This window comes from Vitis vinifera, chromosome 15, assembly GCF_030704535.1.
Source record: "Vitis vinifera cultivar Pinot Noir 40024 chromosome 15, ASM3070453v1".
NCBI classification, from domain to species: domain Eukaryota; kingdom Viridiplantae; phylum Streptophyta; class Magnoliopsida; order Vitales; family Vitaceae; genus Vitis; species Vitis vinifera.
Genome location: NC_081819.1, coordinates 22,992,442 through 23,136,620, shown reverse-complemented (window position 1 = coordinate 23,136,620; position 144,179 = coordinate 22,992,442). Strand labels below are relative to the sequence as shown.

General features: G+C 33.3%; 9 protein-coding genes across 19 annotated transcripts; 6 read left to right on the top strand and 3 right to left on the bottom strand.

Annotated features, from left to right (window-relative positions):
* Positions 1-8,094: 8,094 nt before the first annotated feature.
* On the bottom strand, positions 8,095-9,690 carry LOC104881911 (UPF0481 protein At3g47200). Its single transcript, XM_059743063.1, has one exon. The coding sequence runs from the start codon at positions 9,688-9,690 to the stop codon at positions 8,095-8,097; it is 1,596 nt and encodes a 531-aa protein (XP_059599046.1).
* An 11,412-nt stretch (positions 9,691-21,102) lies between these two features.
* On the top strand, positions 21,103-21,924 carry LOC104881946 (uncharacterized). Its single transcript, XM_010663687.1, has one exon. The coding sequence runs from the start codon at positions 21,103-21,105 to the stop codon at positions 21,922-21,924; it is 822 nt and encodes a 273-aa protein (XP_010661989.1).
* Positions 21,925-43,503: 21,579 nt separating this feature from the next.
* On the bottom strand, positions 43,504-45,138 carry LOC104881912 (UPF0481 protein At3g47200-like). Its single transcript, XM_010663443.2, has one exon. It carries the CDS (start codon positions 45,136-45,138, stop codon positions 43,504-43,506), a length of 1,635 nt encoding a protein of 544 aa, XP_010661745.1.
* Positions 45,139-66,840: 21,702 nt separating this feature from the next.
* On the top strand, positions 66,841-69,378 carry LOC100263608 (putative disease resistance protein At1g50180). Its single transcript, XM_019225575.1, has 2 exons — positions 66,841-68,373; positions 69,277-69,378. The coding sequence occupies exons 1-2, from the start codon at positions 66,841-66,843 to the stop codon at positions 69,376-69,378; spliced, it is 1,635 nt and encodes a 544-aa protein (XP_019081120.1).
* Positions 69,379-78,828: 9,450 nt separating this feature from the next.
* On the top strand, positions 78,829-80,813 carry LOC100258465 (putative disease resistance protein At1g50180). Its single transcript, XM_019225574.1, has 2 exons — positions 78,829-80,373; positions 80,709-80,813. Exons 1-2 carry the CDS (start codon positions 78,829-78,831, stop codon positions 80,811-80,813), a joined length of 1,650 nt encoding a protein of 549 aa, XP_019081119.1.
* An 8,553-nt stretch (positions 80,814-89,366) lies between these two features.
* On the top strand, positions 89,367-106,811 carry LOC100251721 (DEAD-box ATP-dependent RNA helicase 8-like). Of its 2 annotated transcripts, XM_002270343.5 has the most exons (10): positions 89,394-89,847; positions 101,561-101,621; positions 102,134-102,368; positions 103,045-103,283; positions 104,348-104,599; positions 104,712-104,892; positions 105,041-105,129; positions 105,207-105,280; positions 105,363-105,474; positions 106,364-106,811. In XM_002270343.5, the coding sequence occupies exons 1-9, from the start codon at positions 89,582-89,584 to the stop codon at positions 105,439-105,441; spliced, it is 1,476 nt and encodes a 491-aa protein (XP_002270379.1). In that variant the 5' UTR covers positions 89,394-89,581; the 3' UTR covers positions 105,442-105,474; positions 106,364-106,811. The 2 variants fall into 2 exon arrangements, with proteins under 2 accessions (XP_059598929.1, XP_002270379.1); XM_059742946.1 differs by having other exon boundaries at positions 89,367-89,847; positions 105,363-106,811.
* Positions 106,812-109,381: 2,570 nt separating this feature from the next.
* LOC100246583 (transcription factor MYB17) lies at positions 109,382-113,038 on the top strand. 3 transcript variants are annotated; one of them, XM_010663449.3, is made up of 4 exons: positions 109,382-109,783; positions 109,876-110,157; positions 110,965-111,094; positions 112,093-113,038. In XM_010663449.3, the coding sequence occupies exons 2-4, from the start codon at positions 110,025-110,027 to the stop codon at positions 112,736-112,738; spliced, it is 909 nt and encodes a 302-aa protein (XP_010661751.1). In that variant the 5' UTR covers positions 109,382-109,783; positions 109,876-110,024; the 3' UTR covers positions 112,739-113,038. The 3 variants fall into 3 exon arrangements, with proteins under 3 accessions (XP_010661751.1, XP_010661750.1, XP_059599210.1); XM_010663448.3 differs by having other exon boundaries at positions 109,393-109,783; positions 109,988-110,157; XM_059743227.1 differs by having other exon boundaries at positions 109,393-110,157.
* A 3,397-nt stretch (positions 113,039-116,435) lies between these two features.
* On the bottom strand, positions 116,436-120,925 carry LOC100241460 (uncharacterized protein At3g61260). The gene is made up of 5 exons (XM_002270878.5): positions 120,596-120,925; positions 118,465-118,515; positions 118,172-118,259; positions 117,690-117,771; positions 116,436-116,811 (listed from the first exon to the last, which is right to left on the bottom strand). Exons 1-5 carry the CDS (start codon positions 120,762-120,764, stop codon positions 116,611-116,613), a joined length of 591 nt encoding a protein of 196 aa, XP_002270914.1. The 5' UTR covers positions 120,765-120,925; the 3' UTR covers positions 116,436-116,610.
* Positions 120,926-125,610: 4,685 nt separating this feature from the next.
* LOC100253329 (tRNA-specific adenosine deaminase TAD1) lies at positions 125,611-143,882 on the top strand. Of its 8 annotated transcripts, none has more exons than XR_009467764.1 (12): positions 125,629-125,902; positions 126,436-126,556; positions 133,841-134,031; positions 134,179-134,352; positions 135,121-135,249; positions 135,454-135,623; positions 135,722-135,798; positions 135,889-136,008; positions 136,112-136,199; positions 137,747-137,861; positions 138,458-138,529; positions 140,152-140,678. XR_009467764.1 is itself a non-coding variant. In XM_010663452.3 (11 exons), the coding sequence occupies exons 1-10, from the start codon at positions 125,722-125,724 to the stop codon at positions 137,855-137,857; spliced, it is 1,380 nt and encodes a 459-aa protein (XP_010661754.1). In that variant the 5' UTR covers positions 125,611-125,721; the 3' UTR covers positions 137,858-137,861; positions 140,152-140,678. The 8 variants fall into 8 exon arrangements, 4 of the variants coding, with proteins under 4 accessions (XP_010661754.1, XP_002273023.1, XP_019081182.1 ...); XR_002031963.2 differs by having other exon boundaries at positions 135,454-135,641; XR_002031962.2 differs by having other exon boundaries at positions 135,454-135,641; positions 138,455-138,529; positions 140,152-140,251.
* The last annotated feature ends 297 nt before the right edge of the window (positions 143,883-144,179 follow it).

Genomic DNA, 144,179 nt, shown 5'->3' with positions numbered 1-144,179 from the left:
CACCGGAATGACCTGCCCACTTTGCGTCATGAGTTTTCTGCAATAATTCATTTCTCAGGCCGCCTGCAGGAACATACCATCTTCCTCTTTTTGCCACAAGGAGGTCTCCCTCTAGCCAATACCTCCTTATCACACCCTCCTTAACTTGCCGCTTCAACCTGCCATATGCAGCATCCTACTCTGCAACTTGCTTGATTTTCTTATTGAAGTCAAAGATGACTTCTGAGAGGGCCATGATGTAGGCAATCACCTCTTTCCTACTGAAGCCATCAGCCACAGTGTTATGTCTTCCTGGTCGATGCAGCCATTCAAATTTGAAGTTGGCCAGGAACTCCTACCATCGTGTTTGTCTGGGACTCAGCTTCTTTTGAGTTTTGAAGAAGGTGTTGGCCACATTATCAGTGACCACTGTAAAAATGCTTCCCAATAAGTAGTGTCTCCACTGCTGCAGGCAGTGAACCACAATTATCATCCCCTTCTCATGAGTGGAGTACCTCTGCTCAACATTATTCAACTTCCTACTTTCAAATGCCATAGGGTGCCCTTCTTGCACCAAGACTCCACCCAAAGCTCTATTTGAGGCATTTGTCTGGACTTCAAAGGGTAAGTCTAAGTCTGGCAAACGTAGCACAAGCTCAGTGGAGATGGCTTCCTTCAAGCCTTCAAAGGCCATCTGACACTACATGCTCCACTCCACTGGTTGTCCTTCTTCAATAGGTCAGTAAGGGGAGACACCCTCTTTGAATGCCCCTTAATGAACCTTCTGTAGTAATTGGCCAAGCCAAGGAAGGACCGCAACTCAGTCACTTTGCTAAGGACTGGCCACTCCATAATAGCCTGCACCTTGCCTTTATCCATCTTGATCAGACCTGCACTGATCTTGTGTCCTAGAAATGTGATATCCTCCTGAGCAAACTCACATTTCTTTGGCTTTACATAAAGCATGTTCTCCCTCAATCTCTGAAACACCAATCTCAAGTGTTTCTCATGTTCTGTTAGAGTCTTACTGTAAACCACAATATCATCTAGATACACTACCACAAATGCATCTAAGTAATCAAACAGAACATCATTCATCAAATTGCAGAATGTAGCAGGGGCATTAGTCAGTCCAAATGGCATTACCAGAAACTCGTATGATCCATACCGAGTTACACAGGTGGTATTCTTCTCATCTCTTACTGCAATTCGCACTTGCCAGTAGTCGATCTTAGGTCCAACTTGGTGAAGTAAGAGGCTTTTGACAATCTGTCAAACAGCTCGGCAGCCAAGGGGATCGGGTACTTGTTCTTGATGGTCACCTTGTTGAGAGCTCTATAATCTACACACATGCGGAGAGAGCCATCATGCTTCTTTTGGAACATCATTGGTGCACCATATGGGGCCCTTGAGGGCTGGATCAGGCCTGCATCCAACAGTTCCTTCAATTACTTACGTAACACCAACAACTCCGCAGGAGGCATCCTGTAAGGAGCTTAAGCCGGGGCCTTTGTTCCAGGTAGCAATTCAATCTTGTGGTCAATAGGCCGCCTAGGTGGCATTTCTTTGGGGAGTTCTGCAGACATCACATCTCTGAACTCCTTAAGGATTTTGACCACTGAATCAGGGACTTCCACAGACTATCTCTCCTTGATCTCGATCAAGGTTGTAACATAAGTCTCCTGACCCCTCTTCAATCCCTTCTTCAAATGGATAGTAGACAGCATCTCATGTTAACCCTTGCCACCATCCTTCACCCTCAAGGCCTTCATGAAATAAGACTGCTTTTCTTCTAACACCACCAGCCCACCAAGATGTGGGATCAAGGCCACCTTAGCCCTCAAGAGGAAATCTACACCGATGATCAAGTTGAAGTCGTCCAAGGGTACACAAAGTAGGTTGCATGTGCCCTTCCGGTCACTAATTTGCATGGGGACATTCTTTGCTACCCCTTGGATTTTCTGGGCTTTGCTATTGACTGCCTTGATCTAATTAGTATCCTCTTCCAACTTCAATCCCAACCTGGTTGCTTCTCTGGTGGCCACGAAGTTGTGCGTGGCACTACTGTCCACCAAGGCCTTCACCTGCACACCATTTACAACTGCATGGACATGCATTAGGGACTTATGGACTGGAGTCTCACCATTAATCACGTTCAGGAGTTGCAGTGGGTTGACTCTAAGAGGAGTCTCTAAGTCAGACTCTCCCTTGTCGTCTACAGTCACAAGGGCTGAGAGTTTCTTTCTTTTGGGGCAGTCTCTGGCTCGATGAGGGCCATTGCAGATGAAACATCCTACCATCCGGGTGGTCTGCTGCACAAACTTTATGGTCTTTTCCACTGGTTTTCCCTCTACAACAGGCTTCTTGTTCTGTTTCTTCCACCCAGATTTCTTAGAAGTCTTGCCCTCAACCTTAGCCTTCTTACCTCCTTCTGACTTAGGTCTCTACATGGTGGAGATGGCGCCACCCATCTTGTAGTCCACCAGGCAATCTGCTGCAACCATGGCAACAGGGAGATCACGAATCTCTTGCCTCCTAAGTTCCGTTTGAGCCCACCCTTGCAATCTAGACATGAAATTGAAGAGCTTGTCCTCATCTGACATGTTCTTTATGTCCAGCATCAAGGAACTGAATTCCTTGACGTAGTCCCTTACAGATCCGGTGTGTTTGACCCTTTTCAACGCTTCTTTGGCCACCCAAGCAATGTTGGTGGGAAGGAACTGATCCTTCAATTCCTTCTTCAAAGTCTCCCAAGTGGTGATTTGGGGCCTTCCAAACTCTACATCGTCTTCTATCCTTGTTCGCCACCACAGTTTGTCATCACTAGTCAGATACATACTGGTGTTTTTTTTTTTTTCGTGGAGAAGTGGGGCTTCATTACTCCACTTCTTGGTGGTTCATTGACAGTAGGAAATTGTTTAAACAATTGGTGAATGAAAAGTCAAAGGCATGAGTTTTTTTTTTATTAGTGGCATGGGTCCAGTGGCCTCATGGTGAATTATTATTAGTTTTTTATCTTTTCTTTCACGTGCCATCTTCGTAATTCCACTTTTCATGTTAAAAATTTCATTTTTTTTTTAAATTCTGTTATCAAATAATTCTTCTAAAATCCCAAAGTTTCAAATTTATTCATTTATTCATTCATTTTATTTGCTTTATTTATTTATTTTTATTTATCTATTTATTTATTATTTTATTAATATATATATATATATATATATATAAGTACCCTTTTCGAAATAATCTTGTAAAATTTGATTTTTAAATTTAGTTTACGAAATTTCAGATCTTAAGTTCAATTTTCCAAAACTTCAATATTTTAAATTTAATTCTTCAAAATTCAATTCTTGAAATAATTTTCTAAAACTCTAACTTTAAATTTAATTTTCCCAAATTCAAAATTTTAATTTTAATCTTCCAAAAATTCCACAATTCTAAATTTAATTTTTAAAATGACACCTTCAAATAAATTTTTGAAACTCCATCTCCTTTTAAATCAAGTTTTCAAAAATTTCATCTTTAAATAATTCTTCAAAATTCCGATTTCCAAATTCAATTCCCAATTTCCAAAATTCCAATTTTTCAATTTCCGAATTTAATTTCCAATTTCCAAAATTCTAATTTTCAAATTTATTTATTTAATCATTGCTATCTTCGTTATTATCATTATTTAATTAATTAATTTATTTATTTTTAAAATTTCATCTTTAAATAATTCTTCAAAATTCCGATTCCCAAATTCAATTCCCAATTTCCTAAATTCCAATTTTCCAATTTCCGAATTTAATTTCCAATTTGCAAAATTCCAATTTTCACATTTATTTATTTAATCATTATTATCTTCGTTATTAACATTATTTAATTAATTAATTTATTTTTAAAATTCCATCTTTAAATAATTCTTCAAAATTTCGATTTCCAAATTCAATTTCCAATTTCCTAAATTACAATTTTCGAATTTAATTTCCAATTTCTAAAATTCTAATTTTCATATTTATTTATTTAATCATTATCATATTCGTTATTATCATTATTTAATTTATTTTTAAAATTCTATTTTTAAATAATTCTTCAAAATTCCGATTTCCAAATTCAATTCCGAATTTCCTAAATTCCAATTTTCTAATTTTCGAATTTAATTTCCAATTTCCAAAATTCTAATTTTCAAATTTATTTATTTAATCATTGTTATCTTCGTTATTATCATTATTTAATTAATTAATTTATTTTTAAAATTCCATTTGTAAATAATTCTTCAAAATTCTGATTTTCAATTTTAATTCTCAATTTTTGAAATTCCAATTTTTCAATTTCCGAATTTAATTTCCAATTTCCGAAATTCCAATTTTCACATTTATTTATTTATTTATTTATTATTACTATTATTATTTTGTTTATTTTTTCCATCTTCAAATAATTTCCAAGATTCCAATTTTCATAATTTAATTTTCATAACTCTAATTCTCAAATAATTTGCTAATTTCTTTCAAATTTAATTTCTAAAGTTCCAATTCCTTAATATAATTTTAAAAACTCTAATTCTTAAATAATTTTAAAAAATTCCAATTTCTTTCAAATTTAATTTCCAAAATTCCAATTCTTAAATTTAATTCCCAAGACTCCAATTTTCAAATAATTTTCGAGACTCCAATTTTCAAACAAATTTTGAACAGTTTTAATTCCACTCCGGTTTTCAAATAATCTTCTGTTTCTTTTGATTTTTCATAAGTAAGAATGAATTTTTCATAATTTCGAAATAATAAAATTTGTGAGACCAATGCATGCAAGATAAATTGGGCTTTGGTGGGGGACCCTACATATGAGATTTCTCTTCTGATTGTTAATTGCTATGCCTAATGAATATTTTTTTTTTTTTTGTTCTAATATTTGACATGCATGTGATATATTTTGTATTTGTTATTGTGCACTAACTTTGTTTCATAATAACGCTTTATTACCTGCTGCCAAGGTACACTCTCGCTCTCACTTCGTTCATTTATTCATTATCATGATTACTTTTAATTTGTGATCACTTTTGTATCCATTGATTTCCTTACCAATTGTCATGTTTGCTTCATTTTATTAGTAGAGACCCGTTTTTATGGACTTAGAGGGGTGTTATGGCTCACCACCGTACTTTTCCAATAAGTAACCTGACCCTCGGACCCGACGTGATTTTTCACAGACCTATTTTTTCCAAATAAGGAATCACATTTAGGGTTTTTCTTTCTTATTTTGTTTTTCCTTTAAAAATAAAACAAAAATAAGTGGCGACTCTAAGTCTTTTGAAAAAAATCATATTTTTCACAAAATAAATAGAAAGCGAGTTTTGTCATCGAGTGGGAACGCATTGGGCAAAATGCGGGGTCCACAATATGTTACAATAATGCTTTTATATTGAAGAGAAGGGATGTTTTAATACCTTTTTTAAATATTGATTTTTGAAAATTGTAGATTGAAAATATTATAAAATAAGTAAATACTCCTTTATAGTTCTATTTTATAATATTTTTAACATATTACATGTTGAAATTAAAATTGAATTAACCCTCATGTAAAAAAATAACATTAAAATATAATTGAGGAGCATTAAAATATTTACTATCTTTCATCACTTTCATTCGAATATTAATAATCTCTTATTGAGATAGATACTTACAATTTAACAAAATAGAAATTCCTAATAATAAAAAATATAAATTTTTTTTTTCTATTAATAAAATATAAAAACTTTCCAAAACTCAACTACTTAAATATAAAAAGAAATCAAATAAAATATCTAGCTAATTGGATTTTAGAAACTAAATAAACTGTAATTTTCAGAAACTTCGTAAATCTTAAGCTTAACTTTCCAAAGTGCAACTGGGTCGTGGAAGAAGCTTCCGTATTTAGACAACTGGAGTGCAATGGACTGAATTAGAAACTTCTAATATTTAGGTTAATGAAAGGTCGGAAGCAGAAGAGTTGCAACAAAAGCAGAGGATAAAAAAAAAACATGAAACTATTGCCTTATTGGGAGGCCTTTTATTAAGAAAATAAATTCATCACCTACCATTATAGTAAAACAAATTATTCTTAAAAAAATAAAAAAATTGTTAAAGAATATAAATTAAACAATAAAGTCATAATTGATAATTATAGTCTTGGTCTATTATTTTCTTAAAAAAAGTGGGTTAGAAAGACACAAAGACACAGAGAGAACATGACTATGGTTATGATTTCCATCTTAGCATCTCTCGTCAATACCACACATGCCCATTTTAAGGTTGGACACTAATTTTGTTGCTGGACTCGGAAAGGGAGATCAGTTTTTCAATTTTCTTCCACTGTTCCTAGTTTCTGTTTGTGTCATAATTTGTGAGTGGCTTTTTTCCTCTCAAGGTTCTACAGTTCCATAGGTTATGAAGGATTAACATTGGATCGTATGATATGAAAATATTTACTTCATAAAGGATTCTATTGGGTGAGTTTTTACATATCATTCATGCCCACACTCCTTTTTATTCTACTGCACCTTCAATATTGTATTTCTTTTTTCCTTAATTCTGAATTATATTTATAGTTTTTCTATTAATTTGTTGGTTTTCTTTGCCATCACCCCACAAGAAACATAACTCAAAGCGAAATCTTTTAAGCAATTACAACATATTGAAGGCTTCCAATTCTTGACATGAAGATCAATTTTAGCCACATCTTATCATATGGTATGGAAGCAATATACAAGCACTGAAGTATGTAACAAGTTGAAAAGGAGAAAAATACTTTTAATTTTACATATAGTTAATAAGTTGAAATTAAGGTATCCTTTAGGTACATTTTTTGTTTTTTATTTTGTAAAATTAAAAATAATAGTAACTCTATATATATATATATATATTTATAGTAATTTTTTTTTAAATTATTACATCAAATTTTGAAAATAATCTTTAAGAACTTTAATCCAGAAGCTATGCAAGTGTTTTAAAAAAAGAACAAAAAAAAAATGAAAAATAGGTGTGAACTTCTTCCATTATAGATGGTGGCACATGCCTTTGCGAAGGACTAGGCTTCTTAAATGGAATTTTATTCCTAAAAACAAATAAAACATATTTTTAAAAATATTCTTAACAAGTTTTAACAACATTCTCTCTTTTTTTTTTTCTTTTTTTTTTAAGAATATTCTCAAAATAAGTTAGAATTTTATTCCTAAAAACAGGTAAAACATATTTTCAGAACTATTCTTAAATATTTTTAGCAACATTATTTTAGAATGTTGTCAAATAAGTCTTACATGACATGAATTTGTCCATCGGTTGTCAAAAGAAACTCACCCACAAATATTTACAAATCCGATCTTACAAGCATTAGTCAAATTTCCATACCATTCATGTTGATGGGTAAATTTCTATCCATTCATATTGATGGGTAAATTTCTATCGGACAAAATGTTGTTTTGTTCATATTCCTAAATATAACATTTTGTCCATATTCCTAAATATAATAAGAGATCAACTAAAATAAACCACTTCTCAACAAATTTCTTTTTCTTTTGCAGAATTTTTTTTGGAATATTATGTGCCTTAAATAATATATTGTTAGAGATATCGAGCTTATTCTGAGATTAGTTTAGAAAAATTCGACAATGAGATTGATTATATTTCTAGAGCATTATAATTTTTGGCTTAGTAACTATAGTTTAAAAATGATTTAATTAAAAATGGTATGAGATAAAAAATTGCCAGACCTAACATATATATAATACATTAACAGGAATATAAACATAGAAAAAAAAATATTCCACCTATATCTATCTTTATTTACGTACTTAAATCAAACATAATATTGCTGATGATGCATATATATAAGCATAGCACATGCTTGCGAAAGCACAAAATCACCAAACTAAGGTCACACTACATATTCATTCGTTACTTAATTTAAGCACGGAAAGCAATGTAGAAAATAGGCTGAAACCAAAAACACAAAATAGGTAAGGTCAAAAGCGCATGAAGCCAATGAGTCTTTGCTTAATTTACATGGACTAGGTAAAATGCAGATAGCAAGAAGAACAAGGAAATTTGGAGTGGATATTACCTTAATTGAGACGGTGATAGTTGAAAAGAGGGCAGGCATGCATCAATGAGGGAAGACTGAGAAGTAAGTCTGGACGAAAGTAAGGAATAGGGCCAAAGCTGCACCAACCCAAGCTATGATAGTCCAGGGGCTACCGAAATAGGTGTCCAGGCATTGTGTCATCCACATTGTCAGTTTGCTGTTATAGTGACTCTGAAGGTGCTTCCGAATTTTCACTCTCACGTCTTTGTAAGCATGAAAGTTGGATTCCAAGTTGGCGGACACGGTGTTGAAGAATTGAGCTACTTCGTCGTGGGTTCCTAGATTGTTTTGGAGTATCCCGATGGACTGCAGCTCCTTAACGTCATCAGCATGATCAATGAGGGAATCAAGGAAGCGAAGGTAAGAGATGAAGTCATGGTCGACGTCTGAGCTCATTTCATAGGCTATCAAGTTCAAGAACATAGCCTTGGTTGAGTTATCAATGGTGATGGGAGGAATTCTCAGGCATGCGGTGATCCCATTTGAACGGAAAGAAATGTCCCTCAAGTGACGTGTAGGACTGCGCTTGATGCGGATTCCAGCGTCCATCAGCTCCTTCACATTTCTAAATGATGCCATAACCTCCTTCACATCTCTAACTGATGCTCTACCCAGCCTCCGGCCAATTTCAGTTTCCGATGACGAAGGACCTTCCAAATTTTCATTTTCTGGGTGCGTTGGGCTGCCGGAACGTTCATCGCCTAGGAAATTTCTTCGGAAGAGATCGAGGAGATGATGACAAGGCTTTGACTCGTTATTAGGACTTTGCGGCTTCGATTTGGGGTCAATAATTTGGTTGATTGGGAGGAATAGGCGGGGGCAATAATTCTTCATTTTTTGCAGGAATGACTCCTTCTTCTTCATACCGATAAATTCCTGAAATATTGACTCGTCGCTGATGCCGAAGAATTCCTGGAACATGGCCGTCCAAAAATCATTGGCTGATCCTGGGTCCACCATCTTCATCAGCTCAAGGAGTAATTGATAGGGAAGTTGGTTTTCCAGCAGCAACGCATCCTGGTGCAGAAGGCTTATATCCTGATATCTGATATTGAAATCTTCATGGCCATAACCTAAGCAAACGCATAAAATGTAACAGAGTAGAGCACACCCGTCCACCAGCATCATGATGGTTAATTCGTCATCCTTATATTTCTTTGTCGACTCCGCATCATAACAGCCCCTCAGCTCACTAATGCTATCGCTAATTGTGTTGTAAATTTCATCCACTGTTGGCTCACATTCTTGGATGTAGGCTTCTGCCAATTTAAGCTTGAGCGTTTCTCCATCCTTGAGGTGGGGCTTGCCATGGTGGTAAGGACCCAAAGAAATGAGTTTTGGCGCATAGTAGTAGTCTTCAGCACCCTTGACATCTGGTCGCAACCTCTTTGGAACCATGGGACATTGTGGCTTTACACTTGATGATAAGGGACGTTGTGGCTTTACACTTGATGATAATGGAGATTCAGATTCCTCTTCATTTTCTAGTCGACGAAATTTGGATTTTAAGTCAGCCAAGGCTTTCATATGATCACTGCCATCCGCAGGTTTTCCAAACTGATCAGCGACTACTTTCCGGTGCTCCTCCATTTGAAGGACCACCTCGTTCCCGGCCATTGTTATTTGTTAGGACTTAGGAGGAGAATGAGATAGGCAGAGGGAGTACTACTAGATATCTCTCTACTCTATACACCCCTAGCCTAAACTGGTATATATAGGACATAATTTGGATATTATTTTTTGCTCAATTTGTTTGTTAAGAGCTAATTAGTTCTACGTCACACCACACCACATCTTCCTAGAAATAATAATGGGAGATGATGAAACAAATTTGATTTTTTTTTGTCAAATTAATTAACTTTAACTTGTATGATCCTTTTCTTTTCCCCTTGGTGTAACGCTTTGGGTGTCCAGAAAATAGTTAATTGAATTTTTTATCGAGAATTTTTTTTTTCTTTTAATAAAAAATAATAGTAATGAGACTATTCTTTTTATGGATTTATTTGATGAAAAAAAATCACATACGTTGTTGCGAGTATTTGAAAGTTTGATTTTGTTTTCAATTTATTATTAATAAATGGAATTGAAAACTTGTGGCTACCAATTAGAAAGTGGTAGAGACATGTTGAACATGATGACGTAGGATTTAATTTAAGTATTCCGTCAGGATAAGTGGTGGAATAGTATATGGACAGCTTGTAACAATTAATGACTAAGTGGTTTTTTTTTTTTTTTTTAAACATGCAAAGAGATACACGTTTGATTGAAATTGACCCTGATTTCCCGCCACTCCACAGCCTCCAGCATTGCTAGGGATTCCCAAGAAAGATTCAATCTAGTTCCATGCTTTTATTTTAAAAATAAATTAAAACTAAAAAATTATGCTAATTATTATAAAAATTTTGTGGGATTGAACTGGTTCAGAATACTTGTAACTAGGGAATAAACATGTGTACGTGATCAAAACTTGATTAATTTATTGCTTATTTTGAAAAATAAATTATACTTATTTTCATAATTCAGTTTAAATAAGATATTATTAACTATTATCATTTTCTAAAAAAAATATTTATTTTTAATAAAAAAAATATAATTTATAACTTTACTAAAATATTAATATTCATATTTTATATTTTTTATTAAAATTTTACCTTATCCTCCTTAAAAGCATAAGGTTTGTTAATTAGAGAATATTTTTCAAAATAGTTATAAAAAGATGGTTTTTGAGATTAATTATCAAAAATAATTTTACGATGGTATAATAAAAGCTTCTTTGGTAATTTTAAATATTGTCAATTTATTTTCTATGTTTTCAAAATATTCTTTTATGTACCCTTTTATATATTTTAATCATTTTTCATATTTCTAAAATTACATTTAAAAATAGCTCTAAATAAAAAATAAAATTAACCAAAAATAATTAAAAGATATCATCAGTAACCTATTTTAGAAATAATTACAGGCAAATGTGTTTTCATATTTTTTTTTTTATGTTTAAAAAACAAAAAATTATTGTTGAGAATAGTTTCCACGCATAGTCTAATTTTCTCTTTTTGTTTTATAAGTGAGATATTCTTATCATTTATTAAAAGAAAAGAAAGAAAAAAGTTCATCCACATCAGACCTGTGAAATATGAATCACCAGCTCATTGCATGCAAGCTCCATAATTCCAATCGAGTAAGCAACAGGCTGCTGTCAGCTAGTCCTTGTTGATATAACGATATCCAAAGGGAAAGTCATTTAAAAAGGAGCACTCAAGTCTTCTTCTCTTTCTTTTTTTTTTTTCTTCAGAAAGATTAATCTATTCATACACCTACTAATATACAGCAAGTGAAGCACATAAAATAGGCTAATGCGTGTCTCCTTGGTTTTGGGAAGGGTTCATGCCTAACACGAGCTTATTTATTTACTTAAATACATCTTTCATTATACATATCATAGATTTGATGCTTTTTTTCTTGGATTATTTGATCACCAATTCATTTCTGGGACATCTTCATTTGCCTCTTCTCCCTGAACCATCCATAAAAGATTCCTCCTCACATATTTTTTATATTAATTTTCCCAAAATTCTACCACAAATAAACTATATTGTAATCAATGAATCAAGATCATATCATGATTAAATTAATACCGGACTTATGATTGGCACCAAGGTTGAAAAAAATGACAACAAAGAGGCTCAGTGCTGTCTGATTTGGATTTATTTAATTATAATCTCAGTTTTTGTTGGTGCAATATCCAAGATTAATAATAATAGAGAATTAATGCAATTTTATATTTGTAATGAGAATTTGACTTACACTATTTATTGTTTCATGTGAACAACGAGACAATACATATAAGTTGTAGGTAAAAGATGCTCCAGTTGTTCACATGGAGGAGATGTTCACACTTCACTTAACAATTAACATTATTAAAGTCTTATTTACCCTTTAAAAAAAGACTTAATGTTTATTATAAAGGAAAAGTCAAACTTGTTCTTCAAAAAAAATAAATACAAGTATAAAAGGATGAAATTTTATTCCATCACAAGGGTTTCCAACAAACACATAATTTAAGTTCACACCTAAGCTGGATCATTAATTAGAAATCCCATCTAAATAATCTCATTCGTATATGTAATTTGTATTATTTAATCTAATGAAGAAAATAATTATTATGCATTGTATGATCAATTACTCCGCCTTAACATCGTAGGGGTAAGTAAAAATTTTAATTTTGGAATAGCTATGTGGGTAACATTAAATTAAACCATACATGTAGGAGTCGATATCACGTATATGTTAAAATGACATTAATCATTTTATTTGAAAATTAAATTGATTATTTAATTTAAACTATCCTTTTTATATATAATTTGATATTATATTTATTTATACTCATCTTAAAGATATGTCGTATTCATCTTAATATTTAATCATACGAGAATTTACAATGGGATTGAGTTAATTTCATTTTCTTGAGGTTTTGACTAGTTTTATCTGGTATTTATAAGTTTGAAATTTTATCAAATACTTTATTTATTTTAAATGAGAAAGAAGGTGAGTGAAAATAAAAAATAAAAAGAAATAAAATATATATTTGATGAAATTTTAATTTATAAGAATAAAATGTATTAACAAAAATCTAAGGGAAGGTGAATGAAATTAAGTCTAATGGATATTAAATGTTGAACAATATTTTTGTTTAAGACAATTTCCCATAACATTACGTGATACATGATAAGAAAAAACTAGATTATCCTTAGCCGAGATACAAGGCAAAGAAACGTCCAAACCTGTGAAGGCAATTCGGATATTATTGAAATGTCTCATCAATAAACAAAATTGAAACATGTGGTTACAAATTAACTAGAAGTGGGAGGGCAATGCTCAAGAGCCAAGATGGGGATTTTGAGGGGAAAAAAAAAACCATTTTTTAATATTTATTAAAATATGGTGCTTCAAAAATATTTCCAATTGGATTTTTGCTTTGCTATTATAAATTTTAAAATATTTTTAAAACTATCATATTTTAATAAATGTTTTTTAAAATTATCGATTTTTTTTTCTCAAATCCCAAAGAGAGAGGAAACATAAGATTTAATTTAACTACTCAAACATGACGAGTTTGCTAAAGAGATTAAATAGAAAACATAAATGGATGGATTTCTAATAATTTTAATTGGATAAGAGAAATGATAAAAGAAATATGAATTCAATAATTAAAAAGATGTTGGGTAAAACTTATTACTATTACTTAACAATTTAAGTTAATATTGACTTAAAACTTATTTTTAAATTTAAATATTAAGATTATTGAATAAAATTAACTTAAAATTTATTTTAAATAATTAAATTAATCGTATTTATTCTCATTAATTTTAAATAATATTTGTTCATTAATTTAAACTTATATTTACTTTTATTCATCTTAAGTTATAAATGTATTTGTTAAATATCTATGTTTAAAGTATTTTAAATGTATAACATAATTATATAATATGTTGTATAAAAAAATAATTTATGGATGTAAAGTCATAGTTATAAAATATGTTTTTATTAAATATGGACAAATGAAAGAAAATATGTTTAAGATTAAGAATAAGTTATCTATTTAACTTTATATTTAAAAATTATTTTTTGAAGCTGATGAAGAAGGTGAGTTCAGGAGCGGTGGGTTTTTTTTGGATGCCAGTGTTCCAGGAATTCTTCGGCATTAACGACGAGTCAATATTACAGGAATTTATAGGTACGAGGGAGTCCTTGCTGCAAAAAATGAAGAATTATTACCCCAGCCTGTTCTTCCCATACAACAAAATTATTGGCCCCAAATTGAAGTCGCAAAGTCCTAAGAACGAGTCAAAGCCTTGTCATCGTCTACTCGATCTCTTCCGAAGAATTATCCTAGGTGATGAACATTCTAGCAGCCCAACGCATCGTTAAAATGAAAAATTTGGAAGGTCCTTCGTTATTGGATAGTTGGATTGGTTGTATGCTAGATATGCATCAATTAGAGATGTCAGAGAGGTTATGACATCATTTAGAAATGAGAAGGAATTGATGGACGTTGGAATCCGCATCAAGCGCAGTCTTACATGTCACATGAGGGACATTTCTTTAAGTTTAAATGAGACCACCGCATGCCTGAGAATTCCTCCCATCACCATTGATAACTCAACCAAATCTATGTTCCAATTTAGGACATTGCAGCTTTACACTTGATGATAACGAAGATTCAGATTCCACTTCAAGTTCTAGTCGATGAAATCTGGATTTTAAATCAATCAAGGCTCTCATATGATCACTACCAACCGGGAATGATTCCCACTGCTCCTCCATTTGAAGGATGACCATGTTCCCTGCCATTGTTATTTGTTACGAGGAGAATGAGATAGTCAGAAAGAATACCGCTAGATATCTCTACACTGTTTCAAGGGAGTTTTTAGTCAAAATAAGCCATGTATAAAAAATATATTAGATGTAACAAATGAAACTTGTGTTAATAATAAAACTTTTCCCATTTCTCTTTCTGTAACTGAATAATGTTTTGTAAAATCAAGATACAAAATATAATAACACGTATATTGAAGACAAGAATGAGAAAATTAAATTTAATATTTGAAAAGTGAACTCACCTCCCTCATTTCTACTCCGTCTGATACAAAATCTCTGTGCTGTCACTGCACGCTTCTTCTCTCTCTCTCCCCCCTCCTCTCCCCTCTCTATAAACTCTCCTTTTAAGAATTCCTTCTCTCCTAGAGGATGGGGTTTCCAGGGTGAAGATGGCAACGGCTTTACAGGGTGGTGGGGGTTCTGTTGGCGAGGAACAATAAGATGAGGCGTGGGGTGCGAGGTCTCAACAACGTCACGAGGGTGGTGACTTTGCAACACAAAGTGCTTTTCTAGCAACGGGGACGGCAAGAGGGGGCTTTTCCAGCGCAAGGTGGGGGTCCAACTGACGAGAGACGACAACAATGGAAAAAAAACAAAAAAATATTCACTCGTACGATTCGAAGGGAACCCTTTGATTTATTCGATGATCCAACCACCAATTTAACTAGCCTAATTCTGCTTCAAACACTTTCCTTCTTAAATGACCGAACTAGACAAAATGGCGACCGAAGGACGTTTGAACCAAACAAAACGGCGACCGAAGGACGTTTGAACCATTCAAATTGACCGACATTCCAACCAACCAATCCAATTCAATTTTTAAAACCGTACTGACAACGAGTCTTCATTTTTTAATTGAAACCACAATTGTTAATAGAGACTCCATTTTTTTAACTAAACCCTCACTTCACAATTGTGACTACATTTTTTTTAAGCTAAAAAATCTAATATTATTTCAACAAATATAAATTGATATACAGAAAATATTATAAATAAATATTTTATTCATTAATAACTTAATAATGTTAAAATAATAACTTGTAGGACTATGCTTCATGTAGATTCCAACGACCACAACTGGTCGTTTTCATCTTCAAATGATAAGACCATAAACTCTAGGACCAAATCTCCGAATGATCCTATACCATCAATTTTATACTTTGGTATAGATCAAGCAGATGCTTATACCTATACACATCACAATCATTTGGTCCCTACTATCCACCATTGGTTGGCATCCACCTTCCATCAAGCTTTCGATTATGTTTCCCATTAATAATTTGCATGATCACGACAAACCAAAAATTCTTCAATTTTTGCAAGAATGAAAACACCACTATCACTCTATCGCTAACTTCAAAGGAAATTTGGTTCTCCAGCAGCATTGCCTTCCCATGCAAAAGGCTCATTTCTTACTATCTGATTCCCCAAAATTCACTCCAATTACGACAATTAAAGCAAACATTGACAATGCACAACATTCAAGCACACCAATCCACTAGAAACATCATATTGAATTCTTAAACAAAATATTTCTCCACCAGCGTAATATCATAAAAAGCCATAAGATTATTAGCTTAAAGAGATTCAGGTTGTACGATAGATTGACTATCAACACTCGTGATTCTACAAGCTAGTTCACTGGCAGATCAACCAGCAACACTATGCGCTATTCCACCCATAAGAGTACGATCTCATCTGCAAGTTGCGCATACACCTCTACAAACCGTGCTACCAATTGAAGCTTGATCCTTTCTCCATGCACAAGACTGGGATTGTCACATAGTAAGGACTAAAAGACATCAATTTTAGTTTATAGGGAAGACACAAGGCTTAGAACCATTGGCATCCGAAACCAATAATGACTTTATAATCTTGGGACATGTTAGCTTTTCATTTGCGGATGGAGTGTTCAAATTTTGATTGGAATGTGACAGTGCTTTTTCTATTAGAATTGTCTTTGGTTTTACATTATAGTCCGTCCAAGAGACTAATTCCATATCTTGATTACCGTTTCAATATAGCTAACATAAAAACACATTTACTTATTTATTTTTATAAATTAAACAAGGCATGATATAATTTTGAACATTTTTTGTTTGAGACATCATTATTTGGTTGCCTTCCTAACCTTACTATCATAGAACCAACATATCCAAAATGGCAACCGTGAGCCCCATTATATTCACATTAAGTAAAATAAATCAGTTACTTACAGTTATAGTAAAATAAATTGTGCAACACTAACATTTTTTACAGCATTTACTTCCCTTTAGCCCAAAATATTTATGATAATAAAGTTTATGAGAATATTAATTTAAAGTTGTCCAAAAGATTATGCCAATGTAAAAACTACCAGACATCACAAAACTTAAGTCCACTATAAAACCATTAGTGTACAAATTCTCATGATAGCTCTTATCCCTAAATCTTACTTGAGAGTTACAAATCTCTCTCACACACCTAGGAATGAAATAGAAAACTTCTAAAAGTTTGGGCAAAACCTTTTTTTTTTTGTCAAAGTTTGCAGTAAAGAGAATGGGAGAAGAACTTATGGTATTCAAAATAAAACATTGCTAAAAAGTTTACCAAGGGTATGAAAACAAAGGACTTACGTAAAAAACACAAAAAGAATAAAACGAATAACAAGAAAACTTATTGGTTATGAGCTAAGGCATGACAAGCTCTATCCTTGAAAAAAATCCAACCATCTCAAAGACAAACCCAATGTATTAAGGTATTAATATTATACCTCCAAGATTTAATGCTAGTGAATCTCACTGGGCGTGCACTTTTTAGAAAGGTCATGGATAGCTTAAGCTTTGAAAATTTCCTCTACATAGATGTATGAAAAGTGCTATGAAAAACTCTTCAAAAAATTGGTGTTTGGAAAGTGAGGAGTGTCTTAGTTTTATATGTCACTAACATAGAACAAGACTTTACTTGTAAGTGAAATAAAAACAATAGCTAGAAATCTTATTAATGACAGACTAATGAGCAACAAGCATTGCCAATCTCATGTTTTATGGCTAAGGGAATAAACATTCTTTGGTTGGTGCATCACCTAGGACCCCTAGAATTAGTATGCAAGATTAGCTTACAAGAATGCCAATCAACCAAGAATAAGGTGGAATCTCGAGATCTAGTGATCAAGGAATCACTCATCAAACAACGAGCCACCACCAAGTTTAATTATTACGTAGGATCTATAGATGTAGAGGCTAGCGAACCGCTTCGTCTTCCACAATGATTAAGAAAAAACCGAGCTTGGAATCCAAAAGAAAAAGGATATGAAATTTTATCAATTCATGATTGAGACCATTAACCCAAAAAGAACAACTATTATAGTGTTCTAACAAGGGCACATCAAACAAGAACTTAATGAGCAAAATTTATTAGCGACAAAAACAAAAAAAAAAAAAAACAACAAAACTATTTTTCATAGCGAATAAAAATGTCACCTTAATCCATTCTTTTGTTGAGGGTCTTGAAATCATTCCAACCTTTTATTTACATAGAGAAGAAAGGCAAATGCTCTTACTCGAATGCATGACATTCCGAATAAGACTCTACTTGTAAATAGAACAAGAGTCTAGTTGTAAATGTTACAAGACATCTACTAGTACAATCTCATTGGAACTCTAGGGTTCTTCCCAAAGAGTTGACAAAAAGTAAAAGAGTAACAAATAAAAATTAGCGAATAACGCACCCGTACACAGGAAGGAAGGAGGAGAGAAAGTGAACATTAAAAACCCACTCAAATGGGATTCGACCCCATGAGCATGCGAGCTTTTCCCACTCAAAGGCCCATTAGGCTAAGGCGAGTGGGCATAAACCCACTAAAAGTGTTCCACTTTTTCCTATGTGGGACAAGCAAAAAACGCTTTCCACATTTATACTCTTCCCAGACAATATACAATGAGAGACGAGAAATGGTAGGTGTTGTTTTGCAATAGGATCAAAGTCATTTGATATCTTAATAGAGACGTTTGGAGGGAAACTAAAAGAGAATTTTGGAGAGATGCAGAGGTGTGTCCAGGTGGATCAGGTGTGGGAAAAGGAACTTGTGTTGTTTGTTGGAAGATGTGGAAGCTTGTTATAGGTCTGAGGATGAAAATTTGTGCAACAAAACATGGGTGGAAGACGAGACAGAGTTTACACTGGAACTAAGCTCTTATGAGGCAGATGGGTTCATTATTTGCTTGATTTGTTGTGTGGAGACTAAAAGGTTCACCTTGAGCTTCCCTCAAGGAAGAAGTATTGTAATGACTGGGTATTTTATGCCACGTTAGCATTTTTAGTTTGAAAAGTCTTATTTTGAATGATGGTTGAAAAGTCAAAAAGAAAAGTGCCTGAAGAACACGTGTTAGTTTTGGATTGGTGAAATTCGGTTTATTGTGTTGGTCAATTAGGTGAGTTGAAAATTTTATGTCATGTCAGCCTTAGGGTGGAAATTTCTTAGGATTTTAGTAATTGGGAATTTTCGGAAAAGAAAAAAAAAACGAAAACAAAAATGAAAAGTTAATTAATTAAAATTAATTAGAAAAAAAAAAGTTAATTAAATTAAATTCCTTATTAATAAAAAATTGAGAAAAATATTAAATTGTGTGTTTTATAAAAATAAAGAGAAAATAAAAAAAAAATGAAAAGGGAGTAATTTGGGTTTGGATGAAATAGGGTTTTAAAAGAAAAATGGGAGTTAGTTATTGGGCTTATTTTGAACTTGGGTTGGGCTTGAGTGGGCTGTTTAAGAGGAAACGAAATGGGCTTGAGTGGGCTGTTTGGTAAGTGGATTAAAATGAAAAGAAATGGGCTTAAGTGGAAAAGAAGGGAACAGTAGCAGATCTGGGAGAAAAGGGGCGGCGGCACTATAGAAAATCTCACCTCGCCGGAGCTTTGACGGGTCGTTTGGGTGGTCAAACGACCTCCGTTTCAACTCAGATTTGGAGGGGGTGTTCTACTCGACGAGAGGAACAATCCTACGATGGCCAATCATATTTTTAGCGGCTGAATTCTTAGATCTATGGTAGGGGACCCTAACCCTAAAACTTAAATTTTTATGTTTTTCCCTTGAAAAAAAATTGTAAATATTGTCATTATGAGTTAATTAGGAATTATGGGGATTGTATGAATTTTTCTAGAATATTTGGAATTTGTTTGGAATTTTTGTAATTGCGGGAAATTGATTTTGATTGATAATTAATTGTTTTGAATTGTAAAAAAATTATTGGAAGGGTTGAAAAATTCCAAAATTAGGGCTAAATTTCAAAAATAGTGATTGGTGAATTTTTAGGCATTAGTTAGAAAATTTTTGGAATTTTTATGATAGAAAGTTAGTTAATTTCAAATATTAGAAATTATTATAATGGTTAAAAAATTCCGTAAGTATGGTAAAATTTCAAGATTTTTGATATGCAAATTTTTGAATATTTATTTGGGATATTATCAGAAATTTTAATGTGTGAAATTATTTTATTGGATTATTGGGGAATGTTGAAATTGTTGAATTATTGAGGAACCTTGGAATTGTGGCATTCATTTGCATCATGGTTATGTGGAAAATAAATAAAATTATGAAGATTGTGAAAAGTGTATGAAATGGAAAAAAAAAAAATAGTGATGAGAAGTGAAAGTCGTGTGGGGCGAATTAAGAAGGGAGAGAGATCCCTAGGGTGAAAGACCCAAAAGTTACCCCGGGAAGACTCCGAATGGGGAGTGTATTTGGGTGCGGACGCGTATCCTTCGGTGAAAGCCTGAGAACAATAGTGCATTGTATGACTGTGTGTCACACGTTCATGTGCATTCCTGTAATTGTTGAATATTGTGAAATTGTATATAAAATTATATATTAAACTATGTGGTTTGATTGATATTTTTGAATTGTTCCTGTGGTGTTGAAGTGTTCTTTTCGTATTCTTTGAAACTTAGTAATCCCCTTAACCCCTTGGGTGTTAGGCACCCTATTGAGCAATGTGAAAATGCTCACCCCTTCCTTGTTACACATTTTTAGATGCAGATATCTCTCTTGAGGATCCACAGGTGGGGCAGGGAGGACTTCAGGATGCTCCTAGAGCGGCCTAGTGGAGCGTGACATTTTCTGTTATTGTGTTTTTTGTTTGGATTTTGGGATTTGTTTTAGTAATTATGACTCATGGATTTGTTATGAAGCTTTATTTTGATTAAGTGTTAATTGTGAAATTTTATTTTGGACTATAATGAATATTTATTTAATTTTGTTGTTTTGAGTAGTTTTGGGATATTGTGGTTTATGAGAATTCTAGTGGGATGTATATATAAAAAAAAAAAAAATCCAAAGTGTTTTGGTTGACTGCCAACATGGAATAGGAGGAACCCTTAGTGTCAAACCTTTGACCTGGGGTCACGGGTCAAATTTTGGGTAGCCCGGAATTAGGGTCGTGACAGCGTGGTATCAGAGCCAAGGTTGCAATAATACCTTGGGTGTTTATGTGTGTTGTAATGTTATGATTTTTGTATGTGTTAATTAACTAGTTGATGATTAATTGAATTATGTATTATGAGTGTATGAAAGTGAAAGTTTTGATAATTGTTGAAGTTGCTAAGTGTGTATATGTGAAATTTATTTTTGCTCACCTTAGTAATGTGATTGAATTAGGGTTTGTTAAACTTGAAATGGCGGGAAGGACCAGAGGAGGAAGATCAGAGAGGAATGAGGAGTTGGAGACGGTAAGAGAAGAACTCCGAGAAGTAAGAAGAGAGTTGAGAGAAACTGTTGAATTGATGAGAGGCCAGGGTTCCAGGAGATCAGGAGGTACCCAGGGCCATGAGGATTCAGGCCACTCACATAGGAGGAACCGCACTGAGAGGCCAGTAATGAGCCAAATGGAAGCAATAAAGAGGTTCATGGTGATGCAACCTCCATCTTTTAATGGAGAGCCCAATGCTGAAGCAACTGAGCATTGGTTGAGGAGGATGAGAAGAATTCTGGTGGGACTGGACATACCTGAGGAAAGAAGGGTAGGTCTAGCAACATATATGCTTGTTGATAAAGCTGATTTCTGGTGGGAATCAATGAAAAGGGTGTATGACACTGAGGTTATGACCTGGGAGGAATTTGAGAGAATCTTCCTAGGCAAGTATTTTGGGGAGGTGGCTAAGCATGCCAAGAGGATGGAGTTTGAGCACCTCATCCAGGGAACCATGTCGGTGCTGGAGTACGAGTCACGCTTTTCGGAGTTGTCTAGATTTGCTTTGGGGATGATCGGGGAGGAAGGAGAAAAGGCTAGAAGGTTCCAGCAGGGGTTGAGGCCTGCTATTAGGAATAGATTAGTCCCATTGGCAATAAGGGACTATTCTGAGTTGGTTAAGAGGGCTTTGTTGGTGGAGCAGGACATTGACGAAACTAACCAAATTCGAGAGCAAAAGGGGGACAGAAAAGGGAAACAAAGAATGAGGGAAAGTTCCCAAGGGCCACAGCAGAGGCAGAGGACTTAGCAGTTTGAGAGGCGTCCCTCGTTCTATGCAGGAGGGGGGCAGATTGCTCAGAGGGCAGCTGCTAATAGAGTATGTTATGGTTGTGGAGCAGGAGACCATTTATGGAGGGCTTGCCCAGTGCAAGGTGCACAGCAGGCTCGACCTCAGTCTCAGGGAAGTTCTCAATAACAGTCAGTAGTGCCTTTCCAGCCCCCTCAGTTTCAGTTGCCTTACTATCAGATGCCACAATTACCCCCAGCAGCACAGGGAACTAGGACAGCTACCACGAGTCAGACCCGCTCTTCTCAGGGGTCGAATGCTAGAGGTAGGGGAAGGCAGACAGCTGGGAGAGTTTTTGCCTTGACCCCAACAGAGTCAGAGGAGGACGCTCTCTTGGTGGAAGGTATGATTTTGGTATATAGTACTTGGGTGCATGTTTTGTTTGATACTGGTGCAACTCATTCTTTCATTTCTATATCTTGTGCTAATGCATCAGGGTTGAAATCAGAAAGGGTAGAGAATTTGTTACTTATTGAATCCCCTATGGGTACGAACTCTAAAGTTGATAGAATATGCAAGGGGTGCGTTATTACCTTGGTGGATATAGCACTTAATGTGGATTTGAGGATTTTAGATATGACTGGGTATGATGTTATCTTGGGAATGGATTGGTTGGCAGTGTATAGAGCAATTATTGATTGTCATCGCCGCAGGATAATATTTTGTCTGCCAGAGGGATTTGAGGTTTGCTTTGTTGGAGGAAAGTGTGTTAGTTTGCTTTTTTCGCAATCCAATCCGTGCTATCAGTATGTGTTGAGGAAGGGATCAATAAATTTCCTAGCTTACCTTCGTGGTAAGGAGAAAGCCTAGAAGGACATTGCAGAAATTCCAGTGGTGAGAAAGTTTCAAGATGTATTCCCAGATGAGTTTCCAGGTTTACCACCTCATAGAGAATTTGATTTCTTTATTGAAGTATTCCCAGGAACTGATCCTATTTCAGTATCCCCTTATAGGATGGCCCCTCTTGAGTTGAAGGAATTGAAAACTCAGTTGGATGAATTGTTGGGTAAAGGTTTTATTCGTCCGAGTACGTCGCCATGGGGAGCCCCAGTGTTGTTTGTGAAGAAGAAGGATGGCACACTAAGGTTATGTATTGACTATAGGAAGTTGAATAGAGTTACTGTGAAGAACAAGTATCCTCTTCCAAGGATAGATGACTTGTTTGATCAGTTGAAGGGTGCAAAGTATTTTAGTAAGATTGACTTGAGAACTGGGTATCATCAATTGAGGGTTAGGGAAGAAGATGTTTCTAAAACCGCTTTTAGAACGAGATATGGGCATTATGAGTTCTTAGTCATGCCTTTTGGGTTAACTAATGCCCCCGCTGCTTTCATGGATTTAATGAACAGAGTATTTCATGCTTACTTAGATCAGTTTGTGATTGTGTTTGTGGATGACATTTTGATTTACTCTAGGAGTTTGGAGGAGCATAAACAGCATTTGGTGACCACTCTTAAAACTTTAAGAAGACATCAGTTGTATGGGAAGTTGGAAAAAAGTGAGTTTTGGCTTACTGAAGTGAATTTCTTAGGCCATGTGGTTTCTGAGGCAGGAATAGCAGTAGACCATTCCAAGGTGGAAGCTGTTTAGGAGTGGCAAAGGCCTACCAATGTATTTGAGGTTAGAAGTTTCTTGGGGTTGGCTGGATATTATAGGAGGTTTGTGGAAGACTTCTCTAGAATTGCAGTACCAATGACTCGGTTGACTAGAAATGGGGTGAAGTTTGATTGGAATGAGGAGTATGAGAATGCTTTCCAGGAGTTGAAGCGGAAATTGACCACTGCTCTAGTGTTAACTGCTCCTATTAGTGGAGAGTTGTTTACAATTTATTGTGATGCTTCCACAGTGGGGCTAGGGTGTGTGCTAATGCAGCAAGGCAAGGTGGTAGCTTATGCCTCAAGACAGTTAAAGCAGCATGAGCGGAATTATCCAACACATGATTTGGAGCTTGCAGTAGTGGTGTTTGCCCTTAAGACTTGGAGACACTATTTGTATGGAGAGAAGTTTGAGGTGTACTCTGATCACAAGAGTTTGAAATATATTTTCACTCAAAAGGATCTGAACTCTAGGCAAAGGAGATGGATGGAGACATTGGAAGATTATGATTTTGCTCTTCATTATCATCCAAGAAAGGTGAATGTTGTAGCAGATGCCTTGAGTAGGAAGAGTGTTGGCCAGTTGTCTAGCTTGGAGTTGAGAGAGTTTGAGATGCATGCAGTTATTGAGGATTTTGAATTATGTCTTGGTTTGGAAGGGCATGGTCCATGCTTGTACAGTATATCAGCTAGACCAATGGTTATCCAGAGAATAGTGGAGGCCCAAGTTCATGATGAGTTTTTAGAAAAGGTTAAAGCCCAGTTGGTAGCAGGTGAAATAGATGAAAATTGGTCTATGTATGAAGATGGGAGTGTGAGGTTCAAAGGGAGATTGTGTGTGCCAAAAGATGTGGAGTTGAGAAATGAACTTCTAGCAAATGCTCATAGGGCGAAGTATACCATCCATCCTGGGAATACCAAGATGTATCAAGACTTAAAGAGACAGTTTTGGTGGAGTGGGATGAAGAGAGATATTGCTCAGGTTGTAGCTAATTGTCAGATTTGTCAGCAAGTGAAGGCTGAACACCAGAGGCCTGCAGGATTGTTGCAACCTTTACCTATACCTGAGTGGAAGTGGGATAATATCACTATGGACTTTGTGATAGGGTTGCCAAGAACTAAAAGCAAGAAAAATGGAGTTTGGGTGATTGTGGACCGTCTTACTAAGTCAGCTCATTTTCTAGCCATGAAAACTACTGATTCCATGAACTCTTTGGCTAAGTTGTATATACAGGAGATTGTGAGATTGCATGGGATACCTGTATCTATAGTGTCTGACAGGGACCCTAAGTTTACTTCTCAATTTTGGCAGAGTTTACAAAGGGCTTTGGGCACTCAACTGAATTTTAGCACCGCTTTTCACCCTCAGACAGATGGTCAATCAGAAATAGTGATCCAGATCTTAGAAAACATGTTAAGGGCTTGTGTTTTGGATTTTGGAGGAAATTAGGCAGATTACTTACCTTTAGTAGAGTTTGCTTATAACAACAGTTACCAATCTAGTATTGGCATGGCACCTTATGAAGCACTTTATGGGAGACCTTGTAGGTCGCCCTTGTGTTGGATAGAGATGGGTGAAAGTCGTTTGTTGGGACCTGAGATTGTCTAAGAGACTACAGAGAAGATACAACTCATCAAGGAAAAACTTAAGACTGCCCAAGATAGACAGAAAAGTTATGCAGACAAAAGGAGAAGACCCTTGGAGTTTGAGGAAGGGGATTGGGTGTTTGTAAAAGTGTCCCCTCGAAGAGGCATATTTCGATTTGGGAAGAAGGGGAAGTTAGCCCCTAGGTTTGTGGGACCATTTCAGATTGATAAGAGAGTTGGCACAGTGGCATACAAGTTAATTTTGCCTCAACAGTTGTCCCTTGTGCATGATGTTTTCCATGTGTCAATGCTAAGGAAGTGTACTCCAGATCCAACTTGGGTAGTGGATTTGCAAGATGTTCAGATTAGTGAAAATACTTCTTATGTGGAGGAACCTTTACGAATTCTGGAAGTTGGAGAGCATAGGTTTAGGAACAAGGTGATTCCTGCAGTCAAAGTGTGGTGGCAACACCATGGGATAGAAGAAGCCACTTGGGAACCTGAGGAAGAAATGAGACGACACTATTCGCAACTCTTCTATGAATTTTAAGGTAAGCTAGTTTAAATTTCGGGACGAAATTTCTTTTAGGGGGGTAGGATGTAATGACCGGGTATTTTATGTCACGTTAGCATTTTTAGTTTGAAAAGTCTTATTTTAAATGATGGTTGAAAAGTCAAAAAGAAAAGTGCCTGAAGAACAGGTGTTAGTTTTGGATTGGTGAAATTCAGTTTATTGTGTTGGTCAATTAGGTGAGTTGAAAATTTTATGCCATGTCAGCCTTAGGGTGGAAATTTCTTAGGATTTTAGTAATTGGGAATTTCCGGAAAAGAAAAAAAAACGAAAACAAAAATGAAAAGTTAATTAATTAAAATTAATTAGAAAAAAAATAATAGTTAATTAAATTAAATTCCTTATTAATAAAAAATTGAGAAAAATATTAAATTGTGTGTTTTATAAAAATAAAGAGAAAAGAAAAAAAAAAATGAAAATGGAGTAATTTGGGCTTGGATGAAATAGGGTTTTAAAAGAAAAATGGGAGTTAGTTATTGGGTTTATTTTGAACTTGGGTTGGGCTTGAGTGGGCTGTTTGGTAAGTGGATTAAAATGAAAAGAAATGGGCTTAAGTGGAAAAGAAGGGAACAGTAGCAGATCTGGGAGAAAAGGGGCAGCGGCACTATAGAAAATCTCACCTCGCCGGAGCTTTGACCGGTCGTTTGGGTGGTCAAACGACCTCCGTTTCAACTCAGATTTGGAGGGTGTGTTCTACTCGACGAGGGGAACAATCATACAGTGGCCAATTGTATTTTTAGCAGCTGAATTCTTAGATCTTTGGTAGGGGACCCTAACCTTAAAACTTAAATTTTTATGTTTTTCCCTTGAAAAAAATTGTAAATATTGTCATTATGAGTTAATTAGGAATTATGGGGATTGTATGAATTTTTCTAGAATATTTGGAATTTGTTTGGAATTTTTGTAATTGCGGGAAATTGATTTTGATTGATAATTAATTGTTTTGAATTGTAAAAAAATTATTTGAAGGGTTGAAAAATTCCAAAATTAGGGCTAAATTTCAAAAATAGTAATTGGTGAATTTTTAGGCATTAGTTAGAAAATTTTTGGAATTTTTATGATAGAAAGTTAGTTAATTTCGAATATTAGAAATTATTATAATGGTTGAAAAATTCCGTAAGTATGGTAAAATTTCAAGATTTTTGATATGCAAATTTTTGAATATTTATTTGGGATATTATCAGAAATTTTAATGTGTGAAATTATTTTATTGGATTATTGGGGAATGTTGAAATTGTTGAATTATTGAGGAACCTTGGAATTGTGGCATTCATTTGCATCATGGTTATGTGGAAAATAAATAAAATTATGAAGATTGTGAAAAGTGTATGAAATGGAAAAAAAAAAAAAAAAGAAATAGTGATGAGAAGTGAAAGTCGTGTGGGACGAATTAAGAAGGGAGAGAGATCCCTAGGGTGAAAGACCCAAAAGTTACCCCAGGAAGACTGATTACTACTCAAAAAGTGCTATTTGATAGCTTGTAATTAACTCTTTTAAACACTTTTGAGTAGTAGTTATTGCCTTTTAACCCAATTAACATGTTAAGGACCCTTGCAATCATTTCTAATCAAATTGTGTAAGTTTTGGTGTTTTTGTTAGTAATTTGATCACCAAAACAATCCAGGATTGAGGAGAGTTATTTGGAATCCATGGCAAAGCAATGAAGAGCTCAAATTAATGAAGAACCAAGCTTTGGAGCTCCATAGCCCTTTGCCAAAGTCGTTCAAAGTATGCAAGGAGAGAAGCAAGGAGAGAGGAAAAACAGAGTGAAGAAAACATAGGACAACAGCTGCAGTTTTCTTGTGCACTTTTGGAGCACTTCCCGAAGTCAATTTTGTACATTCTATATACCATTTCAAAGCTCAGGAAGTCAAGAATCCAATGCTTCAAACGGTGTGCAATTTGGAGTTGAAACGAAGAAGTTACAGCCACTGCAAGTCAATCACTCCAAGCTGAAGGAAGAAATTTGCAAAGTGTTGCGAAATCACCCTTTTGTTGCGAGATGATTTCGCAGCCTTTTTGTACAGTGTTTTGAAATTCCTCTTGAAGTTTCACGTCGCGATGGAAGCCAAACACCACAAGATGAAATCCAACTTCGCAGCGGTGCGAGTTCAGCTTGTTGATGCGAAGTAATTTCGCAACCCTTCTTGAGTGCCTGCGAAATCTCGCAGACACCATTTTCTCTTGCGAAATGGTTCCTGAAGCACCCCGATATTTGTGACCGACACTTTGGGATATTTTTCTTCAGATATTTTTGTATGAATTTCCATTCTTCTCCTTGTAATCCACCAACCATAAGATTTCTTAGTTGGGAAGGTTGGAAAAATGTCTCTATATATATTCCCTTGCATCCACTGTAAGAGTATCATGTAATCCATATCGATAAATATATAGAATATACAGAGCCTTGCTCTGTTTTTCCTTCTCTTTGATTTTTCATTTCTTTTTATTTCTAGCTAACCAAACTCTGAGGATTTTTCCTAAGAGGATGAGAGGCTAAGCTTTTTGTCTCTTGGAGTAAGGAAAGCCGGGTAAGTTTCCACATGCATAATTTGGAAGTTTTGTTGTTTTAGTTTTTAATGAAGAGAAAGTGTAACCCGTTAATGGTTTTTATCTTTTTAGTTAACTTAAAACGCCTTTAAATCACCTGGGCCAACACTTGGTAAGGCAAGTGATCTCCGTCCATGGAGATGCACTAGTTTACCCATTGCGAGCCTTTGGGAGGTGACTTGAAGGTAGGATTTTCTAGAATAGCCAACACTTGGTAAGCTTTTGGACTCCAAGGAGACATCCATTAGTTATCTCTTGCGAGCTTTTGACGGGTAATCCAAGGTTAAAGATCACCTTGAATGGCAAGTGCTAGGTGAGAGGTATGAGTCATTGCAAGGTGCATCAGTGAGAGGGATTTAGTGTTTGAACCCATTAATGGGAAGCATCTGTACAACACCGGTTGGAGAAGGAACTATATGTTAATTCTCTAATGCGAGGAAAAGAAACAAGTGACCGGAACTCTCTTTTTTGTATGAGGAACCTGAGCCTAGTGATCTGAACTCCAAGAAACACTTTTCTTTGTAAGTAAAATCAGTTACTATTTTTGGTTAGTGTAAAACCAAACCTTTTTCATTCAAACATTTTTATGTTTTCTTTTAAAGCTAACCTTGAAATGAAAAGGCACCAATTCAACTTTGAATTAATATCATTTGTGAAGTGAAAACCCATCCCAGTGAACGATCCTAGAGCCACTATGCTATAGTAGCTTTGTCTTTGCTACCCTAGTATATGGTGTAATAGGTTATAAATTTTGTTGATTAATCCCTCAATCAAGGAGCACCAGCTAGACACGAATCAGCTGAGACATCAATTGGGCACGAATCAAATGGCGCCGTTGCCGGGGATCGAACCCCGAATCAGATGGTGCCATTGCCACTGCCGCTGCTAGGGACGAATCAACTCCGAATGGGGAGTGTATTTGGGTGCGGACGCGTATCATTCGGTGAAAGCCTGAGAACAATAGTGCATTGTATGACTGTGTGTCACACGTTCATGTGCATTCCTGTAATTGTTGAATATTGTGAAATTGTGTATAGAATTATATATTAAACTATGTGGTTTGATTGATATTGTTGAATTGTTCCTATGGTGTTGAAGTGTTCTTTTCGTATTCTTTGAAACTTAGTAATCCCCTTAACCCCTTGGGTGTTAGGCACCCTACTGAGCAATGTGGAAATGCTCACCCCTTCCTTGTTACACATTTTTAGATGCAGATATCTCTCTTGAGGATCCACAGGTGGGGCAGGGAGGACTTCAGGATGCTCCTGGAGCGGCCTAGTGGAACGTGACATTTTCTGTTATTGTGTTTTAGTAATTATGACTCATGGATTTGTTTTAGTAATTATGACTCATGGATTTGTTATGAAGCTTTATTTTGATTAAGTGTTAATTGTGAAATTTTATTTTGGACTCTAATGAATATTTATTTAATCTTGTTGTTTTGAGTAGTTTTGGGATATTGTGGTTTATGAGAATTCTAGTGAGATGTATATAAAAAAAAAATCCAGAGTGTTTTGGTTGACTGCCAACGTGGAATAGGAGGAACTCTTAGGGTCAAACCTTTGACCTGGGGTCATGGGTCAAATTTTGGGTCGCCCGGAATTTGGGTCGTGACAAGTATCCTAGGGGATAGGGTCTATCCCGGCCGACAAACTTCACTTTCTCTGAGTAGTTTCGTCAAAGGAAATGAGGCTTCCATACCCAACTACCTCAAGGTCTTTGAACATGGATAGTTCAGTGTATCCATTGAAGGGGTTTATTGTAGACTTGGTTATAAAGAGCACGATTTGGTGAATGAAACAATTTGGATTCAGTTTGATGAGGAGGTTCAACCCGGATAGAGAAATTGAGTAGTTGTCTAGTAGGGAGATGGGTAGATTTTCTATACCTAACCCCAGATTTTCTTGGGTTCAGGAGTTGTGTAGGTCATGATTGGTCTCTAAGGGGTGATAAGGATTATCTTGCTAAGGGGTGTTGTTCTATAGTTCGAGTATGATCATGGCTGTGATAAAGAGATTGTTTTGCCAAGTGGTGTAAAAAGGTTTAAGGAAATGGTTTTGCGCTTGGATAGGTCGTCCCTCGAGGTAGACTGTTGTCGAAAAGGTGCGCATGCCAAGGAAGTGTGGGTTAGCGTGGTAAGGCTTCCTTTGCACTTGTGGAGTCCGAAGACGTTAAAAAAGATTAGGGATACTTGCGTGGCTTTAGCAAGATTAGATGAGAGAAGGATGCTTGGGATATTGACGGCGGTGGATGACTTCTCTTGCTTCTCCATCAATTGTGGTGGGAAGTACAACCATTTATTTCTACTGACGTTTCGAGTTATGCGTTTTCTGGTCTAGAGGATAGCGGTGAAGCCACGGGAGAGATGCGCTGTTGAGAACGTGAGAGTGCTACTTCACTTGCTGCAGTTGGAGAAATTGCCCTTATGGAAGTAGCGGTAGGACATTCTGGTACTTTTTCTTTCTCTCTTTCTCCCTTGGAGACATGAGCAACTTTTGCATTTTATGGGGTTGGTCTTGATTCGAAGGGATGTGAGGTGGTTTTTTCTGTTAATTCTCTAGGAAATGATTACGGTCCCCTAAAATGGATTTTTCGGTTTCTCAGAACAAGTGAATGCAAATGGGTCATGTCCAGGCTGGGTTTCTAGAGCATGGGTGTCTATGGCGAATCCGTCCTCAAGCAACCCGAAAACTTTCACCGACTCGTTGGGCTTGCCGACAGTGGGCTTCAGTGCAAGGATCTTGGCGCAACTCAAAAAACTGTGGCCTCAGAAAGAGTCAAGGGTAGAAGATGCATTTTTTTTGTTTCATCTTTTTGTCATGGTTGGGTCACAGCAACCAGTTTGGTCGACAAGCATACAAGAAGGTCATCTCGAGGTTTTTGTTTTCTCTTGGTCTTTTATGCTTTAGGCTTAGGCCGAGGGCAAATTGTATTTGTTGTTTCCCCTTGACTTAACCGAAAAATGTTTTTTATATGCTTCGTGTGCATTCTGATGACCCTCTAAATTTTAGATTTTCTTTTTACCTATAAAAAGAAAATCTAAGATTTTCCAGAAAGAAAAAACTCTTAAAAAAGAAACATTTTAGAATTCCATAGAATTCTACTTTGAGCATGGGGTAATGCTAAAACGTCGACTCACTCACGAGTACTTTAAAATCAATACTAACACCCCTCTTGCTTAAAGCCTAACATCCATTTAACGATAAGATAGATCCTAATTAATTCTTCTTGGACAGAGTAAGACTTGTCTCTCTCATCTTGATTAATTATGCAACACCTTTAAATATTAAATAAAGAGTAAGACATAATAATCTAAAAATGTCCTAAACCTACAAGACCATGAGAAAATAATCAGTTTAAATTAGATAACCTAATGCAATAATTAATAATATCCCTCATTTGGTAGTTTAGTTAACAAATATGTTACATAAACCTCTAATACTATCAAATAGAGCTTACAAATATCTTAAATTATATTGCATTTGGCAGTTTAATTTAATTCAAATTAACAATAAATAAATAAATAAATAAAATAAAAACCCTAATAAGCTACATGGTGAGTAACTGGGTTGATCTATATTATACAAAGCTATAATATATTTAATCATAATGTTTAATAGATTCCAAACAATTTTATTTGATTTTCATAAATATAGGTTACATGGTTAAGTGTATCAAAGAAAAACCTCAAAATTACGAATTTTTATTCATTTTGCCATTTAATAACTCATAATCATATCTTGGTAACTAAATATTTCCAACTTGACAATTTTAAACAGACTTTTCAAACACTTTTCATACCTCGTCTACTGCTTGGGCCAGCAATTTGATCCATGTCCAGCCTTTGATTCTATCAATTGCAACGCCTTATATGAGAGTTGGGTGTGTTGATACTAAAATACGAAAAACAAAACATTATAAACAGTTTCAAACTTATTAGGTCCCCTGGAAAATAGAACGTGAAACAAACCATCCGCTGAATCAAATAGGGGTAAAAAGGGGAATAATTATTTTTCATTTATCATAGAAAAGGCACAAAAATCATTTTAATCTTCTGATATGAAGAAAGTAAAACACAAAAGTGGTACAGACAAACAGTTAGAGGAAGCCACATTTCATTGTGTTATCCAAGTGCTTGAACGTAAGTGGGACAAGCAGAGAGCAGTGGCATGATTAGCAAGTATCCAACCAAGAACAGTCCATACGTTAGGTATTTAGAGGAAAATAAAAGGTATTAGTAGAAAACCAAAACAGAGTTAAGTATGAAAACAAATTCAGATTCAGTAAAAACAACCATTTAAAACTTAATTTCCACATCAGTCATCAATTAAATACCCAGAAAATCGGCATAAAATGGAGCAAATTCATAAAAAATAAAAAGAAGCGTACAGCCGCCATACCTGGAAAGGTTCCCCCAAGTAGTACTGCTTGAAGCGGCTTCGAGCAAGCTATCCTTCACCAAAAACTAGCAAGACCTAACAAATTGAAACTATACAAACCTAATAAAAATATATATAAAAAAAATATGTTTATAGAAATCAATAAGAATTAGATGAGATAGATGAGAGAAATAAAATGTGCACTGAACCTACTCTATTGCTTTCTTTCTCCGATTTCCTGTTTCTATCTCTTACTGTGTAAATCTTTCTCCGTTCCTGGTCCGCCCCGGTCTCCCAAAAAAACACCAACCAAAGGACGTCCAGGACGCGGATAATTGTTAACGGAACCCTCATATGAAGGGCAGGCAACCTCAACAAAATATACAATATATATATATATATATATATATATATTTACATGAACCAATAAAAATGAAACTGTATAGACCTAAAATATATATTTATAGAAATCAATAAGAATTAAATTAAATTGAGGTAAGAATTATATTAAACAGAGGGAGAGAACAAAAGAACCAGAGGAAATGTATACCGAATAAGCTAGCCTTCTGCTTCCTTCCTCTGGTTCCTTGTTTCTCCCCCTTACTGTAACGACCCGCACCCAACCATGTAGATATTGTCCGCTTTGGGCCCAAGGGGGCCCTCACGGCTTTAAAACGCGTCTACTTGGTTAAGAGGAGTCTCTACATATATAGCGCCAGGAACTTGCTCCCCTATCCGATGTGGGATATCACAAACACCCCCCCCCCCCCCCCCCCCCCCCGCCCCGCCCCATGGAGACACAACGTCCTCGTTATGTCCCATGGGATTGCGGGGCCAAACAGACAAAGCCAAACAAACCCCCACACCGGGGTTGGGGATCAGCTCTGATACCATTTGTAACGACCCGTACCCAACCATGTAGATATTGTCCGCTTTGGGCCTAAGGGGGCCCTCACGGCTTTAAAACGCGTCTACTTGGTTAAGAAGAGTCTCTACATATATAGCGTCAGGAACTTCCTCCCCTATCCGATGTGGGACATCACAAATACCCCCCATGCAGACACAACGTCCTCGTTGTGTCCCATGAGATTGCGGGGTCAAACAGACAAACACTCCTTACGATTAATACCCTAGGTATAAATAGAAAATTCTCTTCTTCCTGTTCTTTTTTGAATTGTATTCCTGTTCGCAGAGAGTTTCCAGAGAACGTGAAGTTGAGGTCAGATTTTAAGGTTTGAAGAACAAACCTCTATAGGTAAGTTTCTAACCCCTAGATTATTATTTTAGAGTCATTAGTTAATTTCAAGCATATTAGATATTTTTTTTTTGGAAAACCCCAAATTTAGATTAGGGTTAGATTATTTTTTTTTAATTCGTTTTAATATCAAATAGTGAAAATTTAATATTTTGATTTTAGTATTTGAATTTGGGAGATCTTAAGTTTTATTAGATGAAAAAAAAAATTTTCTTGGAAGGTTTCGATTTTAGGTTAGGGTTAATTTTATTAAAAAAAAAAAAAAAACAAAAAAGGGCATACGTGTACTGTGTTATTGGAAGCATGGAACAAAAAAAAAAAGGCGTGCGCCAGGAAGCCCTTTTATATATATATATATATAATGGATCATGATGGCAATGAAAAAAAAAAAAAAACTTGCTTTTTGGTTTGGTGTACCCGAGATAGGTTGAGTGGCTTTGGAATTGGTTAATTAAAATAATAATATTTAGTTTTAGATTTATAATTAAGATAATAGTAATAATAGATTTAGCAAAATATATATATATATATATATATATATATATAGAATTTTATAATGAAATAAAATTATAATTTAATTAAATTAGTAATGTGTTATTAGAAATAAATTGGGAATTTATTAGTTTATTTAAATAAGGAATAGATTAGTTAAATTATAAATAAATAGTAATAATTGTTTCTCTTATGTTTTGTTAGGTGAAGAGTAGATTTTCAGGATTATTTTTCTCCAAAGTTTTTGGAGGATTTCTTTTAAGGTAAAGGAAGTTAATGTAATATTTATAAAATTAAATTATTTTATACGTTATTTTGAATTGTGGAAAAGAAAATGATATTTTGTTATCATGCATGGATCAAATTGTTTTGCACTAAATGTTATGTTGGAATATTTTGTTTCATTTATGACACAAAATATGGAGATATTATGTTGTGTAAATTTGAATACTTGAACAAAACCATCACTCTGGTTTATTTGGCCCTTGTCAACGGGATATAATAGTTGACTATTCGGCCCTGTCAACGGGATATAATAGTTGACCTTTACATTTCATGGTGGGAATGTAATTGATTTGGACCCCAGCCTCTAGGGGTTTGGTTAGAGGTTACTAGTACTAGTAGTGTTTAGTTCCGTCCACCAGGAACAATTTGAAGCTAGCCACCCATTTGAAAAGTCCCACCTAATTGGGCATTTGATATTTGATAACCAGAGTAATGAAAATTGAATGGATTTGATTGAATCTTATGTGAAAGTGTTTGAATTTGATATGAAAATGGTTGGTTGAATTTTGAATATATTGGTATTTTTGAAACTCTAATATTTGATGAAAAAAAAAAAATGATATCTCCTATTTAAAATGAAAATATTTGATTCATGAACTGCATTAATATTCCTTATTAGGCTGTGAGCTCATTCCCAATTGTTGAAAATTCTTCAGGTACTCTTAGTTCGGGTGAGGAGTGATGGCTAGGCTGAGGAATGGTCATCATTAGGATTTGACTTAAGATTTTATGTTGGATTTTGTTTAACTGTTAGTTATGTTCATTTGGATCATTTGATATTTGGAAGTTATTTGGAAATTGAATTTTGAGGATTTTAGATTTTGTTCTGCTACTCTGAACAGGTATTTGGTAATTGGTAACATCCAGTTACAATATGATTGTTTGGGTCAGATTATACTTTAAGCCTTCGGGTTTGAGGTGTGAAATGACCGTCATGCCCTTGGAGTGGGTCTTGGGCGTGACAGAGTGGTATCAGAGCCGATCCCTGACCCCGGTGTGGGAGTTTGTTTGGCTTTGTCTGTTTGGCCCCACAATCCCATGGGACACAACGAGGACGTTGTGTCTGCATGGGGGGGGGGGGGGGGGGGGTATTTGTGATGTCCCACATCGGATAGGGGAGGAAGTTCCTGACGCTATATATGTAGAGACTCTTCTTAAACAAGTAGACGCGTTTTAAAGCCGTGAGGGCCCCCTTGGGCCCAAAGCGGACAATATCTACATGGTTGGGTGCGGGTCGTTACACTTACTCTGTCAACCTTTGTCTCTACCTTCTCCCCCGTGTCTTCCAAAAAAAACCAACGAAAGGACAGCCAAGATGAGGACAATTGTTTATGGAATTATGAAATGAAGGGCAAGCAGGCGGGCACCCCTAAGTTGAAATTTGATGGGCGAGAAATTTTGAAAGCTGAAAGGCGGGCAAACGTTCAAATTTGAAATTTGAAGGGACGAGCACCCAAGCAAAGTAAACAATTTCAAATTTTTGAAATTGCAAGTTGCGGACAGCGGCGTAAATCATTTCAAATTTTGAAATCTAAAAGGGCGGTTCAAAATTTTGAAATTTGTAATTTACAAAAATTACTTTTAATCCTATTATAAGTAAGGAAATAGAATTTATTTGTAAAAAAAAAAAAAAATTGTACGATTTTTTATGAAATATAATCTTTTGGAAAATCTTATTTAAAAACTAATTTTTTTGAACAATTTTTATTAAATAAATAATTTTTTTGATAATTATTATTAAAAATAATTTTTCAAATTTCATTACAAACAATTTTTTTTTTTGGATTTTCTTAAAAGCGTTTTTTTTTATTTTTATTAATAAAAAACTTTCTTTTATTAAGAAAAATGTTTTAGAAATATTATTTTATTAAAACATGTTTATTTAACGATTTCTTTTATTAAAACAAAAATTTTAAACTATCAAATGTTCAATTCTATATATACCCAACAAAAAAAAAATATATAAAATATATACAACATATAAAATAAACTCTCCAAAACCAAAACAGTATAAAATCTTTATTTTAAAATATTTAGAATTAGTGTGATGAACAGTTAGATAATTTTGGAATAGAGAAATTTTGAATATCTTAAAGTGCATGTGATTGTTTACATTATTTTCAAAATAATATGACAAATAATAAACACTATGAGTCTAATTTGTAAGTTAAAATAATAATAATAATAATAATATTTTATGAGGTATTTAAAAATTATTTAATATATAGGACAAATAATGTACGGCATATTTATTATTTTGTAAGTAAAAAACAAAAAAAATATTTGTTAAGCTATTTAAAAAATATTTATTATATATTTTATAAGTCTGAAAAAAAAAATTGATGATGTCCAAAAATTTTTCAACTATCAAAAGAAAACCCTAACCCTTATAAACACCTCATCACTCAAAATTTATTCTCTTCTTGAAATTTTCTTAGCTATCAAAGACAAAATTGAAGCAAAACAGTGTAGGGGTTTATAAAAAAAAAAACTATCATTGAAATCCATATTTTAAATCAAACTCTCAACCCTTTGATGATTGAATTTTAGGGCTTTGGAGAAAGAAAATCGAAGATTGAAGAGTTTGGAGGAAGGAAAAACAAAGATTGACGAGATTTTAAGGCTTTGAGTATTTCAAATGACAATTTTACCTCTACTTATTAGGTCACATGCAAGGCACTTACATTTTTCGTTTTATTAATGTAACATCATTCAACAAAAAAGGTGTAATGTTGGTTTTTAAGAAGTTTGGAAGACAAATTGTTGAATTTTAAACGAGGGAACAAAATGTAAAGCACATGATTACTTAAGAAGGTAAAGTATATTTGACCCAATATACTCTTAAACATGGTGAAGACATCATTTTTTATGGAGATTTGATCAAAACATGAAAGAATTTTTTTTGTGAGAAATATAACACACAAAAAGTGTGAAGCCTCTTTCCTAACATTGAAAATTTTGTCTTCTCAACCATTTTAATTATGACTATATCGTTCAAATAAAAATGTGTGCATGCTCTAAGAATGTTTTCTCCCTCCCTTTTGGTAGTGAATGATTGCATGTATTCTTAAAAAGCTACCATGAATAGGCTAGAAAAGCATAGTAGGTGAAAAATATTTCAGACCTTTATCCTAAACCATGAACAGATTCACAAACTTTGTCTTGATTTGAAATTGGCTTTTGATTATGACGTGATTGTCAATTATAATAAGAAGCAATTTCTCTTTAAAAGTTCATATCTCATACACCATGTTAACACCAAAGATTATACTTAAAATATGCTCTTTTATGATTCAAATTCATGAAGTGATGAATTTATCATTGATCAATAACTAGTATTGTAAGATAGAACATTGCTTTCCTTATAATATTTAATTTTTTCAAGAGGTAAGAAATGTTGGAGAACACTTACACCACAAATTAAGAAGATGACAAAAATTGAAAATTTGTGGTGTTTAACTTGATTGAAATCAAGCCAGAAATAACTCTAATGAAAGCGTAGAACATACATGAAAGGCTAAAACATTGAAGTCATGAAAGAGGATGATTTGATTTCACCATGGTAGAAAATTTGTGTTGTTTAGCTTGATTGAAATCAAACTAGAAAGAATATTAATGGAAGATGGGAACATTAAGGCTTTTTTTTTTTTTTTTTTTTAAAGAGGAAGATATGATTTACGAGGATACATCAAGCCTTTTATGACATTCTTTCTAGAACATTCAACCACTCTTGGAGAAGACTCAAGTTTGAGCTTCTTCATAATGAAAACAATTGTTTTATTGTTTTTTTCAGAAATTTATACAAAGATGCATTGTGTATCATAGAAAGAAATAAATATCTTAACATTAAGGAAATAAATATTATTTCCTAAATTAAGAAGATAAAATATTCTTAGCTGCTCTTGATTTATCTAAAATAAATATTATTTTCTAAATTAGGAGAATCAAATAAAATTAATATTTGATTATTTTTTATTTATATAAATATTAATGAAAGTGGATTCTTATCATTATGTGTCCTATCATTGTACATCTTGTGTCATGTTTTATTATTTTGCTTAATAGAAACTATTAGTATTTTGGTCCTAAGAAAAGGTTGGAAATAGAAGAGTTGCAACAAAAGCAAAGAAAAGCAAAGAAAAAAAAAATCATGCTAGATAACACAATCTTTTTTACGGAGATTTTTCCACTTTTTAAAACACTTTTCACTTCTAAATTCATCTTAAAAGTTTCATAATTACTGTTGTGACAAATATTTGCCAAAAATTATATAAGTTGTAAACCCTGCACATATTCTGAACACATATAAACCTAATATTACTGAGTCAAACCTTCCAATATCATCTTAAAAACTGGAAAGAAAAAGAAAATATTTTAAAAACAATTCAACAAATTACTGAACTCTTCATTACCGAAAATTACTACACCCTTATTCAAGAAATTCTCTGACGCATTCATCTGATTTACACAATCTACCAAGAGGATTAAAATCATATCAATACATCCATACCATTCTCCATTCTTCTATTCCACACCTTCCACCTTGTTCCACCCATTTTTCCTGAGAAAAAAAATCCTGTCCTCAGAAGCTTCTGTCACAAAAAAATGGGATTTGAGATAAGTTCATGGAAGCTAATGTCAATTTATTTATTATATTTTCTGTGAAATCCAAGAAAATTTTTTAATAGAAAATTGATAAATAATTTTCTAATAATAATAATAATAATATTCTATTTTTCTCAATTAAAAATGAATAAATAACTTTCATCTATTAAATTTCCTGCATTCCTGTCAGGTTTTTCTCCATTTTTCACATTGTTCTGTTTCTCTTTTTTTTTTTTGGAAGTTTTCATACTTTATCTTGCTCCTTCAAACCCTTACCTCATAGTAATTTTAATTCAATCACAACCATTAAGATCCGAGGAAATAAGTTGCATGGAGTAAAACATCAATAAAAAAAAATTGCCAACCTAATACAATACATTCATAGGGATCCAAACATAGAAAACATAGTCCACCCATGCCTATTTTTAGTTACTTAAATCAAACATAATACTACCTATGCGTACATAACCACAAAATACACCAAAATAAGATCACAGCACCCATTCATTCTGCTGAGATGGAAAAGAAACGGAACGAATGACTCTTTGCCTAATTTACTATGCACATCAAAGGGTCATGTGGAGTCCATGAATTTAGGCTAGGTAAAATGCAGAAGCACTCGATAGATAGCAAGAAAGCAGGGAATGCATGCATCAATGAGAGAAGGCTGAGAAGTAAGTCTAGACGGCAGTAAAGTAATAAAGCTTCAATATCACTTCCTAACCAAGCAAGTGAGCTTCTAAGCATTGTATAGCTTCATTTGAAAGCAATAAAGCTTTCATTCTATAAGAGTTGCCTACTATACCTTCTAAAACTTCCGAGTAGTGAGCGTCTTAGCCTAGCAAGCTAAGCATTGAGAGTAAGACTGACTTAGCAAGATCAAGGGTCTTAGTTTGTCTAAGTGCCGCACAAGCTTAATTAGGAAAAGACTAAGTCCGTGACATAAGGCTATTTTAAATAATTTTTAAAGGTAATATAAAATGGTTGAGGATCAATTGGGGAAAGAGGTTAATGGTTACCTCAAAGATAAAAGGTATTTGATAGTGTTGGATGATGTATAGAGCATCCAAGTTTAGCATAAGTCAAACAAGAGCAGAGTGCTCATCACCACACATAACCAACAAATTGCTTCGGATGCCCATGCACAGCTCTATGAACTCCGTCCTTTATGTCCAGAAGAGAGTTGGATGCCCTTTCTCAAGAAAACTTTTCCAACTGCAAGTACATCACCAGTTGTTTGTCTTGTAGAGTTTGAAGGTATGGGAAATGAGATTATAAAGAAATGCAAAGGCTTACCTCTAGCCATTGTGGTATCAGGAGGGCTTCTATCAAGAAAAGAGAAGTCTAAATCTTCGTGGGAGAAAATACTAAAAAGCATGGAGTGGAAATCTAAGTCAAGGCCCCAACTCATGCTTGGGAATTGTTGCTTTGAGCTATAGTGACTTGCCTTATTTCTTGAGGTCTTGTTTTCTCTATTGTGGTATTTTTCCGGAAGATTGTGAAATTAAGGCAAACAAATTGCTCCAAATGTGGATTACGGAGGGATTTGTACAAAGGGGTGAAGAAATGGTGGAAGACGTTGCTGAGGATTATTTAGAAGAGTTGATTCATAGAAGCATGATTCAGGTGGCCAGAAGAAAATGGGATGGAAGAGTAAAGTCTTGTCGTATCCATGATCTCCTTCGCGACCTTGCTATTTCAAAAGCCAAAGATTCAAAAAAATTTGAGGTACACCGAAACATCATCCTTGCATGCCCTTTTAACCCTCGTCGACTTATTGCTCATGACTTAAAAAATATTTCTCAAACATTTGCATACCTGCCGCCTCCTCCGATCTTTGATTTGTTCTATTGATCTTTCTCAAGTAAATTTGATACCTTGCTTAAGAACAAAATTGCTAACAGTGTTAGACCTAACACTACTTGAAGTCAGAAAAGATCTACAAATATTTTTCTGTCGAGAGTGCACGTTCTACTAAAAGTTTTTCATGGTCTATAGGCAAACTCTTTAACCTATAGATTCTAGAGGTACGCCATAGTTCTTCCGTGATTCCATGTTCAATTTGGAAGTTGTACCAATTGAAACATCTATACATTCCTGACAGTAAGATCTTAAGCCAACCGAAAATGGAGAGTTGCTTTGGTGGTGATTTGGGTCTTCATAAGATGACCAACCTCCAAACATTATATTTAACGCCATTTACTGGGTTGAAGAGTTGTGGTTTACAAAAATCAACCCAACTTAGAAAACTATACTTGTATGGGACAAGTATCAAGAATTCTTGGTTATTTGGCCAATGCCAATAACTGTCTATAGTCCCAACTTGTCTTAAAACATGATAAAGACATCCTTTGACAAGGACTTCATAAAAACACGAAAGTATTTTTTATTTTTTATTTTTTAAGAATTGTAACACATAAAAAGGATGAAACCCCTTCCCATCAAATTGAAAATTTTGTTTTCTCAACCATTTTGATCATTACAATGTCGTCCAAATAAAAAATTATGCATGCTTTAAGAACATTTTCTTTTTTTTTTTTTTTTGGTAGTGAGTGATTGCTTATGTCTTTGAAAAGCTACTATAAATTGGCTAGAAAAGTATAGTAGGTGAAAAAAAAAATTCATACCTTTATCTTAAACCATGAACAAATCGACAAATTTTGTCTTGGTTTGAAATTGACTTTTGATTACAACGAGATTGTCATATATATATATTTAAAGTGTCTTAAATATTTTTCAAGAGATCATTTCTTTCACTTCAAATTTTTGTTTATGGGACATAACCACATGTCTCATGAGATTATATGGTCAAATAGACAAAAATGCTTCATAGGACTAAACAAACTCCCACACCAAGAAAAATGATTAGCTTTTAAACCATTTGTGATGACTTGTATCTAACCATATAAATATTATTTGCTCTGTGTCCAATAAGACATTTAAGACTCTAAAACACGTTTACAAAATTAAAAGAAACTCATACATATATAATCTTAGGAACTTTCTCTTTTATTCATTGTGAAACATTACAAACATTCCTCATATAAATATAATGTCTTTGTTGTATCCTATGAGATTGTTGGACGAAACAAATAAATACCCTTTATAGAACCAAACAAACTCCCATACCGGAGTAAGGGATTGATACCCAATTTTCTCATATATCCAATGTAAAACATTACATTCAAACTTTCTAATATCATCTTAAAAATAAAAAAGAAAAATAAAATGTTTTTTTTGTAAAATGATTAAATTACTAAACTCTTTTTCACCAAAAAATACTACTCCCTTTGAGATGAAGAGAATTCATATTTACTTCCACCTAATAAATTCTCTAGACAATCATTCTATTTACACAATCAACCAAGAAGATAAAAATCATATCAATACATCCATCCATTAATTGCCTTCAATATAACATAAATACCATTCCCCGTTATTCTATTCCACGGCTTCTTCCCTTTATTTTCTTCAGAAAAGATCCACTTGTTGGAAGCTTCTTCGCCACAAAAATGGTATTTGAGATAAGTTCATGGAAGCTAATATCAATTCTTTTGATATATTTTGTACGAAATCCAAGAAAAAAATTATAATAAAAAATTGATAAATAGATTTCTAAGAATATTTTTAATATTTTATTTTTTCTCAAATAAAAATGAATAAATGACACTTGCATCTGTTGAATTTCGTACATTCCAGCCAGGTTTTTCTCCACTTTCACTTTGTTTTGCTTTTGCTTTTTTGTTTTTGTTTTTCATATTTTAAGTTTTCATTGCTGTATCTACTTCTTCAAACACTTACCTCGTATCGAACTGATGAACTCGGTCACAACCATTAAGATTTGAGGAAATAAGTTGTATCCGACTAAAACATCAATGAATAAAATTGCCAACCTAACATAATACATTAACAGGGATCCAAAAATAGAAAAATAGTCCACCCATATCTATTTTTAGTTACTTAAATAAAACATAATATTACTGATGCATACATAGGCACAAAATACACTAAAATAAGATCACAGCACACATTCCTTTTTTACTTGTTTTACACACGGAAAGGAAGATAGAAAATACGCTGAAAAAGGAAAAGAAACGAGACCAATGACTCTTTGCCTAATTTACTTTGCAACCATCAAAGGGTTATATGGAGGCCATGAATTTGGGCTAGGTAAAATGCAGAAGCACTCAATAGATAGCGAGAAAACAGGGCATGCATGCATCAATGAGGGAAGACTGAGAGGTAAGTCTGGACGGCAGTAAAGAAAAGGGCCAAAGCAGCACCAACCCAAGCTATGATAGTCCAGGGGCTACCGAAGTAGGTGTCCAGGCATTGTGTCATCCACATTTTCAGTCTGCTGTTATAGTGACTTTTAAGGTGGTTCCGAATCTTGACTCTCACATCTTTGTAAGCAAGAAAGTTTGATTCCAAGTCGGCGGACACAGTGTTGAAAAATTCAGCCACTTCTTCATGAGTGCCTAGATTGTTTTGGAGTACCCCGGCGGACTGCAGCTCCTTAACGTCATCAGCATGATCAATGAGGGAATCAAGGAAGCGAAGGTAAGAGATGAAGTGATGGTCAACGTCTGAGCTCATTTCATAGGCTATCAAGTTGAAGAACAATGTCTTGGTTGACTTATCAATGGTGATCGGAGGAAGTCTGAGGCATGCAGTGACGCAATTGGAAGTGAAAGAAATGTCCCTCAAATGATGTGTAGGACTAGGCTTGATGCGGATTCCAGCGGCCATAAGCTCCTTCACATTTCTAAATGATGCCATAACCTGCTCCTTCACATCTCCAACTAATGCCCTAACCTTGTGACCCTTCTTGCCATTTTCATTCCCCGAATTTCCGTTTTCTGTGTGCTTTGGGGTAGGGCCTAGGAGATAGTTTCGGTAGAGATCAAGGAGATGATGACAACGCTTTGATTCTTTATCAGATGTCTCAGATTTCCGCTTAATAATTTGGGTGATCCAGACCAACAGGGCGCAGCAATAATTCTTCATTTTTCGCAGGAATGACTGCTCCTTCATACCAAAGAATTCTTGGAAGAATGACTCCTCGATCATGCCAAAGAATTCCAGGATAATTACTCTCCAACAATCAATGGTAAGTTCTGGCTCCGTCATCTTCAGCAGGTCCTGAAAGAGTAATTGATAGGGAAGTTGGTTCTCCAGTAGCAACGCATCCTGATGTATAAGGCTTAGATCCTGATATCCGATATTGTAATCTTCATGGTCACCACCTGAGCAAACACATAAAAAAATGTACCACAGTAAAGCACACCCGTCCACCAGAATCATCACACTGAATTGTTCAGCCGAATATTTCTCTATGGACTTCATATCATAACTGCCCATCAGCTCCTCAACTTTTCCGCTAATTATGCTGTAAACATGATCGACTGCCTCCTCTATTGGCTGGTCTTTCATGCCCGCAACAAGTAGTTGGATGCCATCTGCTGCCAATTTAAGCTTGATTGTTTCTCCACGCTCGAGCTTGGGATTGCCATGGTGGTAAGGACCGAAAGACATGATTTTTGGCATATAGTGGTGGTTGTCAGAAAGCACAGAACCTTTGGCATCTGATGGCGATAAGCACTTGTCAGAAGGCTTAGAACCCTTGGCATTTGATGAACCCTTGGCATCTGATGGCAATAACCACTCTGGAACCTTGGGACATCGTCGCTTTTCAGTTGCTGATGAAGAAGTTTCTTTGTTTCCTAGTTGAAGAATTTCGGATTTTAAGTCGGCCAAGGTTCTAAAATGCTTATTGCCATCCGCAGGTTTTACAACCTTATCAGCAACTACTTCCTGCTGCCCCTCCTCCATCTGAATGACCAACTCCCCAGCCATTGTTAGTACGAGAATGAGATAACTAGAGAGAGTGCTACTATATATCTCTATAAAAAACTTTAATCCAATGTTTCTTCGTGTTTTCAATCATGTAATTCAGTATGTAATTTATTTTTTGTCTTTTTCAAATTTTGAATGGGATGTGAGTCATGTGACATTGATTTTGTATATTAGAATTGTCTTTGGTTTTACATTCCATATCTAGATTACCTTTTCAATATAAGTGACAAAAATACTTTTATTTATTTATGTTTATATATAAAACAAGTTGGCTTGTGAGTAGTTTAAAATCAATTTTAAAACCCCTTTCGCTCAAAGCCTAACATCCCTTTCATGCTATAATAAATCCTCATTAACCTTTCTTGGACATCTTAATGCTTGTCTCTATCGTCTCGATTGATCATGTAACAATCTTGAGTTTTCAATAAATAAATAAAAAAGTAAGACATGATAATCTAAAAATTAATGTCCTAAACCAAGATGAACGGAACAAAATTATCAATTTACATTAAGTAGCCTAATGCACTAATTGACAATATCCCTCATTTGACAGTTTTGTGAGAAAATATATCATATAAACCTTCAATAGTCTCATACCGAGTTTACAAATATCTCAAAATATATTACATTTGACAGTTTAATTTAATTAAAATAAAAAAAAAATTATAATAAGCTACGTGGTGAGTAACTGGGTTCATCTGGTTTGTATATAACTATAATGTATTAAATCATAGTGTTTAATAGTTTGGCAAATAATTTTATTTGATTTTGATAAATATACCTTATCTCAGATGGATGGATAGGTGTATCAAAGGGAAGCCTCTATTAATACCTTGTCTGATGCCTGGGGCACTAATTGGATCCATGTTTCTATCAATTGCAACGCCTGATGTGAGAATTGGGTGTGTCATTAATGAAAGACGAAAACCAAAGCATTAAAGAGCGTTTCAAATTTGTTAGGTTGGCTGGCAGATGGAGAGGGCTCCATGAGAGTGAAATAAACCAAACCCTCAATCAGATAGGGCTAAAAAAGGGTAAAGGTATGTTTCTTCTAAAAAAGTCGAAAAATCATTTTAATCTTCTGTGTATCTTTTATCCATATTGTTAAAAGACGGTCTTATTTTCATTGAGACCCGTTCACACATGGTATAAATACATTTAACCATTTTAAATTTAGTCAATTAACACCGTCTTTTGTTTATAAAATTTATTACTTTTTTTTAAAAAAAAGTTTCAAGTAAAAATATTTTAAATAGAAGGGTTTAACCATTCTCTAAAAGTTAAATTTTATTTTAAAAAAAATAAAATTCACATATAAAATACATTTATAAGGATTTAACTCACAAATTTGAAACTTGTGATAATTTAATATATTTATACTAAATATAAAGCCGTTTTAATGAAATTAACCACTAAAAGAAAACGCGTGAATGGCAAAGATATCACATTAAATTAAAAAGATATAAAATCATGATTATTTTTAGATATATAAGGTTTGTTTGTGAATTTTTCAAAATTTTGCTTTTTAGTATTTATGAAAATAAGTACATTTGATAAGTTGTTTTTAAAAACATTTTTCAAATATAGAAAAAAAATTATATGGATAAATTATTTTTAATTTTTTTTTCTATTTTTATTTTGTAAAAACATTATAAATTCAATTTATATAATATTAATTCAAGTTGATTCAAGTATTATTATAAATGAAAATAATTTTTTATTATTACAAATAAATTATAAATAAATATTTTTTAGTAAAATATAAAAATTTTACTAAAATTTTTATAACATTTCTAATAATTGTATGATAAAAATTTTCAAGTAATAGAAATATTAAAAATATTTTCTAAAATCACTACTAAATAGATTCTAAGAAATTAAAAAAATAAAAAAATGATTATTATTTGTAAAGGAAAAAAAAAAAAAAACTCCTAAAAAGGAGGGACATGGTATTAAACCTTAATATCCCAAAAGAGGATGAAGTTTTAAATATGTGATGATTTCGAAAAAAAAGAAATAGAGGAAAATAGAAATCATAAAAAGTTTATGAGTACGATATTATGAAATTTTATTTACCACATTACATGTAAATCAATTTTGGCGGATCCTTTCTTCTTTTCACGAGTCCCAATGTAAAATAAATTGTGCAATACCTATTATTTCAAAAAAAAAAAATTAAAGTATTATCATAAAAAATTTTAATTTAATTTAAATTTAAAAATTACACATTTTCAGGGTTAGTTCATCTAGTTTATATATAATTGTATTGCGTTAAATGATAGTATTAATAGTTACCTCGATAATGTTCTTTGATTTTGATAAATATACCATTTTTCATACGGAAGTTTATTCACGTGTACAAAACACAAAGACAAGTCTCTATGACATTAATTACATTAATAGATGCTTTTGCCTGCATTCAATAATTCCAATGGTGAGTTACTTTCCATAGATCCATTCCAATCTCTATAATTATTTGTCTTTCTTTTAATTTAACTAGGGAAAAGTTATCCAAAATAGTTAGAATTAGTTGATCAGTATTCAAAACGGTCACCAATTTTGTAGATGAAATTTTTATGTCTTACGAATTTCAATTATACCCTTTTTTTACTTTAGGGTTGGTATTTCTTAAAAATAAAATAAAATAAATAAATAAATAGTAAGTATTGCCTTCAAAAAAAAAAAATAAGTATTAATTATTTTTCCAACAAATATTAATAAAAAATTACATAAATAATAAATTCGAAATATATTTATATGAAATAAACCTAATATTATTGAGTAATTTGATAAGAAATACATTAAAAATATTTTTTTTCTTTTTTACAAAAAAAAAAAAAAAAAGCTTGAGAGAATAAAATTTTTGCCTAAAAAATATGCCAAAAGGTGGAAGAAGGTGTAGAATAGAAGAACGAATAAAACTATTTGCATATTGAAAATAATTAGAGGAGTTTGTAAATAAAATGGATGTGTAGAAAATTTAAGTTCGTAAAAATACAAATTCTCTTTTTGAGAGTCATTTGCCTCTTAAGTGCCTGAGTTGATTAAGGAAGTTCTTTATGGTGTAAGATGTTTTGATAATTTAATCAACCTTTATTAAATATTTTATTTTTATTTTTTGCTTTTACGATGATATTAGAAAGTTCCATGTTAGATCTATGAAAATTGCATAGTAAAAACTTGACAAATAAAGTTTCTGATGATATTAATATTTTATTTTTTTTAAATTAAAAATAAATAAATGAATCTCAATTATTATTTTTTTCAAACTTTATATTGTATCTTTTTCCTGTACAGCTTAGGGTCTCCAACAAAAAGGTAACTGAATTATATTACTAAAATTAGTAATTTCCTTTTCGTTCCCAGCCATTGTTGGTATGAAATAGCAAACTAGTTAGACTACTAAATGTTTAAACTTTACACACTCTTTGAAGTTGGTATAGAATATAATTTTGATTTTATTTTCTGCTTTGACCGACTTTATCCACCTTCTATCATTGAAATTATTTAGTTTTAAGTGAGGGAGATTATTTTTCTTTTTTCAATTAAAAAAATACAAGTAATTGTTTGTTAATTTATATGTTACACCCATCATCTAAAAATTATGGGAGGTTATGAAAGAAATTTGAATTTGAAAATGCAAATTCTCTTTCTGAGAGCCATTTATCTTTTTAAGTGCCTTAATTTTTAGTGTAAGATGGTTTGGTAATTTGATCAATTTTTTTAAATATTTTATTTTTGTTTTTCACTTTTGCCATGATATTAAAAAGTTCACATATTATATGTATGAAAAGTGTATAGTAAAAAAATTGATAAATAAAGTTTCTAATAATATTAATATTTTATTTTTCTCAATTAAAAATAAATAAATGGATCTCAATTAAAAAAATTTTTGTCGGACTTTAACTTGTATCTTTTTCTTTATAGCTTTGGGTCTCCAACAAAGAGTTAACTGAATTATATTACTAAAAAGAAAAAAATTCCTTTTTCCTTCTCCAACAAAAAGTAAGCTAGCCTTATCCTTTTGGCCAACCTTACCACCACAAATTGCAGGTGGGCTTTCGAGCCTTACCATCGCATAAGAGAACCAACTTATCCAAAATGGCAGCTGGCAGCCTCATTCTTTTCACATGTGAACTAAAATAAATTCATCACCTACCGTTACAGTAAAACAAATTACTCCATGTCCTGTCCTTGATTCTATCAATTACAACGCCTGCTGTGAGAGTTTGTTGTGTCATTAATGAAAGACGAAAAACAAAGACTTAAAGAGCGATTCAGACTTGTCAGGTTGGCTGGCAGATGGAGAGGGCTCCGTGAGAGTGAGTGTGAATATTTTATTTTTTTTTTTATGTTTGCTTTGTTATCTATTTTGTATTAAATACTATTCATTTCTAACTTTTTTTTTTTTTTTTAATCTATATTTCTATTTTATATCAAATAAAAAATAATAACATTTTTCTTTTTTTCTTTATTTTTTTGTTTTTAAAGATGTTGAATCTTTTTAATATTATTATAAACAAGAATAAAAATTTTAAAATTTTTTATCCAAATATTTTTTATCTTTTTGTATTTATCTTTTAATTTAAATTTTTTTATTTTAAATTTATATTACTACCCTTTCATTTATACTTTTCTCTTATTTTTAATTATTTTTTATATTTTCTACATTAACCATATTTTAAAAATTTTTAAAATTAACTATCACTTCACTCTTATTATATATATATATATATATATATCCTTTTAACTTTTTAATTTTTAATATTTTTATTTTAAAATTTTTTAAAAGATAAATTTGTTAAAAAAATTACTAAGATATAAAATTCTAATATAATATTAATAATTTTTCTTATCTAGATAAACTAATACAAAGTATTTTGACTCACAATAAGAAAATTGTCAATACAATTTTTTAGTGAAACTTTATAAATTAAATTTTAAATAAAATATATTATATTTTATCTAAAAATTATTGAAAGTAGTATTTAATTTTTTTTATTCATTTTCAAACTTATCTAATTTTTTTACTTAAAAGGTAATAGAACATGTTTACAAAAAAATTAGTTTTTTATTTTTTAAATAAATGAGTATAAATATATTAAAATAATTAAAGATAATTTTAGTAAAAAAATTTATAAATATGATTATAATTTTAAATATAGATTCATTTGGATAAAATTTCACAAAAAAAAAGAAAAAAAAATAGTGGAAATAAAGAACATTGCTAAAACTACAAAAACAAAATATACGATTACAAAATTTTGATGATGAAATTTTAAAATAAAATTCGAAATAATTCTTGAGTGAGAGAATTTGAGTGTGGAAAAATCTTTTGAGTGGAAAAAAAATGGGAAAGTTTTTCAAAATTACTTAAAAATAAATTACAGGTGAGCTTTCGAGCCTTACATCGCATCAGAAAACCAACCTGTCCAAAATGGCAGCTGGCAGCCCCATCATTTTCACATGTGGACTAAAATAAATTCATCACCTACCATTACAGTAAAACAAATTATGCAACACGAATAGTTTGTAGATCTTGATTGTGACCTTAGTGTACATCTCGCGATGCAAATCTCTCTTATAAATCTAAGAATGAGAACTTTTAAGAGTTTAGAATGTGGGAAAACTAATACTTAAATTATTTTCAAAGTTTGTATTAAATAATAAACAAGAGACGAAATTTAAATTTTTGTTTAAAAAAACCTCTAAAAATATGACAAAAAAAAAAATTCAGTATTCTATAGAATTTTGGCTTGAACACTAAAAAGAGATGCTTGAGCTCGGGCTCATGAGTAGTTTCAAATTAATTTTAAAACCTTTTTCACTGGCTTAAAGCCTAACATTCATTTCATGCTATAATTGATTCCAATTAACTTTTCTTGAACATCTCTATGTTTATATTATTCCAATTGATCACGCAATAACCTTAAGTCTTTAATAAATAGTAAGATATAATAATCTAAAAAAGTCTTTAAGTGAAGATGGATTGAACAAAATTTTTAATTTAAACTAAGTAGCCTAATGCACTAATTAACAATTTCCCCCTTTTGACAATCCTGTGACAAAATATAAATTACATAAACCCCTAAAATTCTCAAATGGAGTTTACAAATTTGTCAAGGACATTCATCTAAACTAAACATCATCCTTAATCGCACAAATTGCAATTACCATACAACATCCACCAATGAACAATCCTATGATATGCATACATAAGACAAACAAATAACCAAGTAAGAGAGTGTGTGGGAAAAAGTAATATAATTATAGACACAAGAGATCACAAAAGAACACAAGGAACACCTATTACTCCTAAGATAAAAATGAAATCATTATTATCAAATTTTTTGATTTAATTTAAATAAAAAATATAATAAGATATTTCGTTAATAATTTAGGTTAATCTCATTGTACAAGATTGTAATGCATTAGATCATAGTTTAATAGTTTCTTCAACAATTTTATTTAATTTTTATAAATATACCTTTTCTCATATCCATGTTTATTTAGAAGCCTCTAGTACCTTATTTATATTTTTGGCTACATTCAATAATTTTAAGAATTAATTTTACTCACTTCCCCCTGTATAGAGGTTAAAAATATTTATTTACCATTAGTTTGAAATTTAACCAAATATTTCTCATATCCTTCAAATTTATTATTTTTCACCTTCTTTACCTTTTTCATTTATCTCTTTTTTCATACAATCATACTTATCTATATAAATTGAATAGATATTACATTAATTTTAAGTCTTCGTAAGTCTTTTTATTCCGCTACGTCGCATATAAAGCTTTTGAGTATCCTACAAATGTTAATTGAATTATATTACTATTACTACTAATAATAATAATTCATAACCTACCAATAAAGTAAAACAAATTGCACAACACCTATTATTTCAAAATAAAAAAATAAAGTATTATTATGAAATCTTTTAATTTAATTCAAATAAAAAAAATTATAATAAGCTAGGTTGTAGGTAACTGGGTTCATCTGGTTTGTATATAATAATGTATTGAATCATAGTGTTTAATATACATATCTTACATGGATGGTTGTTGAGGTGTATCAAAGAGAAGCCTCTATTAATACCTTGTCTGATGCTTGTGGCAGTAATAGATTAAAACGCCTGATGTGAGAGTTATTTTTGTCATTAATGAAAGAGGAAAAACAAAGACTTAAAGAGCGGTTCAGACTTGTCAGGCTGGCTGGCAAATGGAGAGGGCTCCGTGTGAGTGAAATAAACAAAGACTTAAAGAGCGGTTCTGATGCTTGTGGCAGTAATAGATTAAAACACCTGACGTGAGAGTTATTTTTGTCATTAATGAAAGAGGAAAAACAAAGACTTAAAGAGCGGTTCAGACTCGTCATTATTTTAGGTTTGTTGTGACCATGTTCTTTTCATGTTTGTTTTTTTTTTTAAAAAAAAAAAATTGTTTTTTTAAAATTTTATAAAAATAAGAGTGTTAGATAAATTGTTTTTAAAAATATTTAGAAAAAAGAAAAAAAGTTTATTTGAAAAAATTGGTTTTAAATTTTTTTTCTATTTTGATTTTGTAAAAATGTTATAAATTCAATTTATACCATATTAATTAGATTTAATTTAAGTTTTATTAAAGATGAAAATAGTTTTTGTTATAACAAATAAATTAACATAAATAGTGTTTGGTAAAATATGAATAATAATATTACAATAAAGTCATAAAATTATATTTTTCATAAAAAAATATACTATTTTAATATATATTATAAAAATATGGATATTAATATTTTTGTAAAAATATATATATATCTTTGTTAAAAATGAATAATAATTGCTCAATAATAATAATATTTTATATAAATTTAATTTAAAAATAGATAAAATTTAACTTTTATAACATATAAATAATCCGAGCTTTTTATTACATGCGAGGACAACAACATATTATGGAAATTTTTTATTTAATTTGTAATTAAATGGACCCTTTTTTTGAATTACAAATTATTCTTAAAAATTTAAAAATTTGTTAAAGAATATAAATTAAACAATAAAGTTATAATTGATAATTATAGTTTTGATCTATTATTTTTTGAGAAAAAGTGGGTTTTGACCCACTAATTTGAAATAATATAGAAAAAAAGAAACTTAAATTTTATAAATCAATTTTATCTTTATTAATTTAATTTTTTTAAACATATATATATTTTTTCATAAATTAAATAATTATTTCCTGAAATACATTTTTATTTGATAATGTTAAATGAAATTATCCAAAATTCATCTATCATTTTAATTTAATAAAAACATTTTATAAATAAATAAATTATAAAAAATTTACTATATAATATAAGATACAAATCATTATGGAAAAATTTTTCAACATCCTCAAGTAATAAATAAAATATTTCTAATCCCCTAGTTAATATAATTTTATGTTTTGTATTATATAAATCCCCACATCTTTTAATTTTTTTTTAATAAAATTGAATAAAAATTTATTAGTCGACATCAATTAATGATAACATAAGAAATTTAAATTTTTTTAAAATATAATTAAAACTAAAATACATAAAAATTAAATACAATTAAAAACCAAAAAAAAATTAAAAATACATAATATTTTATTTTTATATTTTTAGCTTAAAGTTTTTTTAGTTTTAATTGTATTTTAAATTTTTTAAATTTTTTATTTTATTAATCTCAAATCAGTTCTCATGGTAAAAAAAATAAAAATTGTTAATTGATGATATTAACATCACAAATAATAAGGTCATTTTAGGAAATAATTATTTGAGTTATTTGCATTTTTTCATAAGTGAAGATAAAACCGATTTATAAAAGTTGGAGTTTTTTTTCTACATTTTTCAAATTAGTAAGTCAAGACTCACTTCTCTCTCTCTCTCTCTCTCTTTCTTTTATGTAGTAATTAGATTTATTTTATGAGTTCCAAAGAAATAATAGAGTCATTATGGATCAATTTTATAAAAATAATTAAAGTATTTATAAAAGTAATATTAATTAGAAAATCAAATTGTTTTCCCTTCAACTGTGCACAACTATTAGAAAATTAGAACAAAATGTATATGTTACAATAATGCTTGTATATTGAAGGGAAGGGATGTTTTAAAACCTTTTTTAAATATTGATTTTTGAAAATTGTAGATTGAAAATATTATAAAATAAGTAAATACTCCTTTATAGTTCTATTTTATAATATTTTTAACATATTACATGTTGAAAATTAAAATTGAATTAACCCTCATGTAAAACAATAACATTAAAATATAATTGAGGAGCATTAAAATGTTTACTATCTTTCATCACTTTCATTCGAATATTAATAATCTCTTATTGAGATAGATACTTATAATTTAACAAAATAAAAATTCCTAATAATAAAAATTTCTTTCTCTATTAACAAAATATAAAAACTTTTCAAAACTCAACTACTTAAATATAAAAAGAAATCAAATAAAATGTCTAGTTAATTGGATTTTAGAAACTAAATAAACTGTAATTTTCAGAAACTTCGTAAATCTTAAGCTTAACTTTCCAAAGTGCAACTGGGACGTGGAAGAAGCTTCCGTATTTAGACAACTGGAGTGCAATGGGCTGAATTAGAAACTTCTAATATTTAGGTCAATGAAAGGTCGGAAGCAGAAGAGTTGCAACAAAAGCAGAGGATATTAAAAAAAAAAAAAAAACATGAAACTATTGCCTTATTGGGAGGCCTTTTATTTAGAAAATAAATTCATCACCTACTAAAACAAATTACTCCATGTCCTGTCTCTGATTCTATCAATTACAACGCCTGAGAGTTGGTTGTGTCATTAATGAAAGAGGAAAAACAAAGACTTAAAGGGCGGTTCAGACTTGTCAGGTTGGCTGGCAGATGGAGAGGGCTCCGTGAGAGTGAAATAATCCAAACCCTCGATCAGAGAGGGGGCAAAAAGGGGAAAAGTATGTTTCATTTGACAAAAAAAATAAACCAAACCCTCGATCAGAGAGATAAAGACTTACAATTTTTATTAAATAAATAATTTTTTCGATAATTATTATTAAAAACCACTTTTCTAATTTCGTTACAAACAATTTTTTTTTTCTTAAAAGCGTTTTTTCTAAATTTTTATTAATAAAAAACTTTCTTTTGTTAAGAAAAATATTTTAGAAATATTATTTTATTAAAACATATTTATTTAACAATTTTTTTTATTAAAACAAAAAAAATTTAAACTATCAAATATTCAATTCTATATATACCCAACAAAAAAATATATAAAATATATATTTACAAAAACCAATGGAAATGAAACTATATACACCCAACAAAAAAGTATATAAAAAACATATATTTTCATAAACTAATATAAATGAAATTAAATAGAGGTGATAAATAAAATGTGTATCTAAATAAGTCTACAGAACAAATATTCAAGTACAAATTCAAATTTTAAATCAGTCCAATAAATTTTACCAATTAAAATTGGTCTAAATTAACAAATTTAACCCAACATAAATATCTCACTTACTATAAGTCCTAGTCCAGAATTTTCAAATTAATAGCTGATATATAAGCATAATTACCCAAATCCAAAATTTGATAAATCAAAATAAATTCCATTATGCCTGAATTTAATATCCCATAATCTATAATTAATTTAATATACAAACTCAAATCTCAAACAAAAATTAACCTAATTTAATATGCAAACCCAAAATAACCTACAATTGTCTCATGTCAAATTAAATAAGTCACAAAGAGCAAAAACCCATTTAAATTACCAACCGATCCAACAAATTTCATCAACAACAAATAAACTCAAATTTCATATTAATTTACCAAAGCACAAATTTTATATTAATTTAACAATCCAAATCTAACTAACAATTACCATTGAAATCCAGGAAAATAAAATAAAATAATACATAGATTTAACTTACACATTTTTTTGGAGACCAGGAATGGATAAGAGAGAAAAATTGGTAGTGGAATTGAGAAAAGATAGAAAAAATAATAATAATAAGAGAAAAGAATAAATAGCTCGCTCATTTCTTGAATCATTGAGTTGAGCTAAGATGAATCCGAATGTTATGTATGAGATTGACAAGTATAAGAGTAAGGGACAACCTAGTGTAAAAGGCACCAAAATTAAAGGCGACAACAAATACTCTTTGATCCTCTCAAATGTGTGCTGGCACTGATCATCCCAAACAGTAAACTAACTCTTCCTCAAGAGTCAAGAAATGGGCTCACAAATATATGTCAATCTAGCGATGAATCTACTGATGTACTGAAGTCTACCCAATAAACCTCTTATCTTTCTCTCAGTCCTCAGTGCAGGCATGTCAAGGATGACTCTGATCTTATCTGCATCTGCCTCTATGCCTCTCTCACTAACCATATATCCCAATAGTTTCCCGGAAGTCACTCCAAAAGTGCACTTCTTGGGATTCAATCTCAATCTAAATTGTTTGATCCTCTCAAAAAATCTCTCCAAAGCTATCAGGTGATCTATGCTATCTCAAGATTTCACTGTCATGTCATCTACATAAACCTCAACATCCTAATGCATCATGTCATGGAAAAGAGTAGTCACTGCTCTCTGATAGGTAGCTCCTGCATTCTTCAACCTAAACGGTATCACTTTATAGCAATAAGTACCCCACTTAGTGATAAAGAAAGTTTTCTCCATATCCTTTGGAGCCATCAAGATCTAATTATACCCGAAAAACTCGTCCATAAAGGACAACATCAAATGACATGTTGTATTGTCAACTAGCATATCAATGTGTGAGAAAGGAAAATCATTCTTGGGACTGGCATTGTTTAGATCTCAGAAATCAGCATAGACTCTCACTTTGTCGTCCTTTTTAGGAATAGGGATGACATTGGCCAACCAATAAGGATACTCAACCCTTGTTAAGAATCCCACACTGAGCTACTTTTGAATCTCCTCATTCACTTACAAACTCCAACAAGGATGCAATCGTCTCAACTTCTGCTTAATCGATCTAACATAAAGTAGAAGTGGTAAGTGATGTTGGACTATGGATGGATCAAGGCCTAACATGTCCTCATAAGACTATGGATGGATCAAGGCCTAGCATGTCCTCACATAAGAGTAGAGTGTTGATCACTACTCACAACCAAGAGATTGCTTTACATGCCAATGCAAAGCTTCATGAACCTTATCATTTCAAACCAAAAGAGAGTTGGAAGTTGTTTCTCAGAAAAACATTCCAAGTCAAAAGCACAAGAGGTGTATGCCCCAAAGAGTTGAAGAACTTGGGAAAGAATATTGCAGCAAAATACAAAGGTTTGCCTCTCGCCATTGTGGTATTGGGAGGCCTTTTATCAAGAAAAGAAAATACAATATCATCTTAGGAGAGAGTGCTTGAATGCATAGAGTGGCATCTAAGTCAAGGTCCTGAATCATGTTTGGGAATCCTAGCTTTAATTACAATGACTTGCCTTATTACTTAAAGGCTTGCTTTCTCTATTGTGGTATTGTCCCAAAAGACCATGAAACCAGGGTGAGAAAGTTGATCTACCTTTGGATTGCGGAGGGATTCATACAAAGAAGGGGAAAAGAAATGATGGAAGACATTGCCCTAGATTATTTGGAAGAATTGATTCATAGAAGCATGATTCAAGTAGCGAAAAGGAAGTCAGACGTAGGAGTGAAGTCTTGTTATATCCACAATCTGCTTGGAGACCTTGCCATTTCTGAAGCCCAAGATTCAAATTTTTTTGAGGTATATGAAAACATTAATTTTACATCCCCAACTAGTATTCGTCAACTCACAATTCATCAATATCAAAACATTTCTCAACATTTGCGTACTTCCCGTCTTCGCTCTTTGATTTGTTTTACTACTTGCCTACAACAAAAAACTTTGACATCTTTATTGGTAGTCAAATTGCTCATTGTATTAGACCTGCCACGTCTAAATGAAGTGGATCATATTACCACACTACTAGAGGAAATAGGAGATCTTATCCACTTGAAATACTTGTGTTTACAAGGATGGAAAATAAAAAGGCTTCCACTGTCCATAGGTAGACTTGTTAATTTGCAAACCCTAAACATACAACATAGTGAAATTAAAAGCATTCCATGCACAATTTGGAAATTGCAACAATTGAGGCATTTATACGGTGGTTCAAATATGATTGTAAGTGAATCAATGACGCATAGGTGCCTTACTAATGGTCATTTGGGTATTAACTAGCTAACTGATTGGAGCCAAAATATGTGCTCTAATGGCACATATTTGATATGATTTGTGCACCAAAGGACATTCAAATCACCCAACTTGACCTAAATCAAATCTAAGGCCCTAGCCATGAGTTTAATTTGTACTTTGGAGACTTATCTCAGGTTCAAGGGAAGAAAATGGTGCAAACTGAAAGACTTTAGATTTTGAAAGATCAAGAAAAGGCTAAATGAGGAAATAAGTGAGTCAAGACTCATGAAACGTAAACAAAGGCAAGACAAGGATATCATGAGTTTGAAAGATGATAAATGACCATTATGGAGTAAGAAAGAAGGTAAGAAAGCATGGGAAATGAGGCATGAAGCAAGATTCAGCTGCAAGGAAATTAGAACTCAAAAATTTGATGGCATTTATACTCTGACTTTGAGGACAAATTTGGAGTACTTTCTAAAGACCATTATATACATACTATATATTGTTTCGAAGCACAGGAAGTCAGGAGTCCAACGCTTCAAACGGTTTGCAAATAGGAGCTGAAATGAGGAAGTTATGAATATTTGAAGACAACTGCACCAAGTTGGAGGGTCATTTCGAAATGATTTCAAAATTCAACTTATGAATTCGAAATCCACTTCGAAATGACACCAATTTCGAATTCACCCACTGCCACTTTGATGTTCCGCCTCCTTTACCTCGGGAATTGCATTTAAAGCACTCCATCCGTCCTAGGTGGACCCCACATGACTAGAAATCACCATTTTATTATTTTTTTTAATCATTTTTAGAAAATTATTTTGTAATAAGTGGCCAATGAGAGTGTGCCACATGTTAGGTAATTGAGGATATTATATAAACTATCTCAATTCTAGGTTTTAGGGATTTTGGATTTTTTTTCTGGAGAGTTTGACATTGAAGGTGGAAGAAAACGAGAACTTTGGTTTGTTTTCTTTTTCTTCTTTATTGAATATATTGTTTTTAGTTTCTTTTGATTCAAATTATGGATTTTTACCCTATTATGGATTGTGAACGTGACATCACCCCCATGAGAGGCTAAGAGCCAACTTGGGGCTTGAAGCATGAAAACCTAAGGGCTAAGAAACCTATAGGGACAATGGGTAAATTATTATAACAATGAGATTAATTATTAGTTGGGTGACAATTTATCATATTTTTTTATCCTATCATTGTGAGTTCGTTTAGGGAATGATACGGTAGGTTATTACTTGATACTAGTGATTCTTAGTAATTCTTGATTATTAGTTATCTTCGTCTTACCTACCATTATTTGCCCCTAAACAAATCTATAAGGAATAGAAAGAGTTAAAAAGCCAAATCTTAAATTGATAATCAATCTCATTCATTTGATGGTTTTAGGAATCTGTTTAAAAAGGAAAAATTAGGTTTCGGATGCAATTTTGAGTTATAGAACTCAACTTGATCGCGAGTGGCCAAGGATCCCAAAACCCTAAGATCATATTACTTAAAATACCCTTGTTTTCTCTAATTTCTATACCCTAGGTTGGATTGTGGAAAACCTCAAACTTGAATCAATTGAATTTAAAATCAATATTCATTTTCTCTTATTAATTTAATTTCTTTTACTTAGTTTCACATTATTCACATATTGTTTTTCACTTAAGGATTTAAATAAAAACAATTCATTTATTCTAGTATTGACAATTTTCATAAGTCATTCCTTGAGAACGATACCCGGAATACTACAAAAGCCATAGTGACTCTTTCTCTAGTTTTTCTTGACCAGAGTTACTATGTAAAAAAGCTAAGTATTTTGGTACAATAGAGAATTTCGGTCACTAACCGACCACCAAACCTTATATTTAAGGTCAGGTAGTTGGCTACAAAATGGAAGGTTACAAAAAATTAATTCAACTTAGGAAATTAAAACCATATGGATGGTTCAACAATTTCTTTGAATTATATCCTCCAAACCTCATTAAGTTGGAATTGAAAAATACTTGGCTTCTACAAGACCCAAAGTTGATTTTAGAGGGGTTGCCAAACTTGAGGGTTCTTAAATTAATGAGTTTTGCCTTCTGGAGGGTTCCTTAGACTTAAATTGGTTGCACCAATTAGAGCAATTGAAAGTGAAGAAACGAGCAATGCCTTGTTTACGAATTTTGCAAATTAACGAGTGTTGTAAACTAGAAAGGCTTTCCAGTGGATTGTTGAGACTGAAAAATCTTGGAAGATTAGAGTTGAACAACATGCCTCATGAATTAATTGAAGATATTCAATAAAAAGAGGGAGAAGATTGAGATAAAATTCTTCGTATTGCATTTATAGATCAAGATTTGAATAAGTGAGTATAAATTTAATAGTTCTTCTTCGTGCTTTAATATATCACTTTCTCCTCTCTATATTCCGTTCAAAAGTTGAGTTGTATATTTTCTTTTGAGGTTATCAATCTGTAACTTGCTGTAAATAGGGTTGATAGTTGACAGTGGATCATGGATGATTACAATTAGAACTTTTAGATTCTTTTTTAACTAACAACAAAATATATGGGTTAATTTATTTTTCTCTCTAGGCATCACTTCTTCCAACTATTATCATTAATTGAATGGATTATTCATTTTCAGTCATGTACTTAATGTTGATGGATATGTCTTTCATATCAACAGTTTGGTGTCTTGTTACTTTTATAAAGTGCTTCTAATATAAAAAAAAATGTTTTATAAGAAAAATTAATGGTTTTTAAAAAGTTAAAAAAAAAATTATTTATATTACTTTTTATAAAAATATTTGAGAAGTGAATTTTTCAAAAAAAAAAAAAAATACTTCTAAAAAAAACCATTTCTATTAAAAGTGAATTTGAAAGGATTTGTGTTTAGAATATTTTCTCTACAAATGTTTTTTAAGCTTTTTTAAAATATTTTTAAAGTTTTATTAAATGCCTAATTTTCTTTTTCAAAAATATATTTTATACTAATACATCTTTTTTCATAAATACCATCAAACAGATTCCCAAAAACATTCTAACCATGTAATCATTTATTTTATACCTTCATATTCAAATTTTGAATTTTAAAATTTGAGTTTGAATTGTCATTCATTTGGTTTACTAGAAATTTTCTTATCGTACTCCATTTGGATTAGGTTAAGAATAAAGGTGGCGTAAAAATACTTTTATTAATTTATTTATTTTTTCAAAGAACAAAAATAAAGCAAGGACATGCTCTTTGCCTACGATATTAAGATTATTCCAAGTCAAAATTAGGCCAATCTTATCCTTCTACTGGTATTTCCACCACAAATTGCAAGCGGGCTTCCGAAACTCTCCAACGTTTTCCACAGGTTACAAATAAAGCTTTGGGTCCTCAGCCAATAGTCAATTGAATTATAGGCAAAATTGTGCAACACCCTATTATTTCATAATAAAAATAAAAATCATATTATTGTCAAATCATTAATTTAAAAAATTATGATAATTACATGGTAAGTAATTTAATTCAATAAAAAAATTATGATTATATACGTGATTGGTAATGCAGTTGGTTGCATATAATGTAATGTACTAAAACGTAACGCTAACAGTTTCCTTCCCTTAACAATTTTATTTGTTCTTGATGAACACCCATTTCTTATATGGACGTGTATTGATAGGGATTTTAACAAAACGTTTTTTTTTTAAATGTTTATTAAAATATAACAGTTTTCAAATTATTTCTAAGTTTATGACACTTTTTATAACTTAATTGAAAATTAGTTTTGAAAAGACTACTTTAATTTGAAATTATTAATTCTTATGTTTGATTCTTAAAAAATTTGAGAAAAAAAATAAAAAAAATAAAAAAAATAAAATATAAAATATAAATTTAAAATCGATGTGTTATTTTAAACTTATTTAAAAAATTTATATAAATTTTTAATTAATTTTATTTATATTTTTTCTTATTTTTTATGGTTAAATTAAATATAAAAAATAAATTTTTAATATTTTTTTCCTTTATATTTTTCGACAACCTAATATTTTTTTAAATATAATAGATTTAAAATATATATTTTGAACCGTGGTACTTTAAAAAATATCTTTAAATTTTTTTCAAAATTCCTGCATTCATCCCTGCATGTGAAAGACGAGCTTGAATGCTTGATCTGACACTTTTGGCTGCATTTAATCATGTTAATGGCGAATTGCTTTTGTGGAGGCCCATCCCAACCTCCTCTTTAATAACTTGCTGTAGACCCCCATTTTGGGAGTCATTCTTGCAGCTGATGCTTGACAAGTGTCACCATCTTGCATAGCCACGTGTCACTCCCGAATTAGTCTATTTGAAATCACTATAGTGGAATCGATAGACCAATCAGAGATGGACACCTGGAAAGTGAAGAACTTTCTAAAAGGTGGTTGTAGGGAGGTGGGACAGAAAAGGTGGCGGCCGAAAAGGTGGCTGCAAAAAAGTGGCTGCAGGAAAAGGTGACAGAAAAGGTGGCTGCAGTAGAGATTGTTGGAAAAGTCAAATCCGAGATAGAGAAGCAGGGAAGAAGATCCAGGAAAAAGAAGGAAGGAGGACAACATTGTGAGGGAAGGAGGGGAACGGAGGAGTTTTCTCTTAGGGTTTTGAGGAAAAGGAGTTTGAGCCAAAGACGCCTAGTTGGAAAAGAAGCTTTCAGGTATGACCATCACCCTTTTACATCTCTTGTGCATATTTGAATACTCATTGACCTGTTTGGGGTGGATAATGAAGGCCACCAGTCTGCTTGTTGAAGTATGACCCTGCATTTGTGTTTGCCATTGTCCATTTTAACTGGCCCTGATCTACTGTGATTATGAAATGCTTGAGAATCATGAGGGTGGTTGCATTTGACATGGTTTACTCACCTGCTCAGAAGATTCATGGATGGTTCATGAAATGGATTTTCTGAGATTCTTTTTTATTTATTCGTTTTCTTTTACGCTCTGTTTCTCTACTTCCCCTGTTTCTTGATATCCGTCCATGGTGCGCATCCATTTTCTTATCCCTGCTCGAAAGAGATCCTAGAAAATAGGGAGTAGTTGTCATGGCAGCAAAGCTCACCTCATCAGCATCCCCATACCCATCGTTCATCTATCCATCTCTCTCTCTAGGTCGTCATACCCATTTCCTCGCTCAAGCTTGCTGGAGTCAAGCATCCTCCACCGCACCCATTTTCCTGTTATTCATTCTCCATCCCACTCCCCCACTTACATGGAGTCTCGCGGGTGCATGTCGTCCTTCACCCTTTCGCATACCCATTAAAACCACTCACCCAAGCCTCCATATCCATGCAACCCATACCTATCCTTCATGCTACCCATAACAACGTTCTGCCTTATCCGGATGTCTCACACCCGGAATCCCTTATGCGCCGCCATTCTATCCGGGTGTCTCACACCCGGAATCCCTCTCCACCGCCATTCCATCCGGGTATCTCACACCCAGAATTCCTCTGTGCTGTCATTCCATCCGAGTGTCTCACATCCGGAATTCTACCCCGGCCAACCTTCCATCTTCTCCAGATGTCTCACACCTGAAATTCCTCTGCGCCGCCATTCCACCCTGATATCTCACATCCGGAATCCTATCCGTCGACGTTCCACCTCCTCCGGATGTTTCACACCCGGAATTCTATCCAGCCGACGTTCCACCTTCTCCGGATGTCTCACATCCGGAATCCTGTCCCGCAGCCATTCCACCTTCTCCGGATGTCTCACATTTTAAATTCTCATCCTTAGGGTTTTAGGTCCTAAAAATCACATTTTTTTAATAAAAATTGGTTGCCACTTTCTTTCTGGCAAGCCATTTTCACACTCCTTTGTTTTAAAATGTTTTAAAACAAGTGTGAATTTATTTTCGTAATTCTTAGTGATAGAATTTGCGAAACCGATTCACCTTATAGTAAACGAGCTTTGGTGAGGGCCCCACATATGTGACTGATCGATTGATTGACTGACTGATTGACTTGATTATCATACATGATTTATTTATCCTGATCTCTAACATACATGCGATTATTCCTTAACTATGCACTAACCTCACTTCCTGATAGCGCTTTATTGGATTGCTGCCCAGATACGCATCTACATCCGCTCGGGTCATTTTTTGTATGCATGTTTAGGTTCTCATATGTGCATGATAGTTCCGGGTATTCATTGTTTTCTTCATCAATTGCCATGATCGCTTCATTTTATTAGTAGAGACTCGTTTTTAGGGACTTAGAAGGGTGCTACGGTTTTTACCGTACCTTCCCGATAAGTAACCTGACCCTTGAACCCGATCCGATTTTTCACAGACCACCTTTTCCAAAATAAGGAGTCACACTTAGGGTTTTCCTTTCTTATTTTGTTTACCCTTTAAAAATAAAACAAAAATAAGTGGCGACTCCACGTCAGTTTTTCAATGAATGAAAAATCATAATTTTTCAAATATAAATCGAGCTCACCATCGAATGGGAAACGCATTAAGCACCAGAAATGCGGGGTCCACACTTGCCTTTACTCCTTGCCTGCAAAGGCTGCAATCAAACCAAGCATCACCACTACTTTTTCTTTTGTCAATTTTGTTTTTCTTATCATTTTCTCTTCTTTGAAAAGAATCTATTTCCTCGATATTCGCTAATTTGAATAATTTCGGATGTTTGAAGATATTCTTTTATTTACCTTTAAAATAATATGTTATTTCATACTTATTTAATTTATTTTAGATTTTTATATAAATTTTTAATTAATTTTAATTATATTTTTTCTCATTTTTTATGATTAAACTAAATATAAAAAAAAATAAAAATTTTAACATTCTTTTTCTTTGATATTTTTGTACAATCAAACTTCACTTTAAAATATAAGAGATTTTAAAACATATATTTTGAATCGTGGTACTTCAAAAAATATTTTTAAAATTTTTTCAAAATTCCTCCATTCATCCCCGTGTGTCGAAGACAAGCTTTGAGTGCTTGATCGGACACTTTTGGCTGCATTCAATAATTTCAATGGCGAATTACTTTTTCGTAGGCCCATTCCCAACAACCCGTTTAATGGCTTGCCTTTTGGTCTAGAAGTCGCCAGCAATCAAACCAAGCCTCAACACTTCTTTTTCTTTTGTCAATTTTGTTTTTCTTTTCATTTTCTCTTCTTTGAAAAGAATCTATTTTGGCTACTTTGAATAATTTCGGATGTTTGAAGATATTCTTTTATTTACCTTCAAAAAAATTAAAAACATTACAATACTTTGAAAAGTATTGTGTTGATGTTGAAAGAGCTTTTAAATATGATGTGTGGTGTTTAACTTCATTTCTAGAATTGAATCTACCAAAATAGAATTTACAAAATAAATAAGTAATAGTTAACTTTGATCTAAATACATATAATGCTTATAAAATATTACTACCAAAAAGTTCTTAAAAATTAAAATTTATAAATACTATTTACCTTCGTGTCATAGAAACATTAAGCAAGTTAGTTAAAAATTAATAATTACATATTATACAAAAATTAATTAATGATTTTGCATCTCAAAAACTCAAAAAATAAGTTTTTAAATAAAAATGATTTTTTTTTTTGAGATATGATAAGATATTTCTTATCTAAGATTGTTACATAATGCATCACTTCTTTCAACTATTATCATTAATTGAATCAATTATTCATTTTTCAATCATCTACTTCGTGGGATTTAACCTTTTGAATTTTATGAAAATTTTTATAAACATAAAAACCAATCATTTTGCTCCGGATTTTCAAAAACAAATCCAGATGTAAAATTACCTTATTCTAAATATTAGCGAAAACATACAAGATTATTCATGTTAAATATAACTCAAAGCATTGTTCTGAAATTTAAAATAAAAAAAACAAAACAAAACAAAACGAGTCCTTCAATTGTTATGTACTGTGTACATGGAAAAGAGTCAAGTCACTAGATATTTACATGAATCCTCTGTTTAAACGGCTATAGTTTCTCTTGCTCCTTATCTAGTAAAAGAAGTCAATCCCTCAACTCCAAGTCTCCAAGTCCTAATTAAAAAAAAAAATGAAGTTCGTAAAGGTGATTCCAAGGTAGTATCTTTGAAATCCCATCCCATTCACACTACTTTTTTTTTTTTTTTTTTTTATAACTTTTTAAAGCAAAAAAAATTACAAAAATTAAAAAGACATTGATTTGTTGAATGAAGAACAAATCCCATCAATCCAAGAACCAATAACAAAGCATCCACATGATTTTGTGACTATATATAGAGATTTAGTGGGCAAAGAAAATCATACCCTGCCTTAATTTGTTACTCAGACTGTTTGAGTCATTACATCCTTTGATGTTTTTTCCTCCGTTTACTGGCCAATTGATGTCTGGGATATCTTCATTTGCCTCTTCTCCTGGAAGCCATTAGCATACCAACCTCAGCAGTCACCACTACTTAATTCTCTTTTTCTTTGTTAATTTTCGTTTCTTCATTTTCTCTCTTAAATTAAGCAACCTCGTCGTTGGTCACTGGAAGAAGACGATCCAGTAACTAAAAGAATGGCGGACGGCAATATTACGTATTTTCTGGAGAAGTTGGGCAACTTTGTTGTACAAGAAGCTTCCCTCTTCGGAGAGGTTGAAGGGCAGGTGAGGCTGCTGCGAAATGAGATGGAGTGGATGCGCCTCGTTCTGGAAGATGCAGATATTGATACAAAATGCAACGATGACAAAAGACTCAAGCTGTGGGTGAATCAGATCAGGGGCGTAGCTTATGATGCTGAAGATGTCATCGATGAGTTCATGTTCAAGATTGAACACCAACGGCAGCGGAGACCCAATCGGTTCTTGCCCACATGCGTGAGATTTGCTGACAAGTTACCATTTATCCATGAGCTTGATGGCCGGATAAGAGATATCAATATCACAATTGAGAAGATTCTGGCTAATAAAGCCAGGTACAACATCGAAAGTGGAAGCCCTTCTGCAGCTGGGAGCTCTTCCAGTACTGAAGGGGTGGTGCAAAGAGAGAAAAGGATTCCAATTGTTGAGGAAGCGGACGTAGTGGGCATGACAAGGGAGGCGGAAGCAGTGAAGCAAATGCTGGTGGAGGAAGAGTCAGAGAGCAGAGTGGTGGCCATCGTGGGGATGGGTGGCCTTGGCAAAACTACTCTTGCTAAGAAAGTCTACAACCACATTGAAGTTAACAGCCACTTTGAATGTCGCGCTTTGGTGTATGTATCTCAAGAGTATAGAATCCGGGAGCTTCTGACGGGGATAGCCCACTGCATCATGACTAATCTCAACCCTGAAATTAGTAATATGGATGAGAATCAGTTGGGGAAGAAGGTTAATGATTACCTCAAATATAGAAGGTATTTGATAGTGTTGGATGATGTATGGAGCATCCAAGTTTGGCATGGATTGCGTTCGCATCTTCCTGAGTCAAACATGAGAAGAGTGCTCATCACTACACGCAACCAACAAATTGCTTTGGATGCCTGCGCAAAGCTCTATGAACTCCGTCCTTTAGGTGTAAAAGAGAGTTGGGAGCTCTTTCTCAAGAAAGCTTTCCCATTTGGAAGTACATCACCAGGTGTATGTCCTGCAGAGTTGGAAGATCTGGGAAAGAAGATTACAGAGAAATGCAAAGGCTTGCCTCTAGCCATTGTGGTATCAGGAGGGCTTCTATCAAGAAAAGAGAAGACGAAATCTTCATGGGAGAAAATACTTAAAAGCATGGAGTGGCATCTAAGTCAAGGCCCTGAGTCATGCTTGGGAATTCTTGCTTTGAGTTATAGTGACTTGCCTTACTTCTTGAAGTCTTGCTTTCTCTACTGCGGTGTGTTTCCGGAGGACTGCCAAATTAAGGCAAGCAAATTGATGCAGATGTGGACTGCAGAGGGATTTGTACAAGGAAGGGGTGAAGAAATGGTGGAAGACGTAGCTGAAGAGTATTTAGAAGAACTGATTCACAGAAGCATGATTCAGGTGGCCGGAAGAAAATGGGATGGAAGAGTGAAGTCTTGTCGCATCCATGATCTCCTTCGCGACCTTGCTATTTCAAAAGCCAAAGATTCAAAATTTTTTGAGGTACATCCAAACATAATCTTTGCATGCCCTTTTAGCCCTCGTCGACTTATTGCTCATAACTCAAAAAATATTTCTCAACATCTGCATAGCTGCCGCCTCCTCAGATCTTTGATTTGTTCTATTGACTTTCGTCCAGTAAGTCTCATATCTTGCTTAAGAACTAAATTGCTGACAGTGTTAGACCTAACAGTACATCTTGGATTAGGAGAAATTCGAGACTTACAAATTGGGGAATTCATTCACTTGAAATACTTTTCTTTCAAGAATGCATCTGGTAGTCTTCCATGGTCTATAGGTAAATTCGTTAACCTACAAGTCCTGGATTTACGCGGTAGTTTGTTGGAGATTCCATTTTCAATTTGGAAGTTGCACCAATTGAAACATCTATACACTGGCTATTGCACGATCTCAAGCCAATCGATAATGGAGAGGTGGTTTAGTGGTGATTTGGGTCTTGATAAGATGACCAACCTCCAAACATTATATTTAGCAACAAGTAGATATAGTTGGTTGGAGAGTTGTAGTTTACAAAAATTAACCCAACTTAGGAAACTATACTTGTATAAACAAAGGTTCAAGAATTCATATGAGTTCTACCCATCCAACCTTGTTGAGTTGAAATTGGAAATTTGTGAGTTGGAGCAAGACCCGATGTTGACTCTAGACAAGTTACCAAACTTGAGGGTTCTTAAATTAATGAGGGCTTCTTATAGGGGAAAGAAAATGACTTGTTCTTCTGGAGGGTTCTCTCAGCTCGAATATCTGAGGTTGGATGACTTAAATTGTTTAGAAGAGTTAAAAGTTGAGGAAGGGGCAATGCCTACCTTGAAAACTTTACAAATTGCTGACTGTTACGGGATAAAAACGTTGCTTCATGAGTTGTTGAAACTGAAAAATCTTCAGCAAGTAGACCTAAAATACATGGACGACGGATTAATTCGAGAGATTAAAACCACAATGGGAGAAGAGTTCGACAAGATTCGTGGTATCACCTCCATAAATTAATAAAGACTAAGACAAGTATGACATCATCATAGTTGGAGGGCATTGTTTTCTAGCTTCACCCTGCACCACACCTCCAAGTTTTATTTTTCTTTATTTTTTTCTTATTTTTTGCATATCAATGTCTTTTACGTGCATGGATCGAAGCTTTTTGTGTAAGCATTTTGTTCACCTTGTGTGTTTAAAATTCATGTCATTTTTAAAGTTGTTGTAAAATAATTTCATGGTGGGTAATAAATCATGTGTACTTACTGTCATAATATCTTATTTCTAGATTGGCAGAAAAAAAAATACAAAATAAATAAAATTTTCATCTATTTCTACTTATTTTACACCCCACCCCTACTAAATCAATAATCTTGTAAGTTCAAGGTGAAAAAGAAAAAAGAAAACCTCCAAAACTTAAAAAAGGATTTGCCCAAGCCTAACCACTTAAAAAAGTTTGTTGAATTATTCAATGTTACCATATGTTACTTTTTCTTCTTTTCTATTAACAACTAAACTTATCTTCTTTTATATATATATATTTATAAGGAAAATAAATTTTTTGGCTATATTTGATTCTTAAAAATTTTGAGGGAAAATACAATAAAATAAATTATAAAGAAATAATAAAAGGAAAGCCAGTAAAGAAAAATTAAAAGTAGATTTAAAATTAATAAATTATTTTTATATCATACTTTAAACTCAATTTATTTATTTAATTTTTTAATATAAAAATTAAATAATTTAAAAATATATAAATTTTTTATTAATTTTAATTATATTTGACTTTTTTTTATCTGTCATAATAAAATAAAATATAAGAAAATTATTTTATTTAACTTTTTTTTTCTTTCCTTGATAATTTTTTACAATCAAATAAATATAGTAAATTTACATACTGATTATCACTTTTGATAGTAAATTAATGAGCTGAAATGAGAAACAAGATATTTCTAAAAATTGGAGAAATGAACTGGGCCTGCTTTGAATCCTACGAGTTGGGCCTAATGTTGAAGAAATTTCAGTCTGGAGACTTAAACATAAACACTGGGCTTGGTTTGAACCTTGGCCTGTCTATTTATGTGTTAGATTCACTTATATCATAATTAATTGATAGATTTAAAATTATAAATAATCATATTTATTTAACAAAATTGACTTGATTTTTCCAATAATCAATTGTTTTTAAAATGAAATAACTAATTTCTTATGCCTAACAAAGATCACATTTGTTTGTATTTGAAGTTTTCAAAACACTAAAAAAATATTTATAGTTAAATATTATTTAAAAAAATATAACAATTACTCCCTATGGGACTTCTATAAAAATTTTAAAAATAAATAGATATTTCATAAATATATATTTAATACTAATGCTTTTTTATCTTCATTTTTAGATAATCATTATACTAATACACTTTCATTATCTTAACGTATTTGAAGTTTGTTTTGGTTTTTTTTTTTTTTAATTGATTTTTACAATTTTATATTTGATATTTTATTAAATAAATTTCGTGGTTTCTTCTAGGTTTTAATTTTGAGTATTTTAAAATATATTGATCTTTTATGAAAATTTTATGTTATTTGACTTTTTTTATAAAGTTTAATCTTATTTAATAATTTACTTTAAAGAGTATATATTTAGTTTCTATTAGAAGAGATAATACGACTTAATATAATATTTTGAGTTATAAATAATAATTATTAAACTTTTATAAATTAGTTAAACTCTGTTTGGTTATATAACTTAAAAACAGTTTTCTAATTTAAAAAATACAAAACAATAAACACAAATTTTAAAAACAAGAATATATATATATATATATATATATATATAAAATCTGAAACAACTTTTTCTGGTGTTTTTGAAAACAAGAGGGAACAAAAAATAAAAATCAAATCCATTATTTAGAAACCTACAAAATTACAAATCCATTAAGATTAAGATTTTCTTATGGTTATAAAAATAGTAAACCTCATCATTGTTTCAAGAACATATTTTAAAAAAATTTGAGATACATCCAAACATCAATTTCAAAACATCTATTGCCTACAAAAATTCATCAATATCTTGTTGAGCTGTGGTTGAATAATAATAATAATCGTTACCAAAATACAATAAACCTAGAATCTAGAACTGTTGCAGCTTATAGTAGTCACGCAAAAGCAACATGAATTTCCAAAAATAAAAAATAAAACTGCTAATATAGAAAAGGAAAAAATAAAAAAAAAGAGTTAAAAGACCTTGTTGAAAAGCCTTTTCAAAAATAGTTTTTAAAAATAATTCTTACAGTTTTTTTACTAACAAAATTCTATTTACAAATGTAAATATGAAAAAGAGTTTTTTAAATCTAATCACATACAAGAACAAAAACAAAGAAATGTAAGAGGTTGAAATACATTATAGCGAACTCATCATTCAATAAATAAAAAACAACCCCCCACATCTCTTATATAGAGCAATAGAATTTACTAAAGCTTTATAATCAAACAGTAAACTCATATATAACATAAAAGTGTTTAAAATATTCTTCATATTTTTAATTGTTTTTTAAAATATTTAAAATAAAAATTGTATAAAAATACCCAAATTTATTTTAAAAATAACATCTGTTTAAAATAAATTCTTAAAAGCAATTTTAAGTCAAAAGTTTGTGAAGAGTATATTTTAAATCAATTTTTTAATAAAAAAATATTTTTATTTTTAAAAAATAAAAAAATATTTTCAAAAATAGCCCCCAAAAAAATTATTGATCATTAGACATTATTAGAATCCATGGTTTAAACTTGTTGTTTTTTATTTTTTATTTTTTTAAATTCTCTAGTTCCTTATTTAATAAAAATGACCATTCCATTAAAGTACATGCGAAAATAAATAAGAGCCCACAACACAATTAAGAGATGACAAAAGCCCCGGGGCCCATGTTGTTATGGACCATATCGCAGCCCTGAACAATTGATTTGCTTTTACTTTTAGAGTTTAAGTCCAAAATAATCCATTTTAATAAATAAAAAAATGCTAAGAATAATATCAATTTCAAAATATTTGTTAAAGTAATCTTTTGTATCCACGTAAGCATCCACATTGGTTTTTTCTTTTTTTAAGTGTAAAAAACCACTATTGGTAACTGTGGTTTTAAGAGTTTCAAAAATATCTTTAAAACCACTGTCACAAATTATGGTTTTACAAATTTCCTTAGAACCACAGTTAATAACTGTGGTTTCAAAATTATTTTTAATACACCCTCATTTTAATGGTATTGTGATTTTAATATTAATTTTAAAATATTCTTTATCATAATAACCATAAAACTAAAGGAATAACCTAAAATCATAATCATTGGCATTATTTTTTGTATGAAAATGTAAAATTTGAAAATAATATAAACAATTTGTTTAGTTATTTTAAAATTTAAAAATAATATGAAAAATTAATTTTCTTTAATTCATATGTGATAAAATTTATTAAACAAATAAATATTTTATTTACCATAAATATATAAATTTTTATGAGAATGCATGTGGGCGAAATTATTTTCTCAAAATTTCAAGGAAAATATGAAAAAATAAAGATATATATATATAATTTTAAAACTGTCATAAAGAAAAAAAATTATTAAGGATAATTTGTAAAAAAAAATAATTTTAAACTGACAATGGAAAATTGTATGAAATTTTCCTTTAAGGAAATTTGGTATATCGTGAGGAAATTTTCCCCAAAGTTCTAAAATCTCATTATTAGTTTTTTAGTTGATGTATGGTTATATGAGTTTCCCTTAAAGATATTTATGAAACCACAGTTAGTAACTATGATTTTAAAGAAAATTATAAAATCACAATATGTGGTTTTATGGTTTTATGACTGTTTTAAAATTATATATATATATATATATATATATATATATATATATATATATATATATATATATATATATATATATATATATATATATCTTTATTTTTTCATATTTTCCTTGAAATTTTGAGAAAATAATTTTGCCCACATGCATTCTCATAAAAATTTATATATTTATGGTAAATAAAATATTTATTTGTTTAATAAATTTTATCACATATGAATTAAAGAAAATTACTTTTTCATATTATTTTTAAATTTTAAAATAACTAAACAAATTGTTTATATTATTTTCAAATTTTACATTTTCATACAAAAAATAATGCCAATGATTATGATTTTAGGTTATTCCTTTAGTTTTATGGTTATTATGATAAAGGATCTTTTAAAAATAATATTAAAATCACAATACCATTAAAACGAGTGAATTAAAAATAATTTTGAAACCATAGTCACTGACTGTGGTTTTAAGGAAAATTATAAAACCACATGCTATGATTGTGGTTCTAAGAATTACACTTGAAAAAAAAAAATTCATATGGATGGTTACGTGGATACAAAAAATTAGTTTGACAAATATTTTGAAATTGATACTATTTTTTCCATTTTTTTCTACCAATTGATTATTTTGGATTTAAACTCTTACTTTTACCTTAGTTTAGGTTACATGTGATTCCCAAAAACTACTATAGAAAGAAAAATAAATATTTAGAAAACTATTATTTTATATTTAAATACTCTAAATATTTACATTAATTTCTACCTTAATTCTACAAATCATAGATAATGAATTTTAGTTCAATTGGCTAATGAATTTGAGAGGTGTCAAGGCGGTTTTGTCACATTGGACAAACCTATCTTGAGCCAAATCTCTGTTTCACCACTTAGAAGAGCCAAATGCTTTCACGAAAATTATTCCAAGCTAAATTCAATTAAAAACTATAAATTAAATTAAATTAAAAATAAGATTTTCATGCTTGAAGAAAAGGGCCCAAAGGAAGTAACAATGCTACAAGAAAAGCACCTGGGATCACTTCAATCTGCCTCTCAATTATTATACTTTTGTTTTGCCTCTTGCCAAACCCCATTATCCAAAATCAAATCAGAGAGCATCCATGTGATTCCATTGAGATTACTTTAATAAAAATGAGAATGAGAATGAGAATAGGAAGAATCAAAATTCATCATAACTCCATTTGAAATTGATTTTGATTGAAATATTTTAAATTTGTAATATTATCATTAATAGTTAGAAATGCTTTGGAAGAATCCCAAGTGAATGGATATATATATATTATTTTAAATATTATTATTTTTAAATCATACATTAAAAACAATAAAAAGCGAGTAAATACTTCCTGATGGGTAATTTCTATTTTATAATACTGCTAATATATAGTTTTTTAAAAGCTAACATTAAAATAAGAGTTATTTAAAAAATAAATAAATAAATATCCTTTTTTATTCCTTTGTATAAAAGTAAATAAGGGCATCCATTGTTTGATTTTTGAGCATTAAAATTAAACCTAATGTATGTAATTGTTTTCTTGCATTAAAAATTAAACTAATTGAGCTTAAACTAGTTTAGTTTGATCATTTAATAACAATAGCGAAATTATTTAAGTCGATTTAATCGGTTTCGATTTCTTTCAATTCAATTTAAGTCTTAGGATGACAATCATTCCATTATGTTTTCTAATTAATATATAGTATCATAGATATATAGTATCATATATATTAAAGATTTTTTTTTTTAAATAAAAAATAAAAATTACATACGGATTATCACTTTTGATGGTAAATTAATGAGCTGAAATGAGAAACAAGATATTTCTAAAACTTGGAGAAATGAACTGGGCCAGCTTTGAATCCTAGGAGTTGGGCCTAATGTTGAAGAAATTTCAGTCTGAGACTTAAAACACTGCGCCTGGTTGGAACCTTGGCCTGTCTATTTATGTGTTGGATTCACTTATATCATAATTAATTGATAGATTTAAAATTCTAAATAATCATATCTATTTAAGCTTGAATTTACCTGTAATTAATTGATTTTCAAATGAAATAACAAATGTCTTATGCTTAACAAAGATTACATTTTGTTTTTATTTGAAGTTTTTGAAACACTAAAAAATATTTATAGTTAAATATTATTAGAAAAAATATAATAGTTACTCCCTATATATATATATCTTAGGATAATGATTAGTATTAATCATGTTTATGTAAAATATGAAGATAAAAAAAATAAAAAATAAAAAGCATTATTTAATAGATTTTTAAATTTTATAATCGTATTCTCTGTTCCAATAAAAAAAAAAAAAACCAAGGATAATATAATAATTTTTAAAGAGGAAAAAAAAATGGAAGAAAGATGAAGGGGTCTTAAAACTTAAAACACAGGAAACTATTCAAACCAATTCCAATTCACCTTATTTCTTCTAACCAAATCGAAGGAGAAAGAACACACACCTAACAAAACCCAACATTACAAATTCTATAAAAGCTAAGAAAAAACCCGTTTGTTTCCAGTTTCCACGGAGCCATTATCTTATGCGTTTGTTTAGATGCCCATAACATCAAACAAGGGTCTCAACAAACATTCAAAACATTTTTAACTAGAGTAGTTCCGATAGTATACAATCAACAAACATTTTTTTGTATATTTTTTGAGGCCGGTTGAGTTTATTCTATGTGCAGAATTAATTTGAGGCCGGTTGAGGATCTCGATTCTGTAACACTGGCTCGTTTACACAACAGCATTGGGATCGTGCTATATGGAGTTTCTTGTTTGTCATGTGGTATTTTTCTGGTTTCAAAGTGGTAAGTTTCTTAATTTATTTATTTATTTGTTTTTTTTATATTTTTAGTTTTAAAATTTTACAGATTGGACAGGACACTGAAAATGAACATCTGAACGTCAAACGGTAGGACATCATCAACGTTTATGTGTTCAGTTTCAGTGTCCTGTCCAATCTGTAAAATTTTAAAACTAAAAATATAAAAAAAACAAATAAATAAATAAATTAAGAAACTTACCACTTTGAAACCAGAAAAAATACCACATGACAAACAATAAACTTTGCAGCACGACCACAATGTCGTTGTGTAAACGAGCCAGTGCTACACCTCAACCCGCCTCAAATTAATTCTGCACTTAAAATAAATGCAACCTAGCTTCACCACTGCACCACATCTCCTAGTTTTATTTTTATTTATTTTTTCTTATTTTTTGCATATCAATGTCTTTTATATGTATGCATCCAAGCTTCTAGTGTATGCTTTTTCTTCTCGTTATGGGTTTAGAATTCATGTTATTTTTTAAGTTTAGAATTCATGTTATTTTTGAAGTTTAGAATTCATGTTATTTTTGAAGTTGTGGTATAGAATTCATGTTATTTTTGAAGTTGTAAAATAATTTCATGATGGGTAACAAATTATATGTGTTTACTGTCATAATTGTTTTCTCCTTTTCTATTAAAAAATTAAACTTAACTATTTATATATAAGGTAAAAATAAAAAAAAATTATTAAGGCCATAGAAAATAAATATTTCATAAAATCTATTTAATATTAATGCTTATTATTTTTATGTTATCTTTATTTTTTACATAATCATTATCGTAATAAATTTTCATTATCTTTATGCATTTGAAGTTGTTTTGGTTTTATTATAATTTTTAAAAATAAAATTGATTTTAACAATTTTATATTTGATATTTTATTAAAAAAAAATCATAATGATGACTTGTCTTAGGTTTTAATTTTGAATATTTTAAATTATATTTATTTTTAGTAAATTTTTTATTATTTGATTTTCGATAAATTTTAATCTTATTTAGAGTCCATTTGATAATGATTTTAAAAAATACTTTTAGTACTTTTAATACTTCAAAATTTTTATATTTCAAATATTATAAATGGTAAAAATACTTTCTAAAGTCAAAACCAAGCACACTCTTAATAGTTTTATTTAAATAATTTATATATAATTTTAATTATAAGAGATCATATGAATAATAACTTTTAATTAATCAAATAAAAATGAAGGATTATAATGATAAAGGTTTTTCTCTTTTTTTCAATTGTGGTCATACTCTAATTTTTTTTTTCTCATTATTTAAAAACAAAACTCTAAATCATAAGAAAGTTGAAATACATTAGGGCAAACTTATCATTCAATAAATAAAAAACAACCCCCTACATCTCCTACGTAGAGAAATAGAATTGACTCAAGCTTTATAATCAAGTATACTCATAAAAAATATAAAAGTGTTTAAAATATTCTTCATATTTTTAATTATTTCTTAAAATATTTAATAAAAAAATATTTAAAAATACCTAAAATTTATTTTAAAAATAACATGTGTTCAAAAGAAATTCTTAAAAGCAATTTTAAGTCAAAAATTTGTGAAGAGTATATTTTAAATCAAAATTTTTAATTAAAAAAATTTCAAAAATAGCCCCAAAGAATATTATTGATCATTAGACATTATTAGAATCCATTGTTTAGACTTTTTTTTGTTTTTGTTTTTAAATTTTCTACTTCCTTATTTAATGAAAATGACCATTCCATTGAAGTACATGTGAAAATAAATGACAGCCCACAACACAATTAAGGGATGACAAAAGCCCTGGGGGCCATGCTGTTATGGAGTCATGGACCATATCGCAGCCCTGAACAATTGATTTGCTTTGCTTTTACCTTAGTTTAGGTTACATGTGATTCCCAAAAACTACTATAGAAAGAAAAATAAATATTTAGAAAACAATTATTTTATATTTAAATACTCTAAATATTTACATTAATTTCTTCCTTAATTCTACAAATCATAGATAATGAATTTATTAGTTATATTGGCTAATGAATTTGAGAGGTGTCAAGGCGGTTTTGTCACACATTGGACAAACCTATCTTGATCCAAATCTCTGTTTCACCACTTAGAAGAGCCAAATGCTTCCATGAAAATTATTCAAAGCTAAATTCAATTAAAAACTAAAAATTAAATTAAATTTAAAATAAGGGTTTCATGCTTGAAGAAAAGGGCCCGAATGAAGTAACAATGCTTCAAGAAAAGCACCTGGGATAACTTCAATCTGCCTCTCAAGTATTATACTTTTATTTTACCTCTTGCAAAACCCCATTATCCAAAAACAATGCAGAGAGCATCCATGTGATTGTTCTTAACCTTAAAGAAAAGGATAATATTGGAATGAAGAAAGGAATGCCTTGAGAATGAAGAGAAGAAAGGGCATGGATATATATAGAGATTTTGTGGGCAAAGAAGGTCATACCCAGCCTTAATTTCTTCCTCGTCAAAGGCCGAGAGCCATTTCCACTTGTATTTTTGTTAATATTTTCTCCCTTCAGACCTCCAGTCAGATTGTTCCAGTCATTTCCATTATATCCTTATATGCTTTTTCCTTCATTTACCGGCCAATTGACTTCTGGGATATCTTCATCTGGCTCTTCTCCAGGAAGCCATTAGCATAGCATACCAACCTCTTACCTCTCCACTACTTCCTAATTTTCCTCTTTTTCTTTGTCCATTTTCGTTTGTTCAATATTCTCTCTTGTTTGTCATTGGAAGAAGACGATTTGAGTAACTAAAAGAATGGCGGACGGCAATATTACGTTTTTTCTGGAGAAGTTGGGCAACCTGGTTGTACAAGAAGCATCCCTCTTCGGAGAGGTTGAAGGGCAAGTGAGGCTGCTGCGAAATGAGCTGGAGTGGATGCGCCTCGTCCTGGAAGATGCAGATATAGATACAAAATGCGACCATGACAAAAGACTCAAGCTGTGGGTGAATCAGATCAGGGACGTAGCTTATGATGCTGAAGATGTCATCGATGAGTTCATGTTCGAGATTGAACACCAACGGCAGCGGAGACCCAATCGGTTCTTGCCCACATGCGTGAGATTTGCTGACAAGTTACCATTTATCCATGAGCTTGATGGCCGGATAAGAGAGATCAATATCACAATTGAAAAGATTCTGGCTAATAAAGACAGGTACAACATCAAAAGTGGAATCCCTTCTGAAGCTGGGAGCTCTTCCAGTACTGAAGGGATGGTGCAAAGAGAGAAAAGGGTTCCAATTGTTGAGGAAGCGGACGTAGTGGGCATGACAGGGGAGGCGGAAGCAGTGAAGCAAATGCTGGTGGAGGAAGAGTCAGAGAGCAGAGTGGTGGCCATCGTGGGGATGGGTGGCCTTGGCAAAACTACTCTTGCTAAGAAAGTCTACAACCACATTGAAGTTAACCGCCACTTTGAATGTCGCGCTTTGGTGTATGTATCTCAAGATTATAGAATCCGGGAGCTTCTGATGGGGATAGCCTACTGCATCATGACTAATCTCAGCCCTAAAAGAAAAACTGAAATTAGTAATATGGTTGAGAATCAGTTGGGGGAGGAGGTTAATGGTTACCTCAAAGATAAAAGGTATTTGATAGTGTTGGATGATGTATGGAGCATCCAAGTTTGGCATGGATTGCGTTCGCATCTTCCTGAGTCAAACAAGAGAAGAGTGCTCATCACTACACGCGACCAACAAATTGCTTTGGATGCCTATGCAAAGCCCTATGAACTTCGTCCTTTAGGTGAAAAAGAGAGTTGGGAGCTCTTTCTCAAGAAAACTTTTCCGATTGGAAGTACATCACCAGGTGTATGTCCTGCAGAGTTGGAAGATCTGGGAAAGAAGATTACAGAGAAATGCAAAGGCTTGCCTCTAGCCATTGTGGTATCAGGAGGGCTTCTATCAAGAAAAGAGAAGACGAAATCTTCATGGGCGAAAATACTTAAAAGCATGGAGTGGCATCTAAGTCAAGGCCCCGAGTCATGCTTGAGAATTCTTGCTTTGAGTTATAGTAACTTGCCTTACTTCTTGAAGTCTTGCTTTCTCTACTGCGGTGTTTTTCCGGAGGACTGCCAAATTAAGGCAAGCAAATTGATGCAGATGTGGATTGCAGAGGGATTTGTACAAGGAAGGGGTGAAGAAATGGTGGAAGACGTAGCTGAAGAGTATTTAGAAGAACTGATTCACAGAAGCATGATTCAGGTGGCCGGAAGAAAATGGGATGGAAGAGTGAAGTCTTGTCGCATCCACGATCTGCTTCGTGACCTCGCTATTTCAAAAGCCAAAGATTCAAAATTTTTTGAGGTACACCGAAATATCATCTTTGCATACCCTTTTAACCCTCGCCGACTTATTGCTCATGACTCTAAAAATATTTCTCAACATTTGCATACCTGTCGCCTCATCCGATCTTTGACTTGTTCTCTTGATTTCCCTCTCTCAAGTTTGGTATCTTGCCTAAGAACTAAATTGCTGACAGTCTTAGATCTAACACTAACTGTACGACATCATTGGGACTTACCAAAGGAAATTGGGGAATTCATTCACTTGAAATATTTTTCTTTCAAGAATGCAATTGGTAGTCTTCCATGGTCTATAGGTAAACTCGTTAACCTACAAACCCTGGATTTACGCGATAGCTTTGTGATGATTCCATTTTCAATTTGGAAGTTGCACCAATTGAAACATCTACACACTGGCTTTGGCAAGATCTTAAGGCAGCCGATAATGGAGAGGTGCTTTAGTGGTGATTTGGGTCTTGATAAGATGACCAACCTCCAAACATTATATTTAAGACCAGATAGCTACAGTTGGTTGGAGAGTAGTGGTTTACAAAAATTAACCCCAACTTAGGAAACTATACTTGCGTGGGACAAGGTTCACGAATTCATATGAATTCTACCCATCCAACCTTGTTGAGTTGAAATTGCAAAATTGTGAGTTGGAGCAAGACCCGATGTTGACCCTAGACAAGTTACCAAACTTGAGGGTTCTTAAATTAATGGTGGAATCTTATATTGGAAATAAAATGACATGTTCTTCTGGAGGGTTCTCTCAGCTCGAATTTCTAAAGTTGGGGGGTTTGCCTGCATTAGAGGAGTTGTTGAAAGTTGAGGAAGGAGCAATGCCTACCTTGAAAACTTTACAAATTGCTGGCTGTTATAGGATAAAAACGTTGCTTCATCAATTGTTGAAACTGAAAAATCTTTAGCAAGTAGACCTAAAAAAATGAACAGTCAATTAATTCGAGAGATTGAAATCACGTAGGGAGAAGAATTCGACAAGATTCATGGTATCACCTCTATAATTAAAGACTAAGAGAAGTATGACATCATCATAGTTGGAGCCTTGGAGGGCATTGTTTTCTAGCGTCACCCCTGCACCACATCTCCAAGTTTGATTTTTATTTATTTTTCTTATTTTTTGCATGACAATGTCTTTCACGTGTATGCTTTTTCTTCTCATTATGGGTTTAGAATTCATGTAATTTTTTATGTTGTAAAATAATTTCATGATGGGTAACAAATTATGTGTGTTTACTGTCATAATTGTTTTCTTCTTTTCTATTAAAAAATTAAACTTAACTATATATATAAGGTAAAAAAAAAAATTATTAAGACCATAGAAAATAAATATTTCATAAAATCTATTTAATATTAATGCTTATTATTTTTATGTTATCTTCATTTTTTACATAATCATTATCCTAATAAATTTTCATTATCTTTATGTATTTGAAGTTTTTTTGGTTTTATTATAATTTTTAAAAATAAAATTGATTTTTACAATTTTATATTTGATATTTTATTAAAAAAAATTTCATAATGGTGACTTGTCTTAGGTTTTAATTTTGAATATTTTAAATTATGTTTATTTTTAGTAAATTTTGTATTATTTGATTTTCGATAAATTTTAAACTTATTTAGAGTCTGTTTGATAATTATTTTAAAAAATAATTTTAGTATTTTTAATACTTCAATATTTTTATATTTCAAATATTATAAATGGTAAAAATACTTTCTAAAGTAAGAACCAAGCACACTCTTAATAGTTTTATTTAAATAATTCATATTTAATTTTAATTATAAGAGATAATATGAATAATAACTTTTAAATTTTTATAAATTTTAATGAAAATTGTTACTATTTATTTTTTAAAAATTTTTTGACAAATTTATTTGACTGTTTTTTATAAAAAAAATTAATAAAGTTTAAAACAGTTTATAAAAGTAACGCATTTTGGTTATTTATAATGTTTAATATCTAAAGTTAATTAATTTATTAATGATAATGATGTACGATTAATTGTATTTAAAACTGATTATAATGATTATAATAATTATATTAATTATATTAAAAATTTATCATAATAATTATAGCGTATAATTTTCTACTAACGTCCCTACCAAAAATTCCTAGGTCCTTGATGGACCTTAAAGAAAAAGTGTTGGCATTTATGTTTTGGATGTGTTTGGATGCCGAGACGGGGAAAAATGTTAAGAGGTTCAAGGAAAGAATTTAATATTTTTTTCCTCAAATACTTTTTATAGATAATTAAATAAAAAATTATAACTTTTTTTTTTTTAACTTTTTTTTGCTCTTGTTTCCCCCCTCAAACCTTAAGGAACTAACATTAAAACTATGTTTCAGTTCCTATGGCCGAGACCATGCAATTTTAAAAAAATACGAGGCAAAGAAAATAAATATAAAAATAGTAAAAAAATAATTTTTTTTAATATTTGATTTATAATGAAAAATATAAAAGAAAATAACGTATAATTCAAATTAGTCTAAAATTTATATAATCTTTATATAAAAAGAAAAATAAGTAAGTTAAATTTAAGAAAACATGTAAAAATAAATTATTACCTTCAAATTTATTTTTTATTTTTTATTTTTCTTATATTTTCTTTTAAAATTTCAATGAATTGAATATTGAGTAAAAGAACTATGTATGGTTTATGAAATAAATTTGAAAGGAAAATAAATTTAAAAATTATAATATATATATATATTAAATTATTGATAATTTATTGGTTTTTCAGGGAAAATTTGGAGAAAAAAAAAATTAGTAATAATTTATTCATTTTTTTCAAAAATTCTCTACCTTTATTTAAGAAAAATAAGAAAGAAAATCTTTTAATATTTTTTTTTTCATATTTTTCTTATATTTTCCTTTTTTTTAACCAAAATATAAGAAAATTATTTTATTTATCATTTTTTAGTCGTTTTCTTAGATTTCCTTGAAACCAAATATAACCTAATCTTATTTTAAAATTAAACTATTATTATTTCTTTGTGTTAAAGCCTCAATCATGCTAAAAAAGTTTATGATAATATTATTTTGGAAAGTGCTGAGTCATCACCTTATCTTTTTTCTTTCTTTTTTTCCTAACCTTTTTGTAAACCCCTCTTTGCAAGCCAGGTGTTAATAGCTTGTTGCTACTACCCTATTATTATTATTTTTATGACTTGAAACAAAAGGGATTCCATGACCACCCGCGAGGTGGGGAAGCTTTTAGATTTTTTGAAGTAGGGTAGGGGGGGGACCCCTTTCAGTAGGGACGAGCTACATTGAATGTGCAGCAAGAGGGGATGGTTGGCGATGAGGGTGGGTGAAAAGAAGCTATGCTGGCTGATGGAGGAACAGTGGAGCTGGTAATGGCTTGCTGCGGAAGATAGAAAATGAGGGGAAGAGGAGGGAACTGAGGGGAGTTTTTTTTTAGGAGGCTGCTGTTGAGAGCTTCCGAGGGGGGGTTCTCTGAATTAGAGGAGGAAGCTTGGCCGGAAACAGGATGGCAGACTGATTTTCTGGAGTAAAACTTGGAGTCTTGTTGGTCTTTGCTGGAGAAATACTTCCACAGGGATCACATACCCATGGACTCCCCTCATTCCGATGCCAAGCCGTTTTTCTCATAGCCTTTTCCTTTCAAACATCATCTCACTCTCTTTCGTATGCATGCAACTCGCGAGACACAACATCCATGTCATCCAGGCTTTTCCCTCTCCTAGTGTTTTATTCTCTCTAATGTTCGTTCCCATGGCGCCAAAGGCAGAGAAGAAGCCAGTATAGAAGAAGCTAAAGGCCGGGAAAAAGCTTCCCAAGGAAGACGCTGCTGCTGGTGACAAGAAGAAGAAGTGGTTGAAGAGGAACATGAGTAATAGGCCCAAGAAGAGACAAAAAAAAAAGGTTTGGGCTTTAATGGGCATGACCCAGATAAAAGGCCCAAGAAGAGATAAAAAAAAATGGCTTGGGCTTTAGTGGGCAGGACCAGATGAAAAGCCCAAGAAGAGATAGGAGATGGCTTGGGCTTTAGTAGTCAATAGTGGTTGGACCTTGTTGGAGGAAAACCTAATACTTTTTTTTACAAGTGGAACCAAAGAGTATCCGTTTTATGGCTTGGGATTTACTAATTGATTTGTTTAATTATCATTTTTGCTAGTAATATTATTATATTTATTTATTTCTTTACATATTTTCTAAAAGAAAAAAAGGGTTTTTATCCTTAAATAACCTTTCAAAATTCATTTTTAAATTTTAATTATATAAAACACCATTTTCGAAGTGTTTTCTTAAAATTTAATTTTAAATTCAATTTATAAAACTTTGGTTCTCGAAAATTCAATTTACCTAAACTTCGTTTTTTAAAATATAAAAAAAATTCAATTTTCCAAATTTCCATTCTTGAAGTAATTTTCTAAGGTTTTAATTTTAAGTCTAGTTCTCCAAGATTCAAAATTTTTAAATTTAATTAAATTTAATCCCCTAATATAATTCCACGGTTTTGAATTTAGTCTTCTTAAAGTGCCACTTTCAAACAAATTTTCAAGACTCCATTTCCTCTCAAATCAAATCTTCAAAAATTTCACTTTCAAATAATTCTTCAAAATTCTGTTTTCTTAGATTTAATCTTCAATTTTCCATTTATCAAATTATTTTATTTTACTTTATTTCATTTTATTTGAAAATCCCATCTTCATTTAACTTCCAAAATCTCAATTCTCACTTTTTTTTAGTCATCATTATTTTTGTTATTATTATTATTATTATTATTCTATTTATCATTTTATTTATTTGTTTTAAGATTTCGTCTTTAAACAATTCTTCAAAAATTTGACTCCCAAATTTAATTTTCAACCTCAAAATCTCACTATTCACTTTCACCCGTTCAAATATCATTTTGATTAATAAATAACATTATTCCATATTTATTTATTTAATCCTTTTAAAAAAATCTCAATTATTAAAGTACAATTCTTAAAAAATCCGACTTTCAAATTTAGTTTTTCAATCTCAAAAACTTTGCTATTTGCTCTCATTTGGTTAAAAATCTCAATCATCAAATTTAATTTTCAATCCTAAAAATTCCACTATTCGTCTAAATGTTATTTTCGTTAATTAGAATTATTATCCCATATTTATTTATTTATTTAAAGTCTAATTCTTCAAAAATCAAATGCTCTAATTTAATTTTTCAATTCTAAAAATTCTACTATTTGTCTAAATTTTATTTTCGTTAATTAGAATTATTATCTCATATTTATCTATTTGTTTAAAGTCTAATCCTTCAAAAATCCAATGTCCTGATTTAATTTTCAATCCTAAAAATTACACTATTCGTTTAAATGCTATTTTCGTCAATTAGAATTATTATTTCATATTTATCTATTTGTTTAAAGTCTAATCCTTCAAAAATCAAATGTCCTGATTTAATTTTCAATCCTAAAAATTACACTATTCGTTTAAATGTTATTTTCGTCAATTAGAATTAGTATCTCATATTTACTTATTTATTTAAAGTCTAATTCTTCAAAAATCCAATGTCCTAATTTAATTTTCAATTCTAAAAATTTCACTATTCGTCTAAATGTTATTTTCGTTCATTAGAATTATTATCTCATATTTATTTATTTATTTAAAGTCCAATCCTTAAAAAATCCAAGGTTCTAATTTAATCTTCAATCTCAAAATTTCCACTGTCCAATTTTATTTGTTTAAATATCATGTTTGTTAATTATTATTATTATTTCGTATGTATTTATTTATCCTCTTTTAAAAATCTCATTCATTAAAGTCTAATCCTTCAAAAATCCAATGCCCTAATTTAATTTTTTAATTCTAAAAATTCTACTATTTGTCTAAATGTTATTTTCATTAATTATAATTATTATCTCATATTTATTTATTTATTTAAAGTCTAATCCTTCGAAAATCTCATGTCCTGATTTAATTTTCAATCCTAAAAATTCCACCATTCGTTTAAATGTTATTTTCGTCAATTAGAATTATTATCCCACATCTATCTATTTATTTAAAGTCTAATCCTTCAAAAATCCAATATCCTAATTTAATTTTCAATCCTAAAAAATCCACTATTCATCTAAATGTTATTTTCGTTAATTAGAATTATTATCTCATATTTATTTATTTAAAGTCCAATTCTTCAAAAATCCAACGTCCTAATTTAATTTTCAATCTAAAAAATTTCACTACTCACTCTTTATTCGTTTAAATAATATTTTCGTTAATTAACATTATTATTCCATGTTTATTTATTTATTCTAATCGTTAAAGTTTAATTCTTCAGAACCCGACTTCCAAATCTAATTTCCAATCTCAAAAGCTCCACCGTTCATATACCGCTGTTTAATGATTATTATCGTTATTAATGTTATCTCATCCATTTATTTATTCAGTTATTCATATATCAAATATCTCATCTCTAAATAAATTCTTAAATTTCCAATCTCTAAGTTTAATCTCCAATCTCTAAAAATTCCATATTTCACAATTATTTACCTAATCTTTATTATTTCACCGTCGTTATTATTCCATTCATTTACTTATTTACTCATCCACTTATCCACTCATTTAAAATCCCGAACTCTGAAATCATTTTCAAAATTTCAATCTCGTTTAAATTTAATTTCTAAAATTCTCATTCTCACATTTAATCTTTAAAAGTCTGATATTCAAATAAACTCTAAAACTCCAATTTCCAGTAATCTTCGAGATTCCAATTTTTTAAATAAATTTCAAAAATTCAATTTTCTCTCAAATAATTTTAATTCCGCTCTGGTTTTCAAATGATCTTTTACTCCTCTTGATTTTAATAAGCATGAATGAATTTTTCATAATTCCAGAATAATGAAATCGGTGACATTAATTTATGCAAAATAAACTGGTTTTGGTGGGGGCCCAACATGGGTGACTTTATGATTGATTGATTGTTTGATTTGATTATCATACATGATTGATTTATCCTACTCTCTGACATGCATGAGATTATTCTTAAATTGTGCATTAATCCTCTCTATTGATAGCGCATGGTGGCTCGTTGCCCAGGTATGTACCCATTTTCCCTCTAGTCGTTGTCTATGCATGTCCCGATTCTCACATGTGCATGATTTATTATGGGTATTCATTGATTTACTCATCCATTGCCATGATTGTTTCAATTTTATTAGTAGAGACCCAACTTTAAAGACTTAAAGGGGTGCTACGGTTTTTACTGTACCTTTCCGATAAGTAACCTGATCCTCGAACCCGATTTGGTTTTTCGTAGATCACCTTTTCCAAAATAAGGAGTCACACTTAAGGTTTATTTATTTATTTATTTATTTTGTTTACCCTTTTAAAATAAAACAAAAATAAGTAGCGACTCCAAGTCATTTTTTTTAATCAATAAAATCATTTTTCAAAATAAAAATAGATTTCGCCATCAAATGAGAAACGCATGACCCGAAATGCGGGTCCACACTTTTATTTTATCTTTTTAATAGGCACAAAAACAATCATTTATTTGAAAATGAGGCAAGTCTCGCATAGACCCACATACACCTCTTCCACCCAGGTCACTATCAACTGATTATTTTTAATTTTTTAATTAATGTATAATTTTTATAAAAGTAAAGCAAATTAAGATCATAAAGAATTTATAACCATTGAAGTACAATGAGTTTATAAATAATTTTATTAAATATTATAATGTAAATTCACTCCCTAAATTGCCAAAGAATTCATTTATGAGTGATTTAGAGGGAGTTAAAAGTAGTTTATAATATTTGAAAGTGTTTGTTTTTACAAAAATTTAAATATTAAACAAATTTTTACAAATTTAGGGATGACTTAAAAGTGACTACTAAATAGTCATTTGATGGGTACCTTTTTCATATATATATATTTTTTTACATAAAATATTACCAAAATTAATATAAAATTTCTTTATTTATTTATTCATTTAAACAATTGTAACTCTTTTTTAAAAATGTTTTTAATGAAATAATAGAAGTGGTATTGATTAAAATTTTATTACCAAGATCACTTCTTAATTGATACATGTGGTATATGTGCTATAATTTTTATTTTTTATTTTGAGAGAAAACATAATTTATATCCTATTACAATGGGACATGCTTTTATAGATATGGTCCGTGTCACTCCTATTAGAATTGGTTTGGATAAAAATAAATGGATTATGAAAGGTTGAGTTACGATTTAGTCCTGCTTCAATTATATATAATATTAAATAAAAAATTTATTTTATTTTTAAAATCTATTTTAATTGACTTTTTTTTCAGCATAAATGAGCTTTTTTTTTTATCAAATTTTGACAAAAATAATATATTTGATATTTAAACATGAATTAAGAGTAGTATTTGAAAAAAAATAAAGTTTAGGGGTTAAATCAATTAATGACAAATAGGAATATAAAATGTGTTATCTCCATCATTCATATATAAATTCATTACTCAGTTCTAGTTTTATCCTCCACGATGAGGAATCTCTACTAAGGAGAAAATAATATATATATATATATATATATATATATATATATAATTTTTTAAATAAATATAAAATTTATGAAATTTTATTTGTCTTTGGTTCAATCTTGGTTATTATTCTTTATCTCCATCATCGAGGGTGTTTATTAAGTTAATTTAATTCACTTTCCTGGTTGAGATTAAATGCATCTTTTTATTAATAATTTAAAATTTCAAATGAATATTTCTCTTATTTTTTAAAATAATTGAAAATGGAGTTGATTTAATTATGTTTAGTTCATGCCCAGTAAAAACTATGTCAAATTAATATTTCCCTTGACAATATTTATTTTTGTAATTTGCCCCGGATAAATTAAAAAGCAAAAAAAAGTTTGAAAAGAGGGGGGAAAAAGGTGAAAGCCGAAAGGGGCAGGAGAAGGGCTCTAAATAATATACAAAACACTAAGGGCCACTTACCAAAACTGAAACAATAATTTTATTTTTATTTAAACCCTAAGAAATTTTTTATTCCGAAACGACCCCTTACGGGCCTCAGAAATTCATTCGCCTTCATTTCGTCTCTCGTCAAATCCGAATCTTTCAGCAGACTCAAAAAACAACAGTGGCTCTTTTGTTGCCCTTCATTTTGGTCCGAAATTACGATCCAACCAACCATCTACCCACCGCGAAACCCTAGAGAATCTCCCAATACGAGAAGCTCTGTGTTGGACCTCAGGGCTTTGATTCGATGCATGCGCGAGGAAGGTACCCACCCGGCATACACGGTGGTGGCCGTGGCGGCGGAATGGGGACCGGAAACCCTAGCGGCCCCAATCCTAATTTTCAGTATCGGAACCCTAACCAGCAACAGTACGTTCAAAGGAATGTAGGGCAGAGTTACCAGCAGTTTCAGCAGCAGAATCAGCAGCAGTGGTTGAGGAGGAATCAGGCAGGGGCTGATTCGGCTGTGGATGAAGTGGAGAAGACTGTGCAGTCGGAGGCCGTCGATTCGAGGTGAAATTTTGTGTGTTTTGGGTTTTATGTGTTTCTATGCTTGTTTCGAGGAATTTAGGGTTTGTTTCGAATTGAGGATTTGGAAAGAAGGGGGGGTGTAAGTTTGGGAAAGAATGGAAGAAATGAAGGGAAAATGCCAAAAATGTGAATTGTTTGTTTGGTTGGTGAGAAAATTTTATGGGAAGAGAAGAAATTAAGGTTTGAATTTTGAATTTTAAGTTGTTGAGGACCTGACGGACCTAATTTCTTCATCCAGTTGAACAAAATTTGGCTTCACTAGTTGAGATTTTCTTTCCTTTTTTTTTCTTTCTCCAAAAGCAAATTAGTATGGAACATAAGATTAAAAGTTTTTGATTTCTTAACCAAATGCCGGTGGGAATGAGAGGAAATGAGAGCAAAAAAAAAGGGAAGAGAAAAAAAATACAATTTTATGGCAATAAATTTTTCGTCTGCTCTTGAACCTTGCCCAATGTGTATTCCCCTAATTCTTATCAGATTTGTCTCCGTCCTATTTCATATCATGGCCAAACAAGAGAAATTGCTTCTTCTTTACTAATTCCCGTTGTAGAGTGTAAGTCCATGTGCCTTATTTGGAATGAGAAATTAGGTTTTCAGAACTCTCGTGGATGATTGGGGACTTGCATAAACCACAAAGAGTAACCATTGATCTTTTTCTGTCTTCTAGTGTCTTTTGATGATGAATCTAATTTATAAACTAACTAAAAGTAATCTTAGATTGTACTGCTGCTTATAAAATTGAAAAGAAAAAAAAAAAAAGAAATCAAACAGGTCGTCTAAGGAACTTGTAAAATCTTACATGTGAATGAGCATTTAGAAGGAATTCTATGCTACTATACAAATGGAACCAGTCTCCTAGTTTAAATGTGGTTGTGGTATTAATTTTAAATCTAGTCTCCATAAGACAGGAAAAAAAATCTATAACTACACCCATTGTTAGGTTAATTGTGTAAAACACTTTTATGAGCTACCGAGTTTTCTCCACATGTCAATCAAATAAAATATTTTCTCTACCTCTATAGAAATAGTGAAATTATTGCATGTGTCAAGTGCACCCTCGTAGCAAATAGAGTTAACTTCCTTGGAAAAATGAAAAGATTTAGAGTGAATGAATTTTAAAAGCCACAGTTTATTTTACTGTCCCTACTTTCTTTGTTAAAGGATGATTTTTTTTTTCTATTGGCATATTTGATATTTCCTTGCCTCATTTTTTCATTTCATTTTTTTTTCATCTGTTGTTTAAATTCCTATAGTTCCCATTCCCACTTCCAAACAGACTGCTGTTTTTGTATTCGGTAATTTAGCATGGTTTTGTTGTGGTGGATTAGTTGGTAACCTGGAGCAGTGTGATTCCTTCATTTGAATATGGATGTACATGTTTTCGTTAAATTCTACTATCTTAAATTATTTTAATTTGAACTAGAGTTTGTTGTTGTAAATGTTCCATACCTTGTTTAGGTACTAAGTCTTGTGGGAAAATGGCAAGTAATTTGTGTAGTTTTGGAATCAAGTTAGAAAATTTATTTATTTGATTTTTTTTGCTTTGATAAGAGAAAGCAAATTGATGTTAAAGGAAACAAAAAATATCTTCCCATGGGCTCAATATCCTTTTTTTTAATAAGCAAAGAAAAGATATTCCCATGAGTTCAATTTTTTTTTTTTTCCTTACATGGAAGATATCCTATGTCATTTAAGAAGATATCCTATGTCAAAGTGTTATGTATGAATTTTATTGCTTAAAGTAACTTCTTTGCTTATACTTGTCCATGGCAAGGGAAATCTTGTGTGTGGGACTGATTATAAAGTGGGTATGGAATGGGCACCCCATCCCCCACTCCCAAAAACAACAGGGAAAAAAAAAAATCAATATGGTATGGGGCAAGAGAATTAATCACAATAGGATGGGATCAACGTGGGCAAAAAGAACGCATGCAAGAGCAGGAGGAAGAGGAGACAAGGATTACACGTCTTTTCCAGCAAGGGAGAGACAAAGCAGTAATCCCTAAGAAGCATGAAAACAATTTTTTTGTATTATTCAAAATTTTCTTGTAGCCTTGTTTATCTTCTTGTATTGGAGAAGAAAACTTACTAAGATTTGGTGGAACTCTTGAAACCAAAGGAGGAGGTGGCAACAATGGCGGAGGAGGATAGCCCTTGTCTTTTCTCACTAGGTGGAAATGGTGCATTGGCCTTCAAAAAGCATGGAAAATAAGTTTTTCATTTGTTAAGATCTTCTCATGCCCTAGTTTGGGTTCTTGGAATTGGAGAAGATGAACCTTCTAAGATTTGGTGGAAGTGAAACTTTTAACTACTTTGCTCACATAGATTGCTCTAATAGCATACTATTCAAAGACACTTTTTTCTTTTTTTTTTTTTTAAAGAGAAAAAAATTCATTGAATGGATGCACAAAGAGAAATGCAAATGGTTTGATTGGAAAAAAGGTCATTTTACATGGGGCTATCTTGGAACTAATCCTACTAGTTGGGTTGTATTTTCCTTTCCCAAACATGATGGTACCTTAAAACGGTGCCTCCTAATCCATCTTGATAGGGTTGGGGCATGTGGTAATTTTGGGACGATATCATTCCTCCTACATGCATGTGTGATTGAACAAACAACCTTATATGAGGAAATGGTTTTAATGTAAAAAATAAAAAATTTGTAAGATAACCCTAATGGTTTTGTTCCTTTAGGAAAACCATTTTTTGATAGGTAAAAACAATGTATATTACAAACCAAAAGGGGGTAAGCCCTAGCATACAAGATGTGAAGGGCCAAAATAATTCGGCAAACAACAAGCCCACCTAAGACATTCTTATCACACTTGACAACAAAATCAGGGGAAGAAACTCTTCCTCACGAAGGGCATCTTGAGACTCTTTGGTTCCTTTACTTTGAGTGGTTCTCCAAACTTTCCTTTTTTCATTTCCACAAAATTCCTTTACAAAGATAAGAAAAGGGACTTAATAAAGTGTGACAAGATCCAAGGAACTCCCAACATACGATATTTTTACAGAAACTACTAGTGTCATTCACTCCTTATGTTTCATGCATAACTGAGACCATTTTACAAGAGTATGACTTCTTTGCCTTTCTGCTTCTCATACAAAGGAATAAACCTTGGAAAGCGCTCATGAATCCCACATAGTCGACATGGGTGGAAAATCAAGGACATAGGTGAGGGTGCTAAATAGAGAGGCTGGGAAGTCCTTTGCCCAATAGTAGCATCCCCCCTTTTTCATGCAATATTTAGAAATGCAAGTTGTGAAGCCTATGAAATAAATAAATAAATGCAGGCTAAGAAGCAACTATAACTTCTTTAGTGGTCAATCATGGGACCTCAAATTTGGGTTCCAATGCGTGGGGGCTACCTCCATGCATCATGTGTCAACAACCCACACCTCCTTTCTTTTATTTTTTTGATAGGTATCCTTTTTTCTCTTTTGGTCCCGTATTAAGACTTGAACCTAAAACCTTGCATACCCCACCCTAACCTCCTACCACTTGAGCTAGATCTCATGCTTTCCTTACTAATTGTTAGAGCCTAACGGATGGAAACTTGAACCTACAAACTCTTATTCTCATATTGAACATCCAATCATAACCTAATCCTTCATCCATCTAGCAAAAGAAAGGCACATGGGTCCCGAGAAAACTTTGTGGAGTTTCCTAATAGGTTATTACTTACCTAAACATCACCATCAACCCTTGAATATTGCCCTCCCTAAACACCATCATTTTATTTTTTATTTTTTTTATCAGTGAATAAGATTTGTATTAAAAAGTGCCAAAAAGGATGCACCAAAGTACACACGATGTATACGATGACAACCAAAAAGCATTAAAAAAAGGAAGAGAAAACAAAAAGCTAATCCCTTCCTCAAACTGACCCAACCAATTAATGAAATCAACTATGGGCATCAATCTTTCACTTATAAATAGTTTGGTCCAAGTTAACAAGTTACACAAAAACAAGTATTTCAACCTTTGGATTGAGAGTTCCACATTCTCAAAAGATATTCTATTTCTCTCTTTCCAAATTGTCCAGAAGATGCATAAAGGTGCCACCCTTCAAACTTTTTTCCGCTTTCTTCCAACAAAGGAACCATGCTAGCCTGATAGAATCTCTCTAACAGTGGACTGCATCACCCAATAAACTTTGAAGAGAGAGAATAATAGCTCCCACAACACTCTTGCCTTGCCACAATGCAAAAGGATGTGATCAATTGACTCCTCGTGAGACAGACATAGGAAACAACGATTGGCCAAAGACCACCCCCTCCTTTAAAGCTGGTCGAGAGTCAAAGTTTTTCCCCAAGTCGCCTCCCATGCAAAAAAGCTCACCTTAGGTGGAACCCACGCATTCCACACCACACTAGATAGGAATTGCACTACAATTCTTGTCTCTAGGCTAGCATAAAGTGATTTAACAGAGAAAGTCTCACTCTTCGTTTCAACCCAACACACTTTATCCTCTTTATCCTATTCTACCACTTTATCTTGAAGTCTTGCCAAAAAGCGCTCTACAATAATAATCTCCTAATCATTTAGAGACATTGGGAAGTTAGGATTCCAGCCACCCTTCTCATTAGAATCCTGCCACAACTTCGCCACAACACCATCATTTCTTTAATGGTAAATTTCTAGCTAGAAATATGACATAGACGGAAAGTTATTATAGCTTATGGAGAATCAACACTTAAATCAACAATTGGATGATTTATGTTCATTCTCTTAATTCTTTTTTCTTTTTTGATTGGCAAATTTTTGTTCCCATTGGGACTTGAACCTAAAACCTCCCTCAAACACTCCCAACCCTTTACCACTTGAGCTAGGCCCCAAGGGTCTATTCATTCTCTTAATGTTAAGTTTGTTTTAAGCTATATTCATGGTTATTAATTCAAAATATTCTCTAAAAATATAAAACTAGAAATTCTAGTGTTAAAATAAGGTACTTTTATTCATTTATCTAAAAACTTTACCAATAAAACGGTACGATAAATTTGATAAGAAGCAATTTTCAATGTTAAGTTATTCACATTTCCAATATGTATTGCATCTCAAGTTTATCTCACATAAATAATGATATACGCTACAATACATTATTGCTACAATATATGCACTTCCTATTTCTGATAGGTTTTAAGAAAATTAAAATTTAAACCTTTTTTTCCATAAGCACCTTTTGTTCTTTTACTTTTGCTATAAATAATTATTCTTTACCTTTTTTTCTTCTTCTTTTTTATAAATTAAAATGGGTCACAAAGGGTAAAGAAGATAGAAAGATCTTGCGTCAGAAAATTGAATAAGAATTGTCAGAGCTACTCTTTGAATACTAAAGCTCGAGTATGACTGATGTTCAAAGGTGCCTTCAAGGTGGCTTTCTTTGCTTGCTAGCTGGTATGGGAGAGAGTTCTTACGACAGGTTAGGTTATTAGTTATGGATGAGCATTGGGTAATTAGTGTTTCATGTGCAAACAAAGAGGATCTTGTAGATCTTAGTTCATGAGGTTTAGTGTTCTATTGTTTAGTGTCTCTTGAGTCCTTACCTATTCTGCCAAGGAGGTGTTTTTGGGGTGGCATGAGAGTTTTGCGTGCAAAGGGAAGAAGTTTTTTTTTTTTTTTGATAGGTAAAGAAAAATTCATATATAAAAGAGACCCCAAAAAGGCGATTCAAGGTATACAATACCTATACACCCACCTCCAATAAGGCAAAAAAGAACCTAGATGGCCCAAAAAACAACCTTAATTAGAGCGCAACCAATCAATAAAATTAACTATAGTTAAAGGGTAGTCAACTATAAACAACTTAGCCTTAGACCAAAAAGAAAGAACAAAAGAAACACATGGAAAAAGAACAAGTTAGCCTCAACTAAAGTTAGAGGGCGTGCAAAGGGAAGAAGTTGATCTAGGGGATGACAATCTTCAATTTGTTGCGAGCCATATGGAAAAAGAAACACATGGTATTTAGCTTATTTGGAAATTAACCTAGAGGGCCATGGCCCATGATGAATGTAGAAGGAAGCTTTTGCTTAATATTAGTTTTTATTTTTGTGAGTTTTATTCCATTTTGAAGGGGTAAGGAAGTTTTTTGGCTATGGGGTTTGCCTAGTGGGAAGATGAATAATGATGAATTTGGATTAAAGAAATTTCAACATTTCACTGTCCTTTCATAAAGTGTTTTTTGATGGGTAAAAGTGTTTACTTAATATGCTTGTAAAACTCAGTTTTTTTCCTAGTATATTGCTTGGTGACTTGTTGGGCCTTGGACTAGTATTTTTAGGGAGCTATATAGAATGTTTTTTTTTTTTTATTAGAGGGAACTAAGTAGAATTTAGAACTAAAAATATAAGAAGTCTAGAAAATTTTGTTTTGTTGATTTCATGAAGTTTCTTATTTTTTGTGTTTACATATGTTTGATGTTAGTGAATCTCAATATTTGCCTCTTTTTCCCTTATTATTAGCTATAGATCGATTATTGTTCTTACTTGAATCTTTTAATGTATATGTGTTTCATGTATGTTTACATATTCTTGTTCTTTTCCAATATGTTTAAAAAAATTATGGCACATGGCCCTTTAGGATGCATGATGCATGATTTTGCTCCTTTATGCCCATTTCGGTCCATTTGGAGGGTGAGAAATAGGAGGGCCTTTGAGGTTGTGAAAGCTTGGATCAAACAATTAAAAGTTATTTTTTATATCTTTTTTTTTGGGATTGGGTTAGATTGTACATTGGGGATGGTTCTATGTAACTGTTAGATTTTGTGGATTGGTTGGGCACTTCGTAGAGTGTGGTTGCTTGTTTTTTTGTATTCGCACCTTCTGGTTTTTTGATGACTTTGTTTATGTTGTGAATACTTTTTAAAATTAATACAATCTCCATGTACCTATTAAATAAAAAATAAAAAAAAAATTGAAAACTGACACATGACACAATTTACAAGTTGCCAACTATGCTTTTCTTTCCTATGTTGTATGCAATATTTACCTTATTAGTATTCTAAAACATGTATATGTAAATATTTATGATTTTTTGTTAGATAGGTAAATAACATGAATATAATATATAAATAGTGCCAAAAAGAGCACATCAAAGTACACAGGATGTATACACTAGTCACCACAAGGCGCAGCCAAAAAAAAGAGGGAACTACAAACTACCACCCTCTCCCCCTGTGAGCATCCAACCAATCAACAAAAACCTCCCCCCACTCAAGAAACTACTATAGAAAAATTTTATTCACCTCCCTTAAGGTTTCTAACCTTTCCTGAGGCTACCTCCTGTTTATAGAACATTGTTGACCTCCTTTGTCGGTTATTAATTTTAGTAGATACCTCCCTAATGTTAGCTGATGGTTATTTCAGTGATAGGAAGAAACTTACATCTGCATTATGAGCAAATGATCATTATACCTCTAATCTTAAACAGTATTTTTAAATACCTATTCCAATCGAGTGCATCTCTCTCTCTCTCTCTCTCTCTCTCACACACACACACACACACACACACACACACACACACACACACACACACACACAAACAATAACATAGGCAAGTTTAGGCAAGGATCATGACAGGGTGAAAGGTTCTCTCTTAAAGAATAATGCCGGCAAGTTTAAGCAAGGATCATGACCAGGTGAAAGGTCTAATGGCCGAGCCAATTATCTTCAAGCCATCTTCATGTTCCATTTTCACTGTTTAAATGTTGATCAGCAAGGAGTTTCTGATCTTCTGTCGATGTGAAACACCCAATTAAATCTCTCATCTTCTCTATTATAAAAACTGGTTCTGAGCTTCAATGGCTTCAGGTCCATTTGTTTCTCTCACATGTCCAATCACCACCAAACCAATCCCTTCGCCAAGATCTAGAAACCTTTTCTCCAAGTACCAAAGAGTGACTTTTCCCAGCACCTGAAAATGTGAAGGTAACTCAGTTGGAAAATCAAGAAAAAAAGGGTATACGAACTCAGGTTCAATTGAAGTTGATAATTTGGTGGAGTTAAATAGACAGGATTTTACAAAGATTGGAATTTTGGGAGAGAAAGAGAGAGTGGTTGGAATTTAGGGAGGGAAAGAGAGAGTGGTGGTGTTGGGGATTGAAGAAAGAGAGAGAAGATGGTAAGGGTTTGAGATTTATGAGTTCTTCCATATGTATGGGATTTCTATCATATCTTTCACTACCTCTATGGGAGAAAGAGAGGGGCTTTGTTTACCAAACAAGAAGTTTGGAGAGGAGTGTTCTGTTCATGTCTTCTAGATAGATACAAAGATGAGTGAAATGGGAGAAGGGGGTAAGGGTATTTTTAGGAATGTTTTTTTAATAAATATCAAGAAAGATTTTTCTTTGGTTAACGATGCCAACATAGCTTTCTCCTCAACTGAATCTCCATCAACTTATGCAAGAGAGGCATCTCTGCTAAAATCAGTAACCTCCAGTAGGTTGAGAGCAGTTTGGCTGAAATGTTTTTATTTCTGATAATAATGCATTATTTCCTGAAAAGATTAAATTAAAGGATGTGGTATTAAATATGAGGGTTTGGCAGATTACTGTTGTCTATATCAGATGATCGACTTATAAAGAAAAAATGCGGATGATCTTTCATATATATGCCTTTTGTTTTGAAGATTGTATCCTGATAACTTTTAATTAATTTTTGTTCATAATTGTGATTTACAATGATATAATAACTGGAAGAAAAAAAATTCTGTCCTTGTATTTTATATGATGTCTGTTTATATTTACATTCTGTCATTGATCATTTATTAAATTTTCTACATTATAAAGCCTTTTGTCAATGTTATGCCAATTTTAGTGCATGTTTGTTCCTTCACTTGGGTTTCAAATTATTCTCTTAGTGTGTTGGTGGGTTCATTAGTATCCATATATCCATTATGTCGTCTTTTTTTTCACTCTCCATTTTATTGTTGTGTTGTCTCCTTTTAAGTCTGTGGGGGTGTGGGATGGAGTGGAGGAGAAGTTTCACAAAAGACTAGCTATGTGGAAAAGACTATATCTCCAAAGGTGGGAGGCTTACCCTGATTCAAAACACTTTATCTAGTATGCCTATATATTTTATGTATTTGTTTTGTATTCCAAGGGCAATTAGGTTGAGGTTGGAGCAAATTCGAAGGGATTTCTCATGAGGAGGGGATTTTTGAGCGGAATCATCATTTAGTATGGTGGGCTATTGTTTGTTCAGATAAAAGTAAGGGTGGCCTAGGAATTAGGAATCTCGTGGCACTTAACAAGCCTTTCTTTGTAAATAGAGTTAGCGCCATGCTAAGGATAGGGGAGCTTTTTGGAAACCAGTTATAAGTTGAAAGTATGGTGAAGAAGGAGGGCGGCACTCTTGTGAAGTGAGAGAAGAGTATGGGGTAGGGTATGGAAAACCATTAGGAAGGATTGGGATCTATTGACTAGTAGAGTTGCCTTCTCAATGGGTAATGGACCAAGGGTGAGATTTTGGAAGGATGTGGTATGGTGACAAACTGTTATGTAGTACTTTTCCCTCTTTATTTACTATTGTTGTTTCAAAGGAGGCATGAGTGGTAAATGTTTGGAACCTATTAGATGAAGGGGGTTGTTAGGTCCTTGCTTCTCTAGGGGTTGTTGGGTCCTTGCTTCTCTAAGCTTCTTAATGATTGGGAGGTGGAAATTGTGGGAAGTTTCTTTACAAGATTGCAAGGGAGGAGGGTGTGTAGGGAAGAGGACGATGCGAGATGATGTACACTCCTGAAAGCTTAAGCTAATGGGGGTTAGAGGTAATCCCACATATGAGGGCTAACCAATGTTGGTAGTCAGTTGATGTGGGACATTGGACTTTCGGTTTATGTCAAACACCCCCACTCAATTATTGATGTTCATGTCAACAAGCACGGGGTGAGCTAGGCCAAACCTCACTCTGATACCAAATGATGCTAAACCATATGCACTCCCAAAAGCTTAAGCTAATGGGGGGTAGAGGTAGCTTGACATATAAGGCTTAACCAACGTTGGTAATCAGTCGATGTGGTATGTTAGACTTTTGTTTGTCCTATGTTAGAGGAAGATAAGGTGATTTGGACAAAGTTGAATAATGGTAAATTTTCTAATAAAGCTCTTTATTGGGGTTTGGAGCCAAGAAGTTCAGTTTCTTTTTTGACAGGTGTTATTTGGACTCTTGGGTGCGGACGAAGGTGGGTTTTTCTATTTGGGAGACTACATGGAAAAATGTTTAACCTTAGATCATTCACAGAAAAGAGGGTGGTATTTGACAAACAAATGTTTCCTTTGTCATTTAGAGGAAAAATTCATTCATCATATCCTTATTCATGAACAAAGATAGGGATTTTATGACATTTACTATTTTCCCTATTTAGCATGTCTTAGGTGCTTCCCTCTTTGGTCGGAGAGATGTTATTAGGATGACATGACTCTTTTGTGGGTAAAAAACGAAAAAAAGGTGGCGAGTTGTTGCCTTTTGCTTATTTTGAATAGTTTGGCAGGAAATGAACAATAGATCGTTTGAAAATGAGGAGCATTCTTTTCAAGGGCTAAAACACTCTTTTCTCTATGATCTGTAGGCTTGATCGAAGTTGTTTATAGTTTTGGGTCCTTCCTCCTTAGTAGAATTTGTTGATTGGTTGGGCTCTTATTTAGGGTGGTGGTGTTTTTTGTTTCCCCTCGTTTCTTGTGGTGACGTCTTTAGGCGTTTGTTGTATACTTCTTTTGTACTTTAGAGCACATTGATAGGTTTTTTTTTTTTTAATGTTCTCTTACTTTACCCATAAAAAAAGAGGATATTTTCCATATGCTGCAACCTTTTATTTTCTCTTTGATTTGAGGTTGTTTCTGTTATTCCAAAGTGATTCCATTTTTTACAACCTTTTATTTCTTATAAATTTAAGTTCCTCTTTGCTGCAATTCCACAATGATTCCATTTTCCCAACCTTTTCTTTTTCTTTTTAATTTAAGGTCATTGTCATTACAATTTCAGGGTGGTTTCATTTTTGGGCTCATGGAGAGCTCACCATCAAAATGAAACTTTTAGCCATGGTATAGGAGTTTTCTTATGGTTGATGAAAGGAAGGTCCTCTTGCTAAAACTGATATCAGACTTGGATCTGAAGAGATGGGAGATCATATTGTCATAAGAAGGATCCATGAAAATGCTAGAGATGGAGAAGTATTGAGAGCAACTAGCTAAGCAAGGAATAGTGTGAGAGAGTCTAAAAAGGAAAGCAAACCTGAAGCTTTGTTATATTAGAGCCTTTTAAATATAAATTGTCATGTCTACAAATCATTTTTTTACTGCACTTCATTGCGTAGGAGATTTTAGGTCTGTATGGATGTCATTTTGAGAAAATGCTTTTTAGTACTGCTTAGATATGTTTGTTTTCAGTGAATTCAGAAATAACGGTTGATTCTGGAGGGGAGGTGAGATTGAGATGGTCTCAGTGATTGCAACCAAAAAAAAAAAATACAGAAGTAGGTAGGAGCCAAGATACCACACAAATGTGATTTTGTTGATCTGATATTTCCCCAGAAAAGTTTCAGGCATTCTTTGGTTAAAATCGACTCCTTTCAGAACATCTAACTTGTGTGTCTTTTTAACTTTCCATATACTTGGTGGATGATTTATGTGAGAGTTCTGTGGTTATGGCTGCTTGGTTTACATGTGGTCTGAATTGTTATCATTTTTTTTCTTTTTAGTTCACAAGATTGGAAGGCACGGCTAAAGATACCACCACCTGATACACGCTACAGGACAGAGGTATGCTTGCGAATGATGTTGTTATTGGCATGTAATCAATCACTCTGTGTGATTCATATTTCCTTAAGAATCACGTGTTTATGCTTGTGTCCTATATTTACTATCTGATTTCTGACAGAATGTTAACTATATCCCAAACTTTGGCTTATGCATACAAATGCTAAGGGCAAAGAATTACTTTCCTATTTCACTGTTCTTAAAATTAAAGATGTTGGCCAAGGGCTTTGAGGTACAGCCTATGGATGGAGGTATCCATTTCTATTTTTTAGACTGAGGTTAAAACATGGGCTATAATTAATGAGAATCTTTTTCATTCGCTCAATTCTTAGTTTATAGTGGTAATTCTAAGTTCTGTGTAGCTGCTTGTTCTTACTAATATTTATTGACAAGGCATAATAATTGGTGTTGTCCAATGTTTTAACTTCTGGATTCCAACTGGCTTTTCGAAATGTAGCCATATTTTATCTCACATTTGTCTCAGTCCTGATTCACTCTTTCACTGTCCTTTCCAGGATGTAACGGCCACTAAGGGAAATGAATTTGAGGATTATTTTCTGAAACGTGAGCTGCTTATGGGCATATATGAGAAGGGATTTGAAAGACCATCTCCCATTCAGGAAGAGAGTATTCCAATTGCTCTAACTGGAAGCGATATTCTTGCTAGAGCTAAAAATGGAACTGGAAAAACAGCAGCATTTTGCATTCCTGCCTTGGAAAAAATTGATCAAGATAACAATGTGATTCAAGGTCTGATCTTCTCCTGTTGACTGGATTTTATGTGCTTAGCATTTATCTGCTCAGATAAGAGATAGAGGATATAATGTTGGTTTTGTTGCACAATATGATAGCATAGCATAAAGGCATATAGCTAGACCATCTTTTTCATTCAAAACTTAAGATGCTATACTTGTCACTTATATTGCAACTGATATTCTTTCTGGAGCTAAATTGAATTGGAATGATGTATGCATGAATATGTTTTGCTGCAAGGAGAAAAAAAAATGGACTCAACTCCTCTATTGTGAATATGGCACCAGTGAGATTGCATATGCAAAGTGATTATTCAGGGAGATTGAAATATTGGCATTGACATTGGCGTGGTTGCCTGCCAGTGGATTGTATTTGGGTCCTATAGAGGATCTGCCTTTAAATGAGGCTCTTGGATGGGTTGTGTTTGTGTGGGTGGGTGGATGGGTGAGAGGGAGACAAACTAACACACTGCTAATGCATTAATCGTCCAAGACAATTTTTGTGATTCCTAGTAAATCTTGCATCTATTTGGTCTAAACGCATGTTCTAGCTTTTAGAAAGTCGTTAAATTCTCTTTCATCACTAGCACTGTGTAGATCTGCACTTCCTGTTGATGAATACTTAGCTTGGGTCTTTTTCATGTACTCATTGCATTCATGCAATTTTTTTTCAGTTGTTATACTTGTTCCAACACGAGAATTGGCTCTTCAAACATCACAAGTGTGTAAGGAGCTTGGGAAACATCTGAAAATCCAAGTGATGGTTACCACTGGTGGCACCAGCTTAAAAGATGATATCATGCGTTTATATCAACCAGTTCATTTGCTTGTAGGAACTCCTGGAAGAATACTAGATCTTTCGAAGAAGGGTGTGTGCATTTTGAAAGATTGTTCCATGCTTGTTATGGACGAGGTAAAAATTTGATATCTTAATCATACTAAGTACCTATAGATTTAATCTAATCCAATGATTTTTGTGTAATCTTAGTTCCAGTTTTACTTTTCTAGTTTATGATTAGGAAAAATTGGATTGTGAAAGGGTCTTGGGAAAATGAGGGAAGGTCTTAAAAGAATAGTTTAATATGGTGATTTAGGATGGTGGAATGATGATCTTCTGGTGCTCATCTTCTTTGCTTTCTGGTTGTCAAACAGTCATGAGGTGATAAAAATATTCAAACAGTTCAGATTTTATAACATTTCATTCTTGAATTGTTAGAGAAAGTGTCAGTTCTGTTGCAGTTCCCTTTGGGATGTGCTGATTCTACCAGTAGTTTGGATGTATACTTTTTAAACTTTCACTTGAAAGAACTATATGAGGAAAATTTCTGTTGCTAGATAGTTAAACTATGTTTGGTTCTTGGAAAATTTGAGGGAAAATGTGATGGAAAGAAAATTGAAAGGAAAAGTAGAAGAAAAGAAAAAGTGAAGGAAATAAAAAATAGATTTAAAGTTAATAAATTATTTTTATATGTTATTTCAAAGTCACTTTACTTTTCTTCTTCCTTGTAAATATTAAATAATTTAAAAATACATAAATTTTTAACTAATTTAATTATATTTTATTTTCTTTCATATTTTTCATAGTGAAACCAAACAGGAGAAAATTATTTCCCTTTACACTTTTATTCTTTCCTTGGTACTTTCCAGGAACCAAATATAGTCTTAAAGAGTCTGGATTTGACTTTGTAGTAATAGAATCCCAGGTTACTCCACTGTAATTTACTCCTTAATTATTTATTCTTGTTACAATTCAAATGATTTGGGATGGTTATCACATTACAAGTGGATTCAATTTCCAGTAGAAGGAATTATGCATGTCCGTTTCTTTTTTTCTTTTTCTTTTTTTGAAAATCAAGGAACCTTCCATGGCCAAGCCCTTATGCATATCTGTTTCTGTTGTCATTTTTTTTTTATCTGTTTTATTTTTTAAGCTTATAACATGCAAGGATTTGATTGTGTGCGCTTAATGTTTCCCAGGCTGATAAGCTTTTGTCGCCAGAGTTTCAACCTTCGATAGAGCAACTGATTCATTTTATGCCCTTGAATCGTCAAATTTTGCTTTTTTCAGCTACCTTTCCAGTTACTGTTAAGGATTTTAAAGATAGATATCTCCAAAAACCTTATATTATTAACCTTATGGATGAGCTCACTCTCAAGGGTATTACTCAATATTATGCTTTTGTCGAAGAAAGACAGAAAGTTCACTGCCTAAATACTCTTTTCTCTAAGGTTTGACCTGAGCTGGAGAATTCTTTTTTTGTTTTTGTTTTTTGTTTTTCCCCTTTCCCCTTCTCTACTATGGATACGATTTGATGAATTATAAGCGCGTCCATATCTCCAGCTTCAAATCAACCAATCCATCATTTTCTGCAACTCGGTGAATCGAGTGGAACTGTTGGCCAAGAAGATTACAGAACTTGGCTATTCTTGCTTCTATATCCATGCAAAGATGCTGCAAGATCATCGCAATAGAGTATTTCATGACTTCCGTAATGGAGCGTGCAGAAATCTTGTCTGTACTGGTATGTTTTTTCATACTTCCTTCTTAGTTTATAAAGCTAACCGTTGTCAACTCTATTCATGACAGTGAATGATATATTCATTATATTTATGTATGTATATCCATATGTTTATAGATGTTCCTTTTTTTTTCTTGGGCTGAATCTGCAGATCTCTTTACACGAGGGATAGATATCCAAGCCGTCAATGTTGTTATTAATTTTGATTTTCCTAAGAACTCAGAAACATATCTGCACAGAGTATGTTGAATACAGTTCTGTTTTGTTTTTTCTCTCTTTCTTCCTCTTTTTCCTGTCCTAATGGATTTTACATGCAGGTTGGTCGATCAGGAAGGTTTGGGCACCTTGGATTGGCTGTGAATTTGATCACCTATGAGGACCGGTTTAACTTGTATGTAACTTTTCCTTTTGGATTAAACTTTTCAGAATTTTAATGGAGGATTCATATATCCTTTTTTTTCTTTTGTCATCAGGTATAGGATTGAGCAAGAACTTGGGACTGAAATAAAGCAAATTCCACCGCATATAGATCAGGCTATTTACTGTCGGTGACTTGTGGCTGATATCATGCTGTGGTCAACTATGGTGAGTCACAATCAAGTGTAACAGCTTTGCTATGTACATTGGAAGCCATCACTCTTGTCCTTAGTAGCAAATTTTTGCTGCCTATACATGGCAGGTTATTTTAAAACTTTGTGCTCGATAAGGATGTTTTTCACTGAACATTATAACCTTAGCATGCCTGATATCCTTGGGTTTCTCCTGTTAATTAGTCTCTTTTCTTGGCAGTTGTTATGCCATGGTCTTGCAAATGGATATTCTTGCAGTTTGTTTAAGAATTGGTGTGATTTATCCGTAGTTATTATATGGTGTTACTGTCTGGTTTGATTCTTTGAATTATTTGCATCTTTTCTTTTTATATTATAGCAAACCTTGCATGTCATAATCTATATTTTCCTTTGAGGAAAATCATGTGTGCATATCTGCATAAAATATGCTTTTATTTGTGTTGATGAACTGTGACAGCTACTGTCAAATCAGAAGCAACTTGCATGTGAGTCTCCCCTTGACTCTGCTGAATTAAAGGTTCGATGCTGCTTCAAATGTTTCATTTTACACAATTGTGACTAATTCAAAACTGTGGAATAAATTGGATGCTATATTTGAAATTTCATGGAGTGATAATAAGCATTTGTAGTATAATTTGGGGAATAATTTTTTAAAAATAAAAAAAATAAAAAAATCAGGAGTTTTGCATGTTACTGAAAGAGACGGAGACCATAGATCATATTGTTATTCTGAATGAATTTGGTTTTTCATAAATAATAGGTGGAATTTATTACATGGTTACTTTGAGATTTGGGTTTGTTTGACCAGATTCTACCTTTCTGAAATTCAGTCCGAGCATACTATTTTCAATTCGTGCATTAAATAGAATTGAAATATGTAATATAAGAAGTTGCCTGTTCTCCAGGGTTCACAAAGCTGCCTGTAGAAGAAAGTCTCTAGCTCTGCTTTTGAGGATGCACTAAAAAACTAAGGTATCAAATGCGGAAGGCCGTCTCTTTGACTCTGAATGCATTTTCCCCTTGGAATGTCTCTCTTATGTTTTATGGAGTTTCGTAGCCCTGAAACATATTAACAGGACCAACATTGGGAGCTATCTCCAATGGTTTTATAAAATCCCAGATGGATGCTGGGTCCAGTTTACAGTTTACCTCTTTCTTTTGGTAACATAGGCTGGCTTGGTACTATTTGCTCGCACTTATCCTAGTTTCGAGAAATCCCATTTATGTCACTTTCATCTTTTCTGTTCTTTCGATAGTATGGCCCTAGTTTGAAGTGGCCCTTGCATTTAGGCTGAAGATGGAACAAGTTTCTGGCCTTTTCTTTGCAGAATAACATTAGAATCTTTGTTTTTATTGGTTTGTTTTACTCTTTTTCACTCCTGGTATCTTCAAGTTTTGGTCAAAGCTCCATGATGCCCACTTGCTGGCCATGCCCACATTCTCGTACTCTTTCCAGGTTCTTTAGGAGACACCCACTAATCGTTGAACTTGAAGTCTCCAAGATTTGTAGATCATGATTTTATACACAAATGGTGATCTTTTCCATGAATGAATACTTGATTCTCCTAATAACTAAACCAAGCTTGATGAAGGTTAGTTTGATTCAATTTCAATGATGGGTTGGATGTAAGCCCATTTTGGCCTTAATCTTAATTGATTATTTGAAGCTATTTAAGATCCAGTTGGGTTGGAAGTGCAAAAATATATTTAAAATTTTTAGACGGATTTAAAAATTAGTTTGATTATAATCCAATAACAATAAATTACTTTAATAGTATATAGATAAACCCATCCAACATCAAGCAATTATGAAATACACGAAATGCAAATACCAGAATATCTTTTAAAAATATAGAATTCGATGGATTAGAAGATAAAAATTGAATCAAAATAAATTTCTTCTTATAGTTCCAAACGTTTATTGAAGTTCCAACTGATAACTGGGATTCATATCTTTTACTTTCAATGACATCTTCTCCTTTGATTTGAGAATAATAAAAAATAGAAAGTGTTCAATTGGAACATGAAAACGTGATTGAATTGATATTAGTTACTCTTCCGGACGGAGTGGAAGAGGGAGGTCAAATATTCATTCATGGACTTGTTGAATCAGTTACTTGGGTTTCGTTTATACCGGTTGAGCCCTATGGACTCACCATCGGAATTCAAATCTTCGGGTGTTGATCCCCCGATGATCCAAGTCCAAGACATTCAACCCATGCTGTGTGCGGCTCTATCACGCATCCTGCCGTCATAAACTAGCTTATTGCTGGAGTAAGTTGTTGCCAGCAATGATGTGAACTAGTTTATACTTTGAACGCTGGCCTGCAGGCTCAATAAATGAGGGGTCTGAGTAATATTTCCCTTTTAGAACTTTTGTGTGTCAGATGAGAATGGTTTTGTAAAAGAGGAGCCATGGATCGATTCTTTATTCATGGGACAACATCACCCAATAGCGTTTTTTGAGCAAAAATGATTTATTTGAACAAAAAATTTCACAACCCAATAATTCCAACGTAGTTGATAATTACTTACGACTTTGATCATTTAAAGAATAAATGAATAAAATTATAGTTACCAACTTTGATAATAGCTTAAAAGCAGAGTTGATGGCTATCGTATTAATGATGAATTTAAAGAGTGTATTCACTACCCGTGGTTTTTTTTATGTAAAAGAAAAAGGAAAAATCTCAAGCTAAGTGGATGATTGAGATGTTCTAATTTGAGAATTATTTTGATAAGAAATTCATTTTATCCATTTTGTTAGAGTATATTATTTTTGTTTGAAACTCATCCAATGACTCCAAATTACCATCTACAGCAATAAAAGGGGCATTAGCACATCCTTATTCGGTGAAATTTTTATTTATTTTCTCAAAATTTATCTTCCCAACTCATTTCATCATCTTTTCTTATAATATTTTTTTTAATAAAGATAAATAAAAGAATTAATTGATTAAAAACGATGAAATGACAATAAATATATAAATTTATCCATTTTCATATTTAAATTCAAAAAATAACTATTTTTTTTCATATAAACAAGTTTCTACAAGGAAGAGTGGGAATATTTTTTTAAGATTAAGAAAAAGTGAAAGTTAAGAGTTATAAAATATTCATCATGTTTTTAATTATTTTTAAAAATAATTTAAAATAGTTTTTAAAGTATCTTAAATTTGTTTTTAAAAAATAATTCCTTAGTAAAAATGTTTTTGTCATAAGAAAACGGTTTTCAAAAGTGTCCTAAAAATGGAGACAAGGGTGTAGAATTGAAGTTTAGGTGGGGCAAAGAGTCCAAGCGGATATGGGCGTGAGTCTGAAATGTGTTGGGAACTTGGGATGAGGTGGGTGTGTGTAGTTCGTGGGAGTCATAAATATACATGACAAGTCACTTTCTTCTCTCAGAAATCATCCATTTCCTCCTCCATCATTCCCCATTCTCCCATTCCCTTTTCAATTTCAATTCTTCCATGAGTTAAATCACCCATCCTTATTATTTTATGAAATAATTTAAATATATTATTGAATGAAAATCAAATTAAATTTTTTATTCTCATTCTCCAATTTTTTTTTTTTTCATTTTTTACATAATTAATTTATCAATTATTTTTTTATGGGAAATATTTCCAAAAACAAAACTCTTCTAAATGATAAAATATTTCCCATTTTTTTATCGGCCTTTGACTTCTATTTTGACCACATTTATGAAGCTGCCACGTCATTGTTCATGTCTCTACGAAGTTGCTTCTATTTGTACCTCTTCCCTAACGCCACTGGCGCGTGCTGAACCACATGGCCAGGTACAATCAACACGTGTCGCATCCTAACATCCTACTCGCGACATCGCGTCTGGTTAAACATTTTTTCTCTCCAAAGTTAAGCTTTCTCCTATTTTATTACGTGCATGGACAAAACTCTGAAACTTGTTTTAGCCATGATTTTCTATTCCTTTGATCTCTTTTCTTTTCCTTTCATTTTTCCCACAGTTTCTAGCCAACCAAACAGAGGATAGATTGTCATTTCATGGATGGTCCGTACTCTGCAACACCCTGACACCCACATTAATATCCCTCTCTCCCTTCTCCCTTAGAATCCGCCATTAATACTACTACTCTGCAATTCTCTCTCTGTATTTGAAAACCTCAAAAAGAAGGAACACCATTAATTTCTTTCTCTCTCCGAGTCACTTTCCCACACTTTCTCTCTCTTTCTCTTGTTCTTTTGTTTCAATGATGATTCAATTTCTGGGTGTGTGTATATATCAGCATTGAATGCAGACCCAGCTTCAAAGTCGCTGCAACTCCTTCACACTCTTGGTAGTAGTGGTAATAATAATCAATACCCAAATCACTTCGATTTTCCCTAGATAAGATCAATATAGCATTTACTTTCTCTTGTACATGATTCGTTTTGACAGGTCTTGTCATCTTTTCTTCTTCTCTCTGAAGTTTTTTTTGTTGAGGTTTTGAGGGTTTTGTTTTTTCGTTTTTTTTTGGTGTTCCATTGTTGGTGGGTGTTTGGTTGTCAAGAATATTAAAGTAGTAGAACAGCAAGAGGAGTGGGAGAATGGGGAGAACACCTTGTTGTGATAAGAGGGGGTTGAAGAAAGGCCCGTGGACTCCTGAAGAAGATCAAATCCTTGTTGATTACATCAACAAGAATGGCCATGGAAGCTGGCGTTCTCTTCCTAAGAATGCAGGTTTGGTCCTTTTGTTCCTTCTTGCTCTGTTTTCCTGAGAGAAATAAACAACAACGACAAAAAAAGAGACCATAGAAAATGTAAATCTCTGTTCAACAAGCTAATGCTCAGTTGGGTTGAGTTAATTTTTTCTTCTCTGTTTTGGGAACAACGGCAGAAAGAGTGTGGAGTTCATTTTCTTTCATTCTTCCTGCATTTTCTCAGCTGCCAAACGGGTTCACTCTTTTAACCAACTTTGGTACTAATCCATTGAGACAGGTGACTGAGTTTCCGAGTTGTGGTTTGACTTAGGTGTGAACTCTAGTTTTCCTCTTCCCACTTGCTTATCAGATTCATTTTTATTTTTATTTTTCGCTTGTTTGTTTGTTTGTTTGCTCAGAATCCTGACTTTTTTCAGTTTCATTTTGGCTTTTCTGAGTCATATATGCTTTGTCCTGATGTTTCAATCCTGGTGTCATGGAGTGGTTCTCACTTCAATGCTAGTTTTGGACTTGGTGATCAGACTAGTTTGACCTTTATTATCACAGAAAGCCGAAAATTGTATACAACAATAATAAGGCTCCATATTTGTTTGGTTGCCGAGAAAACAGTGAAGAAAAAAAAAAAAGGATATAACTTTTGAATATCGACCTATTATCCAATGATACAACAGTATGAACCTCTGGTAAGTGGAGATTTCCCAGCTCCAAACTAATGATTATACATCATATCAACTCTGTTTATCCTCATTTTACTTCCTTGAACCCATAATGTTTTCGATTTTGATATATTATGGGGTTCGGGTTCTTGGCTTTCCTCTTTCAACAGGTCTCCTCCGCTGTGGGAAAAGTTGCAGACTCCGATGGACCAATTATCTTAGACCAGACATTAAGCGAGGACCCTTCACTACTGATGAAGAGAAGCTTGTTATACAGCTTCATGGCATCCTAGGAAACAGGTACTCTATCAATAATCTGGTTTAGCATTAAGCATTGTGATCAATACTCCAAACCCGATAATCTGGTTTAGTATTAAGCATTGTGATCAATAGTCCAAACCCGATAATCTGGTTTAGCACTAAGCATTGTGATTAATAGTCCAACCTGAAAGCATAAACACGCGATAATGGAAGCCAACTCTAATGCGAATCCTTTATTGCGAGTACTAGGCTGCCAGGCTGCTAGGCATCGACTCTCTAAGTAGTGCTCAGACACTTCTCCCTGAAGTACTGCAGCCCTCGTTGCTGCAGATCCTATTTCCACTTAGACACAGTGACACAAGTTGCAATTCAACCAGAAAATGCATTGTCTGTCTATATCCAGAACTGATCTTGACTTACTGCATATATCTCTTCTTATAGAGTACTTCTAACCCAGCGAGCTTTTAATAACCGGTCCAGAAGTTTTAATACATTAGTTGGTTCTGAAGTTCTGATTTTGTTCTGTGTGAAGCCTCATCCTTTATCCTATCTACCATTAAAAGAAAGTTGACAATTTTTTTTTTGGGGTGGGGGTTGGGTGTTCATGGCCCTGGTTTCTGAACACTATTGACTCTGTTTTCTGCAGATCTTCTTCTGCTTACAGGCTTACTGGATACATGATTTTACAAGCAATTGTACCTTTGATATATCGGTTCACTGAGTTGAAAAGCAATCTTGACTTCCATAAATATTGCATCCTGCAAGAGGGTACTTTCCCCGGAAAGATTTTAATGACTGGTTCAGAAAATTTTAATGGTTGTGACTCGGTCTCTTTCCTGGTCTCATCCATTGATACAGTCAACTGAAACCAAAAAAAAAAAAAAAAAAAACAGGTCCAGACCTATGATTCTCTTTTACAAAATTTATATGCATTGTGCTTTGGTTAGGTTTTCTGCAATTTGTCACTCTGACATTGATGGAATATTTTCATATTTCATGTTATGAACTTTTAACAATACTTGATACACTATGTTCAGGTGGGCTGCCATTGCCTCTCAACTGCCCGGAAGGACCGATAATGAGATCAAGAACCTATGGAACACCCACTTGAAGAAGCGCCTGCTTGGAATGGGGCTTGACCCACAAACCCATGAGCCCTCGGCTACTTCCTGTGGGCCAATAGCAAAACCACCTTCGTCCCCTTCAACCCGGCACATGGCGCAATGGGAGAGTGCTAGACTAGAAGCGGAGGCTCGGCTCTCAAGGGAGTCATTACTGTCCAACCCACCACCACCACCTTTGGGAAGAAATAACGATTCGGACTATTTCCTACGCCTATGGAATTCTGAGGTTGGAGAATCATTCCGCAACAAGGGACAGAAACCTACATGTCAAAGCCCAGTTTCTCAGGCATCTTCATCAACAAAATGTGGCTCAGTTTCAGGCGTTACTACAATGGAGACATGCCCCACGGTGAGCAATAAAATTGAAGATACCCCTCAAAATGCAATGGCAGGATCAGATTGCTCAAGCACCAACGAGCTGGAGGATTCATCGGACACAGCATTACAGCTGCTGTTTGATTTCCCAGTTAATAATGACATGAGTTTTCTAGAAGGAAACCTCGACACCTATCCCACATTCCCTGCTATGTTGTCTGAAAGCTCCTTCATCTCCCTCTGAACCATATGCTTGAAACCATCCCTTCCATTTTGGCATACATTAATTTTGAGGAGATAGTTGATGGGGTTGGTTTGTTAGGCCAGTTTAGATTCAGGAGTCCGCGTTATATTTCTGGCTTTCATTGATAGAGCGCGGCTAGTTCGGTATATATAATAGATATGTGACTTCTACCATTTGAAACTTCTGATTTAGTCTCCCATCATGTTTTATATCTTTATCAAACTATAGTAATCTTGGTGGAACTATGTGGATGATATTTTCTAAGTTATCTTATTCATCTCAGACATCGAGTGGTTATAATCTCACGAAAGTTCAGCAAGTGTCCATTGGTAAAATTTCTTAAACCAAGAATAAAAAATAAAAAAAGTAATAAAACTTTGAAGTAGTCATCATTCACAAAATAAATTTCAAAGCAATAGACTAAAACTTTTAATTTCATTGTTTGAATTAGAAGCATTACATAAATAGTACGGAATCTGAGAAAACGCATCACCTCTCCTATGATCTGTTCTGGAAGCTCTTTCTTCGTTGGATGACTTGGGCTTATCATACACATATATTTGATGTATTGAAATTAAGATTCAATCATGAGACATTTCGATGCAAGGTTATGTGTTAATTATCTCAAACATATTCATAGTTCTTGGTGTGCTTGTGATCTTTCAATTCTGTATTGAATTAGCTTGTGGTTGATTGATAATCATTTGAGATTGATTATGTCTTCTTTTGAGTTAAACTTGAAGGTGAATTAATGTCAAAACAGGGCAAAAAAATGATTTCAAGTGGTAAGAAATATTAGGTGGGTGATGATGTTTTGTAATTATGTTTTGAACAAGTTGGATTTAGATGGATTACGATTAGAATCTCCAACCATTTTGAGGGTGATGTAAGGTCGAATTTGTAATTTTGACCATTTTGAGGGTGATCAATAAAAGTAATGAACCAACGCGATCCACCCAAAGTAGGAGCTTTGGACGCCAAAATGCATGATCATAACCATAAAAGGGAGTAGACTTTTATTTAGAATTAATGGAAATGAAGCATGATGGCTCTTTGAGAGTTCACAAACATCACATCGAAAGCTAGAAACATCGAAATTTGTAAACAAACTAGGAAATAACTTTTTTAGGTAACCAAAAGAAGCATGCCCCATGTGTTGATGCCATAGCCAGATTTTAGATTCCTTCTTGTCACCCTTAGAGCCATTCACCATTAAAAACTTGACGTAACATGTTGGAACTCTTTAACACCAAACCCAAGTAATACAACTTCCCTCGTTTAATATCACAACCAATCATTTGCTTTGTTTGGATGTCCTTAAATACATAAAATTCAGGCCAAAGAATTACAACACAAGATAAGGTTGTGGTTATTTGAGAAACTGATAAAAGGTTATAATCTAAAAATGGAATAATTAAAACAAAATATAAATTCAAAGTGTCGGTGAGAGTCAAAGATCTTTCCCTAATTACTAGGGTAGTGTTATCATTGGTAGTGGAAACAACCTTTTGTAAGGACGATTTGAAAGACGAGACTCTAGAATCAAATGTCATATGATTTGTAACATCAGAATCAATTATCCATGTATTATTAGAAAGAGGTGTAGAAATATTTAAAACCTTACCACCATTGTTTGTTGCTATTACCAATGTTGAGGCCTTTTTAGCAACATCATCCTCTATCTTTATTTTAACAACGACAATTGAGGTTCTCTTGGGATTCTTCTTACAATTATGATCCCACCATTCAAGATATCCCACAAGCTCATAACAATGACTTTTGGTATGACCAATCATATTACAGTGGAGACATTTATAGGTAGACTTATTGGTACCATTGGAGGTCTTGGAATGGCTTGTCAATTTTGAATTGATCAATTCTGAGCCACCATTGTTGAGGGTTCGGAACTTTCAGATTCCCCTTTCAAAGTTGCACGACATACAACCTCTCGTCGAACTAGGGCGTAGCATCCCTCCAAAAATCTAGAACTAGTTCTTTTTATAGAATTTATCCACGAACTTGTTCAAAATCAGTATCCAAACCAACAAGAAATATGTGCACCCTCAATCATTCAATGGACTTCTCATACACTGTAATGTCTTCAAGATCCTTCATGACCACTTTATCACAATGGTCAAATTCTAAAAAAAATCGATTAACTTTCCAAAATATTTAGAGATAAATTTTCCATTTATGCAATTAATCGTTTCCATCATAAAAAGCTTTTGATAAGGCACTTCAAATTTCATAAGCGATAGGTAAGAGTAAATAAAGCTTCATGATTTATCGACATAAATAACCACCTCTTCACTTTTTTATTTTCAATGTACCATTTCTCATATCCGTCTCCTGATTCTCTAGGTGGCCTGGTCTTTCCACAAATATAAGGAGTTTCTCTCGTTCTACAATATGCATCTCCATCAATTGAGAGCACTCCAAATTTCATAAGCAGTAGGTAAGCGTAAATAAGACTTCATGATTTATGGGGACATTGACATCAATAACCATCTCTTCACTTTTTGATTTTCAATGTACCATTTCTCATATCCATTTTCTGATTCTCTTGGTGGCCTAGTCTTTTCACAAATATAAGGAGTTTATACTGTTCTACAATATGCATCTCCATCAATTGAGACCAAACGTCATAATTTAACTTAGGTGATGTTTGTTTTTTTACTTAACTCTAAATAGAACTTTAATATTTAATAGTATTAAGTATTAAGTTGTTTGTTTTTACAATATTTTATTTCTATTAAGCATTAGAAAGTCAAGAAAAATCAACATGTTTTTTTTATTTAGAAAAAAATAAATATTTTATCTTTTTTTATTCAGTTAAAAGTTTATAATAAGTTATGAAAAAACTAAAAAAACAAATACCATCTTAGTAAGAATGATTCCTGCATTGAAAAGACCTTCAGATTGAATGAAAACATGGATAGATTTTACCTTAGATGACTCAATATTATTCTCACATTTTTTTTAGATTACTGAGAACTAAGAAACGAGTTAGATATATTGGGTTCGTGGTTCAGCAACAAGAATGATTTGCAGGCAAATTTGCACAAAAGATGACCTCGCATTTTATTCATATATTATAGTGAAATGATACAACAATACATGTAGGGATTAATCTCAATTACGGTGCCTAAAATCAAGTTTAGTCATTACCCTAATGACTTCTCTACAACTAATATACAGCAAGATTTAAGAATAATTACAATCAATTAAGAAATCTCAACATTTTTCAGAAACCCGTTTTCAAAAATAGTTGCCAAACAGGTTATAACTTTCTTTTAACGAATTTTTTTCCTAACCACCTAATTTCTTGGAAATTGGAACCAAACATAACATTATTTTTTTTCCCTTCCCTCAAACTATCTCCTTCCAAAATACATCTGATAATAGCATTAGCACTACTACCATAATCAAACCACCAACACTATCACACAAACCACCGCAGCCATTTAACAGCAGAAGCACAACAATCATATGCAATAAAATAAAAAAATAAAAAAATTTATGTTTCTTTCAATTTTAAATTTTGTTTGGATAAAAATTCTTCAAAAAATTCAATTTACCGTGGATTAATCATAAGACTTTTGGGTTAAGGTTTTCAAAATTCAGCTATGTAATTTCCATAATACAAGGTAAGTATGTAGTCTTCCTATTCTCTCTTGGATCAATTGGACAAAGATGATTAATATCAAGCTTTTACTCATTAATTAAATATGCTTTATACTTTACAAACACACTAATGAACCTTTATGGCCCAACCAGATCAACACACAAAACAAAAATAACCAAAAGAAAAAGGGTAGACAGATTGAACAAAATTGAGTTCTTTTAGTACTTTCATATCATGCCCAAGAATTTTAACCCCCAAAGCATCCAAGGACCTTCTTTGGTGTCTGCCCAGTTGCACGGAATTTCGCAGCCATCTCCTCCGCCTTAAGAAATTCTTCCCCGCGTCTGGCTTCAATCATTGCCTTCTTTTCTTCTGCTTGCTTGTGAATCAATGCTACTTTGTTTTTCATTTTCTCTGCATATTCTGCCTTCTTCTTCTCCAATTCTTCCTGATCATGCTTGAAGTTGTTAGAGTTCAATGTAAAACATCATATAAAACCAAACAAAATTCGTATTGTTCTCCTAATTTGAAAGTTCATTTTGCTTCTCTAGTTTCTGCTTACACATGGGCCCATGGCAGGGAGGGCCTTGGTATGAGCTAAGCAAAAAAACTAAAATAGAGCAGGTAGACCCCCCATGCCATGTTGAAGCTCATTGTGTTGGAATTATTGTGCCTTAATGGCCACATGAAGTTATTCACTTATTCTAAGAGTTCATGACCAAAGTCATGGACAGGACCTAATGTATTTACATTTCCCATATTATAAGGCATCATGATCAAAGCTGTGAACCTTTTAAATTGTGTACAAGGTACAATAATCAAAGTAATGTACCTATGTTAAAGTTTCACATACCATAAATACTACATGAAATTGGAAAAAGTGAATTCATATAATCTACCAGGAAGTGTTCATTTATAACTATTGATGGAAGGTCACTAGACATGATATCTCTCGGTTCCTCTCTCCACTCATCAGAAGTTAAATTTGTGAGGTTTTCCATCATTTGTACAAACATTGAGAGAGAATAAGGAGATGGAAGATACAAGGTGTCAATATCAATATCAATATGGAGTGACAAGGTGCTACTAAAGTGAAGCAACATTGTAAACAATCTACATGAGGTGATTTTTATCACAATGGCACAAGGTGAGTTTTGTGAGATCATATTTACTTTATTTTCTAAAAGATTGCAGATTCAAACAATAAATAGAATATGGACTGTGCTCTGCATGAACACCATTTAGTATGGATGAATCATGAACATCAAAATATAGGGAAGAAGTTGCAAAGGTGAATTAAAAACTAAAACAACAGGGGGCAGTAACCTCAATCTTCTTCAGATTAGCTTCAACAGCTGCTTTCTTGCTGTTTTCCCATGCACAAACATCAGAAAGCTTTTTCTGGGCCCTGTTTAATAGTTATAAATATGTGAGAAGTTTCAGCAACCCAAATTTTCACAAGCCAGTAGGAAGAGAAATATGCTATAAAACTACAAAATGCAAACTCATCTCTGAAAAAACATATGATCATCTTCAGGGGATCAAGTTAACAGGGCAAACAACTAAAAAGTTCAGCTTCCTGTGAAGGATCATCATTCATGGGTACTTCTCTCATAAACTTTTCAGTTTATTTTGGTTTATTTCACCAAAATATGCTTCGTACAAAACCAGACACATTTGAAAAAAAAATTGCTCAAACCATGCATTCCTTGAATTTGATAAATATAAAGAGGTAAGAAATAAATTTTTTAGATATGCTAATCATGATAAAACCAGAAGGAATGGGAAAGGTTCAAAGAAAGCCATACTTGTTATCTACTTTCGATTTTTCACTTTCTTCCCATGCCCTAATAAAAGACAACTGCTTTTCTTTTTCCAAATTTGCGAGAGCAACATCTGTAGACATAAAATGAAGACTTGGTTATTCACTCAGAGGGCATTTGGAAATACCATGCAATCGGACCAGTTCATAATTCTCTACATGGGATTTTAATGAAAAAGGTTAATTTACATGGCACTTCCAAACACTCCATTATTTCATTGAATTAATCAAGTTCTAGAAGATGGGAAATAAAAAAATTAAATGCACTATTATTCTTACCTCTCTCAAAAGATCCTCCTGAAGTTTTTTTGGCTGCAGAATCTGGAGTCTCTGTCAAAGATAAGAAACAAGTCAAACAGCTATGGAAGTAATGAGATGACTAGCTAATCATTACCCTTTTTCATAACAAAGCATAAATGATACAATTGATTAACAGAACTAAGCTCAAATGCCCAATTTATTTAGAACTTCATGGCTAATAAACAATCATGTAGAAGAACAAAAAAAAAAAAAACAACTTACAATTTTTTTTTAGAAACAATATTGACAGATCAATAAATATAAAACCAAATTTGTTGTTTGTTCAATGCAGGTCAGAAGGGGCAAAACCCAGCAAGTAATCCAACACACAATTGGAGTCTTGTTTGAGATGAAGTGCACCTTGGTTTCTATTACTTCAAAAAAATATAAACACAAACCTTTAGGTGTAGCTGCAACCATATCTTTCCTTTTATCTCGAGTCTAGAGAGGAACGATGTCGATATTTATACAAGAAACACATCCTAAGATGCTTTTGTGGTGAGTATTGAAAATACCTTTTGTCAACTTCAAAGTGACCAACGAATCTTATTCAGGAAAACAGGGGTAAAGTGGACGCTCCATGATTTATGCCATGGAAGCAACCAACACTATCATCCTGTTTTCCTATGTCCACCTCTCACCAACTTTGGATATGAATCAAATCCGGTTCCAGTCCTCCCTTTGTTGATGCCATGAGAAAAGGACAAGACTGCTTTGGTTTTTTTTTTTTTTTTTTGGTATGTGGGGGCGATATGAAAGTAATTGATTACTGGACTACCTACTGATAAGTTTTACAAAAGTGTGCAGTAAGCTTGTATGAAGAAAAAGGAGCAACAAGAGAAAGACAACATAGACAACTGTGAAATGATTAAAATTTCTTTGTTTACAAGAATCGCACCACAAAAAAGTATGTTGATATGATAAAGTATTCAATGCAAACTGTTATGCATAGATGATGTCCTCTTAAAGCAATGATAAGAAGCAGAAAAAATAAGGCATTTGAGCATCCAAGATGGCAATTTACTTTTAAAAGCTATTCTTCCTTTTTTAAAAGAAATTGAAATTGAAATAAAATAAGAATATTTTTTTCGAAAGCTTGAAGTTTGTGCAATCTGCTGTGCATGTATAATCTTGTGTTTTTATTGAAAGAGTTCCTCACTATCCAGTTTGATTAGGTTTTTGGGTCAGAAAAATTGTATAAATGTTCTTAATTTTGCTAAAGAGATGTTGAAAATGGTCAATTTGGACAGATAGCAAGTAAAGGAAAATCACAACTACTGTTTGGACGAAAGGATAATGTCAAAAAAATCACTTTTAACTCTGTAGTGATACAGAGAACTTTCTGGCCAAACAATCTCTAAATTCAAAAGAGAGTGAACAAGAGAAAAAGAAAACAACATTGAAGCTGAAGTAGAATCCGGTTGGTTCCTGAGAAAAATGTGGTGAAAAAAAATAAAATTAAACCATGTTGATTGTTGATTGTGCATGTCCTGATCCAATTACTTCCCTTAATTGGTGTAGATTTCTACTATTCAAAAACAAATTAAAATGACAGCTAAAAGAACATAAGATTCAACTATTTACTTTCTTTTCCTTTATTTTCTCGACAGGCTATCGTTCTGTAAAAGAAAATCAATGTTTTTGCAAACACACCGAATTCGTCTGCTTTCTTTCAATCACAAAACATCGACGCACTTATCCGCTTGTTTCCAGAAAAATACTTCCTCGAGAAAATTACTTTCCCCTGGAAGCTAGCTGATGAACAGAAAAAAGCTTTCCAGGAAAACTTTTCTGCCGAAACAAACAGAGCCCAAACTGATCTCATTCGCTATAAATCCACAAGATAAACTTGCAGTAAGCCACAAATTATCAAGAAAACATAATCATGCATAACCACTAATCAGACAAACACAAACAGAAAATCATCAGCTTGCTTTAAAAAAAAAAAGAAGAAAGAAAGAAAGAAAGAAAGAAAGAAATCTTGTGTCAGCATAACTTTCTTTTTCTGCAGCTTATAAAAGACGCGAAATCTATTTTCCGAGAAAATATTTAAACTTCCCCCCAATTCTCTGAGAAAAACTAAAACTATACATACACAAAGAGCGCTTACTCTCAACTACAGCGAGAGCTTTGGATTCGTCGGCCTTCACTTCAGGTGGTGGAACCACAGATTTCTCTAGAGCGACGTCATTTTTAACGTCTGCCGGAGTTGTAGCCGGCGGAAATTCGGGTCCCGACGCCAGAGGCGGGTTCGGGTCTGATTCTACGTTCTTCTCCATTACTCTAAAGCCAAATTTTCAAACGGATAGATTCTGAGCAACTCATTTTAGCAATAGAGAGGTGGTGATTTATATCAGCTGCGGACGCGGACAGTAACAAGTCTTCGTGAGGAGGATGGAGATGACCCCACACATGGCCTACGAGCCGTCGATTGTACCTGACACCGAGATTCGTGACACTAGCTGTTAAATGTACGGTGGATGTGAACTGTAGCGCGTGGGCTCCGTTACGCGTTGGCCACACGTTTGTAGTTCCCCATGCCGACACGTAAAAAATCGTTGTAAAGCGGTGTCAGTGAAGTGTAACGAGGTAAGTGTTATTTGTCGGCCAGGGCCCACGGGTAATGTGAAACGCTGCGTTTTGGGCGGAGATGAAGTTCCCTTAGAGCCATGTATGGGATCCGATGTTTCTTCATTGCCCCACAATTGATTTTCATGCATTAATTTTTTAAGTGTCCATGTGAGAAGGGTCCACAGCCATGTGATCTGCTGATTCATTTGTGGGCCACCAACAGCTAAAAAGCATTGTATTATTCTCTATTTTGTTTTCAAAACAATAAAATAAAAAAATAACCAAAAAGTAATTAAAATTATTTTTATTTCTTGTACTAAATCCCATAATAGGATACACGACTTGTCGGAGAATGTTTTTTAAAATAGTTTTCAAAAGGTAAAAGCTTTTAAAACGTTTTGTATTTTGTAAAATATTTTTTCAAAATATTTTATTTTTACAATATTTTTTTAAAAATATTTTATATATATTCTCTAAGTTATAAAATTCATTTCTATTTAGGAAAGAAAAAATGAAAATACTTTTCTTTCTTTTAAATGGGAATAAGGTGCCATTAATTATATAAAACATGATTGCTACAACGTGGCTGACTTAAAGCCCACGTTGCACAACTACAAAACTTGTTTGATATATCAAGTATTCAATTGCTTTTGTCATCACTTGAATATATCATTGTCCTGGTTGGCACACCAATTTTCCCTCTTATAATAGATATTAAAAAAATGCTATAATAATGATTCATATTAAACATTATATTAGATTGACAACCTATACTTGAAATTCACTCATCGGCCAATCGAATCCAAGGTTTAACATAAGTTATTTAATCCAAACCCAATTCCAGCTTATTTTTCTAATTTCATGTTCAAATTATGTTAGGGTCAGATCAATAAATATATGTTTAGAATTGCTATGATAATAAACATTATGGATATGTCACAATTCGCTATACAAACAATACTACAATGAAATTGGGTTGGAAACACTTATGTTTAGTTCCAAAAAAGATATATAAAAGAAAATTAAATAGAATTGAAATTAATTAGAAATTTAAATATTTTAAAATTATTTAATTTTTATATGATGGAAAAAAATAAATGAAATGAATTTGAATAAATATATAAAAATAATTTATTAATTTTAAAATTTTTATTTTTATTTTCTTTTTCTCATATTTTTCCTCAAATTTTTCGAAATCTAAATATAGCCTTAAATGAGCATGGGAGAGAGGGGTTTTTGGCATATTATTCTTACTTATACTTGGTAATTCTTAATAATAAGAGGCAAAGTGGACAAAATGGTGTCATCTTATATCATGAAACCATATATATTACTTATAATGTTGGGAAAGTAGTGATTTGGGCTTCCCATCCCAAAATAATAGCATTTTCAAAACCCAACAATGGGAAATATGATAACAACTTTTAATATGAAAAGTTTTATCATTTTTGTGCACTCTGAGCCGACTTCATCTTCTGTACCAAAATTACCCCTCTGTTTCTCCAACTCAGCATCCCTAGCATCATCCCAACCTCCATATCACCCTTTCTCATTTGAAAGCTTTCTTTCATCTTTTTTCACTCCTGAAAACCCAAAATCTATCATTTCAGTTCACAAACTCAAATCCAAAAGTACAAGACAATGTCAAAATGTGTCTTTCAGCTTGTCTAGGAGCCATGGGAGTCTAAGAGAATTCAGGAAAAATGAAATGGAGCTTGGGTGGAGAGAGTGGGTACCTAAAAACCGAAACCCTAACCTCCAAATGTGTTCTAGACTAGCAAATATGTGCCCAAGATAGCTTTATCAACAAGAAATAGAACCATACATCTCTCCTAGACCATTAAATGGATGAAGCCCTTGAAGAACCAGAGGAAATGGTGCAAAAAATGAAGCACGAGAGACTCTTAAAGTATTGGATCCTGACAAACCGATCGACTGGTCCTCGATCGGTGACTATACCTTAGGTACTACCTTAATAACCCCTAGGTACAATCTTAATTTACCTTAGGTACTACCTTAACTGACCTTAGGTACTACCTTAATTAAACTTAGGTATGACCTGTGTGAAGTCTCAAAACTTCATTTTTGGATATTACTTACTTCATTTGTAACCTTTAGAGCATGCCATTTTGTGATTAATTAGTGTGATCAGTTGGTTCAACTTTGGTATTTTGGTGATTGTATCTTAGGTACTACCTCAATCTACCTTAGGTACTACCTTAACCAATCTTAGGTACTACCTTAACCAGTCTTAGGTACTACCTTAATCAATCTTAGGTACTACTTAAGTAAAACTTGGGTACTACCTATCTGAAGTCTCGGAACTTCATTTGTGGATATTACACACTTCATTTGTGGATATTACGTACTTCATTTGTGACCCTTAGAGCACGTCATTATATGATTAATTAATGTGGTCAATTGGTTCACCTTTGGTATTTTGGTGACATACCTTAGGTCTTTAATAGCCCTAAAGTATAGGTACTACCTTAATCGACCTTAGGTACTAATTAAGTAAAACTTGGGTCTTACCTATCTGAAACCTTGGAACTTCATATGTGAATATTCCTTACTTCATTCTCGAATGGACCTCGATTGGGAAGGAGTAACCGATCAATCGATTTTATGTCTAAAACTGAAAAGGACACCAACCCGCCCCTAGACAGTTGAATGAGCTTAACTAAGGTAGTACCTAAGGTCAGTTAAGGTAGTACCTTAGGGCTATTAAGGTAGTACCTAAGGTACAGTCATCAAAATACCAAAGGTAAACCAATTGACCACACTAATTAATCACATAATGACGTGCTCTAAGGGTCACAAATGAAGTAAGTAATATCCACAAATGAAGTTTCGAGACTTCATATAGGTAGTACCCAAGTTTTACTTAACCTAAGGTCGGTTAAGGTAGTACCTAAGGTAGATTAAGGTAGTACCTTAGGGCTATTAAGGTAGTACCTAAGGTACAATCACCAAAATACCAAAGTTGAACCAACTAATCACACTAATTAATCACAAATGGCACACTCTAAAAGTTACAAATGAAGTAAGTAATATTCAAAAATGAAGTTTTGAGGCTTCACACAGGTAATACCTAAGTTTAACTAAGGTAGTACCTAAGGTCAAGGTAATACCTAAGGTAGATTAAGGTCGTACCTAAGGGATATTAAGGTAATACTTAAGGTACAATCATCGGTTGAGGATCGGTTGAATGGTTCGTTGAGACCTAATACTTTAAGAGTCTCTTGTGCTTCATTTTCTGTACCATTTCCTCTGATTCTTCAAGGGCTTCACCAATTTAATGGTCTAGGAGAGCTGTTTGGTGTTATTTCTTACTGATAGAGCTATCTTGGACATGGATTTGCGAGTCTAGGACACATTTGGAGGTTAGGGTTTCAATTTTTGGGTACCCACTCTCTCCACTCGAGCTCCATTTCATTTTTCCCTGATTCTCTTGGACTCCCATGGCTCCTAGATGAGCTGAAAGACGTATTTTGACATCGTCTTAGAGTTTGGATTTGAGTTTTTGAATTGAAATGAGAGATTTTGGGTTTTTTGGAGTGAAGAAAGATGAGAGAAAGCTTCCAAATGAGAGATGGTGATGTGGAGTTTGAGATGATCTTGAGGATGTTGAGCTAGAGAAACAGAAGGTAATTTGGGCACAGAAGATGGAGCCGGCTTAGAGTGCACAAAAATAATAAAACTTATCATATTAAAAGTTGATTCTCATATTTCCCATTATGTTGGATGGGAAGCCCAAAGTACAACTTTCCCTATAATGTTTCATGTCACTATAAAACAACATTATTATGAAGTGACATAGATATAAAAATTAAAATTAATGACACAAGTGATGTAACAAAATTAATGAACTATTAAAACGAACAAGTTATTGTAATTTTTTTTAATTGATATAATGATTGATTTAATTATCATTTTTAAAATATAAAAGTTTTTATATATTAACTAATATGATTTATGCATCAAATAGGTATTTTTAATTTACTTAATTTACTAAACTTCTGTAAATTTAAAATCACTTTGTAGACTTCTTAATTGAATCATTGTGAATAAACTTAGGACATTTTAATATTAAATAAGCTAAATTAATGAACAACCTTTTTATATTTACTTTATTATTTTTATATTTATAACAAGTTTATTCATTTCATATCAATAAATTACTTTTAGTTTGCTTTCTATTTCTTTAATTCATACATTAAAAAATGAATAAAATATATGAATAAAAAAATAATAAATTTTGTAGAATTATTACAAATGAGTCATAAAATTTTAATTTAAATTAACATATATTTTTCTTGTTAAATATAATTATACTCGTATTTATCACGTTTATTTATATATTATTTTCTAAAATTAATTTTTAATAAAAATATTAAAACTTTTTTGGTAAGCTTTTATGACATTGCAAATCACCATTGGGTGATTCACATTTTAATTTTTCATTTAGAATTTTTTTATTTTCGAAAAGATATTAATGTTAAATACGCATTAAAATTGTATTTATAGATTATAGATTGATAAAAACTTGAAAATATGAATATTTTTAAAATAATTTTAACTTATATTTAATTTCGCTCGGTCTTTCCTCTCAACAAGTCCATCGACAACAGTCCATGAATCGGAATTCTCACGCAGTCCTGGGTTATGGAATTTGATTCATCCTCCTCACCATCATCTTCTTCTTGTTTGGATTCCGAGAAAACATGGGGAGAACAGGTTTCCGAGAAAGTATTATCTGTGTACAAGTCTCTCCCCAAGAAGGGGAAGCCTCAGGGACGGGAAGTCACCGTTTTGGCCGCTTTTCTCACCTCCTCTCCTTCTCAAGGTCCTCTCTCTTCTACTCCTTTTTCCCATCCTAGGCCCTCCGTTTGGTTTCCCAGAAAATGGGCGAAACGCAAATAAAATGAAACCGGTAAATTTTAAGACCTCTTCTCAGCTAAGCCAGAGGCAGTGCATGCATTTTCTTGGCTACCAAACGGAGGGTTTAACAAATATTTTTGATGATTCTTAACAACTTTTTCTGTCTCTTGTGAGCATATAACATCAACCCACTGTTCAGTTGCTGAGAGAACTGACGAAAAGAACATTTTCTCTCTGAAGCTCCTTTTCTGAGGAATTACTTTCCGATAATTTTTTTTCTTCAATGCTCCATTCATCCCCATCTATATTGGGCGCTGCGATTTTGTTTCCCGAATTCAAAATTGTGAAAACTCTTAAGATTGTCAATTCTAATTTCTTTTCATTTCCTACATTTTTCTCAGCAACTAAACAGACTTTTAGGGTTTATTTCTATAATTAACGATGCCAGAAAGAACATAGTGTTGTGAATGAATCATTTTATTTTATCTTCACATTCAGATTTGGAGGTTGTTGCATTAGGAACAGGGACCAAATGCATTGGTCGCTCACGCCTGAGCCCACATGGAGACATAGTGAATGACTCGCATGCTGAAGTTATTGCCCGAAGAGCTTTAATGAGGTTTCTAATGCTTGCTTAATTTTCTGCCTTGTATGAATTATACTATACCCTTTTGTTTGGCTAGTAAGAAAAGTTATTGACAATAATGTTCTTGGGAAAGTACAAGTAATCGAATGATTAACAAGCAAATTCACTACTTATTTCGGGTGTGGGAGGACAAGAATTATAACTGAGAAGTGTTTGTTATTATTGTTTGCATCTGTTTCTAGCTTTGAACTGTTTAGAGTAAACCTCATTCATGTTATGGTAAGTGTACACCCCTTTTTGGTATCTTATCACTAAAGAGAAGGCTTCTACAGCTAGAAGTATGGAACTATAAATCGTAGTATTTAGAAGTCTAAGATCCAAGTAGAACTACAATCCTGTACTATTGGAAATAATGTTTCAAAAGTTGAAGCACAGAAAAAATTATGATAAAGAGTCTAAGTTCCACATAGGACTTTGATCCTGTATTGATCTAAGTAAAGTTTTACAAGTTGAAGCTTCAAAAGATATGGAGAATGATAACGTAAATTGAGTTCTGTGTTGAGCCAATCTTTCATTTTTGGGAATTGAGGATATGAAATTTATTTATTTATTTATTTTTGATAAGTAAACACGGAATATATTAACACAAGGCAAAAAAGCCACATAACATATAAGGAGTATACAAAGCGGCAAAGACCTCACAACCAAAAAGAAACAAAAAACACACCAACCCTTAAATGGAGGCTAACCACTTCAAAAAGCCTATAAGGGAGCGCGACTCCACTCCACTATACAATTTTGCCCAGCCCCACACATTACAAACAAAAGAATTTTTAAGTTTCTGAATAACTAACTCCCCCCCTAAAAGCTAGTCTATTCCTCTCCTTCCAAATCGTCCAAAAAATAAATAACGGAATGGATCTCCAGATTTTTTTCCTTTTTTTACCCACAAAAGAGCCCTTCCAGCTAAGTAGAATCTCCTTTACAGTTTTTGGAAAAACCCATTGGGCACGGAACAAACCAAGGACAATCTCCCACAGCACTCCGGCCACTGTACAATAAATGAGCAAATGATTTACATTTTCCTCTTCGCTATCACATAAAAAACATCTATTAGGAAGTTGCCACCCTCTCTTTTGGAGTCTATCAAGGGTAAGAACCTTCCCCCAAGCGGTTTCCCACGCAAAGAACGCTAATTTAGTTGGGACTCTATCCACCCAAATGGCATTTTTGGGGAAAACGGAGAGAATGGGGCTGATCAACGAGCTGTACGCATTCTTAACACCAAACTGTCCGTTTTTTCCTCCCTTCCAAAAAATCGAGTCTTCCTCCAAAGTAACCCTTTGACCTCTTAAGGCTTGAAGTAAATCATCTACCAAGTCCAACTCCCAATTGTTGAAGTCTTTGAAAAACCTTAAATTCCAGTCTCCTTGACCAAAATTCTGGTCCCACATTTCTCCCACTGTGACATTCCTATGGGCAGCCACAGCATAGAGATGAGGGAATCTTAGGGACAGCTCAACACCCCCACACCAAGGATCAGTCCAGAATCTGATTCTGGTGCCTTTTCCCACATTGAAAGCCATATTATCCCAGCACTAATCAGATTCCTTCAGAATTTCTTTCCGAACCCCAACACCAAACGTCCCATTTGCCTTCTTAGTCCTCCAACCAAGGTCCTCTTGCCCATATTTTGCCATAAGCACTTGCTTCCATAGAAGCACTTGGCTCGAGCGAATCTCCAAACCCATTTACCAAGCAAGGCTTTGTTCAAGAGGACTAGCTTCCTCAAGCCAAACCCCCCCTTTTCCTTACCTGCACACACTAACTCCCAATTGATTAAGTGGGTCTTTCTTTCCATATTTCCCCCTCCCCACAAAAAGTCTCTTTGCAACTTTTCTAGCCTTCTTGCCACTATCTTAGGCATACGGAACAGGGACAATTGATACAAAGGCATATTAGCCAACATACTCTTTATGAGGGTGATTCTTCCACCTTTGGAGATATACTGCCATTTCCAAAGGGCAAGTTTCCACCTCACCCTCTCTTCCACCCCATCCCACACGGAAGAGGCCTTATTGGGCGCCCCCAAGGGCAGCCCTAAGTAGGCTGAGGGTAACTGACCTACCTTGCATCCAAGCTCCATAGCCATCTCAACAATCTCTTTCACATCCCCTACTGGAATAATTTCACTTTTAGCCAGATTAATCCTTAACCCTGAAGCAGCTTCAAATCACAATAAAATCCAGCTCAAATGAGTCAAGTGTTCATTCTTTACCTCACAAAACACTATTGTGTCATCAGCAAAGAAAAGGTGAGAAATATTAGCAGCCGGCCCACTACCTCGCCTAATGTTTCACCAAGAAATAAAACCCCCTTCCATAGCCCTCTTAATAAGAACACTCAACACTTCCATTCCCATGACAAACAAGTATGGGGAAAGAGGGTCACCTTGATGTAGCCCCTTAGAGCTAGAGAAAAACCCAGCAGACACTCCATTCATCAGAACTGAAAACTTGGCAGTTGAGATACAACTCCACATCCAGCCCCTCCACTTAGACCTGAACCCCATTTTTTGCAAGACCCTCATCAAGAAATGCCAATTAACGCTGTCGTACGCCTTCTCAATATCCAATTTGCAAATTAGGCCTTTCTCTCCCATTTTTTGCCAAGAATCAATCACCTCATTTGCAATTAAGGAGGCGTCCAGAATCTGCCTATCCATGACGAACGCATTCTGATCCGGTGAAACCACTTTTCCAATCACTTTTTTAATCCTATTGGCCTGCACCTTAGCCAATAATTTGTACAGCCCCCCCCAAAAGACTGATAGGTCTGAAGTCCCCCAGGTCCTCCGTCCCTTCTTTTTTTTGGTAAAAGGACTAGAAACGTGTTGTTGAGGCTCTTGAGGAAAGAATTTTGCTCATGGAACTCCTTAAACATCTCTAAAATCTCCTCTTTCACGAACTCCCAACAGCATTGCCAAAAGGCCACAGTGAAGCCATCCGGTCCTGGAGCCTTGTCCCCATTCATGTCCATTAGAGCCGAATGAACTTCATCCTCAGAGAAGGGAAACTCTAGGATTTCCGCTTCTTGCTGACTAATTTGATTCAAGTTTAGACCCCCTATATCCGCCTTCCACTCCGAGTCTTCCGTGAGCAACTGTTGAAAGGCGTCTGCAATCCCTGTCCTTACTTCTTGATCCTCTGACAACCACACACCATTGATTTTTATTCTGTCCAGGGAGTTCCTTCTTCGGTGTGCAGTTGCCATACGATGAAAATAACCCGTGTTTCTATCCCCTTCCCTTAGCCATAACTCCCTTGATAACTGTCTCCAGTGTATTTCCTCCAGGTTTACTCACTTAGTATAGCCCTCTTTGGCTTCTTTTTTAATAGAGATTTCCTCCTCTGTCAAACTCCTCTCACTTTCCACCTGATCTCAGTATTCCACTTGCTGGAGAGCTGCAGATTTATTACATTCCAGTCTCCCAAACACATTCCTATTCCAGATTTTTAAATTCTGTTTAATTACCTTCAGTTTTGTAGCCAACTTATAGCTAGCCCTTCCTCTGACCGACATCCCCTGTCACCAGCTCTGTATGAGGTCTTTAAACCCTTCCACTTTAAGTCACATATTTTCGAACCTGAATGGTGAGTGACCTCTTCTTATGCCACCCCCCTCAATTAGGATAGGAAAGTGATCCAAGATGGGCCGAGACAATCTTTTCTGGATCACATTACTGAACTGATCAGGCCAGCTGGGAGACACAAGGAATCTGTCCAACCTGGCCGAGGATTGATTATAAAGACCTCCACTCCAAGTAAATGATCCTCCTTGCAGGGGGAGGTCAACAAGCTCGAGATAATCTATAATCTGAGCAAACCTCTTCATAGCTGAGGTAATCCTCCCTTGTCTACTTCTTTCCCCTTGGGATAGAATAATGTTAAAATCACCCCCTACACACCAGGGTTCTTCCCAAATTCCTCTAATTGCCCCAAATTCATCCCACAGGCTCTCGCTTTCTTCTTTGGTGAAAGGACCATAGACTCCTGTGAACACCTAGACTACCCCATTTTCAACATTCCTGAATTTACAGGAGATTGAGAACTGACCCTTCTCCCAATCCAAAATTTCCAGAGACCTTTTGTCCCAGCAAATCAAAACACCTCCTGCCTATCCAGAAGCATCTAAAGCTCTCCATTCTAAGAATCTCCCCGCCCCTAAACTTCTCACCACCCCTTCAGACATTAAATGGATTTTTGTCTCCTGGATACAAAGCAAGTCCACCTTCTGTTTTCTAACAAAAGACTTGATTATTTTCCTTTTAGATCTGTCATTCGCTCCCCTCACATTCCAGTTTAATAATTTGAGATTCATTATCCGATCGTTAGTTGACCTCCTCTGCCTTGAAGAGGACAGTTCTTCTTAATTTCCCCCTCATAATTGATTGAACACTCTAGCCTCTTGAGTTCCCTTTCGAATTTCGATTTCTCCAAAATACCTTTGTTGTGTATCTTTTCCTGCCTTTTTTTGATCTTGATCAAAAAACCCAAGATTTCCTTTTCTAGGCCTTCTGTTGGAAATCCCAAAAAGTGACTAAATTTGGCCAGACTGCTTTCCTCCCAATTAATCTCTTTCTCGCCCCTAACTTCTTGGGGCTCAGCCCGAACCAAATTCCACTCCGAGTTGTGTGCCTCGTTTGCGGCACAATTAACCTCAACCAAATCCCAGCAACCCTTACCACTCTCTGTGGACCCTTCTGCAACTGCCAAACTCAACATATTTCCTTCCTGAAGATTCTCCCTCATTGCCCCAGAATGGTCGTAATACTCCTCCTACGGAGTCCGACCAAAAGAAAAAGGAGAAGAATGAGAAGGCCCCGAAGCCCTTAATCCCCACGAGTTTAAATCAGACCCATACCTTGAGGCTTCTTCCACTAACGCACAATCTGTCATTGAACTTTGGGATTCCGGCTGCTGCTTCCTCCTATCTTCCTTCTCTCGGCACTTTAGAAATTCCATCTCTAGGTTGCACCCAAAGCAAGCCAGGTGGGCTGGGGAACAGAACTTCAAAGAGAGCCCATTATCGTGGGGTTAGGCCTGAAAAGGCCTAGGACTGCCCCCAAGCAGGACTGAAGGCCCACAAGGCAAAACCTTCAACCCATCGGCGGCCCGCCCCTCAAACGGCCCGAACGCTGGCCCAACACTAACAGTTGCAACCCCCTTTAAAAGAGCACCCTCTAGAGGGCCTTGCTCAGGGGGCCCATTAGCCCACTTCGAACCCACGAGACCCTCAACCGGGCCAGACGAGGACAACCCAACACTCGATGATCCAGAAGAAAGGCGGGTCACCGGCTCGATATGAGCCCGATGTTCAAACTCTTCGTTGCCTGCCCCTCTTACCTGCCCTCCAGTCCTATCAATTGAACGAAACTGCTCCTCGGGCCAAGCAGCTGGCAGCTCTCCCACGCGCAGTCCAGCGCGTGTGACACCATCACCCCTAACCTCCCCATTTTGTCGCCCAAGCCAGACTCAACAGTTCCCCGATTTCTTCCTCAATGATGGCGAAATCTCCCACCACAAAGACATGGAGTAGTTCCCCTCCCTAACCCCGATCTCCAGCGAACTCGGCAGGTCTTCTCCACTCGTTTTTACTAAAATCCTAGCCCACTTGAGCTCCTCCATCCTTTCTGTTTGAGGATCGATACCTAAGAACCCAACGCACGCTTCCCCCACTCTTCTCAAGATTGTCGGAACCCACAACGAAATTAGGAGACCTAGAATCCTTACCCAAGCTTCGTTCCTAGCTTCTCCCTCTGTTGAACACCCAAATTTTGGACTCCATCGCTCCAAACCCATCTGAAGCCCTCCCACTGATCTCTTCCCAGAGGCGAGGACACTTCTAGCTTCCTCCACGAGTTCAAACTCCAGAAGAACTCGTCCCTTTCCCAGCCTTGCCAAACCTAATTTTCCTTTCAACCCCCATGCACTTGCCACTAACCACCCTAATCTCTCCAAATCCTCTTCTTGTGTTGAACTAGGGTTCCAATTTCCTACCAAGCAATGTTCCAATCTGCTCAGATTTTTACTTATTTCCTCCCCCTTACCTCCACTCTGACCCTTGTAATATCCCTGCTCCTCGGTCCCTTTGCCACTTCCACATACGACCTTCCCGTGGCCCTCTCTTCTTGTTTATGCTCCTTCTTGTCGAAACAAGATCCCATATTTCGTAAGGACTCCACCATGGAAGCCCATCCCCCCTTTTCCCCCCTGCCTTTCGGAATGCAGATGCTATATCTCCTCTTCTCCATGTCGATAACCCCTAAGAGAAGGAAACACCCTGCCCTATTGGCATCTTGCACTAGGGAGTAACTCCTTCCTTTTTTCCTTCCATCCCCTTTCCCATCTTCCTTCTTTCCCGTCCCTGATGCACTGAATCAAACCTTCCGTAAAAGGCCTTATGCTTGCCGGCCCCAGACGGACCCAAGACGAGACCCCTCCCTTGCTTTCCACGATAATAACTTGGATTTTGCCTTTTCTCTCATCGACTCCTACTTCGAACACCTTCGACTCCACCACAAAGCTACTCCCCTTCCTTTTCCCTCGATTCTCCGCTCGGCTTTCACCCCATCGTCATTACTCGCGTACTCATGCTCACTCTCTCTCATCGGATATCATTAACATTTGAGGATATGGAATTTATGGTAAACTCGTATACAAATATTTGTTTTGATAGGCAGATAAAAGTATATTAAAAGGTGCCTATCAAAAAAAGGGGTGCAACCCCACTGGAATATTTGAAAAACAACATGATCTAATATAAGCATTAATAATGTGTACGTCCATTCTCCCATTCCAATTGTTTGAGCTGTTAATGTTTAAGAACATAAATTCAAACATGTGCTTAAGTTTGCATCATCAATAGACATTTGTTTATCTTGTTTTGGGATCCATCAGTGTGAAATCATGAACCGAATTCGGTGAGTAATAAAAACTAGAGTTAGATGTCTGAGTTGTCATCCATAAAAAAAAAATGAAGAGGTGATTAGCAGTTCCATCAATATAGAACTTGTTCTTGACCACTCTATGTAAAGTGCATTGGTACTAGTGAGTTTCAGGCTTCTGTTGCTTTGATTTTTGAAGTCTTAAGTTAATCTGGATTCTAGAATGAATTACCATCATTTTAATTTTCACTTGAAAACAACATTTTGAAGGATTATTAAGATTTATACAATAAAACCCCAAATTATGTGTGATTAAATTTATTGCTGCTCTGAGGATGCATAAGAATTGCTTTTTTTCCCCATCACAACAGGTTCTTCTATACAGAGATACAAAGTCTTTTGACCATTAGTAATAGGCATACACATAATTATGGAAGCGAACAGTTGGAAGGCGATGATATCACAAACATGCTTTTCCATTTGGACTCAGATGGTCCTGGCCAAAGAAAAATAACAATGAGGGCGGGTTGGAAATTACATTTATATATATCACAGTTGCCATGTAAGTTCTGGTATATCTCTTAATTTTCTCCTGTGAGATAAAAAATAAACTATCCTTTCTCTGTTGTTGCATTGTATGGTTTTTGTTTTTTATCACAGGACATGCATATATATTGTGATTATATTATCCTTATTTTGTTGCTTATAGGTGGGGATGCCTCACTTAGTTTGCCATTATTTTCTTTGAGAAGCTTCGCCTTAATAAATGGGGATTTACCATCATCAGTGAGTGAAAATGATTCCATGGATGAACAGACTGATTCCTTGAGCAACCTTGATGATTTCACAGGCGATTTTTTGGATGCTTCAATGAAGAATAATGGTAATGAAGGCAATTAAAAGCCTTTCTTCTTTTTATTCTTCCTGAATTATTAGGCTGCTATCTCCAGTGTATGTCATAGTCACTTTTCTGGCTATTAAATGAGGGTTCCTTCAGATTTATTACTAGTATTGAGGATAAGTGGCAGTTATTTTGTAGTCATATAGTTCTTCTTCTTCTTCTTCTTCTTCTTCCATTTTTTTTTTTTTGAACTATTGGGCTGCTACCTCTAGTGCATGTCATGATTGCTTCACTTGCTATTAGATGATGGTTATTTCAGATTTGTTGCAAGTACTGAGGATAAAAGAAGTGGCTCTTATATGGTAGTCATTATGACTCTTCTTCTTTTCGAATTGTTAGGCTGCTCTCTCTAGTGCATGTCATGGTTGCTTCTCTTGCTATTTGATTCTTTTTGAATTATTAGACTGCTACCTCTAGTGGATGTCATGGTTGTTTTGCTTACCATTTGGATGGTGGTTATTTCAGATTTGTTTCCAGTATTGGAGATAAAATAAGCCAGTGTTATATGGTAGTCATTATAATTCTGACAGGATTAGAATAGCTATTGAATTGCAATTATTGTCCTCCTTGTGTATTTTTGTTTTTATATTAGTTTGATGGATGTGAAGTAGGATAATTTGAGAGGACAACTGCCATTGCCTTTTCTTCATTTTTAACATTTACAATTTGGGAGTGTCCCCTTGGTGGTGATACAATTTGATTAGCTAATTTTAACATGGATCTATTTTATTTAAAATGTGAATTTGCTAGTGGGTTCATTTTCTGGCAATGGTTCACAAATTATTGGCATGATCCAAAGGAAGCCTGGTCGTGGTGATACAACTCTGTCCGTTAGCTGCTCTGACAAGATAGCCCGTTGGAATGTCCTTGGAGTTCAAGGTTTTTAATTTACTCTGAATCACACCCAAGTTATCGTACCAGACAACTTATGGTACTAATGGAAATAGGAACAAGCTTAAGTGACTTGTATCACGAGTTAGCATTTTCATTCATCTTTTCCACTTTTATTGAGAATACTTCATAAACACTGATAAACATTATTGTCATATGTTAAATTACATGGTTTTTATTCCTCTTATGTAGGAGCTCTGCTTTCGTATTTCCTTCAACCAGTGTACCTTTCTTCCATTACTGTTGGAGAGTCTCATACCAGTCCTAAAATTTTTCCCTTAGAGGATAATCTGAGAAGAGCTTTATATAATCGTGCCCTACCATTATCAGACAAACTAAAGAGTCCCTTTCAAGTGAACCAGGTCTGCTTAGTGTCTAGTGTATGTCAACATGAGTATACCTCAATAATATTGAAAGCAAGTGGGATTGTGCTAGGATACTAATGTAATATCATTGGCAGCCACTATTTTGGAAGGCCCCAATACCACCAAAAGAGTTTCAACATTCGGAGACTGCTACCACTACTTTAACATGCGGGTAAACTAATTTATTTTGACCTTTTCAGGGTTTATAAATTGTTTTATAATCTTGTAGATGTTACCAAATACTTTATGCTTTAATTTACAGGTATTCAATATGTTGGAATAAGTCTGGCTTGCATGAAGTCATTCTTGGTACCACTGGCAGAAAGCAAGGCACCTCTGCAAAAGGGGCACTTTATGCATCTACAGAGCCGTCTTTATGCAAGTAAACAGAAAAGCCTGCTCCAGGAAATTTTAATTTTGGAAGGCATAAATGGTTTTTTGCCTTTTCTTATTTCCTCAGTTTTCTTGTTATTGTTATATCTCAGGAAACGGTTGTTGGAAGTGTTTTTGTTGCTAATGCATAAAACCTCAATTGAGAGCCCTGCTAATGAGGTTTCTTATCGAGAACTCAAGGTAATATTTCAATACCTTAGATCAAAGGACCACTGCTTGATGCATTTATTCTCTAACTGAATCTAATATGTTCATATTGATTCATCTGTTGAATTCCCATAAATGACAATAGGAGCAAATTTGGTGGTTGTCCTTTTTAGTTTTAAGTAGCACGCACTGGAGGCACCAAAAAGCATATAATCGATGCTTTATATTTTAAACTGGAAAAGATGAACACATGGATTAAATTAAAAGACATTTTAAATTAACAAATAATCAAATGCATAGTCATGTCTATGGATTTTGCTGAAACCGATAAACTCGGGCATTTCAATCCATGTTCTGGTTAGTGCATAAAAACCTGAGGTTAGGCCTCAGCTTTTTCATCTTAAAGAGAGCAGGGGGCTATCCTTGCATGGGAGAGGGGAAAGTGAGACTGTTACTGAGTTTGATGTAGAACCCCTGCAGGATGTGATTCAAACCTGAGTAGGGATATGGGTTCCAACTAAGAAGCTTCTTGGTTAGGAATGGGGTGCCAAGCCACAAAACACATAGCAGTAAGTGTATTATTAGGCAGTGAAGCTTATCATAAGGGGATTTCCTCTGCATGGTGTCATGTACTGGTGTCCACCAGTTAAACCAAGCTACTTCTTTTTGCTGATGTGGCATGATGCTGTACTCCTGATGATGCCCTATGGGCCAATTCTGTGGTCTTTTCCTACTCAAAGAAACAAAAGGATTAAAAAATAAAAAGTTAATAATCATATGATATTGGAGTATCTCTTGCAGATTTTTCAGCAATTTTTGCTCAAAAGCTTTACTTAGAAAAGGATGTTAATTATCAATAGATTGGCAGGGAGGACCAGAAGATCATATGAGGTAGGGTTGAAGTTCTTGTAAACTGATCACAAGGTTTGCAGTAGGCATCTATATCTTTCTTTCTTTCCTTTTTTTTTTTTTTTTTTTCCTGAATCAGAAGGTAGGTACATCTATTTTTCAGAGTTCTTTTGGCATGATAAGCAGTGCAGGGTCTTGTCTCTGAAGTTTCAATTCCAAGAGGCTGGAGCCATTTAAAGTGGTAGCACAAAAGGTTGTGCTGGTCACCATCAAACTTAAAATAAATATTCAGTCACCTAGAAATGCCTATTTTGTGAATAAGAAATCAATTAGAAAATCCAATTATGTAATAGAACAAGTGGCAGATGGGTGGACAAAAGTTTTGGGCATATCATGGGTAGCGCACTTACCTGGATTGTGATGCTTGATTCATGCCATTACCAGATGAATGAATTTCCCTTTTTCTCCCCATTATTTTATATTTTGGTCATGGCGCTTGTGGGGTGTTGTTGCTTACAATTTGTTAAACCATGAGAATGCGTTCTTATCTCTGGTGAAGCAATATTGTCATTGCTTTATCTGTGTTCCTTACTGAATTTGAACTTGGTTGTTTATCATTTGCATCGATGAACTGCTGCACTGTACAAAAATTAATTATGAATTAAGTTGCAGAGATGCATGCATTTTAATCATCATCTTTCCAGTAGTTTGAATTATTCACTCTTTTGCAGGATGGGGCTCAAGAGTATTGTTCAGCTTCAAAAATTTTCAAAGGAAGTCCACCGTTTAATGGTTGGCTCTTAAAAGCATTGAACTTGGAGGCCTTCTCGGTTGTAAGATAGTGAGGTGAGTACATGCATGCACATGTTAACTACTGTTTATCTGTTAATAATTTAATGCTAAGAGCCATTTTAAAGACTGAAGATGGACTGGAACCCCATGGTTGGTTGATCCAAGCACATTCCATAGGGCTTGTATTAGGTGGATGGCCCAGAATTGCCAGTTGTGCTGGGTCTGTGCTAGTGGGCCAGTAGTGTTAAAAGCCCAAAATTTTGTGGACTATGCATTGAGCATTTTGTTTTTCTAAATTTATTTTATAATAAATATTTGAAATATTCTGGTGGTGTTTGTTTTTTTAGCTTTTTGCTGAAAACTATTTAGTTTTAGAATTTAGGTTGTTTGTTTTTTTACTTTTTCATGACTTATTATAAACTTTTTACTAAATAGAAAAAGCCAGAATATGTGGCTTTTTCTAAATAGAAAAAATAACACAATGGTTTTTTTTACTTTTTAATACTTAATAGAAATAAAATACTACAAAAACAAACAACCTAATATTTAATACTATTAAGTATTAAGGTTCTATTTAGAATTAAATAAAAAAACAAACGCCACCTCAGTGTTGTTATTATATAATTATGATGGATAATAAATTGCAGCAGTAAATACAATGCAGAAGAGTGTCTATTGTACTGAGCTGTGGCAGCTTACCTTATTTATGAGTTCTTAGAAAGGTACGGAATCTGCCAGTATCAACAATTCAATGTTCCCTTAATGCATTCAACATTAACCAGGTTGAGAAAACTTAATATTAGAACTGTCTTGGAGCGCATTTTGATGTCTGGTAGGTTGGTAACTTCTAATAAAGGTCCCTTATAAGAGCGAAAAGATGTGTAGGACAATGATTTTAATAAGTTACAAACCTTTGAGTTCCTAAGCTGCCTTCTAAAAGTTATTGATAAGAAAGAGGTTTTAGGTAATTAAACGAGACTTGAGTGCTCATTTTGGTGTGTGATTTTGATGAAAAGTTTATACAATCAGAAATTTTTTTGACTTTCTGAGAAAAAGAATATTTATTGGAAGTTACAACTATATCTAATAAATTCTTTTATTTTATTGCACTTGAAACATGAAAACTGGTCATGAGTTCCATGTCATTAGGCAGATTCTCGAGTTGTCACCCAATTGCCAAAAAAGTTCAACCTCAATCTATCAATGGAAGACATTATTTATGATCCTCTATATGCAAAAAATTAATAGCTGATACTGGCCCATAGATAGAAAAAGGTGTTTATATATGTATTAGATAGTAAAGATTTGGTCAACCCTCAACAAGTTGGACATGCTGCACTGAGCCTTAGTAGTGGGTTTTCCACTGAATGTCGTGTTTCAGATTGGATGCCATTGTGAATAAACATTTGAATGTGGATATGTTGGTGAGCACTTATGAGACATGAGATATTTGACCCTTCATCTATGTACTTGAAAAATAGTGTTTCTGTTCTCAAATGCAGAGTCATGCTTCTGATAATGGTCTTTCTTTTTATATGGGTTTCTCTCATGATTTCTACACAGAAAGGAAGTAACTGATCCACAAGACATCGCTTTCGGGCTTTGTCTCTTTAACTGTCACCTTCTTTCACAATTTATACACCTTTCTTTTTTATTCGGATGAATTGATTTACTTTTTGAACCTTGAATTTAGTGGACTTAATCTAGGGTTACTACTATTAAATTTGCTTTTGTTGGGGTTGCTTTGAAGTTTTTGTTAATTGCATTACAAGATTATTGGTCTAACAAGTTATTGGGAGTTAGGATCCCATGGTATTGACTCCATGATAAGGACTCATATTCCCCAGAGATCAAAGGCCAGTAAGCATGATTATGCACATTGGGTGTGATCACAGCGCTGGGCTTTCATGGGGACATACCAAGAGATGGAAACACATCAAGCGGGTGGAAGTATGTTGATTAGGGGGAGGAGCAGGTACCTTGGTAAAAGAATTAGGTTTAGTTGGTATTTTAGTTGAACAATGAACATCGAAATAGCAGGAAAAAGACAATTCTACCCTTTTCCCACTGTCACTAGTGATAAAATTGCCTGTCCCATTCATGAGAAAATGGATTCAAGTCAAGTCGAGAGCCAAGACTTCGGTGGTAGCTTACTTGCATTTTGAGAACCTTCATACCAATTCCTGAGCAAATTACGGGCTTTCAAACGTGAAATGCCCTTTGTAAACAAGGGCACAAGCCACACGACACGTTTTCTTCTCATTCTTTCTGCATCAGTTTCAATTCCATTTGTACAGAACCCATATAAAGTCTCTCTCAATTCTCATTCCTTTCCTCCATACAGTGACCTTCTGCAGCTAGCTTCTGAGCTTGGCGAAGCCCTGCCATGCATGTTGCTCTGATCTCCTTCTGAAGCTTAGGCCCAGGTGAGCAGGAGAGGTGCGCAAGCATGAAAAAGAATACCGAGAACTGGAGTTATATTTTCTGGCATGGAGCTGGACCTCACAGGCATTTTCCAGGATCTCTGAAGAGAGGTGGTGCAACTTCCATCACTACTACTGTGCTCTTCTTCGTCTTCCTCTTCATCTTTGTTGGCGCCTTGGTTTACACAGGATGGATCGATGCTGTAAGTTCCCAGAAACTCCTATACAAACCATCTTCCTCATAAACATCTTGGCCTCTTCATTGATTGATTATTATACCTCTTTGGGTAATGACCAGTTCCTTCATTGATTTCATGTCTCTACTCATAAATTTTTATTATTATTTTAATTTTGCTAATAATAATGTAAAAACATCAACCCATCCCTTTCCTAGACTATCTCTTGAAAACTCTTCATTATTTTAATTTCAATTTTTTAACAAGAATAATTTTTAATTTTAATTTCGTAGATTAATTTTATTATTAATTTTAAATTTTAATGAATCTTGAAGCTTTTTATTTTTTTGGAAAAGCTCTGCGCATCTGATTTTAACTTGGAGAGGAGACAACTTGATGCATACTTCTTGTGTTTCATTTTTCACTCTGGGTACTATGAAAAATCTCATTATTCTTGAGTTACATTCTCTTCAAAGTGATTATCCTAAATTGTCTTTAATAAAAAAATATTCTTATTTTTATGCACCTGTGTACTCAACTTTTTGGAATTCTCTGCTCTTGGAAGATTTGGGAGAAAATGTAAGCAAAAAAAGGTAGAAAAATTAAAAAAGAAAAAAAAATGAAATATTGATTAAAAGTAAATAAATTATTTTTACATATTTCTTCAAATTTATTTCAATTATTTTTCTTCTTTTGTTAAAAAATTAAATAATTTGAATATGTGTAAGTTTTAAACTAATTTTAATAATATTTGATTTTCTTTTGTATTTTGTATAGTGAATCGATTATTATTATTATTATTTTTGAAATCAAGCATGATTTAGATTACTTTTCTTTCTTGAAAAGTGCTAAAAAAAAGGAAAAAAATATATATAAAGAAAATCATTTTCTTGCTTTTGATACCATAAAATTTTTTTTTTCTTGTAGAAAAGGTTGAAGAGTGAAAAAATGTTGAAAAAGTTGGGAGAAAGTGTATTTTTGATAAATTTATTTATTTAATTTAAATTTCTTTTCATGGTAACCAAAGAGAAGGAACTTTATAAGGTTTTTTTTTTTTTTTTCTTTTTTATTTTCTTTTACTCAAAACTTCCGAAAAAAAGCAAAGATAATCTAAAGAAATTGAGAAAGGAAAGTATAAGACAAAATTATTTTTGGAAACTTTTTTTTTTTTTTAATTTACAACAAGATTAATTGTTGCATAATTCCCTTTATTTTTTATTTTTGGTATTTTTAAGAATGAGAATAAAATATTAGAACATTGACATTCTGTCGGATTTACCCTCTCGTTTTGTCCGAGATGGCCTGAACGTACACCACGATAACATACACGATAGTGCATCATATTAAAATACATCCAAGCTATCCAAGCTTTTGATCACTAACTACAAAAATAAAAAATTTGTTTGGCAGTCTATATTTCCAGGTGATCCCTCCCAGAAGTCTTTACTCTCATTCACGAAAGCACCAATCAGATTAGAGTACCCACTCAACTGCAGTGCAGGCAACCTCACCAAAACTTGCCCTGGAAACTACCCCACCAAACACAACCCCACAAATCCTGACCATTCATCAACCAACATGACCTGCCCTGACTACTTCCGATGGATCCATCAAGATCTACTGCCCTGGAAGCAGACCGGAATCACCAGGGACATGGTGGACCGGGCCCAAAGAACGGCCCATTTCAGACTTGTGATCATTGATGGGAAGGCCTATGTTGAGAAGTTCAGAAAGTCCATACAGACTAGAGATATGTTCACCTTGTGGGGCATTTTGCAGCTCCTGAGATGGTACCCTGGAAGGCTGCCTGACTTGGAGCTCATGTTTGATTGTGATGATAGGCCTGTTGTTCGAATGAGAGACTTCCGGGGCCCGAACGCTGCCCCACCGCCATTGTTCCGGTACTGTGGAGATGATTGGAGCTTGGACATTGTGTTTCCAGACTGGTCTTTCTGGGGGTGGTAAGTGCCTTCTTCCTCATTTTTTTCCCATTGTTTGCATATTCATTTCTCTATATCCCACCTTGCATGTCTAGTTGGGCCTTGAAAATTGAAATGGGTTTCTTCATTTTGGTCTCTGTTTTTCCCCACCTCATAATCTGGGTCTTTTGGACCTGCTAGGGGGGTCCTTCCTCACTTTCTTCCTGACTTTCTGTGTTTCCTTTATTAGCATATCCATCACCCCACAACCCACATTTCATTTGGGCAAATTGGCCTCCTCTTGGGGGGTTTTCCCCTTAATGTGAAAATTGATAGAGGTTAAACTTTGCTCTTATAGGGCTGAGACCAATATAAAGCCGTGGAGAAATGTGCTAAAGGACATAAAAGAAGGCAACAGAAGAACCAAATGGAAGGACAGGGTCCCCTTGGCATACTGGAGAGGAAACCCCCATGTGGCTCCAACAAGGGGTGATCTTCTCAAATGCAATGTCTCCGACAAAGCTGACTGGAATACTCGCCTATACCTTCAGGTACATTCCTATTCCCTCATCCTATGCCTCACCCCTTCTTCTACCTCAATTCATTCCAGCCTAATACATTTTCTACTTGTTTCAGGACTGGGGCCAACAATCTAAAATAGGGTACAGGCAATCTAACTTAGAGGACCAATGCACCCACAGGTAAGCCCTCAAATCCAGTGTCCCAATTCATAGTTTGTTGTAATATTTATGCTGATAAGTTCTCTACGGTTTTGTCTTTGGGCTATTGGCATGAAGATACAAGATTTATATAGAGGGATGGGCGTGGTCTGTGAGTGAGAAGTACATTCTAGCTTGTGACTCCATGACCTTACTCATAAGGCCCCGTTACCATGATTTCTTCATAAGGGGGTTGGTGCCATTGCAACATTATTGGCCTATTAGGGACAACAACAAGTGTAGGGATCTTAGGTTTGCTGTGGAATGGGGCAACAATCACACCGATAAGGTATCTATTATTTTCAAATAATAGTATTTATGCATTACGTTTTGTCAAAACGTGGACTATTGAGTTTCATGGGCCTGCAGGCACAAACAATGGGGGAGACGACGAGCAAGTTCATTCAGGAGGATCTGAAGATGGATTATGTGTATGATTACATGTTCCATCTATTGAACGAGTACGCGAAACTCTTGAAGTTCAAGCCAACCATACCACCAGGAGCAGTGGAGGTTTGTGCAGAAACAATGGCATGCCCTGCAGAAGGTGCATGGAGGAAGTTCATGGAGGAATCCCTAGAGAAGAATCCTACTGATACCACTCCTTGCAGCTTGCCTCCTCCATATGATCCTCCAGGGTTCCATGATTTTATTGAGAGAAAAGCCAATGCAACAAGGCAAGTGGAGCTGTGGGAGAATGAATATTGGGATAAGCAGAATAAGAAGCAATAGAAGGCCTCTCCTAGATGGTTCTAACTTGTAGATTATAATTGGTAATTTTCACTAGACCAACATTTAATAACTTATAATGTGATTTCCTATAACTTATTGACAAAATGAATATACTATTACCTTGAAAATTCTTACATGAACAGGGTTATTGAGGCCCTATTTGTCAACTGTTTTCAAAAATAGTTTTTTTTTTTTTTGGAAAAAAAATACATTTGATAATAAAAAAATAGAAATAATTTTTTATTCTTAAGAATATGGAACATGGTTATTTTTAGGGAATATTTTTTAGTTATTTTCAATTACACAAATATAAAAATAATTAAAAATAAAGTATTATATACAAAAATCATTTTTAAAACATATTTAAAAACATAGAAAATAAATTAAAATAATATTAGGTTCT

Bases quoted from the DNA above. Each gene is read 5' to 3' on its own strand.
- LOC100251721 (XM_059742946.1), top strand. From the start codon at position 89,582: ATGCATGCGCGAGGAAGGTACCCACCCGGCATACACGGTGGTGGCCGT. The intron at 102,369-103,044 runs GTCTGATCTTCT...ATTTTTTTTCAG, and splicing joins AGATAACAATGTGATTCAAG to TTGTTATACTTGTTCCAACA. The intron at 105,130-105,206 runs GTATGTTGAATA...TTTTACATGCAG, and splicing joins CAGAAACATATCTGCACAGA to GTTGGTCGATCAGGAAGGTT.
- LOC104881911 (XM_059743063.1), bottom strand. From the start codon at position 9,690: ATGGCCGGGAACGAGGTGGTCCTTCAAATGGAGGAGCACCGGAAAGTA.
- LOC100241460 (XM_002270878.5), bottom strand. From the start codon at position 120,764: ATGGAGAAGAACGTAGAATCAGACCCGAACCCGCCTCTGGCGTCGGGA. The intron at 118,516-120,595 runs GTAAGCGCTCTT...TATCTTTGACAG, and splicing joins AGCTCTCGCTGTAGTTGAGA to AGACTCCAGATTCTGCAGCC. The intron at 118,260-118,464 runs GTAAGAATAATA...TTATGTCTACAG, and splicing joins AGGAGGATCTTTTGAGAGAG to ATGTTGCTCTCGCAAATTTG.
- LOC100253329 (XM_059742945.1), top strand. From the start codon at position 140,257: ATGAAAAAGAATACCGAGAACTGGAGTTATATTTTCTGGCATGGAGCT. The intron at 142,368-142,683 runs GTAAGTGCCTTC...TTGCTCTTATAG, and splicing joins GACTGGTCTTTCTGGGGGTG to GGCTGAGACCAATATAAAGC. The intron at 143,334-143,413 runs GTATCTATTATT...ATGGGCCTGCAG, and splicing joins GCAACAATCACACCGATAAG to GCACAAACAATGGGGGAGAC.
- LOC104881912 (XM_010663443.2), bottom strand. From the start codon at position 45,138: ATGGCTGGGGAGTTGGTCATTCAGATGGAGGAGGGGCAGCAGGAAGTA.
- LOC100246583 (XM_010663449.3), top strand. From the start codon at position 110,025: ATGGGGAGAACACCTTGTTGTGATAAGAGGGGGTTGAAGAAAGGCCCG. The intron at 110,158-110,964 runs GTTTGGTCCTTT...CTCTTTCAACAG, and splicing joins TTCTCTTCCTAAGAATGCAG to GTCTCCTCCGCTGTGGGAAA. The intron at 111,095-112,092 runs GTACTCTATCAA...CACTATGTTCAG, and splicing joins CATGGCATCCTAGGAAACAG to GTGGGCTGCCATTGCCTCTC.
- LOC104881946 (XM_010663687.1), top strand. From the start codon at position 21,103: ATGGCGGGAAGGACCAGAGGAGGAAGATCAGAGAGGAATGAGGAGTTG.
- LOC100263608 (XM_019225575.1), top strand. From the start codon at position 66,841: ATGGCGGACGGCAATATTACGTATTTTCTGGAGAAGTTGGGCAACTTT. The intron at 68,374-69,276 runs GTACATCCAAAC...AAAAATCTTCAG, and splicing joins AAGATTCAAAATTTTTTGAG to CAAGTAGACCTAAAATACAT.
- LOC100258465 (XM_019225574.1), top strand. From the start codon at position 78,829: ATGGCGGACGGCAATATTACGTTTTTTCTGGAGAAGTTGGGCAACCTG. The intron at 80,374-80,708 runs GTACACCGAAAT...TTTACGCGATAG, and splicing joins AAGATTCAAAATTTTTTGAG to CTTTGTGATGATTCCATTTT.